The sequence below is a fragment of the Schistocerca americana genome, chromosome 9, assembly GCF_021461395.2.
Source record: "Schistocerca americana isolate TAMUIC-IGC-003095 chromosome 9, iqSchAmer2.1, whole genome shotgun sequence".
NCBI lineage: Eukaryota > Metazoa > Arthropoda > Insecta > Orthoptera > Acrididae > Schistocerca > Schistocerca americana.
In genome coordinates, this window is record NC_060127.1 from 202,076,693 (window position 1) to 202,220,871 (window position 144,179).

The window sequence follows — 144,179 nt, forward strand, 5'->3', positions numbered from 1 at the left end:
GCCTACACATTTTCCATACCTAAACAGGGCAGTCTCATATTCAGGCATTTGAAATCTCTTGCGCATTGGATCCTAGTATGAGATGTAGAGATTATTGTGCAAGACTGGATCATATGCAACAGACCAGGCATACATCAGCACCACTGGAATTCAATACAATGATGGGTTGATAAGTGTAGCAACACTAACGGGAAGAACTTTGAACATAGTATGTAAGAGTTTGAAAAGTAATCATGTTAGACAGTGTATAACATACAATTTGATCTAATTATTTAATGACAAACCCAATACATCTGTATTTTTTTGTTCCTATAATTTGTCATCTTACGGTTTTGGCATTAATACATAATTTTGAGTAGGAAATTAACACCTTTGGTTATTAATTTGAGTATTTTGTTTTATTCAGAAATTAAACATTGCAGTTGGTGAAACTAACACAGTCCAATGAAATTATGTAAGTGCCGATAACTTCATTGTAAGCTATGCAGTTTGTATCCGTGAATGTACACTCTGCAAATAAATAAAAGCAGTACATTCTCAGCTTCATTAATATGTGCTCCAGTCAGAAATTAATACTATGAAAAATGTGTTTAGGGCAGCAGACAACGGACGTTTTACGTTACATGTGGCATGTTGGTACATACCCAGACACTATATAAACTACATCCACAGGCTCTGACATGTTATCAGAACAGACTGACTGCCATGCCATTCTCTGGCAATAGTGTTATTGGATACAGTATGGAGGGGCACGGAGCCAGCACACCACTTTCCGCCCATTATCAATTTTCATGGCTTGGCTATTCCTCAATCGAGCATCTCGTCGATCAGCCTCATGGGACTGAGTGCACCCCTTTCCAGTCCTCCCACCAAAGAAAAATCCCTCGCAGTACCGAGAATCAAACCTGTTTTCTCCTGAGAGCAGTCAGTTATGCTGACCATTCGGCACAGAGGCGGCCACACAGGATATAGAGTTATATAAAAAGAGTTCCAAAATGGAAACAAAGCACTTCTGGTCCCTTTCCACACAGCAAATTCTTCTTTAAATTTAGACAACATTCAAGTTAGTAAACCTAAAGGCAATATGCCACTTGTGCAAAATCTGAAATTTGTAGTAAGTTCCTATGGAACCAAACTGCTGAGGTCATCAGTCCCTAGGCTCACACACTACTTAATCTAACACAAACTAACTTACACTAAGGACAACACACTCCCATGCCCGAGGGAGGACTCGAACCTCCGACAGGGAGAGCCACACGACGACTTGGGTAACACGGTAACAAACTGGTCACAGGCCAATATAGCACGTAGACGATTATCACACTGTACAGCTATAAGAAACTAGCCTTCAACATAAATAAATGTAATATACTGCGTGCACGTAGGATGAAAAACATATTGCAGTTTGATTGTATGATTGGCAATCAATAACAGGAAACAGTAGCACTATGAAGGATGCATTCAGAGCACGTAAAAGTTTCAAAACCGTGCTAAAAGTAGTTGTAGAAATAGCATCTTCTACTATGTGATTTCATGAAACAGTCCTACAGATATGTGAGACACCCAAGTAGAAAGTTCAATGCAAAACCTCTGTTTGATCAATTCTTGAGTACTGCTCACAAGTCTTAGATAATAGTGAAAATACATAGAAGAACTGAATAATAGCAGTGCACTTTATGACAGGTGGGATTAATATGCGTGAGAGTGTGATGGAGATGCTGATGCAACCTCCAGTGGCAGACACTGCAAGAGAGGATTCGTGCATCAGAGAGAGATTCCATGATAACATTCCAAGAGTGTACTTCCAAGGAGAGTCACACAACAGTGTAGATATATCTGAGTCACTGTGGACACCTATAACAATTGTTTTTCTTGTGCACTCTTTGCAACAAGAAAAGGATGAAATGACAATGGTATATGCAAAGTACTGTCTGCTTGTGGGGTACAACTGAAGAGTAAACACATATTCACTAAAAATAATCTGACACATTTCACTTATTTCTTCACAACTTAATTATCTGTTACTTTTATGAGCTGACATACTGTTTTAGTAAACAGAAATAGACCACAATGTAACTTAGTGGCAGTTCAAAATAATGTGCTATCAGATCATCACACAGACTGGCAACAGCTTAGTTTCTGAATGGTTTCTGTAACTCTCTTAGTTTATATTACATTGTTATTTCCACCTGTTAGCATTTCTTTCTTGACAAGCTATCTACACATGATGAAGCATACTCCTTGTTCTGAGTTTCATTAGTTATGTACCACTGGCAGTTGCTGTAACTTCTCAAAATAAATGAAAATAATTGTTTTTAAAATAAACCTCAATGCCATCATTAAAGGGAGCTCAAAGAGGCACAAAGCTCTGTGGGTACATTTCCTGCTGGTCAAAATGTACTTACAAAACATAGGAAATGCCCCATGTATCCCTACCGAGTCCAGTGCATGCACGTGTACGTATACCCCACGAGCCCTGGGCAATGTATACACCTGGTTTATACATCTAACCCACGCAAGGGTGAAAAACTGAGTTCCTGATGCTTTAAAAAGGGGGCCTACCAGCTAAAGGAGCCAACCGTAACAGAAAACATTGACACTTCAGGATCGCTGAAGTTTGGCATTGGGCTGACAACCCAACCTGTAAAAATCAAATGTTCTTAAATCTAATTGAGAAATACCTGGCCACGTTTGTTTATGATGAATAGGCAAAGGTGTTTGGTACAAAACAGGGAAGAATAGAATAATCTCCTACAGAAGGCCCAGACCTAGTCCGCAAACAGATCTCTCGTGCCATTCCCCATCACACCCCCTTTCCTCCCACCACCCAAAGTACCGGCCTCAAAGAAGTGCACCCTTTGTCACCCAATACCATCCTGGACTGGAACAACTGAACCTCCAGATTTTCAGAACTGTGCAGCTGTGAGTTATCCTTACAACCCATTCCCTGCTCCCAAAATTATCCCGGTCTAAGTCTATGATAACATACTGTCCTCACACCTTCCACCCAACAATTTCCACCTCCATTGTCCTATCATCTCCTCCCCATTCTTATCTCCCACCCTCTTTGTATGCTGCCCTCTGCCAATGCAGCTGTCTGTCTTTCCCCACCCTTCCCTTTTTTTGCTCCCTGCTCCCCTTCCCCCTCCTCAGCTCCCTGCCCAACAACCTACCGACATTGCACCTTTCGGCAGTCGAGTCTCCGTACACTCCACCAAACACGACTTCTCTCCCTACAACCCATACACTGTTATCCCCGCCGCCTCCAGACTGCTGCCTCCATTCTACTCGACAGTTGCATTCTGGGCCAAGCTGCAGGAGATGGTGGTCATGTGTGTGTGAGATGTGCTTGCTTGTGTGTGTGTGTGTGTGTGTGTGTGTGTGTGTGTGTGTGTGTGTGTGTTTCTTTTACTGATGAAGGCTTTGTCTGAAAGCTAACATGTAATAATATTTCAGCCTGGAGTCACATTGTTTGAAAATGATGCTCCAGCATTTCCAACACAGAAAAAAAGCCATTCTTACAGAAAAAGAATGGTATGAGTACAGGATGGCTACTGGACATGTCTACTGTCACTGCAACTTTTCAAATGGAGATCACAACAGATAATGCCAAGAGAACATGCAGATAGAGCTTATCACTAACTTTCGACTTTGAGAAAGGCTGAAACTCTGGCCATAAAGACATGGTGGCATCTTACTGACAGACAGTTGGCTGTCCCACAGTGACTGCAGAATGAGTGGTGACAAGATGGAATCAGGGCAACAGTGTGCCAAGAGAAGATAGCAAGATTGTTTGCATGGCTATGACAAACAGATGGCTGACAACAGCTGAAATCTGGGTAGAGATTACATAATGGATGGGTGCCACCACAAACCACCAAGAAACGGTTAGTGTATGCTGGGGCGAGACCTCGAGTTGCCACGCATCATTTATCGCTGATGCTAAGCCACAGACAATAGACATTTGCACGGCTTAGAGACAGAGTCAACAGAGACACTGAATGGCAGTCTGCAGTTTCGGCGACAAGTCTGACTTGTGTTTGTCGTTGTCTGATTTATGCCAATATAACTGGTGAAGGGTCACAGGATCTAGCAATTCTCTAGTACTACACCTATACGATTACTGGAATTGTGGAGTGTGGAGCGCAATTGTATACGATAGCAGGACTGGTTTACTAATCGTTAAAAGAGAGATTGAATACTCGGGGTGGCACAGGAATGGCAACCTTTTTTCGTATCGTTCGTGAGCCAGGTACCGACCGGCATATTCCAGCAGCATATTGCAAAACGTCATGCTGTTTTTCACACCGTAAACCACTTTCAGAAATGTACAGATCCTTGACTGACCAGCTCGGTCCCTCAATTTGTCACTCGTAGAACATGTCTCAGATATGATGGGAGGGTATATACTTTCATGTTATATATACTTTCGTGTCAGGCTCCAGCCTGCAAGCTACATGAAATGACACAGATGTGTTTCAGGCATGGCAAGAAATTCGAGGTAACATTCAAATACTGTTGGCTTCCCTATCACAATGACTACATATTTTTCTGATTGCGCCCATGGGAGTCACACCTCATACTGATGTTGACAATGGACATCAGTTACAAATGGAATGAAGGTCTAATCACTTAATTCTCATTATTTGACTGACAGCTCGACGAAGTTGGATAAATATGTGATTGTTACTTCACGATGTAACACTTTTCATTTCCATCAGTCAACACACTCCATATGTAAATCAACTCCCACATCATTGTGCCTGTAGACGGCATTTACACAGGAAAACAAAACAGCTGGACGCATGAAGAAAATAAAATAAAAAGAGGGAAATAAAGAGTACTTATTTTCTTCGACAAAGTTCATCTCGGGTGATGTCCCCACCATATTCCATCACTATGGAAACTGCAAGATTAAACTTGCATATTGCTAGGAGGAAAGTAACTGAAGATGCAAGAGAAAGAAAGATAAAGCAGGCCACGATTAGGAAGGAAATCGTAAATGAAATTCCTGAAACTGAGTAGATTAGAAAATATGAAAACTTTTACATGAGTGAGAAGACAGTTATAAATGAAGAAGAGGCAAGCAGTACAAGCATACATAAATGAAGAGCATTAAAAGATGTTCCATCATTGATAAGTATGGCTTTTTGAAAATAATCCTCCTGGCATTTCCCTTTGTGAGATTTAGGTAAACAATAGAGAATTTGTTTCATTCAATTGCAGGGTTCAGATGCATTAAACTTGACATCATCTTACACGGTGAGTTTATATAAAGTGAAAAAAAGTCAGCAACTTTTTCCAGTAACTAATCCTACAAAAAAAAAAAAAAAAAAAAACCTTGTCTGCACCTACACCTACATCCATACACTGGCAAACCACTGTGAAGTGAATGGAAGAAGATAAGTCCCACTGTACTAGTTATTTAGTCTCTTCCTGTTCCACTCACACACACAGTGCGGGAAGAATGATTATTTAAATGCTTCTGTGGCAGTGGTACATAGGGAGTTGTAGTGATTCCTAGTCACCATCTATAGCTCAATCTTGAAACACTGTTAGTAGGCTTACTCAGGGTAGTTTGCACCTATCATCAAGTATCTGTCAGTTCAGTTCCTTTGTGCGTCAAAACAAACCTGTGACAATTTGTGCTGTTCTTCTCCAAACACATTCAGCATTACCCATTGGTACTATTTGGTACACAGTTCCACATACTTGAGCAATATTCTATGATGGGTCGAACGGGTGATTTGCACACTGATTGCATTTACCCAGTATTCCAACAATAAACCAAAGTCTATTACTGGTTTTACTTATGACAGACTATGTAACCATTCGATTTTGTATCTCTACAAAGTGTTACACCCAGATATTTTTATGAGTTGTCGTGGAGTCATCGGACATCACATTTTTCACTTTGTGAAGTGCACAGTTTTACATTTTTTAACATTTAAAGGAAGTTGCCATCTTTGCACCAGTTTGAAATTGTGGTGTCACCGCCAGACACCACACTTGCCAGGTGGTAGCCTTTAAATCGGCCGCGGTCCGTTAGTATACGTTGGACCCGCGTGTCGCCACTATCAGTGGTTGCAGACCGAGCACCGCCACACGGCAGGTCTAGTCTAGAGAGACTCCCTAGCACTCGCCCCAGTTGTACAGCCGACTTTGCTAGCGGTGGTTCACTGTCTACATATGCTCTCATTTGCTGAGACGACAGTTTAGCATAGCCTTCAGCTATGTCATTTGCTATGACCTAGCAAGGTGCCATATTCAGTAATTAGAATCAATTCTGAGCAGACAATATTGTGAATCATGTACCGTCAAGAGCAACGTTTATTATTAATGGATTAAAGTTAAGTATCAAATTAGCTACATCCGCTTTCTGAATTCTAATTCCTTGTCATGTTCCAGACCTCACGTCAGTATAGTCCTTCCCTCCTCACGCCAGCCTGGGTCAGCTAAAACGCGTGCATTTCGGCCTCCTCTAGTAACACGGTGTTGGCTCTTCTGCCAACACAACAGAAATCTTATTAAAACCTGACTGAATATTTGTGCAGCTTTTCTCAGACAGCTCTACTTTATAGATAACTGCATCATCTGCAAAATGTCTGAGTTACTATTAATACTGTCTGCAAGGTCATTAACAAACAACATGGACAAGGCAGCCAACACACTACTCTAGGGCACTCCCGAAGGTACTTCTATATCTGTTGATGACTCCCCATCCAAGTTAATGTGCTCCTTCTGCCTTCCCAAAAAGTCATTAATCTGGTCACAAATTTCACTTGATACAAAGTTCGGTGGCAGGAAGAACAGAACTTCTGATAAGATGAATACAGGGTTGTAAACACAAAATCAAATCAAGGGAATGCAGGGGTAGGATTAATAATGAATAAGAAACCAGGTATCCAGGTAAGCTACTATGAAGAGCATACACTAACACGACACCCACACCCACAACAGTATTTCAAGTTTATATGCCAATAGGTCCACAGATGAAGAGATTTAAGAAATGTATGATGAGATGTTGTTGTTGTTGTGGTATTCAGTCCTGAGACTGGTTTGATGCAGCTCTCCATGCTATTCTATCCTGTGCAAGCTTCTTCATCTCCCAGTACCTACTGCAACCTACATCCTTCTGAATCTGCTTAGTGTATTCATCTCTTGGTCTCCCTCTACGATTTTTACCCTCCATGCTGCCCTCCAATGCTAAATTTGTGATCCCTTGATGCCTCAAAACATGTCCTACCAACCGATCCCTTCTTCTAGTCAAGTTGTGCCACAAACTTCTCTTCTCCCCAATCCTATTCAGTACCTCCTCATTAGTTACGTGATCTACCCACCTTATCTTTAGCATTCTTCTGTAGCACCACATTTCGAAAGCTTCTATTCTCTTCTTGTCCATACTAGTTATCGTCCATGTTTCACTTCCATACACGGCTACACTCCATACAAATACTTTCAGAAACGACTTCCTGATGATTAGATAAAAGAACTTATTCAGGTAGTTAACAGAGAAGAAAATTTCACTGTGATGGGAGACTGCGATTTAGTAGTAGGAAAAGGAAGAAAATGGGAAAATAGTATGTTAATATGGAGTGGGGAAAAGGCATGAAAGAGGACACCACCTGCTGAAATCTTGCACAGAGCATAATTTAATCATCGCTCACACTTGGTTTAAGAATCATGAAAGCAGGTTGCATACGTGGAAGAGACATGGATGGAAACACATATTTCGGAAGTAGATTTTAAATTGTAAGACATTTCCAGGGGCAGATGTGGACTCCATCTACAATTTATTTCTTATGAATTGTAGATTGAAATTGAATAAATAGCAAAAAGGTATGAAGTTAAGGAGATGGAGCCTGGATAAGTTGAAAGAACAAGAGGTTATTGAGAATTTCAGAGGGACTACTAGCCAACAAGTGACTATAACAGGGGAAAGGAATACAGTAGAAGATGAATGAGTAGCTTTGAGAGATGAAACAGTGAAGGCAGTAGAGGATCAAATAGGTAAAAAGACAGAAGCCTAGCAGAAATCCTTGGATAACACAGGAGAGAGTGAATTTAATTGATGAAAGGTGAACACATAAAAATGTAGCAACTAACACAGGCAAAAGGAAATAAAAAAAGTAAAAAAAAAAGTGCAAAATGGCTAGAGGACAAATATCGCTAGGGGAAAGATACAGGGTGTCAATTATTGAACTATATGAAAAAAATGTAAATTAGTTACCAGCTATGACACTTTATTCAACATGTAAACATCACTACAGATATTCAGATTTAGGTTATGACATGTTTGAGATGCCTGCCATCCTTGGTGATGATGAGGCACAGACGAATAGCGACATTCTGCACGATCAGCTAAAGTGTCGGAACATCAGTGCTGTCAATGACCTCCTAAATAGCTGTATTCAGCCCCGCAATGGTTTTAAGGCTATTGCTGTACACCTTGTCTTTATAATAGTCCCACGAAAACGAGTTGCATGTGCTAAGATCCGGAGAACATGGCAGCCAATCATGGCCCATGCCTGTGGCCTCTGGGTACCCCAGAGTGAGAATATGATCCCCAAAATGCTCCTCCAGGACATCAAACACTCTCCTGCTTCGATGAGATCGAATTCCGTATTGAGTGATCCACATCTTGTCGAAATCAGGGTCACTTTGGATAATGGGGAGGAAATCATTTTCCAAAATCTTCATTTACCATTCAGTAGTCATTGTGCCATCAAGGAATATCGCACTAATTATTCTGTGACGTTGCACACCACACAGTCACCCGTTTAGGGAGAAGTTTCTCGATCATGAAATGTGGATTGCTCAGTTCCCCAATGTGCCAAGTTGGATTATTAACAAACCCATCCCATTAAACCAAACCATTCATGCCCGTACTATTTCCCATCCTGAACCATGGCCAGCTGTGCACTTTAAACATCCTAATGCAAGCCATTCAGAAGTTATGATAATTTTATTTCATTTAGTTCAATAACTGTCACCCTACATATTCACAGCCTACAGGAAAATAGAAAAGGCCATTGGAGAAAAGAGAAGCAACTGCATGAATATCAAGAGCTCACATGGAAAACCTGTCCTGAGCAAAGGAGGGAAAGCTGAAAGTTGGAAGGAGTATATAGAGGATCTATACAAGGCAGATGAACTTCAAGGCAATATTATAGAAATGGAAGAGGACGTAGATGAACATGAGATTCCAGATGTGGTACTGCCAGAAGAATATGACAGATCACTGAAAGACCTAAATCAAAACAACATTCCACGTGAAATATCGATAAGCCTTGGGGGAGCCAGCCATTATAAAACTCTTCCATCTAGTGATCAAGATGTATTGGATTAGGAAATGAGACTTTGAAAGTAACAGTATTTGTTATTTGGGCAGCAAAATAACTGATCACAGCCAAAGCACAGAGGCTTAAAATGCAGACTGGCAGTGGCAAGGAAAACATTTCTGAAGAAGAGATATTTTTATCATCGAATATTTATTTAAGTGTTAGGAATTTTTTTCTGAAGATAATTATTTGGAGTGTAGCCATGTGTGGAAGTCAAATATAGATGATAAACAGTTTAGAAAAGAGGAGAATAGAAGCATTTCAAATGTGGTACTACAGTAGAATGCTGAAAGTTAGATGGGTAGATCACATGACTCGTGGGGAGGTACTGAAAAGAATTGAAGAGAAAAAAATTGTGGGACAACCTGACTAGAAGAAGGGATATGTTGACAGGACATGTTCTGATACAGCAAGCGATCACTAGTTTAGTATTGGAGGTAAGTGTGGGGGGGTAAAATTGTAAGGGGAGACCAAGAGATAAATGCAGTAAGAAGATTCAGAAGGATGTAAGTTGCAGTCCATAATTAGAGATGATGAGGTTTGCGCAGGATAGAGTAGCAAGGACAGCTGCATCACACAAGTCTTCGGACTGAAGACAACACTAAATCCCCAATTACTGTAATTCTGATAATAAGAATAAATGTGGTAGTGTGTCAATCACTTTTTGGAAATCCAGAAATACTGCATCTATCCAACTGCCTTGAGCCATAGTTTTCAGGATATCACGTGAGAAAACTTGGGTTTCATATGATCGATGTTTTCAGATTTTAGACTGATTGGCGTTGTGCAGTTCAATCTGTTCGACATACCTCATTGCATTTGCGATCGGAATATGTTCTGAGATTCTGCAACAAATGGATATAGGAATACTGGACAGTACTTCTGGTACACACACTGTAATGTGGGACCTAAGCCCCACTACATCAGCATTATGATGGCTAACATACTATACAAGGGTAAATTTTATTCAAGGATTTACTCACAGGCCAAGGTGACCACAAATGCCTGGTTGTAGTGAACTTTCTGCAACACCCAAGCAGCAGCACTTGTGTCCCTTCCCCACCACATGAGTTTAAATAAGCCCAACTGCACTAGCACATGGACACTTGTGGTGCAGCATTGCCTCAGGTATAGCCCCCCACTTGACCTTAACTTTGGAACTTGGCTATGTCCTGCTCTTCTCTCTTACACCTTCCAGTGTTTTTCTTCCACTCCTTCACATCTATTTGTCTATTCATATAATCCTCTTTAGCTTTTCTCAATTTCAAACATTTTACAGGTTTTGTGACAATATGAATGTAAAGACTGACACGAGTGACATTGCATTTTATCCATTTATAATATTTTCGACATTCACTAAAACTTCACTGTCATCTGGTTTCTCCTCGTACACTTCTTTACTTCCATAAATCTAGGGCCCTGAAAAGTTTGCCTCTATAACCTCTGAAAAGACTTCAGCCCTTAACTCTGAGGTATTCAATTTGATCAAAGCTAGTGAATCTGTCAGCTTTCGTGTCTTTCAAGTTGATGACTGCCTGGTAAGCAGACTTTAGTTTCCATTATTCATATTTGGAAGTACTTCCATTTAGGACTGTTGTCCTCTTTAGAGATTCAAAGCGACATTTCTGACACACTGTGCTGTCTGTGAAACAGCTGGTCACACACCTGATTAATTAGTTATCTACTGATCTTTGGTGATGTTGGTGATGATGAGGTTGGTTCGTGGGCGCTCAACAGCACGGTGATCAGTGCCCATACAAATTCCAAATCTTTTCATTTGCACTCTCAGCACTTCCCAAATGATGATGAGGACAACACAAACACCCAGTCCCCAGGCAGAGAAAATCCATGACCCAGCTGCAAATTGAACCGGGGAACCTGTGATCCGGAGGCAGCAACATTAGCCACTAGACCACATGCTGCGGACTGATTTTTGGTGCTTCAATAGCCCTGGATAACCATAAGCGACAGTGCCGGTATAACGAAACTGTGTTTTTGTGCTATTTTCTGCAGGGCACTGTCTGGTATCTCAACTACTAGTTCCGAATCTTGTTTTAACATGTCTGTTTACAGCTTAATCATATATTTCAATGAGGAACATTTACGATGAATAGCCCGACTGCACTAGCAGATATGCACTAGCACGTGCATGAATTATATATTGATGTCCATGAGGATAGGATTTTAAAGCAGTGTTATCCCATCTTCAAGAATATTGTAAGTCAAGACACAAAGAATGATTGTGTAAGTCATGTAGGAAGTAAAGTAGACACATCTCACAAATCAGATCCTCCAGCAAAGTTTACTTTTCTGTTACTGTATTTATTGTGATGTTCTGCAGCCTTCGTTCCTCCTTGCTAGCCCAATAATAAATTTAAAACATGGCTAAGATGGTTGGTTTGCATTTTATCAAGAAAACCTTAAGTTTCTAAGTGCAGACTGTATGCTCACAACCATTTTAACTCCAATAGTTATTTATAATGCTGCTTCTTCTTATTACATTTAACAGTTTGTAAGTTAGAACATTAATATTAGATACTGTTATACAATGATCAGCTAGAACATTACGACCACCGACCTACTATCGACATAAGCCTGTCCACGCGATAGCAGTGTCACCTGGTGAGGAATGACTGCTAGTCAGCACATGCATGGTGCATGTAGTATCAGTGAGCATGCTGTCCGTAAGCAGAATGGGGAAGGCACTCGCTCTATCCGAGTTTGACCGAGGGCAGATTGTGGTCGCCCGGAAACAAGGCACGAGCATTTCGGAAACTGTATAACTTGTTGAGTGTTAAAGGAGTGCTGTGGTGAGTGTGATGAAACAAAAGGGAACTCACATCCAGATATTGTGAGGTTGGCCAACCGCCCCTCATTACCGATGTCAGATGTCACACTCAGGCTAGGCAGACTGGTAAACAGGACAGGCAGTGAACTGTGGCTACACTAACATCAGATTTTAATGCTTGGCAGAGTACAAGTGTGTGAGTGCACACAGTGCACCAAACGCTCCTAACGATGGGCCTCTGCAGCCACTGATCCGAGCCTGTGTCAATGTTAACACAACAACATCAGTAACCATGACTGGAATGAGGGCACTGGACACCAGTGCTGTGGCAAAGCTGGTGCTGTGGCAAAGTATTGGATGGTCTGGTGAATCCCAATACCTCCTCCATCATGCTGATGGGAGGGCGTGAATCCGTCATTTTCCAGGGGAACAACTCCTTGACACCTGTACTGCAGTACGGAGACAAGCTGGCGGTGGCTCCATTATGCTCTGGGGAACATTCGTGTGGGCATCCGTGGGTCCAGTCAAGCTCGTGCAAGGCAACGTGATGGTCGAGGAGTATCGAACACTGGTTTAGACCACGTGCACCACTTCACAAGGACCATGTTTCCACATGGCAGTGGTATTTTTCAACAAGATAATGCACCGTGTCACAAAGCCAGGAGTGTGATAGAGTGGCTCGAGGACTACAGTGGCAAATTCCAACTCGCCAGATCTGAACCTGATCGAACACATATCAATGTTGTGTCAAAGCTATCACCCCCTGGAATTGGGTGACTTCTGTGTGCACATGTGGTGGTAGCTCCATCCAGTGACCTACCAAGGCCTCATTACGTCCACACCTTGATGTGTCACCACTGTTATCCCTGCCAAAAGTGGACATACCGGCTATTGTGTAGGTCATAATGTTCTGGTTGATCAATGTAGACGTCCTTCAACAAACCCACCAACAATCTTAATTATGAACATTGAAAATGAAGCCATTGCTCTTCTCTAATAATTATGAGATCGGAATGACAATTATAGCAGCCTATTTAACCACAGTCCTTCAGATTTGGGTTGTCAGCATAAGAAACCAATCACTGTGCCAACTAGATAATTCCACATTTCATTGGACATAGTTTCAAAACACACAACTCTGCTGTAAATCTATATAATTTTAGTTGTTTTTTTTTGTTTCCCCTCTCCCCCCCCCCCTTCCAAATAACTGGGTGTAGTTGCTATCCAACACCAATTTTCCTTGTTTACTTTGTCTCAATGCCTGTTCCAACAACATCTCCACCAATATTAATTAATCAACAGAAGCAATGTTCTTGCCATTCTGATACAGTACAAACTTGCCAACAAATGCAACTGCGTGATAACTACATCCCCGTATAAAAATTATGAGTTTTTCATTGTTACCACTTTAACACATTTACATCACCTTGGCACAAAACATAACATACTTGCTTCCCTTTTACCTCTTATGACATTTTTCAAGATAGTAAAAGTTCACAAAGTCTATATAATCTTAAGAAATACGTCCAGTGTTGTTATTGTCTTTGTAACCTTATTAACCACAATACACTCTATCTACCTTATATAACCACAATACACTATCTCTCTTTTTTTTCCTTCACTGAACAATTTTCTTTTTCCCATCCCTTAACACAACCATGTGGAGTCTCCTTTCCATTTGATTGACACACAACAAAAGCTGTACACCATTATCATTCATCTCGTGTTCTATATTTCTTGCTTAAAACTGCTCACAAATAAAATTCAAAATATACACAAATTTTGAAGAAAGCACATGTCATCAAAATTCACTAAACCAAGAGACACATCCCTGTGCAAAATGAAATTCTGGGAAATATGAGATACAGTAACAACACAGTTCAAGATAAATTACTAATAAAACAGCAGACAGGCATGTATACCTGCTGGATGTTTCATTTCAAGTGAAGAAACACACACACACACACACACACACACACACACACACACAGGGCCACTATCATTTCCAGGTGCTGTGGTCTAGGGATGGCAAGAGCTGCTGTGTGTGACCAATGACTCTGCCCAATAGCTAAAAAAAACTGTTTAACATCTACTTTTAAATGGGCCTGTCTTCTGTTTAACACTTTATCCACGTGGAGAGTAGCAATTTATACTAATTCATATTGTTAAACAAACTACCATGTTCACAAGTTTGTGTGATTTGTAACAGTCTTTCTTCTCTTTCCTTTTATTGCAATAACATGTTGAGTTAACAAATTATTTACATGATTTAGCAAATTTAATATAACTGATTCTGTCACTGAAAAATCAAAACTGCAAACAAGAATCACAAAACAATTTTATCTTAAATTATACACTATTTATCCACAATGTCAAGCAGCACAATTTAAAGAGAGCTGTTTTATGGATCACAGTGATATTTGGACATACGATTCATTTTAGTTTCCACAATTATAGGTCAGTTTCATATTACTGGAAATAATGCTAAACTGTGTATGTAAGACTCATTCCTTAAAATACAGTTTTGGGTAATGTGTTTTAAAGTACTTGACTGCTCATGTAGTGTTAATTGCACTCAACATACAGATAAAAATAAGTTAAGTTTGTTCATTGACTGTTTTCCATTCGAAACTTTGTTTTGATGTAAGCCACACTTCCTAACCTCAAAATAGTGTAAACAGTTCAATGTCTTATAACATTTGTTCAAAGTACTTCAGAGGTATAATAAATAATTGTTCTGCTCACAGCCAAAACAGAGAAAATGTTGTGTGTGGAGTATGTCCTTCAAGTAAAATTACAAGGTGACAAACTATTAGTTCCTTTATTAGGCAGGAAAGAGTGATAATATTCGTAAACGATGTGAATCAGCCACAGATTTACTGTACCCGGAAGGCAAAAGACCTATCAGATGTGAAGACAAGTGAACACAAACCCTTTTTCATGTTTTTGTCACTATTTTGTTGTTGGTATTGCATCTGCCAGTGGTGCTGACCTTTCACACCCCAAAGCAAGTACTGGCCAGACCACCACAGTAATACACTGCTGCAGGCTTGATGTATGGTATCCATCTGTTGGATTAAAAATGGGGCCTGCTGTGCCAACCAGCCTGAATATGCTGTTTAGGTGTAACTAGAAGAATAGCATGTAACTATTACATGATTCAAAAACATTTAGAAAAATTAAAAACATTTTTGCACAGGATAACACCAGATGCACACAAACGGTATAAACAAATTCTGTCCTGAGGATGAGAAAGAGCTGGTGAAAGCTCTACCATTACCGTATTTACTCGAATCTAAGCCGCACTCGAATCTAAGCCGCACCTGAAAAATGAGACTCGAAATCAAGGAAAAAAAATTTCCCGATTCTAAGCCGCACCTGAAATTTGAGACTCGAAATTCAAGGGGAGATCAAAGTTTTAGGCCGCACCTCCAAATCGAAACTAAGTTGGTCCATTATGATACGAGACACAATTGAGGTCGAATGAATGACGATACAGCTACAATAGTTTGGTTCGAGTCGTAAGCTTAGCAGTTAAGCTTTACCAGGTAGCCATTGCTATGCGTCAGGCGCTCCGTCCGTATTTATACGGGTACCCTTCCTTTTTCACGTGCTTCGTCTGGTTTGAATTGATTGCTTACTTTTCTTTGATCTGATAAGTGCCGTTATGTGTTTACGTCACTCTAAGCTGAAAATGCATTACTGTACTGTGTCATGCATTGTTTGTCGCATTCTGATAACGCAGTCGCCGCAGCGTAGTGGTTACGATACTGGATTGTTGCTTGGAAGGTCGTGAGTTCAAATCTCACCTGAAGTGAAGAATTTTGCCGGCATGGTAGCTCAGCGTGTTCGGTCAGAGGGATAGCTTCCCTCTGTAATAAAAAAAAACTGAGTTAATAGATCAACAACGAACTTAAAACGGACATCTGACAACATCCGCTCCGAACAGATGCAACGGGGAAAAAAAAAAAAAAAAAGGATAATGTGTTTACAGCCTTGCTCTTGTGCGCGGTTACTTACACTGCTGCTTTCTTTGATAATGATCTACAAGAACCAAATAATAGACTGCATATGATGGAAGATGTTCTGAACGAGAGTTTAGCGAACATTTTTCTCCGTTTGAAAATGTTTGCAGATGCCTCTTTAGTACATTATATTCTGCACAGAAATTAGTCATCTTAGATTTAAAAATCTAGTCAATTGCCGTGCTTCATTTCTGACTGTATCACTATTAGGCATAAGAATAATACGAATATAAACATGACATGATTTGTGTATTCTTCAGTGTTTGCTGTGCTCTCACTCTAGTTTCGTAGTTTATTAGGCAGACAGGATTTAAATGAGACAGCAGTAAACACGAAATAATACATGGCAAAATGTTTATATTCGTATTATTCATATGGTGAAGAGAATACTGCATATGATTCACAATTCATAAAAGTTCCTAGTAGCAACCATCTCTTCTCACAGGTAGGAAAAAATTCAGGACGTAAAGTTTCCCATATTGACAAACATCCCAAACAGTCTTGCAGTCGGATTTTCGTAGTACATTGAAATGCTGCTAGAAGATGAACAATACGAAATTTCTATTTACTTCGTTGGATAATGTATGAAAGTGCAGTTGTCGAAACTTGGGGTGGAGAAAAAAGCTCGTTTTCCACCTTTTTTTTTTTAAATTTATTTACTGACGAAGAGGTTTTGGCGCCAGTATTTATCTTTGTGCCTGCAAAACATGTCTGTTGTAGCGCTACATATATTCGATGGCAGAAGTTAGTTGTGGTGGCACCTACCAACATTTTTCAGAACTTCCGCTTACTTTGCACTCGATTCTAAGCCGCAGGCGGTTTTTTGGATTACAAAAACCGGAAAAAAAGTGCAGCTTAGATTCGAGTAAATACGGTACTAAACCCAAAAAATAATGTGCCAAGCCCATGTGGTTACAGGAAAAGCTAAGGAAAAAGAAAGGGCGTACTGATCAGCACACCTCCAAAATAATCAGCACGACCAAACAAATTCTGTTTACCACCATAAAAATAACATCTGTGTATCAGTTAAAAAAAAAATAATAGCTTAAAGCCATCAATTTGTAGCAAAGAGAAAACATCATACGAAGTTATAATGGTACCTGTAATTTGTAAGCCACAGAATTCTTAAACAGAGTACAAAAAAGTTGCAAAAATGCTTCAAAAACAGCAATCTCAAGTCTACTTTAAAATAACATTGTGCATTGTAAAGCTTCAGTGTATAATGAACTGGTCAATTCTCAACACACTAGAATCTGTTATCAAAGCTGAGGAAAACCTCTGCCATAGCTGACAGTCTGGTTGTCTTTGCTATTCAATTTTTGTCTCCATACATATTAGAATACTGCACGGTTTCATGTATACTGAAGTTCTATAACAGTGAGTCCAATACATACACTAATGATTTAGCACTGAAAGACTGGTATCAGTCCTTTTTACTAATGTAGTCAAATTAGTGCAGGCCAATTTTCACCTGCAGCAAACCTTTAATAGAAAGACAAAAGGAAAACAATTACGAACGTTATCCACATGGAAATAAGCTCTGTATTAATAGAACTGCAACTGCTCTTAACAGTTAAGATGACCAAGCAATACAATAGCACACAAAAATATTTTCTGGGAAATGTTCACATTGTAACCCCCCCAAATACCCACACACACTCACACAAAGGTACAGTAGGAATAAAGGAAGGGTGGTCATTTATATACAAGGGAAAAATAAATCAAGCCTCACAGCAGTTGGTGACTTTAGCATACAAGATTTTTTATCACCATCTTTCTTTGTCGAATAATCCAGAAGTAAAATTGCTTCGAGATTAACGCACACCCGAAATGGATGGGGAAACACAAATAATGCAAATCATTATTGTAAACACCAAAAAATATTTTATTTCATGAGCATATAATTTCTTCTGCAGCATGTCAAGTATGGTTACAAGCATCAAAAAACAATAAACACAGGCTTCATGTGTACACAACTTCTCTACAGTACTGTTCTAATATTACATTTTAGACATTATTCCCTAATGCAGCCTTCTAAAGCAAACAGATTGTCTAAGATAAAAATCAGCACATTCAGACCGAGAAACAGGCTTGCAGATCCTGTCTCTCAAATGGTGTTTCAGGTTCATCACAGCTGAGTCTACCACATATGACAATGAATTTTATGTACATAGCCTACTCTTATGAAACTGGCCTACAAATAACTTGTATCTTCAAACCTTAGAGAATCTCATTTGCTTTCAAATAAGTAATACTACCAGTGCCCCACCAGGAAACCTCAGCTACTGTGTTCAGTACTTTTTTTACTATGCAGTATGGCCAGCAGAAGTTTAATAACTAAAGACAAAGTAGATGTGATACACAGGTTCCAGAGAAGCAGTACAGCAAGCAATGCCCCGACTGACCACCTGCAACAATTCTGCCCGCCATCTATGCTACTGGTATCAGAAAATGAGTTTCTGGCATGGAAGTAATAACCTTACTTCCACTGCATGCACATTTCAACCACTCTTCAGCACAATCTAATAAGCTCAGGACATATGAGCTTCACTTCAGTGTCACACTTTCGTGAAATTGGGGAGGGGGGAGCTATTCCAATGCCATCCTGGCACAGAAGTGGCTAATGTAATAGGATATCCAAGTAGAAAGGAAACTTAGTACCTGCAGGCAAAAATGAGGGGTTTCATGATTTTGAATGCCACTAACCCCAAAGGCACAGGGCAACAAAAGGAACCGGATGTGTAGGATCGAAATTGAACACCGGAGTGTTTTTTGTAGCAAAGGGCATACAGTAAAAAGTTACGAAGAAAGGAGGATACCACAATTTCTTTAGACTACACTTCTTTCATAATTTTTTTTAGGAAAGTGCTGCATAACACCACCACCTGAACAGTAGTTCATTGTCTTTTTTTCACTTTCAGCACAGTAATATGCCATACTGTGACTACACACTAGTGTCTTACTCTCTCCTGCAATTTGGCACAATCAATTTCCAAGTTAGTCTCCTGATGATAAGTTAAGGTTTCAATGCAAATCACTTCTCCTTCCACTGTCTCCTTCTGCTAAATAGCTTCTAGGTCATTTGAAGTAGAGTACAGAACTCTCACACAGATTCCTAACCCAGTTCAGAAATAAATTTAGAATTATAAATTATTCGTAGCAATTCATGCTGCACGTACTGTAATAACATCATTTAACAGCACTGAAACAATTTCTTGGACTTCAGTCATTGTGTCAGTCAACTGTAGTGTGTACCATTATAGTGATGGAAGGACTACTAAATCATTTACTGCTTGCAATGATCACTGTCCACAGAGTGAATAGAACAGTGAGCGCTGTTTCTAATTGGTTCCAAAATTCATGCAGCAGAATATATTCCTAAAGTTAATCCTCTACTGCTACTGAATTTGTGTGTGTGTGTGTGTGTGTGTGTGTGTGTGTGTGTGTGTGTGCGTGTGTGTGATCTTTTAGAAGGTGTAGTTCGCACAAGTCTGCCAGAGCCAAATCACATTTTTCACTACCATTTTTCAAAACCCACAAAAGATGGTTATTGCTGTCTTGATTTCAAACAGATCAACATTGCGTGCAGAAAAATGGAATTGTCAACCCAGCCCAAAAAAGAACTACAGGGCCTGAAGATTCCGCCACGTGAACAGGCTAACATGTCATCCTCTGGCTGTGGCATCATTTAAATGCAGTATGGAGGGTCCTATGGTAAGCACACCACTCTCCTCGCCATTGTCAACTTCCTGAGCCACTACTTTTCTATCAAACGGCACCTCAGCTGGCTTCACGTGGCTGAGTGCTCTCATTCCAGTTCTCCCATCCTGGAAACCATCCCTGTCAGAACTGGAACCTGAACCCAGGCCCTCTGCATAGCAGAATGACCCAACGTAACTGCTCAGCTATGGAGGCTGATTGACCCAGCGTAACAATGTGCGATTACCACAAGTTTCCAAAGTAGCGAATGAAAGGATAAATTGTGTGTGTGTGTGTGTGTGTGTGTGTGTGTGTTTTTGTTTTTCACAAGCTGTTAGTGAATTAGATGGCTATGCTTTAGAAGCTAGAAGTCATATTTATCACACCATTTATATACTTCAACTCAAGCTGTATTACAGCAAACATATTTATTTGTACAAGGCAAAAAGGAACATCTAAGTTAATTCATCATTTCAGTAACAATTATAATTAAAAATAGTCCATCTGAGCTATCACTGACCAAAAAAAACTTTACCTTTTTACAAAGTTACTTGTTATACAATAGAGATAGTTTTGCTGCAAAACTACCTTTCATTAGAGACACTATTAGTACTAAGTTTTGCTAATAAAATTTGTCTTACTACACAAGGGTTTTAATCAAATTCTGATTAATTGTTAAAACACACCAGCGAGTTTTGGAGTTCCTTTATAGGACATTGCAGTCCAGGCATTGACTAGGGTAAGAAGGTTATCTACTACACAATAAAGGGTGGCTGATGACTGCAAAAGCTACAGGAAGTTAAAAACGAAACAAATCATTGCTGCAGAAAAAAAAGCAAAATACTCCTGATAATGTGGCAGCAATGGTCTGCCATATTGTGAGAAAACTTATCATATAAGCAGTCAGTGACTGCCTGCGATCAAACAGCAAAAAATTCTATTAAGCTGCCAGACTCATTTTCTGATGCTTCTGGTCCACTGTACTGCAGCAAAGAAAGAGAATATTGGGCTAACACAGCTGTAGAACTCGAGATAACCTCAGGATCTATTCCCTTCATCAACTGGCTCATTTGACCAACCAAAGATTGTGGAATTGCCTCAAACAACTAATCTCTTTATTTCAACATTTGAAACACATTGATGTACACTGGCTATTTAAGTCTGGTGTGAAAGATACCTACATTTTGCATGTGATAATTACTTTTAGTCTACAGTACTTCACTGTACAGTCTGGCAATGACTATTTTTTATTGTGAAAAGGTTATACAAAACAAAACAACGTGATAATATGTATTATGTAAAAAACTGAACCTCTCCACATAAAATGTGCAGCACATATTAGTAACAACAAAAAACAGGAGTTTCTTATCCATTCATACACATACATCACTGAAGACAATTTTAAAAGCATTTGCAAACTCATCTATAAAATTAATTATCTGCAGCCATTATCAGAACTGCATAAAATTGCCATCCTTTCCTATACGTAAATATTTTAGAACATTCTTTTATTAACAGCAGTAGAGTTATTCTGATTCTATAGGTAACATGATCATCACAATAACAGGCCTGCAAGCAGTGAAGAGACAAGAGTACTGAAGCCATAAATGGAGACATAACATAATATAAAAATCATTCGAAATGGGCAGCCTCACATGTCAAATGAACATCAACAGCACATCACAATCCACATATGATACACAATCGACAAAAGTAAAACAAGGTATGTAGCTGAGACTTCACGAAGATCAGACAATAAAACAAGGCTTGACACACATGCATTCAACCACAGTCAATTCAACAAAATTACTCTCAAATGCTACAACATCCACACACAAAAAAAACCACAAAAATATTGTGCAACCCTGTTTTGAACACTGTCACTCTTTATTTCAGTCCTTCAAATCCAAAAGAGTAGCTGAACTAATACATTTGTCCAGCACATATTAGTTTGTATACAAAAAGATGAATACACACCTAATTTGTAAACAAGTTAAAAAATCACTCCTAAACTTAGTAAGTAGCTTAGTGCTAAAAACTAAGAGTCAAAAAGAGTTTATCACTGTTTGTACCTAGGAATCATTTCGGGAAAAAACAAACTTTCCAGTCCTTTTTCATGAAATGTTACAGTTAAAATTTAACTGTGTAAGATCTACAAGTTAGCCTTAATTTTAAAAAAGTCTACAACAGTTCAATGCAACACTATATAAAGGGAAATTAATATATACTATGTACAGTTCATTTATTTACAATAAATGATATATTTATATACACTGTAACGACTCCCCATGATGTGTACTTTTGTGCACAGAAAAACTCCGTAATGCGGCTAGCACAATTACGCAGCTCAATATAAAGATCAATAAAAGTGGAACAGATTCTGCGAGGGGTAAAACAGTCCCCTCTACCTGGTACTGCACGAGCAATGAATCCGTGGCATGTCCCTCGCATAAATACATCACATTAAGTGTAATGTGTAATACACAAAGCACTGTAAACTGCGTATTTACATTCAGAAAAAGGTATCAGTTGTTATTCTTATTATTATGAATATTAATATGTTTATTAATGACTGATTTTTATACTATATACATAATATTTGTTTGTTGTCCCTACTAGATACAAGCGCTGCTAATACAGTCAGTCCGACTAAAAACAATTCTGACAAAAGTCTCAGAGGACGTAATTCTCACCGTGCAAATTAAATCAAAAACTGCTATCAAAACTTCTGAACAGCAGTACAATTTCAGGAAAATTCTTAATACCTTCCCAAGAAGACTCCAAATACACCCTTCCGCACCGTGGAAGGTTATTCTATATACACAAAATGGTCACTGAGAACAGCTAAATGGCAAGACAGTTTGACAAACGGTCTCAGAGAATATATCACCAACATTGTTTCCATCAGCAGATTTACTTGTTTGTTGCTTTTAGAAAAGGTCTCAGCTTCGGGGTTAAGTATGACACACTGCCATTCTGTGACAGCCCATTATTTCTCCAGTGACCAGACAAACAATAGAGGTGTACCCCCTCCACTCTCTCAGGGAAGGGGGGCCGCAGCGTTAGACCAAAAAGACAAGGGAGGGCTCTCCTCAGGCCCCTTCCGGCCAGCCGCAGTAAGAAGGCAGCGGGGGTGTTCTCCGCAGGCACAGGCGCTGCCGCCCCCCCTTCGTGCCCCTGCCGAGGCTAACGACTAGCGACGACTCGTTCTGACCCTCTGCATCTGGACGTACCCCTAGGTCTCCTTCTTCGTCTTGAACTCCTCGCCCAGGATTGTAGCAATCTCTCCTTGCATGAATGCCCACGGCACATTCGAGTTAGCCAGTGGGCACTTTTCACCACTCGGGCAGTATACCTGTGAACACACATGCCAATTAAGTGAATTTTAAGAGGTCTTTCCATTCGGACATGTGTCGCATCAACTGATATCAGTTATGGATATATCGCCATATTTTATTCTAATGTACCAGTATGTAACGCATGTTGTTACAAGTATGAAAAAGTTGTTATAATGGGCAGCTAATTGTTTTATAGTGCACCCAAGGAAGTGTGTGAGGAAGGGTGCATAGCACAGATAGACGAGTGACAGTCACTTTTCGTAGTCCGAATTTCATTCTTGCACAGAGAAGGAATACATACATACATACACACAGGGCCGAGCACCACAAACAATTTTCATTGGCCAAAACGTTATACATTACTAATATTGAAGTTATGGTTTTTTGTTCTTTCATGGTTTGTTCTGTTGTGTGAAGGCAATTTTGACATTGTGTCCCCTCAGAAGTCTACAATCAAGAACTGAGCAGTATGTCATTGCAAACACAATCCTAACAAGTCTCCTTCCTTTAATTTTAATGAAGCCTTTACTGAGACAGTCAATGTGGCTCCTCCAGTTGTTACATATCCGAGATTAAATAACAGCACAAGAAAGGGGTCAAGTTGAATATATGATAGTAGTTGTCAGCTTCATCTAGTGACATAATGTTAATGGCCTCTGTGACATAACATTTTGGGGCATATATTAACAGTTTTGCTGTGATTTGGCAAAACCAATGAACATGAAACTAAAACAAAACCTGGCTGTGTGCCAGACTGAGCTGTGGCTTAGCTATCTGCAGGGGGAAAAATCACAACTAATCATAAACTACAGTTGCCCCATTGTTTACAGGGTTTGTCAAAAGTTTCTCACATAACTGATCAAAGCCTTCGACTTAACTCTTATCACAAGAAAGTACAAGAAATAACGAGGGAAATAAAGAATAGAGTGAGGCATAAAACGTCAGTTTGATGAACTGAATGTTCACACCCCTTCCCAAAATTTTCTAGTGTGATAAATATCGCATGTCTGTTAAGCTGTGATTGAAATATTGGGAAACTGTATTTATGTGGCATAGCAAAGTGGGTGGATCCCATTTCGTGAGAGCAGAACCATATACCATCATTGAAAGAAAAATATCTGACATCTGAATTTTGTCAATTTTACTGTTTCAGTTGGCTGTGGGATACCATGTTCAGTACAAATGAAATCAAATTTTACTTGTAATATTGTGAAAGTTTTCAACAGTATTATATGTATGCTGTAAACAAACTTTTGAAATTGCAAAACTGCAAGTAATAAGTGCACTTTCAACAGAAATACGCAAAAAATTATCACATTCATTGAAAGTCAGTGTCTTTGAAGCCATACAATAACAATTCAATACACATCTCTCAGGCCTGTTGACGAATCTCGCTTTCTAAATCCCACAACAGTTCACCAAAGCACCCGCTCGACACCACCAGGTGGTGGCTGCCGCATATTGCCGGTTCGGTAGCAAGAGTGAGTTGTTACTTACTAGCAGTAACCGGCAGTCACCACCTGAGAATGCCTCAGAGCTGCTTTGATGAAATATTGTGAGGATTTACAAAACTTGATCTGGCAGCAGACCCAGGAAACACTGAATACATCCACTGGGCAAGCCTAAAGGGTCATAATATTAAATATGTTAAGCCAAGCTACGAGCATATAAATACAAGCAATAAGCTGTTCCACGTACATATAAATGGGCACTGCTGGGAAGTACTAGCACTTACCTCAGCACCCGCACCCTGCCTCTTGATGGACTCTCTGCTGCACGGGAAACAGAACTTGTGCTGTGGAACGGAAGGACACTGCACGAAGTGCGTGTCTTCCAGCCTCTCCTGACACAGCGTACACTTGAGTGTCGTGGCAGAGCTGCCGCCGGTCCCCGCCGCACTGCCGCCGGTCCCCGCCGGCGTCTGCCCGGGCCCCGAGGCCGCGGCGGAATTTCCGTCGTGCCCCGTAGTGGCTCCGCCACTACCCGTGCCGGCACCCGCACCGTCCGCTTCGCTGGACGTGGTCACTGTGGTCGAGCTCACCGTCCGGCTGCCAGAGCTACGGCGACTCCCCGTGGAACCTGAGACATCCGTTGGAGGGCCTATTTTACAAGAAAAATCGAAACTAGGTGAAGGCAGCTATATACTTCCAAAACTCAATCTTAAATGTACCTCCTGATGTGTGCACACGAGAGAGAGAACTTATCTTCCTTCTCGAACCTATAGAGGGGTGGGACGGGATGGAGCGACGACTGGACTCTTGTGGAAAAATGAATTAAGTTTTCGATATCCCACAGATTGGACCTATCGATGCTACTAGGTTACGATCGTTTCTTTCGTGTATGTAAGTGTCGTGTCGGTTGTGACCACACTTTAAAGTCGACAGAACTAACGAGAATTAAGTGTCACTAGTAGAGCCCGGAAGTTTACTCTTCAGATTGCCACCGTATAAGCAGTGTCGCAACTCGGTGGTTTAAGACGCGAGGCTGAACGTAGAACTGATAGAGCATCTGACGGGCGAGTAACGTGCCACCAGAGTGGAGGTAAGACTGACAGTAAGAATAATGTATGCGTAGTAACTTTATTGCCAGGGTGAGTAATAAATGTAGTCAAAGTTAACATTTAAAATGGTAGGCAGCTTGGTGACACTGACCAGCAAGACACTACATTGGAATATTGTGGAAACTGTTGACATATGGACAAAAACCCATATAAAAATAATGAAAAGCAGCACAACTGAACAAAAACTTAAGTGAAGCGCAACACAATATTCAGAATTGCGATCAATTAAAGTATTACCACACAAGGATTGGCCAGTGGAACTCTAAACAGCACAGGGGTCGAGACATCGAGTAGCAAAGAAGTTTCAAGAGGAATTTAACACGGCCTAACAACTCTGACGGTTTTATCACCAATTCTCTCTGAAGTTCAATAGTAAAAATGAGGACATTGTCTCAGTGGTATAGGTTGTACATATGATACAAAGAAAGAAATGACAACTTACCTGAGGAGTTGGGAGAATGCTGGGAACCCCTGGAAGCAGAGCGTGGTGGCCCCGGAGGGCTGCCTCCTGCAGAGCGCGGAGATCCGGGTGGCAAGTTGTCTGCCACTGACATGAGAGCAGCCATCGGGGACTGTCCAGGGGCAGCGGCTCCAGCACCACTGCCCGCCGTGGCAGCTGCAGACTCTGGAGGAGTGTTGGTGCGTGGACCCAGCGGAGAGCCCGCTCCACCTGCACTCACGCTCATCGCCACACCTGGGTATCCTGCAACAGCAGAAACACTACTTTGTCAGAAAACACTGTCACAAATGAATCACTGAGGAAACAGCTGCTGAAGGCATAAACATTGTTTGATAACATCTTATCATACCAAAGTAATAACTAAAAACTAAATGTTTGAGGGTTTAAAATTTAGCACTCTCAATTCGCTTCCAACAGGTTTATTTGGTTTGGGCCAGAAGCAGGATGTGTACAGATACTTCTCTGCTATTTTCAGGTTACATCAATAACTGAAAGATTGCAAACTATTTTGTTTACTTCCAGCATGGCACAGGAATCTTATTTATACTTTTCATTATGTTATTAAATTTAAAGAGTGTGTGTGTGTGTGTGTGTGTGTGTGTGTGTGTGTGTGTGTGTGTGTGTGAAAGACAGACAGATAAAAGCTGTCCGTTACTGAAACAGTTTTCACAATTGGTGCATGCAAACTTCCCCTGTCTCCTCTTGCGAACTACCTGAATGCTATGGTGATGAAGGCTATGTCGAACAATTTAACTGTACATGACTAATTTTATTCCAGTAATGTGGATGTGTCAAAAGACAATAGTGAAAATTTAATCAGCCGTTACAGTGCATCATGTGAAAAGTCACAGAGGTACTGAAATGTTTTGTAACAGAAGCTGAAACAAAATCCACATACTCTGTCTCTAAATAATGAGGGGGTTGACAGCTACTACAGGTGCACTCTAAGAAGAATTCTGGCATATTCTCTGAATCCCCCATCCGTTTTTCCCACAGCCACCATGAGGGAAGTTCGGTACAATTTTCTTTTTATTTGACACCAGACTAGCCACTTCAGCTGCAATAATCAACAGTTTTCTTAACTGCACAATGCTTAAGATGTTAAAATGGATCGACTGACTGGCGCAAGTAACACAGCAGTCATACCTCACACACTGTGTTTTACGTACATAGCTTATTTTGTTAGGAACTTGTCCATTGTGTAATACAGAACTTTTTGAACATGCCTAATAGTTTTAGTTTCAAGTGCATCAAACAGACTGTAATTACACAACAGGCTACACTACAGATGAATCTATTGCCATTAACTTTACTTCACATTGCCATTGTTGACTTCGAACATTACCCTCCTAATCAAATTTTTAACTTCGAACCTTACCCTGACCACAGACTACGCTACAGACGATCTCGGCACAGCCAACATATATCTGTTTTTTTTTTTTTTTTTTTTTTTTTTTTGTGGGGGTGGGGGACGGTGTTTGCTGGATTATCACGCTCTAGGCCTGCATATATGATACATTCCCAACATACACGGAAATGTAATTCTCTTTTTTTCTTCTTATTTTTGTATACTGAAATAACACAACATTTCACTAATTAATATTATACCCCTGATTGCTGGTATTTTGTTCCGGTCACGACCAACATTACGCTAACAAACTTATGTACTTAGTCACGCCGTAGACGCCCTGGTTCTGAAAACGACACGTAATTTTAAGTAACAGATACCGCTACTGAAGAGTTAGTAATGTGATTCGATTAACTCTTATGCCTTGGTCAATTTAAAATGCAGTTTCTACCTCCGTAAACGCTTGATACGAAGGTACGTATGGTATGTTGGAGGCACTGCCCGAGGAAAGCGTTAAATAAATAAGGCTACTGTCATATTTCAGTAACTTTCACTTTTTATCTGTCAATAATCAGATTAGCTGAGGTGCAGGGTAAATATCGGGCATTATTTAAAAGCACATCTGAATACACGTATCGGTTAGTACAACGGATGCACGTGAGCGCTCCCGGCCGCTAGAGTGCTGTGCAGGTGGCCACGGTGACGTGACAAGCCGTGACCCCGGGCAAGGTCGTGGAGGGCTAATAATACGGCTGGGCCAGCACCGCTGCCGCTGCCGCTGCCGACTGCTATCGCGGACACGTCGCGCCTCCGTGCTCTTGCGCAACGCGTCGTGCAGGCTCGTCTTATCTGACGGGGCACAGTTCACCGCCTCCCCCTCGCCTACGTAAGACGTCCCCACGCACACAACCACCAACCCAACCGCTAATGCAAATAACAAATCTGGTCGTTTGCACAGATGACATTGATATCTCTGCCGGAATGCGGGTGTGATACAATACCTTGTATTTAGAACCATGTCGCAATACAGCTGTCCGGTAGCAAAACGGATGCACTGAGCGTCCGCGACCGCTGGGCTGCTGTGCAGGCGTCGCGGTGACGTCACAAGCCGTACCCGTTGTTGTTGTTGTTGTTGTTGTTGTCTTCTGTCCTGAGACTGGTTTGATGCAGCTCTCCATGCTACTCTATCCTGTGCAAGCTTCTTCATCTCCCAGTACCTACTGCAACCTACATCCTTCTGAATCTGCTTAGTGTATTCATCTCTTGGTCTCCCTCTACGATTTTTACCCTCCACACTGCCCTCCAATGCTAAATTTGTGATCCCTTGATGCCTCAGAACATGTCCTACCAACCGGTCCCTTCTTCTTGTCAAGTTGTGCCACAAACTCCTCTTCTCCCCAATTCTATTCAATACCTCCTCATTTGTTATGTGATCTATCCATCTAATCTTCAGCTATCTTCTGTAGCACCACACTTCGAAAGCTTCTATTCTCTTCTTGTCCAAACTATTTATCGTCCATGTTTCACTTCCATACACTCCATATAAATACTTTCAGAAACGACTTCCTGACACTTAAATCTATACTCGATGTTAACAAATTTCTCTTCTTTAGAAACGCTTTCCTTGCCACTGCCAGTCTACATTTTATATCCTCTCTACTTCGACCATCATCAGTTATTTTGCTCCCCAAATAGCAAAACTCCTTTACTACTTTAAGTGTTTCATTTCCTAATCTAATTCCCTCAGCATCACCCGACTTAATTCGACTACATTCCATTATCCTCGTATTGCTTTTGTTGATGTTCATCTTATATCCTCCTTTCAAGACACTATCCATTCCGTTCAACTGCTCTTCCAAGTCCTTTGCTGTCTCTGAACGGAAATGGACAGTGTCTTCAAAGGAGGATATGAGATGAAAATCAACAAAAGCAAAACGAGGGTAATGGAATGAAGCCGTACCCACATACCAGAAAATACACACATCAAAAAAAGGTCTGCATCGTCCCAGTTCCCAGAACTCCTGAAGATCGACGTCGACTGTGGATATTGTATCAGAGACACAGTCCCTTTGACTATTCAGAAACGTCACTAAACCCGCCCGAAGATGTAAACAACCATGCATGAGCAGCGCCATTAGACGGAGGGGGTCCGACAGCCGATCAGTTCCAGTCGGGAAGGAGTTACACGGCTCGTGTTGTCTCTAGTTTAACCTTGCCTAGACGGTCAATACCGCGGTTCGATCGCGATTGTTAGTTTGTGCCAGGAAGGGCTCTCAACAAGGGAAGTGTCCAGGTTATCTAGGAGTGAACCAACGCGATATTGTTGGACATAAAGGAGATACAGAGAGACAGGAACTGTCGATGACATGCGTCGCTCAGGCCGCCCACGGGCTACTACTGCAGTGGGTGACCGCTACCTACTGATTATGGCTGCTCGGTGGAACCCTCACAGCAACTCCACCATATTGAATAATGCTTTTCGTGCAGCCACAGGACGTCGTGTTGCGACTCAAACTATGCGCAATAGTCTGTGTGATGTACAGCTTCACTCCCGACGTCCATGGCGAGATCCATCTTTGCAACCAGCGCGGTATAGATGGGCCCAACAACATTTCGAATGGACCGCTCAGGGCTGGCATCATGGTCTCTTCACTTATGAGTGTCGCAGATGCCTTCAACCAAAAAATCGTCGAAGACGTGTTTGGAGGCAACCCGGTCAGGCTGAACGCCTTAAGACACAACGTCCGGCGAGTGCAGCAACGTGGAGGTTCCCTGCTAGTTTCGGGTGGCATTATGTGGGGCCGACGTGCGCCGCTGGTTGTCTTGGAAGGCACCGTAATGGCTCTACGATGCTTGAATGCCATCCTCCGATAGATAGTGCAACCATATCGGCAGCATATTGGCGAGGCATTCGTCTTCATGGACGACAATTCGCGCCCCATCGTGCACACGTTGTGAATGACTCCCTTCAGGATGACGACCTCACTCGACTAGAGTGGTCAGCATGTCTGTGATAGATTGAAACTGGCTGTCTATGGGCGACGTGATCCACCAACCACTCTGAGAAATCTAGGCCGCTGAGGAGTGGAACCATCTGCACCAACTGTGTGCCATGATGAATTTGTGGACAGTATGCCACGACGAATACAGGTATGCATCAATGCAAGCGGACGTGCTACTGTGTATTATAGGTACCGATGTGTACTGCAATCTGGACCACCACCTCTGAAGGTCTCGCTGTATGGTGGTACAACATGCAGTGCGTCGTTTTCATGAGCAATAAAAGGACCGAAATGATGTTTATGTTGATCTTTATTCCAATTTTCTGCACAGTTTCCGGAACTCGCGGAACCGAGATGATGCAAACCTTTTTTTTATGTGAATATTTACCTTCCGTGCCAATGTATAGAGTGGATAATATACTCCTGCGCTGCTGCTCCGCAAGGACATGCGGAATCATTCTGTAGAGTATACGCCCGGAAGCTTTTCATGGTGTGTTTCGTACTGTGCTGTTATAGTTGTTAATACATGTTAGTATTCGTATCGTTAGGTTTGGCATGCAACAACATGCTACTGAGAACATTTTCATGTGTACCAATGCACTCTGTGTTATCCTAGGTATCTCAACTTACTAACATGACGATAATCGAAATTAAAACATTTCTCAACAGCAGCTGAAGCGACGTTTTACATACATCTTAGTCAATTTTATTTACAGGTGAAACACTTTTTTGGGCCACATAGATACGCCTGCACTGTATTTCGGTATAATTCTCGCCACCTGTGGCACACTGAAGGTGAGTGTGACAGTAGTTATATTATGAGGTAGGCTACAAATCAGTAAAAAACTGAACCACGTCCCACCACCACATCTAACAGCAGACCCGCTTCCGCACAATAGCCTACGAGCAAATAGAAAACTTTCTGAGCGAAGTTAAGATTACAAATTCAGATCTACAGATGGCAGTTCATCGGTTCGTGTACTCTTGCCGATCATGCGTCTTTTCGTGCGGACACGTCAGATTCGAGTGGAAGTGGTAAAAATAATATTCAGATTATTTCGCAGGCAAGGCGAAAAGAGGTTGTCATTTTCCGTGGGTTCACTGCCTGGTTTACAAATTTTCCTATTTTGGTGCCACTTCGGCGGCTGGACTGTAGCGCACAATAGTGATAATGTTGCAGTTCAGGAAATACATGACACCCTGCGACAAGACATCTCGACTGTTACTGAATTCGAATCGGCGATCTTCAGATCAAGTGTCTTGTCACAGGTGTGTGTTTTGGCGAGCTATATACTTTTCTAACAAGTTGATGCGCCCGCTCCGAATGTCGACAGCGCATTACTGACAAAACAAAATACAGCAATTTGTCACCCTAGTCTTAGACAATTTTCTCCACATATAATAAACACGCCCTTAACTGTTCGAACGCCGCTGCGTCACAGAATGACATACTTTAGAGCTCATGCGGATCTAACGTTTCACAGAGAAAATAACACGACACATCGGTTCAGAGTCCACACTCTGCGATTCAATGACAGCAGGCGTTGTAGCGTAATGCCCCGCCAACGCCAGCAGAGCTTTGGCAGTCTTCTGCCAAGGAGGCAAAGTCCTCAGATTACATCCTCAAATACAGCTTACCTCGGAATCACATTCAACAAGTCGTGGTGTTAGCTTAACAATGGAATGTCCCGGCATTTCTACAGCCCTTGAATGTGGAGTTTCTCGTGTCGTCTTGGTGGCCTCGTCGTCGATTGGACGAACGCCCACTGGTGTACGAAAAAAGAAAAAAAAATCTGAATCCTATGGAAACACCCGAAACAGTGCACGACATCAGTGCCACATTACTGACGACACCAGTATTCATTCCATATGTTAGCATATTTCGGTGGTTGATCTGGCAGTAATATCAACAAGTAAGTGCCTGGGGTACACGACCAGGCATAATGAAACCTAAGCTCTACTAAGGCACCTGCAGAACCGTGCCAGGCGGAAGCCACTGACGCCCACGCAGCCTAAAATCCCCTGAGCCGTCGCTATTTCTGAGCTGCCGTGCGCCAAACTGCTTTGCGGCAGCTCGCTGGGTAGCGTGGAAACTTGGGCTGTTGCTGTTCGTTCAGCTTGCATCTTCTTCGACGCCGACAATTCTTCCACTGTCACTGAATTCAATGTGTAACTGACGTTGAAAGTACATACTTAAGTAAACCTGTGAACTACATCGGACGTTGGGAATCTTCGTAAAAACTGTTTATGATCGTCTTCCTCTTACACGTCATGTAGAATCACAGAGTGCTAAAATACTTAAAGGGTGTCGTCGGGGCTTTAAAAATCTCCATTTGACAGTAGGATCGTCAACAGAGTCACATACCTTCCGCTGGACGAGACACGAGGGACAGGTTTTCCAATATAAACCGCAACACTGCCACGATCGGTCTTCCCATCACCAGTGGCGACGAAAATTTCTGCGAGCACCATGGTTCGAACAAGCTGCCTCCAGATAGAGTTGTGTAGTAACGTAATAGAACGACATAACTCCCTCCTTAACCTTTGTTCACGTGTGTGCACTTCGGTGCCGATGGCAAGGACCTTTGGTTACGGTGTATTTTAGAAGACGGAGCTACCTTTAATCTTCTAAGCGCACTCTCAGACTTTCGGCCACGAGGATGGTCCGAGTAGCTTAACTTCAGCTACAGTACATGTTATCTCGGGGTAACACGGCGATTAAAAGTATTATTTAGATTACACAGGCAGAATTTCGGTGAACGATAGTTCCGCGTTTTGCTTCTGCTTCTGTACAAGACGCACTGAGCAGAATTGTCTACCATTAACGCTGCCAGTGCTCAGGAGTTAAGACAATACTGATCGACACTATTCCATATTTATAAGTGAATGTATTCCCACCAACCACCTCGCCTAGGCTAATAGTGCGCTTACAGCAGTCGAATTGGGTCTCATTACGGCTCTGTCTGACGGCGAATCTTACCGTCAAATGGGGACGTTACGCTCCACCTTTATGTAACAGCACAGTTTATATGAAGCAAGATGGTGAAGGACTTCTCCTCCGGCCTCGATACGTCATCATAGTGAGGTATTGACTGCAAGAGGGAGGAGAGGGGCGTGGAGGCTACGTCAGAATGGTCTGACCCGTACCACATGTGTCGCCTCATTGTCAGTATTTTACTGTTACTGTTCGCTATTCTGTAGCGGGAACATCAGCAATCGCGATCGAACGTCATCGACAATTATGACGCACATCTAGTTAACAAGGATGTAGTGTGGATGCGGTCGGTTAGATGGAAGCACTGGTGCGGTGTACTTGGACCTGGCTTGGAGTTGGGGGCTAGGGACCGGGGATTTTCCTGGCGCGTTGAGAGGGGGAACCTCACCGGTCCAGGTCCGGGCGACCTCTGGGGAACCGGCCGCTAAAGGTCGCTATATGCTAATGCAGGACCCGGCCAAACCTGCACCGTTACCAACTGCTGCTTTCCGCGGGTGTGCACAGTCGAAATAGTGGCTGATACCATGCTACGTCCCATCTCAGCAACGCCATACTGCGGATAAACGTGTATTTCACTCTTCAAATCTTGACAACGGCTGTTTCTGTGATGGTATGGTGTTGGACAGTTATAAACGATTCTATACAGTAGCTTCTCAAGTTCTTTACCAGAAGGATTTTCCCCACTTCTATTTCACAAATATAGCAATCTGCCGCTTCCCTGTTTAGCCTGCACATGAGCAATACCTTTATTGACAGCGCCGAAATCCTGCACTTCCAACACATGCAGCAGCAGTAGGCCTACGCACACAGCAGTAAACGCACGCACGAGCGACCACGTCAGCGCTGGCGTGATGCCAGCGGAGCTATCCGACACTCCCGGAAACTAGTCAGCAGCTTCGACCAACATACGCACGCTTTTAGCTTCTCACCTGGCGATTTGTTAGCAGTCAACGCGCAACAGAAACGTGCTCTGAGCACTATGGGACTTATCATCTGAGGTCATCAGTCCCCTAGAACTTAGAACTACTTAAACCGAACTAACCTAAGGACATCACACACATCCATGCCCGAGGCAGGATTCGAACCTGCGACCGTAGCGGTCGCTCGGTTCCAGACTGCAGCGCCTAGAACCGCACGGCCACCACGGCCGGCGCCGCGCAACAGATACAGCGCTTAGGAAAGATACGAGTTATTTTGGGAAAAAAATACCTACAACAGAAAATATTCCTGAATCAACTATTTACGTGAATTCTGAGGTTTTCCCACCGTTTCGATGGACGGGGCATGTTTTCGGATATATTTGTTAAGTAAGTTTTCGGCGGTTGGCCTAGGTGAGTGGACTTTTCGCTTCGTAGCGTATGGGGAATGATGAGTTGTAAGTACTGACGAATGAAACCTCACAGATGATTTATACGGGGGGCACGTATGCGGAAGAACAGTATCTGTGTCTAATAATGAAGATCATGTAGTAAGATGAAAACTATTAATGTACAACTACTTCCAAACACGCAAGGCAACTGATCTTTAACTGCGTAATAAACGTAAAAAAAAAGTTAACTCCCCATGAAGGTATAGAGATTGGACTGTGTCAGTTTCGTGTACTACAAGGAGAACAATATATATATATATATATATATATATATATATATATATATATATATAATAACTTGTTCTACAGCCGAACCTGCTAGTTGCTACAGCTCTTTAGTAGTACATAATTTCTTCACTATTTCCTTTTCTAATTCATATTGTTCATTTGCACTGTTCTGGATGGACGGATTAAGCCGATAGATTCCGCTGTTTCTACCGAGATTGGAACATTAGCTAATGTCAACCGCAGAAACTGCTTTAATTGGATTCTAATTTTACATATTAGGAATTTTAAGCAGTCTTTAGCAATTATGTACATATTTCGCACGTTTGCTCTAAATTCATTCGCCCGATTTGGCATCAACTAATCAGCACGTTCTACTTTGCCACGTTCGCTCAACGTGTAGCGTTGCTGTGACTTGTGCGTCAGGTTTGTTCGACCTACGAAAAAAAACATTGGATACAAATCTAGCAATAGCATTGGTTAATACATCTATATACCCTTTTGCTACCTCCCTCTGGTCCAACTGGACCTCTCATTGATTGAAAATTGTTATGTTCGACTACTCGGATACCATTTGGAGCCATTGATTGATGATTGCGCCATACTACCCGTACACAACTGCTAGCGATTGATTTGTAGAATATTCTGGACAATTCGAGCCAATGATCTGACCGATCAGATAGCCCGACATGAATCCAACTGACCGCTTGACGGGCACAATAGAGTTCAGTTCGTGCACAAAATCGTGGACCGGCAACACTTTCGGAATTGTGGACGGCTATAGAGCCAGCATGTCTCAATATTTCGGCAGGAGACCTCCAACGACTTGTCGAGTTGCTGCGCAACACCGGGCAAAATGAGGTATTAGGAGGTATCACACGACTTGCCACCATGTACATCGCGAACGCTCGGCTACGTCAGGGGCCAAGCGGAAAAACAATATATTTTTTAAAAATATGAACAGTCCTACCAGGCACTCCGCTGTTTGGTGTTGACAATGTAGCATGGTGCATTTCGCTCGCCGCCCTCCCGTAGCACCCCGGAGTATCGGAACAACGGCGCTGTTAGGTGAAAGTTTCCGGGGTAAAGTTATACGTGGCTTCTCAGCGGGTCTGCCACGCGCGCGTTGTTCAGGCCGCTGTCGTGTCGTGCGGTAGGTCGCGGCAGCTACCCTGCACACTGCATTTTATTGCTCCGCAGTTAAGTTTAACGACTGCGGTTAAGAACAACGGCGCGTGACCCGAGCTGGCAGGAAAGGTCGCAGTGCACAGAGGCTAGCAAGAGCTGACGCGATGGTTTGAAAAGGAAACAGCCGTTGAAAGTCTCGTACGGCGATTCAAAATGGTTCAAATGGCTCTGAGCACTATGGGACTTAAAATCTGAGGTCATCAGTCCCCTAGAAATACTTAAACCTAACTAACCTAAGGGCATCACACACATCCATGCCCGAGGCAGGATTCGAAGCTGCGACCGTAGCGGTCGCGCGGTTCCAGACTACGGCGATTCAGATTTAGGTTTTGCGTCGTATGATTTAACAGACGTTGAAGCATCTACTGAAAAACTTTATACGCCCAAGGTAGAAGGGTGACTACTGTGTTAGCTTTCGCCGGCCGGGGAGGCCGAGCGGTTCTAGGCGCTACAGTCTGGAACCGCGCGACCGCTACGGCCGCAGGTTCGAATCCTGCCTCGGGCATGGATGTGTGTGATGTCCTTAGGTTAAGTTAGGTTTAAGTAGTTCTAAGATCTAGGGGGCTGATGACCTTAGAAGTTAAGTCCCATAGTGGTCAGAGCCATTTGAACCAAGTCCCATAGTGCTCAGAGCCATTTGAACCTTTTTTTTGTGTTAGCTTTCATCGCTTTAAAGCAAATTCCACGAGCTATTTTTTCCCGTAACCTTGTCCAATATTTTAGAGGGAGAATTTTCTTTGGGTTACAGCTGGACAACTTGGCTGATTACATGAACTGAGAATGGGCCTCCGCTCGCGAAACTACTCGCAAAGAAAGAAATGTAAATAAGTATAATGGAATAGAAAATGCAGTTGTGGAACTAATATTTCCAGAGATGCGCCGGGGCAGTCATAATCGAAAGGGTCGATTTCCTTCCCCAATGTGACCGTTGTTCCTTTGCTTTGTCGGCAATGGAGCGTAAAAACTGATCACTCTTATAAGCAGCAAACCTATTACCTGATTGTATTAATGCGGTTCAATCTTCGGTTTGTTCAAACAAAGAAATGGCGACTTCGCTTCCGTGCACTACGGTGACTGATAGTTGTTCTCACTTATTGGCTTCTATCTTTACCCAGTCCGCCCCGAAAGCTGAATGGTCAGCGTGACGGACTACCGTCCTAAGGGACCCGGGTTCGATTCCCGGGTGGGTCGGGGAGTTTCTCCGCTCAGGGCCTCGGTGTTGTGTTGTCTTCATCATCATTTCATCCCCATCCGGCGCGCAGTTCGCCCAATGTGGCGTCGAATGTAAGAAGACATACACCAAGGCAGCCGGACCTGCCCGTAAGGGGCCTCCCGGCCAATGACGCCAAACGCTCATTTCCATCTCTACCTACACAGCTATCTTCACACAGTTTTTTAGCATTTAACTCTTACAGTTTTTTAGCTAGTTTATGTAAGTTGGATACAATATTTTCAATTAAGTACATGGGGATATATATCTAGTTATAATGAAGGTTCATAATTAGATACTATTTGTAATTGCATTTCGTCAATTAAAACAAAGTTGAGAATAAAATAGTGAGATAAAGTCGTGATGGGAAGTACACACTACATAACTGTATAGCTAAATACATTTACGTTACTGATACAAATATTGCCAATGTATTTCCTGCACAAGTCTTACATAAGTCAGTTGCACTTCACTGCATTGTGTACACTAACAAGCAAATTCAAATTTACAAATTTGTTGCACCTTGATTTAACAGAGATTTATCTGATTGTCTATGCCTATACTACTATTTAATTTTTCTGCACACAAGAAGCGAAAGTGTTCCTTGTACATCCTGTAGTCTCCTGACGCCTGGAGCATCAGTGGAGGTGTTGGAACAGAACATTTTAACGTCACCAGAAGCGAAAACTGTTGTCTTCGATTACCAAAGAAGAATCGGTCGTCATCTCTGTGATTCCACATTCGCAAAGCGCTGAGTTTGAAGAAAGCCAGAATGTGTAATGGATACTCACTCACAGCACTTGAACCCAGACACATTTCGCTATCAACAGTGAAACAAACACTTCCTCGTGCAAACATTCTCAACGATGAAGTGCATATGTGCTACGTCGCCGTGAGGATTTCGTTTATTTCATGATGGCTCCTGTATCTACGTAGCAACAGTTTTAGTACTCGGCTCTTAAAAGTCTGGACGCATTCGTTATGCAGTGCATACATTACACAAGACGTTAGGTCGTTTCTACCAGAACTGAAGAGAGATTGGCATCGACAGGGGAAAACCAAGATAACGCTGCAGCAGAAGGTATTTTTCTAAAATCGAATAACGAATGTTCCGTATCCACTGTACAGTGGACGCTACTTGGGCGACTTGGGTGTCCCTAAACCAAACCTGTCGGGGAAAGAGTATCGACAGTTTAACGGGTAATCGGAACAGCGTGTTGCTTCTATTTTTCACCAGAGACGACTGGTTACATTACAATTACGACGTTTTAAATAAGAATTTGATTATACCTCACAATGCCATTTCTATGTGTAAAATTTCGACAGCTGCGAACGGCCCGACAAGAAGACTGAGCTCGGGAGTACTCTGTGTGATCCACTGCGATGGACGCAGAGGAACAGCTAAACGAAGCTTCCAGACGTCAGAACGCCGACGACCTGGCAACATCGCACGCGACTACGCCCGCCGCGCTCTTGCCATCGCCTTTAGTACTCAAGCCATACAGCATTCTATCCTGTTCTGGAGGGAAAATTTGTACCTTCTGCGGGAACCCCGGTACTTTGTGAAACAAGGGATTGTTATTGACGGTCTTCTCCACTACACGTGGAGCGTCAGATTAACTTAGAACAAAATACACCAGTGGTGGATGTGAAGTTGTGACAGAACGTGAACTTCCCATGATCCCATTGGAGGTGATGCGCCGTGAATTTAGGAAGTCACGTCCCCAAAGTCGCAACAACTGAACTTGTTGGAAATACTCCGCAATGAAATTGCAAAGAAATTGGAAAACTTTATATTCAAATAATGACCCGTACTCTTAAGGAAACATCAATGGATATGACGTGTGAACGTTTACGAAAAAATATGAGGAAACACGATGAACTGTTGACGTTTGAAAGAAAAATTACCAAGAAATATTTAGGACATGTAATCGACGATGATACCAGCGAATGTAGGCTCAGACAAAAATTGTACAAACTGCTGAAGGGGGGAAGGTTGAGCTGTATAGTAAGTGTGTGAGGAGAGAACTTAATATATCACAGTTTGCAGAAACAGTTGTTGGCCAGTGGAGCCGATACGGGTTAACAATCAAGGTGACGCAGCAAAAATAGATCGAATAGTCATCCAACGCATTAGATAGAAATAACTGAATGAGGCTTATGGAGTAGCCATAAGATCGATAATGCCCTAGTCAAGTGAATAACCAATAAATAAATTACTTAAATTATATATTTGAGACACTCTTGTTCGCCCACGCAGGAGCAAGAAATCAACTGGAATAAGAAGGGCAGACGTTTTTTGGTTTCCCCCTCCCTTTTTTTCGCGCTACCTATATGTCATGTTACTACACACATCAAGATGGTGCAACAAAAATCAAGCTTGTTTTATGCTTTCTGTGAGATAGGGAACACTGTCGATTCCGCCGTTTAGCAGTTTAAAATACTGACTACGCATCACTGCAAACAGCGCAGTCTTCAAGAATGAAGCAAACATTGAGGGGAAATACTGATTATGGGGCTCTAATCTTATCGGAGCCAGTGATGCGAGTCACAGCAGCAAGTTGTAAATAGCACTATCACAGAAAGAAAAAGCTGGCCGTTATGTCAGACAGCATAGCTCTTAATGAATGGCCGAGACAGCAATACACCGTCTATGTCTGACCTGGTCTCCGTTATCATACCTACCGTTTAGCAGAGCAGGTTTAAACCACAGTGGAAATATACTTTTAATACCTTTTAAAATAGATTTTTTATTCTTTCGCAGCTAATCGAACTATAGAATGGTAATCCAAAAGACAATTACGGTAGTTACACGATTCCAAAGTAAAGCAACAGAAGTTACTCGCACCCTGACTTCATCAAGTCTAGTTACTGTCCAGCGTGTGCATAATTCACGGACGATCGATAAGCAATTAATTGAGTTTTTAAACATACCGACAGCAGCGAGTCGCTTATACCTAATAATTTATCGATCTAATGTTCGTTATGGCAACCTGAAATACACACGGGAGAGTCAATAAACAATGCGACTGTGTGAATACGCGGAATACTGGCCGAAGATTCTGTTCTCACTGGTCGGGCGATCAGAATTCACTCTCGTCTTATCTTTTCGACGAGCGTCCCACTCTATTAGAATTCTGTTCAGCCTTGACAAACATCTGACACAGAAAATTTATACTTTTAAACATGTATCAATATTAAACGCCGGCCGGAGTGGACGAGCGGTTCTAGGCGCTAGTCTGGAACCGCGCTACCGCAACGGTCGAAGGTTCGAATCCTGCCTCGGGCATGGATGTGTCTGATGTCCTTAGGTGAGTTAGGTTTAGGTAGTTCTAAGTTCTAGGGGACTGATGAGCACAGCAGTTAAGTCCCATAGTGCTCAGAGCCATTTGAACCAATTTTAAATAGGCAATTTCAAGCGTAGTACTTTCACCAGAAATAGCTTTTTATAACTGAAAAATCGTTTAGCAACCCTCTTCCAACTTTTATTCCTAAACGGCTTAAGATTACAACCGTAAAGAAATCGAGATCAGCTATAAACGTTACGTTCTCGCTCACGACACTGCGAGTAAAGCATTTAATAATAACATCAATTTCAAAAATTCCTAAATTAAGATCAGCAAAAACAACGTCTTTGAAGGTACAGCACGGTCAACATTTGAAAATAGCAAAAGAAAAACCAACTCTAGATGTCAACCTACAACACTAAGTTAATTTTACGAGACAGCAACGCTCTTGCGAAGGAAATATTCGTCAACGGAACACATTTCACATGTAGACCTATTTCAAAACACACGGGAGTAAATTTGATGCAAATGCAACAAGCATGTTTCCCAGTAACATAAAGGGCGACTCCGATGTAATGTTCTGAACTGCTTCAACTACTTTCGAACTTACATGTGATATGGAGACTTACTGACTGATGTTCGGATATAATAAACTACACCGTGTTGCGTTCCGATCAATGCTGACATCGAACCCCTGTTAGTTAACGAAATATTACGCAATTTCATGACAAAAAACTGAACTTTGGACAAAAGAATTATTACACTTTCGTAGCTGTGTAGTTCAGATTGCGTAAGCTGAAAGGAGTGGGGGACGTAGCGCGCTTGGCGTGAGAAACGGAGCCGTATCACGCCATGAATTATCCCACTCACGCCACGCAAGCAGCCAGGCACGCACGCTCGCACACACAAAGGCCTGCTGTCGCGTCGGCTCCCCGCTACCTAACGTGGCAACGCCGCCGGCGCGATCGCGCAACACCGCATGACGCGTCCGTTGGCTACGTGCCCTGCCGCTGTCGCTGCAGGCCAGACGGGGGGGGGGGGGGGGGAAGCCGGGAACGTTCGTTACGCGCGGCGCAGGGACACGAAAGGACGTGGAGGAAAGGAAGGGAGCACGAAAAAAAAGAAAGAACCCGACGACCGGGGGAGGGGAGGAGAAAACGAGTGGCACGCTGCTACGTCGGCCGCGGCGGGCAGGCTGCCAGGCGTGGCGAGCCATGAGAAACGAAACGGGCTGGCGGCGCATTCCAGGCGCCGAGGCGCGGCGGAGGCAGCCGAGCGTGACGTCACGCGCGACGCCAGCGACCGCGTGACTCACATTGCGCCGCCGCAGCCGCCATCTTGCGCGTTACGTGAGGGCCTTCTCGCGGCTCTACATCTGCACTCGAGCATGTCATCCTACAGTACGTGGCAAAGGGCACAAACATGGTGTAATGGTGTACAATATTGATTTTACGCTATACACAGCAATCATGTCTGTTCATTAAACTATGAGAATCGGGCGCACCTATTACGCAAGCAACTGTTCTTGTCAATGCCCAATGCTTCAGCACTCAATGTCTTCAGTGGACACTTAGTCGGTTCTGTAAAATGCACCCATGTTATACGTGATTACTGGGCTGAAATTGCGACTAAAACTTTTATGCCTTCTGCAATTAATAGAACTACTTGACATTCTAAAAAGTTCTGAAATCATCTCAACAGGCATAAAAATATTTGGAGATAAATGTCGTTCTTTACATATGTTTACACTGTACGAAACTGAATAAAAGCATTTACTAATGTTGGCACAAATGTGCTAAAATATATCTGAGCTTTACATAAAAGTTAGCTCCGTAATAAGCGAGCATGAATTCCCATAATGAACTGCCAGTTTCAATTGCAACCTCCTGTTCCAGAGGCGGGCCGGGAGAGAGAAGAAAATTTTGTATTATTCTATTTTATAAACCAGAATTTCTGTAATTTCACCCTCGTGGTCCTCACCTGAGATAAGTTCGAGAAACTGATATTTCTCTACTCGCACTGGAACACGAGCTCTGCGTTTTTTGAATACGCGTCTCCACACTGCCATTAAGCAGGTTCCATTTCCAATACGCTTCCAGTTTAAGTGGAAAAAATAGTATGGTTGTCTACAATGTCTTCAAATCGAAGTTAAAATTTTTCCTTTTGGCACACTCCTATACTTTAGTTCCTAGCAGTAGTTGATAACATTTTTGCTGTAATGTGTCATTAATTCCCGTAAAGCCTCATTTTTTCGTGCTTCATCTTCAATTTATAAATTTTCTAATCATCCTGTGACCTTGTACTGATTCGTTTCATGACTGAGTAGCTTTGGCTCACTTGGAACTTATTAAAATCAATAGTGAACTTACCGTTAAACCTTTGACCTTACTTAACACCAGTTAATATTTGTGTTATATTCTAATAGCTGTACTTCCGTAAACAATAAAAATTGGACACATGTTATAACGGATGAATTATCCGAATTAGTCTATACTACAAACTAGTATCGTCATTTGTGTCGACTGTACATGTTTCGAGCATAAAAGCAAGTTGAGGTACAGCTGCGCCCCTGGAAGGCTTCTTTGTCCGAGAGTTACCCTCGGGCAGTGCGCGTAGCTCCGGGTCGGCCTTTAAATTTAGCGCGGAGATACTGACCAGCGCCGTATTTTTGGCACCAACGGACAAGTCCATCCCGTTGCGGGGCACGCCGTTCTAGTATTATGCCGGGGTTTTCCGTCACCGTCGGTGCATCATACCACTAATACAAGGACAAGTCGCAGCCCCCTTCCAGTAGCATAGTGTCCTCCGCACTTTCGAGGCCATGCATCGCTAATCGCAAGGCAGGTCTTGGAAATGTGAGGGTGGATTCTTGTGTTCTGGAGCCTCCAGAAAGATTACTTTTTCATAATACTATCAGTGCTGTAGCTGAAAAAGTAACAGGCCATTAAAATGAACGCACTGCAGAAACCTGTGTCAGACTTAATTTTTCAATTTACCGGTTGGGCTGAATGTCTGGGAGGGAGTGCAATTACCTTATGATACGCTGACATATTAAAAAGTAGTGGCGCCGGAAGTACTAGACTAAATGAGGAAATATGTCTACGGAACTTCCGGGAACATTAAAACGGCACTATGCCTATGATCTTACCGACAGAGTTCTGGCTAACAGCTTTACCTCTGCCAGTACCTTTCTCATTCCTTCCAATCCCCACAGTTCTCCTACATATCCTTTGTTACAGGAGTGGTAGTCCTGCTGGGTATATACAACTTTGAAGTTACGATTGAGATATACTGCACAATAACCAATACTGCCATGTATGCAACACTTCACCTCAGGAAACTTACTGTATGCAAGAATATGAGTACCGTTACAGATGAAAACCTATCTTCGCCAATGCATTAATCTTTAATTTCGAACTCTTCAATGCAACACTGTGCTAAAATAGGGCTACCGCTGGCAGAATGAGCGTACACCGCTCGTTTTGTTGTTATCAGTTGGATGCAGTGACGTAGCCTCTCCAGCTACTGTTGCCCCATGCCTTTCAGGCACCTGATTTGTTGTTTACAATGCGTCTGTACCTTTGTAGCATTCAATTCCACAGGTACAATAAGTCTTCTAATATATGTTTATGCAACCTACGAATCTTACACCGAGAGTTCACTCACTATCCGTGACCCGTTAATATTCTAGGCTTGTTTCATCACTGTGTCTGATGTCATTTTATAATTCTTTACGGACTTTTAAGAATTTTCATATTAAAAATTCTGGGCTGTTACCTTTCAGCAAGCCCTCTTAATTAAAAAAATACTATGTCGGACCAATGGAAAGACTTTACGTCGTCATATGAGTTAATGCCGATGTGTAGATTATTTTATGCTTCCCTCATAGACATATATACCATCTGGGAGTCGGTGCGGAGCAGATTCGATTGATTAGTCACCGCAAATCAGGAAAATTGGTTAAAATGGGGCCCAGCGATGGTTGCTTCGGTAACTAAAAAAAAGATATGGTAATGATCAATAAGAAGACAGTTTTAACCCCAAGGGGGGATTCACTTGATCCAGTGGACCCAGTGGTCATCCAGCACATTACTACGAAGGGTATGATGCACATGAGGTATGCTGTTCCAGTCACTGTCCTACTCAGTACTTTGCCAACATTACAGCTCCAAATAATAACATGCACCAGAAATACATTGGAGAATTTTTTAATCACTATTTCTGACAAGTCAGATTCTTCTTCATTTTCAGGCGGTGCCTCAGTGAAAACTCGTCTTTTGCTTGGCATTTTGAAATAGACAACTGGAGTGTGTAACATCCTGACGACATCCGAGACCATTAACAGACTGAATAACAGCTCAGTTGGGCAAGGCTGGGGACAGAGAATGGTCGTGACCTTGCAGAAACTGCGGGAAATTCCGTTTATTTGGTACTGCAAAATTACCTAGAAAGCGAAACTGGATGACTTTTAAGGGGACTAAATACCGTTACAACAAAGTACTAGTACAACGTCTTAATCACGAAGCATTTGGAATTCAGCCTTCGGCTACTTTCGTCACTACCTCTCCCGAACTGCCGAAACTAAAGTGTGTGGGCAGTATTAAACTACGTCAAGTCTGACTATAGTCTTCATACTAAACACCGTGAAAACTTGTGATAACTACCGAGAAAGAGGCTTACTGAACTCGGCATATTCCAATTTTAGCAACATCGTCAACAATAAATTGTACTCATTATGAACCGATCATGGATGATGGGTATTTTTCATTGAATCTATTTAATACATAACATAAAAACAGATTTCAACCTAGAAACACACATTGTCTTTATCGACTTCAAAACTGCTGTCAACAGAAACGAATTATACATATTCTGGCATATGATTTGTGTTTTCCAGCCATTTATCGATAATATATACAAAATTTGCAGAACAAATTTAATCTGTGTCAAGAAAGAGGGATGATTATCAGAATGGGGCAGAATGCACACAGGAGTACCTCTGATCAATCTTCTTTATTATTTATACGAATACAATCATAAAAAAAGTGTAGACAAATGCCACACTACTGTTATCAAATAAAAAATACAAACCTACGTGCTTTACTTTTGGCAGATAATTAAAATCTTATACAATCTTCTGAAGATGACTTGCGGTGTTCTGAACACAGGTGTTATATCTAGAAATACGGCGTGGACATCAACACAGAAAAAAAAACTATGACCCTCTGCGTAAAATACCGAGTACAAACAAAATTATGTTTGAAAAAATAAAACTCAAGAATGACTGAAGGCATTCACATATTTAAGCCATACACTATCCGTCCGGATGAAATAATACCTAGCTGAAAAAGCCATCAGGTACACAAAAACGTTGAGAATCATTAAAACTGTAATGAAACCACCTACAGTAAAGTAGCACACCATAGAACGACTTTACCAGACCATTTCAAGACCTGTTCTGTACTGTGCTTTGGCAGAGAAGCTGGGACAACAGAGACAAAAGGTGTGAAAAGACACAACATGAGAAATGAAATTCAGACTGATAGCTGGTTGCACAGAATGGGATCACAAAAGGAATGAATATGCGTCTAAGGACCTACAAGTAGAACCCATCACACATTATACACGAACTACGAAAACAATTGGAGAAGACGTGTTACGAAAACAATTCGAGAAAACTTATCACGCATGAGTCCAAAGAGGATTCCAAAACCCATGGTACACTACCATGCCAACAGTGGAAGATCTCTAGACCGAACAATAAAAAAAAAATGGCACGAGACAGTATCGACGGCGTAATTTTTGGAAGGATGATGACGATGATAATGACGAATCATCCTGCCGGTGGACGAAGGAAACAGACTATTCACAGTCCACTACGTAACGACAGAGGAGCAGTGGTTGGTACCTCTGAATGTTTGTGACATGAGTAAGAACTTATATCCGCAGCGAGCAATTACAATTACGATCTACTCTGGCAGCAACAGGAAAACCCACCTCGACTGCAATAACCCAATGGCTGGAAAGTTCGCCCGCACACCCTACGCGGGCCCCCAGCGTCAAGTTCAAGTATACCAGCCGCTGAGAGAGAGAGAGAGAGAGCATGTACGCTCAACGGGCGTGGGCAGCGGACGGGATACAGCTGCGCGCTGGCGATCTGCCAAAGGCTTGCTGCGAAATTGTTGGGCAACCTCAACAGCCCACTGAAAGCTATACTCTCAACTGTTCACCGCGTTACAGCCGATGACACAAGAAAACGCATCAACACACACAGTTGCGTGTGAGTGAACAGCAAATGGGATATCAGTTAATCCCTTACGCCTTAAGCCGTTAAGACATTGCTAAATCATATTGGGTGAGAGCTTAGAAATGCTGCACAGAGACGTCGCTGAGAGAAGAATTCTCCACTCCATTACATTTTGACGCAGTATTGGTATATAACGTAAGACATAACTACCTGCAAATTCGACACGTAAAGGGTAATTTCGCGTTCTGAACTTAGCTATGTGAATGCATCGCCTTTTATCTCCAGGATACGCCTGCTTTAATCTTTACCCCTACAACGTGCCTTCATTGCGCCGCACAGGGTAAGAGGAAAACAAAGACGCGACGTACTTAATTTCGAAAGATGATCTAACTGCGTTTGTAAGTATCCTCGTCTGGGAGGTGCCAGAAGCGTAGAAAAATGCCATCATTACACCGAAATTAAACTACGGCCAAATTAGTTCCGTTTTTTTTCTACTCTTTTAAAAAGTACTGTGACCAACCATACTCTCCTGCAAAAGTCAGTACTGTCATAAGTCTATTTTAAAAAGCGCCACTGACAATATCCGCTACATCGTTTAGGTCAACAGAATTCTATTGCGCTTTCTTACGGCATTCTGGTCTTGTTTTCGATTCTGTTGAGTATCAGTCTAGGGTTGGCAAATGAGTTCTACAGATCCAGAATTCAAATAGTTCAAATGGCTCTGAGCACTATGGGACTTAACATCTAGGGTCATCAGTCCCCTAGACCTTAGTTGAACCTAACTAAGGACATCACACACACCCATGCCCGAGGCAGGATTCGAACCTGTAACCGCAGCGGTCGCGCGGTTCCAGACTGAAGCGCCTAGAACCACTCGGACACACCGGCCGGCAGGTCCACAATTCTGTTCGGAAAAAAATGTATCTCCTAAAGTACTTAGTGTGATTATCTCGGGTACCAGTCAACAAAGTGGGGTCGTTAATCAATGTCCTACGTTCCACCAAACTCGAAGTGACCTGCCGCTTAGCGCCTTTGCCCACGTGCCGGTCACTACGTGGCGCTCCCCACACACGTGCTCTCACAGCTGGTTGGCGCCGCTACCTGCTCATTCCGCCTTGCCGCCCGGAATAGTCGCCCGAGCCTATTACCCAACGACCGGGAATGAAAGGGGCCCCGGGAGGAAATAAATAAAAAACGGCGCGCAGCCAACGCAGCAGAGGCAGTGGGCCTGGCGCGCATGCGCGAGCGGCCGCCATGTTGTCTACTGACGTCACATCCCGGACGTGACAGCCGCGTCCATTGGCTGTGGCCGTAGGTAAGGAAGCCAGTGCCGCCTCATCTGCCTTCCTCGGCACGAAATAACAAGCGATTACCCGTGACTTCAAATTTGGAATGAAATTTCCGTATTTATCATTGCGTGACATACTGACTGCCAAATCTCGTCTCCATGTAGTAAACTTACAGCGGGAAACCGATGGAAGTCTCTTCCAGAGACTGATGGTTCAGTTCATTTCCTGACTACAGATCTTTTTACAATGAAGCCTTATGCATGAAGAGTTCTCCACACCCATAATTGTATGTAATATAAAACACAGCATTAACCACAATGGCTGCTGAACGTTCTGGGCAATTTTCATATGCTGTGCTATGACACTTACCTGACTATACGCATTCATTCACATTGAAATTTGAGACTATGCCTCAATACAAACAAAACATTAACATTTGGACTGTTGATCGACGTCTGACGCTAGAAAATACCCTATGCTGTGCGTTCTTTACCCACACAATTCAGAAAATACGAAATAATCTAGAAAGTCTGGAGCCTGATACATTTGAAGGCATTTGAACGGCATTTACTGAGCTTGTTCCTACAAACATCCCTGTATTAAAGTAGTAACCATTTATTTAATCGAATTACTACCAGGACGTATATCTGCCCATAAACTAGCAGGTGCAGCCACAAACTCACATTAACGAAAAAGTAAATATCGAATGTTGCGAAAAGTGTGTCATTTTGTTGAAGGTGGCCGAGAGAGAGAACCAGAAACGCTATATCCAAGTTAAATGGTAAATCCAATAACAAGGCTGAAATAGTCAAGCTTACATATGTCAAGTCACAAGAGGATTAAGTGATAACTGACATATCTTTTAGCTATCCTTTTTAAAAGTCAGTAATAAATAATAAAGTTTCCCAACGATTTCATTTTCAATGTAAACTAACATACAAATAACATCCACATACGTTACGCTTATCAAACAGCTCAGCTCACCGAGACGAAAAGCTATTTATTGGGCAGTGGAGTAAGAAGTCCCGCGAAGGGTCAACTAATAGCAGCTGGAGTCCAATGGAAATTCTGTTGCTATCGATCTCCATGGCCGTGTGGTTTCTCTCAATTTCTTTGAATCACGGCGCAAAAAGAAAGTAACAGAGGATATTTCTCGTAAAACAGTTTGTAACAAAATGAGAAAGAGAGAGAGATGTGGCAAGAGGGGAGACGCGGAATTTGTGGGATTTCTCACGCCAGAGGTTCACACGCAGACTTAGTCCCGTGGGATAGCACAAAGGCGCCCGCCCAGCACTGGCAAAGCCCACACAGATGCTCCCCGCGGTAAAACCTGCTTTATGTGAACCCTTGGCATTAATTTCCGTTAGCCACCCTCTGCTCCATTTACGTTCTTGTCAATGCTGACACACTTCGTCTTCCCTCGGTGCAAAATGCTAACTCTACTTATTATTGTACACGTTAACCACGTTTGAAAAGTGGAAGAATGAAGAATTGAACTGGAATAATTCTTATAACTCCTAAATGGAATTCTCTTGAATTGCCAGAAAATGTGTTGATAAGTAAGATGGCAAAGTATTGGGAAATGTTTACAGCTGCGGTGAGAATCGAATTCTTTCTGACGACGCTAGCATTCGTCTGAACTGATTTACGAAAAGTGTAAATTGCATGGCACCTAGTCCAGGAGACAGGCGATTTGAATACACGATTTTTTCTGGTCAACCTATGAGAATAATCTTCCAATGGTCTTAGACCACTTTTCTAAATTGTGTTTCACTTGGATAGACCTTTTCCGTGTGTTTATAGAAGAAATGTGTAATATGAATACCATTTAGAAAAGTCATTCTGTTACCTCCAAAGCACAAGGCACAGGATCCCAGAAGAAAACCGTATGTACAAATCGATTGTATCTCGTTGGCTTATGACGATACTGGTAAACGTAACGGTGAATCGCATCGTCAGATCCGTAGAATGAAATTAGGATATACGACAAGATATTAAAAGGAATACTGGGCCACTACATTGTGACAGAGAACAACCTATTAAAATCAACACAATTACCGGTAACGACCAATGGTCTCTATACGTTTAGGATAACCTGCAACTGGGCTATAAATGTCAGTGGTTCCCCGTAATGAATATCCCTGCTCAAATCCTATCGCATTTGGTAAAGCTTTATATCTATTGATCGATTTATAATCTTCATTACGTTTTTATTTTAAATTTTTTGTTCAAATTTACAAGCTCAGATATTATCGAATGTATATGCCGCTTTCCTATGTTCGAATTATAGTAGCTTGGGAATTGTGCTGCTCCAGCTTTAGGAGTTGGAAAAAAATGGTTCAAATGGCTCTGAGCACTATGGGACTCAACTGCTGAGGCCATTAGTCCCCTAGAACTTAGAACTAGTTAAACCTAACTAACCTAAGGACATCACACACATCCATGCCCGAGGCAGGATTCGAACCTGCGACCGTAGCGGTCTCGCGGTTCCAGACTGCAGCGCCAGAACCGCGCGGCCACTTCGGCCGGCTAGGAGTTGGAACAAATATCTCTTATTAACAATGTTTTATATATGGAATTAAAATACTGAATGCACATGTTAACGAGTTTTGTCATACAACCATTATGGCCGATTTCCGGTGTGGCTACACAATCTGTATTAATACTAATATGTACGTTCTCTGCTTTTACTATATTGTTGCAATATAACCCATAACTCCTGCAATATCAAGAAGCGGGGGGACACTTGATGTCCATCTTTTGGTAATATTGCGATCTACTCAGTTATTTTATATTTTAAAATTTTGAAAAATATTTATCTTTTAATGAATTCTTCTATCAGATTCCGAACATGCTTTGTAGGCATTTTGTTAATATAAAACAAAAATTAGCGCATTTTGCTTTTTAAAATTATTTTTAGGGTGAACGTAAAGTATTGCCGCCCCCTTAGTAATTTACGTTTGGAATACGCCTTGGTATTGCCAGGATCGATATATTTTCATAAAATCCGTATTTGAAGTCACAGAGATCTGATGACAGAATTATCAAGAAATGTGTCATGCAATAAAATTATGTTGCCTATCAAGACCATTCAGTGCCAATGTGGTCACAGATCTCCTTCGGGCACATTTCCCTCAAGTGATAGAACGTCACAAAACAGCTGTAGGACCGGAATACGTCACTTAACCGCAGTTCGGCGGAAGGTTATGTGTGACCCATAAATATATTCTTGGGAGTAGGATAAAAGCGTCGCGTGGAAAAATTTCTCACTGCTGTAGCATTTCTCAGGTTCCGTGGGCGCGTTATTCTACGTTGAAGCCTTTCACGAACTGTGTCTCGGAATGTTTCAGCTGTGCCAACGGAGGAATGTCGTAATAAGTAACATACGTAGTAGAGAGAACGAATCTGACTCTTTACAACAACGTGCATCTGCTGAGCAATGGCTACAATCCACAGTCCCAATGAGAAGTTTGAGGAGTCCGACGCGAACGCAACCTTTAAGCACAATCGTCGCTAACCAGCTTCTACGCAACTGCAGCAGCCTGCACCGGACCAGACCTCGCCAAACAGGCTTAGGGCAATCTCGTTTGGACCGCTAACTCCTTCCACAAATAACTGGCTTTCTTAAGGGTCCTACCTCCAATACAGCCGTTGTTTCGACATGTGAATGTCACATGCAAACAAGTCTAACCGTCAGATTGGGTTCTGGACGCAGCATGACGCCTTCGGACAGCGCAGGTGAAATTTGCAATTCCATTGACGTATACATGATTAGTGGCAACCTCAACTAACGAAGGACGTGGAACGAAATCGGCCGTGCTCCTGTAGAATCTTTCCAACATTACGCGGGGGGGAGGGGGGGGGGGGGGTTAGAGGCGCCCAGGAAAATTTAAATTACGATGCCACGAAGTGGGGACTACTCTGTTTGCGTAACGAGTCAATTTAGTCAATTGTCGATTATGGTCCCTCCTTTCTTAATTAAAAATCCGAAAAGCTCCTGTAGCCAGTCCAGTATCAAAAAATATTATCAACACAGCGATTCGACGCAACGAGAACTTATTGTACACGCACTAACACTAGGAGAAGGCCTCAGGTTCAGTCAACCGATAAGACTTATATTTGCCAATTGCTTGTGTACAACCTAAAGTGAAAGACTAAAATATTTTGGCACGATAGACTAAAATCCCCAGTTTTTGAAGTTGTACACAAGCGATCTGCCAAATATGAGCCCAATCGGTTGGCTGTATACGACTCCTTCGCCTTGTAAGAAAGCTTTCGGCAAAATGACACCTGCGTCAACAAAAACTAAACAACGTCGGAGGAACTGCTATCCTGTAGCTGCCACTTTAGTTAGCAGAAAACACAACGTGTGGTTCATCTATTTCTACTATAACTGACAAGGACAAGTGGAGTTATGGTGTTCAAACGATATCATCTCATTTATCTATTTATTTATCGCGTTAAAACACACCATTCTCTGCTAGCTAAAGTGGGTAGCTACTGAAAAGCGGTCAATGGCATTCTATTTCTATCGATTTAGCTACTCCAATATGAGAAATTTCCAAGGGCCTCTTCGAGTGTGCATATCGCATAAACGTTGGCACATACATCTTTGGTTTCTGTTAAGTCGGAAGAAAAAACACTAGCGACCTTTGCTACACAAATTCTATCGAAAGCACTTCACTATATAAGTTAGAGTGTGTGTGTGTGTGTGTGTGTGTGTGTGCGTGTGTGTGTGTCCGGGGGAGGGGGTTAACTGGAGGGTACCTGAACACTAGGGTTGCTGCTAAGGTGGGTTGACGGTATGTGGGAATACTGGTGAATTGGTAAGCTGTCAGTTTTTATAACGATTAGGGGAGCGAGCGAGTAGTCTTCCTGAAGTAACAAGGGGACACAACCGGTCTCACATTAGCGTGGGAAGCGTGTCTTCAATGGCGGGTGGGGAAGGAAGGGGGGGGGGGGGGGGGGTGCGGGAGAGATGCGGAAAGGAAGAGAGAAACCACTTCCTCTTCGTTCGCATCCAAGTTCCCACACATACTTTAACGGTTATTGTTTGCGTTGACCCCAGTCTTACAGTAGTAAGCCTGTAATATATACATCATGTGTCTTTCGAACAACTGTTTTAATTTTCACAGAATCAGCAAAGTCCCACGAAAATCTGCCCCGAAAGGTTGTGATAGTGAGCGACCGGTAGTGTTTGCGCCATATTGTGTTGGCTGATTTACGGTATTTGAATAAGACTGGATTATTTCCGTGAGCACGACGGCAAATTCGGGCTATGGAAACAGCGGAAAAGGAAGAGGCGTTTTGTGGTGTTATAAAAGGATACCGAAAGATAACGAGGACTGATACTGGTAAGCTATAAAAACGGAAAGGTTCTCGACAGAATCACAACACGAAGGAATACGTAGAAAAAACTTAACTGAAAGTATGACAGGAGATCTATAAGATTTAAGGGAGTAACTGGCACGGCAGTAGGAGGGGGTTTAGAGAGCAAAAGGTGTAGATTAAGAAAGAAGTGGGAATATATCCAACAAATAACGGTCTCTGGGAGATGATGAAATGAACACAGAGCGATTCGTGGCTTCCGTCAAGACATAGAAAAGAAATACGTACTGCTGTCAAAAAGTTCGCTCTCGTGCAATTTCCCCCCCCCCCCCCCCCCCCTCGTGTGTGTGTGTAGTATTACATCGTTTCTATTTTCTGGGGCCAATGCACATGACCCCATAAAGAAAAACACCACCAGTCCCATCTGTTTATCAGCAGTGGCATAAGCTAATACTGAAAGTTTGAAAGACCTTACGGGTCACAATTATTCAGTTCGAGATGGCACTATGTCAGGTCTCTGAAAGTCAATAGCAACATGTTCCATAAATTTAAAACACAAGGAATCACTTGACCTAGCAGAAACAGAGTTGCAAATTTTCCAAACCTCCCAACAAAGAACACGGAGTCACGTCCTCTTTAGTGTGCTGCGACAGACTTCGACGAATACCAACGTGGATCCTAAAAAACCACATTTACACACAATGCGGCCCACGCGTGTTTACTGCGTTTTTGTTACTGTGTGTACCCGGCCTCTCCAGCACCACCAGAGAAAAACGAATCACATCTTAAGGTGGCTCGAAGGTTCCAGAAAGCTCGGAATAGCATCCTTCAGGAACACAATTTTTACCTGTGATTACATACAGGTACAACAGTATACGTTTAACGGTATTGCTTTTGCGCACACGTTAAAGCTCAATTTTTTCCGACGACTTATGAAAGCGTCTTCCAAGGATAAATTCCGAAACATGCCTGCGTGTGGCTTTCATTTATCATCTTGCTAAAACCGAAGTCAAATGTTTCAACTATAATAATCTTCAACTTCCTTTCCATGACAATATCCCCGAGTTGACAACAGACTTCATTCCAGAAATCCACCAGTGCGGGTGGCCCAACAGCATCTTATCGAGCCTCCGGTCTACAAAGAGCGGTCGCGCGGTTCCAGACTGCAGCGCCTAGAACCGCTCGGCCACCAAAGCCGGCACTTAAACAGGTGGCAGGAAAAAGAAATCTTAAGCCCGCCCTGACGATTGGAAGAAAAACACCAACACAACTCTGAGAATGCGCTTAGAAGCATATATCGGATATAAATGAAGTCGAAGTGTCAAAAATACTCGTCATAATCCAACAGAGGCATGGTAATTGGGTTCGATGTGTGCTTCAAAGATGTGTCAGAAATCCGTTCACAGGAAATTTCATCAAATTTCTGCTGGTGACAGGCAGGCAATTCGCTACGCTGTCTGGGAAACGATGTTATGGGATCACAGGAAAATTTACGAAATCAATCTTCCCGACGTAGAAAATGGTTCAAATGGCTCTGAGCACTATGGGACTTAACTTCTGTGGTCATCAGTCCCCTAGAACTTAGAACTGCTTAAACCTAACTAACCTAAGGACATCACACACATCCATGCCCGAGGCAGGATTCGAACCTGCGACCGTAGCAGTCCCGCGCTTCCCGACGTAAGTCAACCAAACGTCCTGGGAAAATCACTGGTGAATCCAGGAGAAAAGGTAAGCTGGTTTATTATCTAAGAAATGATACGGGAAAAAATCATGTCTGAAATGAAAATGTTTTTCAATACTTTTGGCGCTGAAGAACGGACCGTGAGATATTGGCTGGATAATTCCACATACAGGATGAGCCATGATTCAAGGTTGTTAGGTTCTCGAGTAAAACATAAAGCAAAAGAAAAAATTCGTAAAGGAACTCCTGGACTGTCTTCCGAAACTGCCATCAAACTACTGCAGGAAGTCATCCTCCAAGATGCTGTACAAAGCAAACGGCTGCATGGACTCGTGCCGAAAAAGTGGTAAGGAACAGGTTTCACCACTGAGTCGGGTCATCTGTAACTTGATCTTCAAAAAGGGTAACCTTAGCTCATTTTCCCCCAAGAACGACCAATGCAACATAGGGGCCTGACGGCGATACTGTACCGCCCAAACGCTATTATTTACTACAAGTGCACTTTCAACGAAGTGTAGCAAGAAATATCAAGACGTCCGAGAAAAATTTCCAAAAAAGTTTGCTTCCCGAAACTATACAAAGAAAGGCTGAAAATCAAGAAAGAGGAATGGGACCATTTACTACAATTTAAAGCCGCACTTCCTAACGATTGTCACTGCTATTATAGCCAACACTCCTTACGAACGATAATCATCTTGGATGTTACTGTTTCAGTAAAGACAGCGCGATGTAATTCTTTCTTCGGCAGTTTTTCCTTGAAGAAATCTACAGACATTATCAGTCTTGTATGAACAGTGTGCATATTTGCAGTCGTTTCCAATAAGTCTTTCAATAAAGTCTTTCCAAAACGTTGTTTTTACTGTTTTTCAGCGCCACAAACACGTGAAGGCGGTAAGTCGTACAGAAGACTCAACTATCGCGTAAATAACATACCTCTTTCATAAATACCCTGACAAGTCTGGGTACCTGCCGCGATTAAGCTTTCTAAAAAGTACTTTCTTTGTTTCACTTTTTTGTTATGATATGGAATATCAGTGTAGTGCAGCAATGCAAATGTCGTGATTTTAAAACATAGTAGGTAGTCTAGACAGTATTTTTTTGTCTCTTCTGTACAACAAGTGTTTTGTTACTTACGCGCTATTTTTTCTTCACCGACGATTTCTTCCCGGTGAAGCCAGTCTTGCCTGAGCTGCGTGCAGCGTACGAGGGGCCTGTTGGGGGGGGGGGGGGGGGGGGACCGTTGACTGGTGTCTGGTCGCGACCTACCTGCCTGTAGCTACTCCCCCCCCCCCCTTAAAAGCGGTCCCCGTCAGACCGGTTCTACTGGGGAGCGGTGAGACTGGAGGGAACAGGCTCCAGTAGCCAGCCAGACTACTTCAAAAGCGAGCAAAAGGTCTGCAAGCCAAGAAAAACAACTGGGCAAGTGGCTGTGCAGCGCGTGAGTCAAGTGCGCCGCCCAGGGCTGTCCAAGCCACTGCAACCGGAAAGTCCAGATGTCAAAGGTCGCCCACACTACACTCTCCATACGTCACTCGTGCCCTATCACTTGCACGACGGCAGCGGTTATTCCCTTACACCTATTTCTGTGGTCTGCCACAATGACACGGTTTGGCGACAAACATATTTTTCAACAACAGAATGCATTCACAAGTCTGTTGGGTATCAGACCGTGTTAAAGCAACTATGAAACAAAACCGAAGTTTCTCTATGAGTTTGCAGCGTTTCTCTTCAGGGTGACGAAATTCTTATTGGTTGTTCTCTCACCCCATCAGTTATATTGCGCTGGTACATTTATACGTGAAAACGTATTAAACCGCTTGTCAAGGATTCTCTGATACTGTAGCCTTTTTTACCGTTGTTTCAGAGGTGTCAAAACAGTCTCTTCACTAGCGCTACTTAGAATGTCTAAACGAGCATTTTGTCACTAAACACAAGAATTCTGTTGTCAGTTTTATAGTGTTTATGATCATAAAATCACAACACCCAAGCTTGACGGAGAAATCTTTATTTTGTAATAAAAATTTATGTATTATACTTAAAAACAACCAGAGTGAAGTAAATAAGTGTTTTAATACTGCTAACAAAACGGCGAACAAGACTCTAGCCCCATTAAATCTAAATTAGCTGTAAAACATGTATTACATATAAAATACCAAGCATACCAAAGACAAGATGTCTAATACCAAAACGGATTTAACAAGTTTCTTATTTTTATCTAATTCGCTCAGCACTTGTGAAACTCAGTAGTTGCTTCAACTGGCGCCGAAATAGCCATTGTGATGAATTCCGAATATGTACGCCACCTGATAGTCTCGGTTCGCCTTAAGACCCTAACAGTTATAAGAGAGAGGTGACGCAGATGGCATCACAAGCCAAGTAAGCATAATACGGAAATGAAACACGACAGATCACGCCAAAAACTGTAACAAAGAATGATAGCCAATTAAATTAAAGAATTGATTAGAGACAACAGTGACTGTCAAAGCAAATCGGCAGATCTTGGTCTACTAGACCAAAACTCAAGAACATCAATCTACCAGGAATTCACCTAACGTAAAGCGTATTCTATACCGCACAATGTGAAATAGTTTTCACGAGAGCATGGCCACGACGTTGCACGACCTGTGCGTCCGACGGTGAAAGGAGAGCTAGCTCGGATGGCAGCTAAGCTCGGCAGCGCTGGAAAAAGGAATGATACGAAAAGGAGAGAACGGGCAGAAAAAATGGCCCCAACCTGCCGAGCTGGCCACCACCTGGCTTCCATTCAAGCAGGCCGGGACGGGGCCGCATTCCGCGGTTGCGGCAACACCGCCGGCGCCCGGCAACAAGCCCGGCCTGGCGTGACGTCACGGCGCGCGGTTGCCGCCTCGCGCCACTGCGCATGCGTGACTGGAACGCCGGCGCTCCCTTGTTTCCGTGCTCAGAATGCGGTCGGCCGTTGGGAGGAGCGGACGTAGCGCGCTGGTCTGCTGCACGCCTTCACCGCTGCCTCACTCCACCGCGCGACCTCATACGAAACACAATGCAAAACTCTCTCTCTATAAGCAGTGGCGTACCTGAGGAGCTGCGCAGCGACTTGCGGCCAGCACCGGGTATCAGCTCTTTGGGGGTGACAAAACTGCGACTTGCGGCCAGCACCGGGTATCAGCTCTTTGGGGGGTGACAAAACTTAAGTCCGCGGCAAGAGTTGTAAAACGAATTTTTCATACTGGCAGCGGGCGGGCACGACTGGCCTGACACTTCTGTATTCACAGCGTGTAAACAAGTCGAGTTCTCCCTCAACACTTCAGACAGTGATATCGATTAAATAGATACGCTGACATCACCAGAAAGATCGATGTTGAAGAGTGCATTGACAAGTTGACACGAGTTGGCAGAACTTTGGAATGCACATTAGAGCATTTCGCTGTTTTAGAACACAGCAATCTGCTTAAAATCTCAGAAATGGTACTTCCAATTGCTGTTTAGAGTTCAGTTGACAGATAACATTTCTCAACATGGTATCCTTGTAGAAATTCCATGCCTAAAACGATTCTGCAACTTGCCCGAGTTGGACATCTTTAAGATTCTTAGCGCTCATGGATGAATATATATTTCCTGAAGCTGTTCCCACCTTAATTTTGGGTTGTACATTTTTTTTAGCTTTGTTTTGTTTCGGTAGCGTCATGAGAGAACTGTTTTTCAAAACTCTAAGACCTGTCTTGGGCCCTTTCAATCAAACCTACTCTAGCGTAAGAAACGATTTTTTTGACGCAATTTCAACTTTTGCACCACGCAAACTTTGAAGGATGGGATTCTAAGCAACATTTTGTCACCCACCTCTAACAAGATTTTGATTATTTGCACCGTTTCATTAATAATCAAAGAGTCCCGTGTGAGGTTGATAGATCCTCCATCGGGCGCCTCCCCAGGTGGCGGATAGGGGAAAGCCTCCCGGATATGGGTGGCACCGAGGAAATCAAATACTCGGGGCGGACCAAAACTATCACATCCTCGAGGATAAGTACCCGGAGTAAAAACCGGCGAAACGAAGAAAACTAACACAAAAGCCCAGACACGTCTGTGTGGTAACCACCGGTACTCTGGCCAGCGTCTGTCACCAATGGTGCGGCTGATACGAGCTCCAGGAACTGAAAATCCCTGGTTCTACCAAACTGGCGCAAGCCAGACGAATTACAAGCATAATGGCAAGTACACCTAAAAACAACATTACCCCAGGTGGACGATCCACCCGTCGCAAGACGGCAACCAGGCACTCGGATTCTGGGGGACCTGGAGATGTACTAAAGGGCGAGTCGGAGCGCTCTGGCAAACTACCCAAGAAAACACACACATACTTTGGCACCTTCAACATACAGACACTAATACAAACGGGAAAATTACACAATCTAACAACGGAACTCACCAGTCAAAAGATCTCGATCCTAGCGCTACAAGAAACAAGATACACGGATTCAGACACAATAGACTACGGAAACTACAGATTCTTCAAGAGTGGAACCAACAGGAAAATCGGCAAAGGAGGAGCACTCCTCGGCATGGCCTTCGCAGTAAACAAAAACATCCTAGACTCAGTAAAAGAAGTCAACGCGATCAACAACAGGCTCATGACCATGCGAATCAAACACGCCAACAAGAACTACACCCTCATCAACGTACATGCCCCCACGAACGCAGACAACAAGGACAAACCAGAATAAACAGACAAATTCTGGGACAAACTCGAAACCACCCTGGCAAAAATACCCCAAGGCAACTCGAAAATTCTACTAGGCGATTTCAACGCACAAATCGGCAGAGAAAAACGCGACAGAAAAACAGTAGGAAATTTCCCTGCACACAAATTCACCAACAAAAACGGCACCAGACTGATCGAACTCTGCCAGCAAAACAACCTCAAAATCATGTCAACCTCCCTGATGAAAAAGCCCAAGAAACAAAAGACGTGGCGATCACCAGTCCACTCACTAGGCGAATTCCAGATAGATCACGTGGCAATCTCCTATGAATACCAGAAAGAAATCCACGACGTCCAAGTGAGAAAAGGCGCCAACATAGATTCGGACCACTACCTAACAAGAATCAAACTCACACCAAGAAGACAACACAAAAAGAAATTGACCTCACCGAAATTTGATACAAGAAAGATCAGAGAATCGAACATCACAGAACACTGGGAAAAACAAGAGGCGAAAGATTGGACCAGCTTTAAACAAAAAATTGTGAACACAGCCAAAGAACTGATCCCGCTGACTAGAAAACCCAGGCACCCTTGGTGGAACACTACCTGCGAAATCGCCCTACAAAATCGAAGAACAGCTTTCACAATCACAACAGCAACAAAACACAAGAAACACGGGACAACTTCTACGAAATTCGAAGACAAACATAGAAAACAATAAGACAAGAGAAACGCAAATACATCAACGATCAGCTAAACTCCATCGAAGAAGACTTCAGAAATTTCAACACACGGGATTTCTACAGGACGTTCGCCAACCAAGTCAAAGGATACTCACCACAGAACCTCTGCTTCAGAAAAGAAGACGGAAAACTGGCACTTACCAACAAAGAAAACTGTGAAGAGCTCGCGAAGTACTTTTCAAAATTACTAAATTGCCCGGAACCTAACTCAACCTTCGAACCCCGAGAACCGGCGAACGCACCGGAAGACTCACCATCACCAACAAAAGAAGAAATCCTCCACTGCATAAAGAAACTGAAAAACAACAAGGCAGCCGGTGAAGACGGAATAACGGCAGAACTGCTGAAGAACCTAGGACCAAACTCGCTAAACGAAATCACACAAATCATACAGAACACCTGGACAACCGAAATCATACCTGACGACTGGAAGACCGCACTCATTCACCCGCTACACAAGAAAGGTGACAGGACAGACACAAACAATTATAGAGGAATTTCCCTGCTACCGGTCATCTACAAAATTCTATCAACCTGCCTTCTCACCAGAACGCAAGGACAACTGGAACCCGCCATCTCGGAATACCAAGCGGGTTTCAGACCCAACAGAGCCTGCCCCGAACAAATCTTCAACCTGAAATCAATCATAAAATCCCACATGACAAGCCCCAAAAAAATCATCTGCACTTTCGTCGACTTCAAAAAGGCTTACGACTCGATCGACAGAAAGTCCCTCATCCAAATCCTCAGAGAAAAAGGCCTAGACCAAAAGACCCGAAGACTAATCGAACAGACACTAACCGATACAAAATCCAAAGTCAAATTCATGGGCGAAATCTCAGACCCCTTTGAAATCCACACTGGCCTAAGACAAGGAGATGGACTATCCCCGCTATTGTTCAACATCGTCCTGGACAAAGTAATGAGCGAATGGGAAGCTGAAGTCAGGAGACAAAACACCTGGAGACCAGTCACATTAGGAAGGAAAAGACTGGAAATCCCTTACCTAGCATTCGCAGACGACCTAGCGATACTGACCTATGACCCAACATCAGCAAAAACACAGATCGAAATCCTGAAAGAATGCGCCGAGAAAGTCGGCCTACAAATCTCTTTTGAAAAAACGCAAGTCCTAACAAGAGAAGGCGACGACATCACAACCAAGTACGGCAAAATTAAAGGGGTCACACACTTCAGATACCTAGGCGAAATCATCGAACCGACCGGAACAGAGAAACTGGCTTACGAAGACAGACAACAGAAGACACGGAAATCACTAGGCATGGTACGAAACGTCTACAACAAACAATGCATTTCCAGAAACACCAAGATCAGACACTATAACACAGTGATCAAACCCGCCGTACTGTATGCCAGCGAAACACTAGCACTCAACAGGAAAATCAAAATTGAAGAAATCAAAAAAGAAGAACGCAAAATCATGAGGAAAATTTTAGGAGGAAGACCCACACCAGATGGCTACAGACTACAGAAGAACTCAACAGTAGAAGCATATTCGAACATCGAGAACGATATGAGAAAAAGGCGCCTTAAATTCTACGGACATTTAGATAGACTCCCTGAAACAAGACTCACCAAGAAAATTCTAGAACACATCAAGACACTTAAAGTGTCGACACCCTGGATGGAAGGAGTCCGAAAAGACCTACAAGCAATTGGCACCACAAACACCACAGACAGAAGCACCTTCCGAAAACACATAGACAATTGGGAAGTAAAGTCAGAAGCGCTAAAACAGCGGACCAAACAAGAATGGTCTGAGGAGAGAAAAGAGGCCCTCTCCAAGAGAATGAAGGAGTACTGGAAGGACAAGAAGAACAAGCCTTCAAAGTCATAAGCTTAACGATTTCCTTTTAGGGAAAATTCCCCAACAATAACAATAATAATCAAAGAGTGTTTCATATAAAATAGAACTGTTTACAAAATAGCTAACTTATTATGACTACCTAAACCGTTGCTATATCAAATATGCTCCGCCAAGAGCAATTTTACGTTTGTATGGGACAGGAGGTGGCGTGACAAGCTTATTCGCCCAAATTACGCCCGGACGTTCGTTGGATAAACTACCATGATTTGTTGCTTCGTCATGTAACCCACACCATTACTTTAGAAGCAAAAATGAAGCAGTGACAAAATATGCATCCACCAACTTCACGCTGAGTATCACATAACGAATGACGGTACAATATTACCGAAAATTGACACTATGATAGTTGATAAGGACCAAAACCGGTTCGTAACGCCATGAACGCTTGTAACAAATTTGTGATATGGAAAACGCAACTATAGTATACAGTTCATAGCCAGCACCCGCTATGTCGTTCACTCAGATTTCTTTTGAGTGAGACCAGGGGGGCTACAGAAGGTATACTCACGAATGTTAAAAAAATACTATGAGGCCTATATTCCACACTATTCAATTTAAACTGCTTGCCACAAGAGTACCTGGGAGTTTTGGGAAAGCTTACATGCATGAGCAGGTAAGTTATAACATATGATAAACAATCGCCATTACGCCCACTCCACTGAAATGTTTTCGCTCCGAACAAAGGATCACATTTTCGATATTACACGCCATCCACTGTGTTCAGCATTTATAATAAAGCGTATAGGTAGACATCACAAATATGCAATTGAATAAACCTATCATGTACAAGTTGGGTGGGAAATTTGTTCACCAATACTTCCACCACCAACTGGTCCCACAGAACTGGCCCACATGAGCGGTTATTGCTGCACGAAATCCTTAAATCTTAATGTTACAGTATCATGAAAATCTTCTCACATTCCTCCGTCCGCGCTGTGTTATCACAAACACACTATCTTAAGTTTTATCTGTGTGGTTCTTCGCCTTGACGATACGGAAGAAAGCATATGTGACCAATTATCAGTTATAAAGCAAATTAATTCATCACCGATAGTGACACAGCCGTTTGACTAGTGATAAGAAAGGTTCACTAAACTGAGCAAACATTGGCATGAAGTAACTGGCCTATAATAGATAACGGATTAGAAGCCTGAAGACACGTGACAGTATGTCTTTTACGCAATACTCGGGATAATATCACGGAATAACAGCTCATGTAACCACATTTAAACTCAACTCCAAAACTAACACCGCCATTTTGATACCTAACACACTTCCTATAAATTCAGTTCCACCTGATACAAACTGATACGTAAAACCTGAAGAAATATGTAGCTGAACTTGTGATTTTCTAAAATATATAAGATATTAATTAGAAGAGGAAATAATGAAGCATATTTATAGACGCACAAATGGAGAATGAAAATTAAATTATTATAGGCTATGACGTGGAGTTACTGAAAAACGTCAATACCATGTAAAACTAAGTACTGTAATAATATGAAGAATACACTTTAAGCTAAAATGTTATCAAGCACTTTTTAAGTGAAAACTATTTTCACCGAAGACCGAAAACGGTGTGGGATTAAGGATGCAAGGTTGTGAATCACGGCCACTTGTAACAAGAGGAATCAAAGCATCGTGCAACTGACAAGTGAAGCTACAAATGAATTGGTTCCTTGTTCGTGCCTGTGCTACGCCAACATGGCAAGGCGTATCTTCTGGGAGTCCCTACAGTTGGGTACGAGATAGTATTAGATAGCGTATTTAAAATATTATACATGTGATCAGAATGAGCAAAACTGTCTTGGAAAGTTTCATAGATCGCGGTGCACGAGGGCATAAAGACAAGCGATTTTTTCCTTAGCTCCGTTCGTGGACTGAAGAGGGCTGAGACCTGCTATCACTTGGACGCAGTGCAGTCTGCCGTATATACAGTAACTCGCTAGTACGGACGTAGACATTTACTGCGCACATCGATGGCTGATGGCACACAGAGTTGAACAACATAGCGTACAGAATGAAATAATTGAGACTAAATTAAAATTACGCTGTCATCAACCCTTAGGTTAGTTTGAACACCACAGTGTTTTGTTTGGCACGGTCCTACCAAGTTGGTATGACGTCCTCTGGCTTTCACCGACATATGAACTGATCAGTTGTATAGGTACCTACAGTTTAACGCTGACTCCAAACACCGATGCAACTTAGCACGTTGGCTGTTAACAAATAATTGTTAGATAATAGCCGAGTGACAAAAAAATATTATGACCCACTGAAGATAGAAACCCAAATCCAGAAGAGGAAAATCGTGTTGCCATTCAGTCTGCAGGTTGATAACACACATAGTGCCGCGCTTTATGCGAACACCTGTGCCAATGTTCGCACGTGCGACTTGATAACCTGGGCCGGCCGCGTGTATCTACCAGGTGGTTCCAACGCTGCACGTAAGCAGACTCGGATAGGCGGTTGAATAGCGGGACAGGAAACCTGGGTGCCAGTGAGAGCCTGAAAAAGTAACGGCGCATTTTTTGGCCGCGGGAGCGGCTGTGGAGACCGTTAGGCAGCCGTTAGCTATGACCGGGCCAACCGCTGGACACGTGTCGTCACACACGTGTCCGAGCCAGCCTTATAGCCCCGCTGCACTCGTCAGCTGTCCGATGTCTCACCCAAACCTCGGCCTAATTTCGGGTCCAGAGTATCAAAATGATACCTATAATTTGAAGCAACGAGGTGTATGAAAAAACTTAAAATAGACTGTACTTCTTTGACAAAAAACCCAAAATCACAAACGTTACGGTTTACAGAAATTACGTAAGATCTACAAGAGTTTGAAGCAACAGACACATAGTAAACAGGTATAGTCAGAGAAAAGTTACAGAAAAGTCACGGGTTTCCAGACTAAAACGAAGAGACGAGGGAGATGGACAGATCAAAAAAGAGAACAGAGATCAACAATGAAGTACTGGGAAGCCAAAGAATTGGAAAAGAACGTAATAAATCAGCTGTTTCGTGTGGTCTTGAGTTGGCCAAGTTCGAATAATAACAGTAATAATAATAATAATAATAATAAATTAATGAGCATTTCAATGCGATGATACATATAGAATTCAAATAAAAGTAAAAAGAAGTTGCGTGAGGCTTGAACCTCGTTGATTACAAAATTGGAACGCTGCGAAAGGCTCTATTGAAATGCTGGAAATTTTATATACATGGACGTTAAAAGACGTTTATTTCGTCTGTTTTAGGAAAGTGCATCATATTTATTTAGACAAGCCATGTCCACGCACTGACCTTCGAAGCCTATGACGAAAGTCGAAGACGCCCGTCCGTTACATGCCCTTCTCAGATCGAAAATCAAAGCATAAGAAACATTTAATTAGGTTACACGCGTGTGACGTGACGGTGGTCGTTATCAAATCCCACAAATAAAATTCCACCTCTGACAATATCCTCTATTAAATGCTACTAGTTTTGGTGGATTACTATATCTTCGCGCATTTTAACTTTGGTAGAATAGACTTCTCTCGTCAAACTTGCACGCCCTCAGACTACCGGTTTCCGTCAGCAATGACAATCTTCAGATCTGTTTTATAAAAGCATTTCCTAATACAGTGGAGCCATAGCGGCATCTTCAAATGCTAAACACGATGCCATTATGGCACCAGTATATTAGGACATGCTTTTATGAAACAGATCGGAAGATGGTCATTGCTGACCAAAGCCAGTAGTCTGAGGACATGCGAGTGTGTGAACACAGACGTGAAACAAAGGAATTTATTCTAAATTTTCGGGTCACTGTTCCATTCGCGACCATGTCGCAGCTTGTGTTAACTTTGATAATTACAGCAAATTGTAAGCTATCAGTCAATTATATTTGTACCGTGACGCTAGAAACTAAGCACCATGTGAAAACTGACACTGTATGTGACGGCAAACAGCGCTATCGACATACGTTCAGGAAGAAATTCTTGCATGGGCCTTTTTGCAGCAAACGTTATGTGAATGCTGGCTGCATTCGTTGCCTTACGGCTGTAACCGTCCACATCGAAATGCCTGAAGCAGCAGCATCAATCTTGCTAAGCTGGGAGCCTCAACAAACGGGTTTTGGCCAGTATTTGAAACAACAGCACTGCTTAAATTCTCATCCCGAAATAAAATCATTGGACAATGGTTTTCTAACTCTATAGCGCCCAGACAAACGGTATTCACAAGATATCATATTTGAATTTGAACAGTTCTCAGGTATCCGACCGTTTAGCGTCGTAATCGCTACCCGGTCGGATACCCGAGAACTGTTCAAATTGGAAATACGCCGGGAAAACTTAAGACGGCATACATCATATTTGCTCCGCATTCCTCCGTGACGAACGGTTGCTTCTGTGTACCCTCTCTAATAACGAACGGCACAGAGAAATGTTTAAGAGGGCACTGAAAGGAAGACATCCTTGAAGATAAATGGTTCAAATGGCTCTGAGCACTATGTGACTTAACTTCTGAGGTCATCAGTCGCCTAGAACTCAGAACTAATTAAACCTAACTAACCTAAGGACATCATACACATCCATGCCCGAGGCAGGATTCGAAGCTGCGACCGTAGCTGTCACGCGGTTCCAGACTGAAGCGCCTTTAACCCCACGTCCACACCGGCCGGCTATCCTTGAAGATGTGTGTGTGTGTCAGACCGGTTCTACACTGGAAGAACCCACTATTAAGTGAACATATCTGGTAAGTACAAAATATCTACATCAGCTGTAGTTAATTTTGTGTCACCCCCTCACGCTGGATATTGTATTCTAAGGGCGCAAGAGTATGCCTCCAGCAAACGCTCACCCACAGTCAATGAGTTGGTCGTTTTATATTAAACTCTTAACGACGTAAGGTCAGAACTGCAGATCTTAAGGGTTAATCCTCTGCAATTAACAGACCCTTGGTATTGTTATTCATCCGCGTACAAGAGTGCGCTGCGAACGGTAAGTATTGGAGGTACTCAAAACACATTGGGAGGGGGGGTGGGTGAGTCACAAATGGCACGGAAAGTAGGAAAGCGCCGTTGCTGGAGAGGGTAACGGCTGTGTGCATGACGTACTTTGCGGAAGTCTCTTAGGCAGATTCGGTTACTCGGGCGCACAGTTAGCGAGCGGTGTCGAGTAACGGAGGGCAACGTTCTACCGCTCGCTGCCTGCTGGCCGCGGGACACAGCCGGTTTCAGTCCACCCCTACAACACACTCGCAGCTAACAACACACCTGGTCTGCTTCCTGCTGTAGGGTCTAAACGGGAGGGGGCGGTTCTGTGCTCGTCAAAACGAAGAATCCAGTTGTCTATTGGTCATAGCACAAATTTTAAATCAAAAGTTACAATATTACTTATAGTCTCGGTGGGTACATGACAAAAACGTATAGTCAGGGGTTCGAATCTCGGCAGGTCCTATAACATTTTCTGTCATATATCACTTCTTTCGTCTCTGGAAATCGTCTGTGCATGTCAAAAATGCCAAGCAGCACTGTGGTTCAGAGACTAAATGTAACTGTAGGTACCCTACAAGTAGCTGAGTAATTCGGTTCAAAGGCAAGGGTACACCATTTCCAATAGGACGATACACATAGCAAGGCACTATTACATTCATAGCGACTTTTGGATTCAGGGTAGCTTTGCTTTTTTCTTTGAGGAAACATACCTGAACCGCCTTGAATGTCATAATAATTAAATGTTGCATGACAAATGTATGTAGAGTTGGGCTGGAGGATACCATGCAATCACTTAGTGAAAAGGTGTGTGGGCACGATTTTCGATGCACGTGCGACAGTCAATCTGAGCAGGGAAGCATGGATATGGAACGGAATTATCACAGTTGCAGATGAGGTACATGGCAGGCTTCGGTTTCTTTGGTAGGATCTACATCTGGTTACATATTCCGCAAACCACCGTACGTTGCTTGGCGGAGGGGCTTGCACCACTAGTAGTCCATTTCCCTTCCTGTTCCACTTGCAGAGTATGGGACACAAAGACTGACTATATGCCTCCGTACAAGCCCCAATTTCTCTTACGTTCATGGTCCTTCCGCGGAATGTATGTTAGCGGCAATAGGATCGCTCTGCAAAAAGCTCAATTCTCTGAATTTTCTCAATAGCGTCCCTCGAAAAACGCAATTCACTCCAGGGACCCCCAATTGAGTTCCGGAGACATTTCCGTAATATTTGCCTTGTTTATCAAAGTTATTGGCAACAAATCTAGCATCTCGTCTCTGAACTGCTTCGATGTCTCCCACAATCCGACCTGGTGGGGGGTCCCAAATACACAAGCAACACTCAAGAATGGATCGCATTGGTGTTCTATATATGGTCTCCTCATTCGCCTTTCCCACTACAATCCTTACATAATAGTAGGATTCAGTCTATGTACAAGAGATCACTTACGAAACCCTTATGCGTCCCTTGTTAGAACACTGCTGAAATGTGACTCATACCAAATAGTTGTAATGTGGGATATCGAACATACACACATAAGGGCAGCACGGATGGTCGTAAGTTAGCCTGAGCCATGGGACATAATCACTGATACTATGTGAAAGATGAACTGACGGATGCTTGAAGATGAACGTCAAGTATTCCATTAAAGTTTACTTACAAAGTACCAGTATTGAGTGGTGAATCTAGGAACACACTTGAGTCCCCGGAGTCTAGAAACACTTGTCCCCTTAGTATGTTTTCCGTAGTGGCAGTGAAGACAAGATTTGACAAATGCATTTGACAAGAACAGATGCATATCAGCGGCCATTCTTCTCGCGCTCCATACGCGACTCGAACGGGAAGAACCCTCTAACGTTAAGTCCATGCATTTTACAGCTTTTTACAGAACATGTATATAACTTTTTACGTACTAGACTGAAATGTAATAGGCCATTACAGTTACAATGAACAATGGGTGGTAGTGGCGTAAGTAGCGAAGTGAATGGTTCATGGATTAACATCGTTCTCTGCTGGTTTCCTGTAGATAAATCCGGGACGATCGTAATGGAAGGTGGATAGATGATCAGAAAGCAATTTTAGTGACTGATAAGGGTAGCTAAAGACCGTTTTGGATGTAAAAGTCTACGGAGAGCCATAATGGAGTGACGGTCACCAAGACCTACTTTGTCACTTAACCTCAAACCAGCGCCTCGTTCCGCGTCGTGGCGTGACTTTCCCTCGACACACCTGCGTCCAGTGCAAGAGCGATGACGAATGTGGCGGGAGCGGACTGCGCTGGCGCGGCCTCAGCTGGGCCGCTTTCTCCGGCCTGAATGCCACGCCTGGCCTGCCCTGTCCTCTGACGTCACGCGCCCACAGCGCCATATGAGCGCGTGTGACGTAACGACGAGACGCGGCCGTCGACCTCGCGCAGGTACTGCCCGACGCACTCGGCGGTTCGCCCGTCTCCAGGAGGCGAACTATGACTAGTCGCTGCCGGGGAAGGTCAAACACAATGAATTACAAGTCTGTCGCAACGTTAACGGAATGCTTCAGCCGGATTACTGTGTGGCGGATGTTTTTACAAGATACAGCTGGTTTGTAAATTATAGATCGCAGCGATCATTTGTCGTTTTTAAATTTTATTGTGCAGATCTAGATTTCGGCACTAATATTTTCGCTCAATGCATGTAATTCCCTGTTGGTCGGGCTTCATCCACAGTTTATTGAATACATGAGTATTCAATGAACTGCGGATGAAGCCCGACCAACATTGACTATTCAATGAACTGTGGATGAAGCCCGACCAACAGGGAAATACATGATGCACTGAGCGAAAATAATAGTGCATTGAGAATGGCTAGCTTCCAGCCGAAATGTAGATCTTCACAATAAAATTCAAAAAGGTCGACTGATCGCTGCAATCTATAAAAGTCAACATAACAGTCGCTGAGTGCAACAGCTTTCTGAATGGAAGGTAACCTTATACACCTAGTTTTTTTATCGCATCTGCTTAAACAAGCTGCTAGTTGTTTCCAAAATAGGATTTTTAAAGGTTCGGCAATTCTTTCTTAGCGATCAATTCGCGCACTGAGGGAGCGGAATCCCTGTATTTGCACTGAAAACGGCCTAATATATATATATATATATATATATATATATATATATATATATATCATCGCTACCCGACATATTCGAAGGTGACAACATATTAGTCTGAATTCCTCAACCGTTTGCGTTACTTTCGTACGACCTATACACCGGCCGTCCTGTTCCCAACGATCCGAGCTGGGCCTCTCTCAACACACTGGGACAATACAGTGGTCGCACTAGTGTTTCGTTGTACGCCATCCCTTATATATCCATTGCACTGTTCTATCTTAACAAACAAATCTACGCCCGTCATACGTCTTCCCTATACTGACTTCAAGTGATCATCCCATTGTTATCAATTCGTAATATTATCCCTAACTGCGTTTAAAAGTGCACGATGGGTCACGGATGTATTTACTGCGTGAATGCATAGCTCTCAACACGGTGTATTTCATATAATTTTATGCTGACGGCAACCGCAGTTTAAGTAATCCATGTTTCTGAAATAAACCGGTTTCAGCTGTAGATGAACTTTTACAGGAACAAGGACGGTTTCGTGGTGTTAAATCACATCTTCAGGTGTACATCTACATGATAGGGAACGTACCATCAACATTATGACAAAAAGCAGGTACGTATTCTAAAAAACTATTCGCAGAAAACGTCCACTCGCTACGACCAATTGAAAAGGACGCAGTGCTAAGAGGATGTATTCCAGAGGACGTTGCTTCAATTCCCCATCATGCCATACAGAATTAGAGTTATCTCTGGTTTTCCGACATCGCGTAAAGCAAATGCCGAGATTGTTCTTTGATTTCGTAACGGGCTCGCTTTTTGCGTTCTTTGTGTGAACTAGGGCCAAGGTGAACTATTTACAAGGAATAAAGAGAACTGTAATGGAACCATAGGGAGAATTTCCAACACAATTCAAGATCATAAGGGGGTCATTCCATATCAAATCACCCAATAAACAATGAATTTTACACCCACCTCCTTAGATTTTCATGAAATTTGGCTCAAATGGTTCTAATACCATCCTGTCAACACCTGCAAATTTTTTTTGCTGTATCTCTTATAGTTTTTTAATAAATTTTTAAAGTTTTTATGTTTTGCATTTTCAGAACCTTCGAAAATGGTAAATTTAATTTGTATTCAAAACTTTAAAATTGTTTATCTTAAAAACTCTTTTAGATAACATCATGAATTCTTGCAGCAAGTTTATTTATTATACATAGTTGAAGATAAAAATGATACTATTAAAATATATTAATATTTTCTACGAAAAAAATGTCTTTTTTTTAACAGATGTTTTGTTTTATAAGAATTGCAATATCTCGAGTCTCAGACCTGATAGAATGCTCAAATTTGTTTTAATTTACTCTTAAACATATAGGCTACTTGATAAAACAAAAATAATGATGGCTTTTTAACATGTTTACTAATTATAGTAGATTACATTAGAATTATGTACAAAGATAGTGTACTTACTACACTTATGTATAACCCAACTGATTGCTTGAAACATTGAATTTTTTGAGTAATTTTGTCTTTTTAAAAATCATTAATGCTGATTCAAACTGTTTTTCCACTTCATCCAAGAGCTTACAGTTCTTTTGATACAGTCTTTTTTGAAGTAATACATTCTTCCAGTGCTGCTTGATTGAGGTGCGTCTACTACACAGACTATGTGCTCCAAAGGCACTATGCAAGAATCTTCTCTTTCAGGCCAATAAAATGATGCAACTGGTCCTGAAGGATGTAGAAATAGAATTTCTGCATCTTCTTCATCATTGAATATTGTTTTTACCAGTCCAAAGTACCAGTTACCATCATAATTTGCAGCCACATAGCTATTTATGGATGGTTCAAGACAAACCCAATCAGAAGAAGAATGGAAAGAAAAGACTAAGGAAGGTTTTACACTATCTGTAGTCCTTCTAATTTCAAGGTTGTTTGTTGGAAGTGGTTTGAAGTTATGAAAACTTCTTGTTCCAGGAATGGTCCGGGTTGCTGAAAAACGTTTTTCTAGTTTTAACCGTAGCAAATAAGCTTCTTTTTTGGCAATAAAGTGAAAATGAATGTTTTCAATATTTTTTCACAAAACTTGCATACATCGATTGCTGTCATTATTTGTTCTTCGTCTGAAAGCTGTAGACTGGCTTTCCTTAAAATTCTTTTAATAGTTCCTCCTAGGCCATCACAAATTGACTTCCTGTGACTCGTTGCAAAAAAAGAGTGTTGGGCCTTCAAATTAAAGTCTCTCAAGTGTTCAGTCAAATTTTTAAAACTGTTTCTATTTTTGTACTGCCCAGCACAACCATCTGTAAAGTAGTGAAGTGAGTCAATGTCAGTATGATGTAATGACAGCCACTTTGTAATTTCTTTTTGTTCAAAGTTAACAAAACCAGTGTCATGTTCTTGGTCATCACTAATAAAACAGTGGTTGGAAACAAAAACATTGTTTTCCTCATTTCCTAGGAAAACTCCAACTGGGTGTAGAGTACAACCACCTCTATTCCAGTGGTAACTTTGGATCTCATTTTGTGTAACAAAGGAATAATTTTCACAAATCCATCACAATAATTGCTGTTTTGGGTGGTGGGTCTTCTTTCAATCTTTTTAAAGGCTGCCGATTGGGATTTTGCTATTAACAAGTGCGGGGTGAGCTTTTCCAATGACCTAACCAATAAAGAAATGTAGTCTTCAACACTGATAGACTGTTTGATCATTTCTGCCCTGTCTGTGTTAACCCACTGACTGATTACAATTTCTTCTTCTAAATCATAATCTTGACTTAGTTTTTCAGTTAAGTACTCAGTTAGTGCAGTATTTGCATGACAGCTGTCACAATGATGTAGCATGCAGTTTTGGTTTTCCGTGTTGCACACAAGCATCTTAATTAGGTCTTTATAAGATTCTTCAATTTTCACAGCATCCAGTAATAGTTTAACACTCTGGTGGATACTGCATACACATACAGTGTGTGTGCCTGCAGCACCAGCAAGGATACACCATTTAGGTCTCAAGAAGCAAAATTTTGAAAATCCTACTTCTACCTCGGGACTCTCCATTTGAAAGAATAATAGAGTTCTCTCAAGTTACACAAAATGAGTCTTTTTTGCATGTACACATTTTTTTGAACACTTACTTTGTCTTTTGTTCCAGGTAGCACTCTGGAACTTTCATTCTTTTCATAAAAATCTGTTACAAGTCTTACTGTATTTTCAGAAAGAGTTTTACCTTTTTTTGGACCAGGAGTTTCCAAAATACCCTTTTCAGATTTTAGCTTTCTAGCTTGTCGCACCATGTACTCACTTACATTAAATTCTTTCATCATCACTTTATTTCGACTGCAAGAATCTGGAGCCAAGGTCAGAATCTGGATTTTTCTAGACCTCCCAACAGATGAAATCTTCTGTTTCATAAGAGAAATCATTATGTCAAAATCTTTTGCTTTCTCAACCACACTTGTATCTTCTTCGTCATCATCAGAACTTGGTGCATCATATTTTAATGCTTTTGAAACCGTCTTTTTTGGAGTCTTTTCAATACTGCTAACCTTCCGTTTAAAATAAGACCCTTTACTTTGTTCTGACAAGCCATGAAGCTTTATCAGTGTTAAACCTAAATTATCAAGAGCAATGTTTGTTTGTATGAGGGATTCACTTCTGGATTCCAATGATTCTAATTCAACCATGACTTCATCATCTGTTTCACTTTCATTGACTTCAACTCTTAATTTTTCCTCACAAAAGTTACGGCATGTTGAGCAAAGCTTTTGTCCAGGTTTCATGCTAATATTTTTTGTCAGTAATTGTTTAGAAAGATCCAAGCCTACACTTCTCAACGATTTTTTGATGGGCTTTTTGTGTTTTTTTAGTGGGTCTACACACGTTATTTGATACTTTTCAAAAACATTTAAAAAGTAGTAGCTGTGATGTGAACATATATTCTTAAATTCACACAGATTAATTTCAGATCGTAAGTGGATCAAATTTTTTTCTTCCTCACTCAATTCAGATACCGGTTGTAACTTTTTTGTAGGTGTGTAGGTTGCTTGGAAACAGTCAGATTTTTTAAATAACCCTACGCTAATGTTTGAATATCTGACATACTGATTTCACTTTTGGTCTGATTACTGTTCTGGTTACTTTTATAGGATATTGGAAAAGAATCTCTGTAAACTAAGTAACAGGACTTACTGAAAGTTCGAATAAACTTAATGAAATACTATCCAAGCACTATTTAACAGTGTAATAATTTTTTACTTCAAAACACAGGAGTAACAAAACAAAATCCAAGCGTGCATTGTTACTCCAAGAAGACAAAATCTTATTTTCGGTGTCTAAGTCACTTGGTACTTTTAATTTTTAAAATATAATTAATATTATTTTAAAAATTAGATAACTATTAAACAGGTTAAAAAGCCAACATAATTTTTGTTTTATCTAATATCCTATACAAATAAGAGTATTTTAAAACAAATTTGAGCTTTCTATCAGGTCTGAGACTCTAGATATTGCAGTTTTTGTAAAACTAAACATCTGTTAGCTAAAAAATATATATACATATAACTTGTAAATTTTTTTTCATTTGGAAGATTTTTAATATATCTTTATGGTAATTTTTTTAACATTTAGATATAATACACAAACTTATTCCAAAATTTCATACTGATATCTTGAGTATTCTTTAATATACAAATTTTTTTAGTTGTGAGGACACATTTAAGTTACGATTTCCGACTGCTGAAACAACGCCAAATCTAACAACTTTAAAAATTTATAAAAAAACTATAAGAGATAGAGCAAAAAAATTTACACGTGCTTTCAGGATGATAAAAGAAGTAATTGTACCAAGTTTCAACAAAATCTGACATGGTTGGTGTCAAGGCCTGGGTGACTTGACATGGAATGACCCAAGGAGTACCAACACTGGAGCGCCCAGCACAGTCATTTGTAGAATTTTACACGCTACACAGTTTAAGGTGTTTACCCCATAACGTAAAACCAAGAGTTATCTAATTTTTATTATTTTGACAGAAACTTAATATCTCTAGCATACTTGGGCATTTTAAGAAGAGACCTTCCAAAAAATAAAACCCCATTTATATCAGGTTCAGCACTGATAGTTCCGTGTTCAGCCGCTAGAAAGCATCTGGTACTACATTTGTAGCCTGGTTGTCGTGTATTGGTTGCGGTGGTTGCCACTAGATATCGTTGACAAGTACACGCCACTTGGTACGAGATAAATACATCCACTGTATTCCAGTCAGTTCCTCTTAGGATTTATGTTCACAGGAAACCGTTGTGTAATACAGGGTTGGACTCCACAGCTACACAGAAACTAAAAATTACTTCAAATTTCAGGATATTTTCGTCAAAGTCCAGTGCATAATCATACTCGGTATTTTATCATTGGTAATTTTCAAATTTTGTAACTCATTATTTTTGCTTTAAAAGCATTCTTTGTGTGTATGTTATATCATACATTATAGGATGTTTTTCACTGTCAAAATTTTTTTGGAACATTATTTGATAAAAAGTCAAAGGGTGAAAGACGAATATCAATTACAGCTGTAGCTGTTATAGAACGGGTGCAATATATCAGAAATTCAGAATGGGGTCAAAACAACAATGGAATGAGCAATTTTGCTGTACAGTCGAAATTGCAACATAAGTGAATCTTATCTGACTGATGTAAAGATCGTTTTGTTGTGAACTACAATCTGGTTTCCTTATGCAGATCTTCATCCAGTGCAGCCTACCCAACAGGAGTTTTTCCCAATTTTTAATAGACATTCTTGTATTTTACAGCACTGATTTAAATGTCATCGGTACCAAGCTTCTGTGGTCTTCTGCAATCTTAGCTTAAAACTTTCGTTTCGCTATCTTTTTCATCCAGTTCTGCAACCAACTCAGATTCCAATAGGATATGACCGTTCTGACTAAACCACAGATTCGCGTTTTTTAAGTGCGAAAATATGTTTTGCGTGCTTTCTAAGATTGTCATTCTGCCACGCCGCCAAGAGCAAGTTTCTGACGCTACAATGCGTCCTTGTCCTCTTTCAGGAATTTCCTCTTCTGAGGTATCCTGCAGAATTATCAGCTACAGTGAACAAAGATCACGCCCACTAACCTAACCGCTTCCCGCTGTCGTTAAATAGTGTGTCAGAATCTGATACGAGGTTCTTCAGAAATACTCTCGTCGCCATAGTATCAGGATACATGATTCTGGTATTAGGGTTCACGCCCGAGGTCTGTGTATGTTCTTTCCAGATGTCTTGTGATTGGCATACTAGAATACGCGATGCGAATACTTTTCCCAAGACTGCACAGATATCTACTTTATATCTTCTCCCTCCTTTCACGTCGTGATAATGAAATAGGTAACTCAAATACATAGTTTAATGTTCCAGACATAATGACCTAGTTCTCTTAGTCCGAGAACGAGGAATAGGTTGTCTGGCACTTTTCTTTAGCAAGCATTCGAAGTGACACAGCCAACATGTGGGTACTGCTCACAGAGTGCAACTTGCAGATTAGAAGCGTCTGAAAACAATGAGTTTCATGTGTATCCCCAGAAAATCCGAAACACCTTTAACAAATTGCTGACTAATAGATTTAAGTTTAAACTCATTATTCATAACTTTTGGCTCTGAAATTCTATTAAGCTGATAAAACATTCAAGATTTGCTCCATCCTTCATGTACTCTTCCAAACTGAGCTCTATGAATAGTAAATCCTGTTACAGTAGGCGATGCATACACGAATCTTAACTTTATCGTTTTCGGAATAGCTATTAATCATGACTTCAAATTCACTACACCGCACTATCGTCGTCCAATGTTTAAATGTCAGTGAATTTCCTTAATGGGAGATTTCTCAAGCTGAGTTTAAGTAACAGCATCTTATTTACATGCCTATATGGACCTCTCAATTACATACGTACACTGCAGAGTACTGTTCACGTCAGCTTTGGAAAAAACCTAGACGAACTTACATCCCGATCATAGAGTACACCAGCTCCTTCATAGTGATTTCATATGCTTCCAAAGGCGTTACTATGCAGCTAGTGGACCATATACGAAACAACTGACTGACCCATACTTGTAAAGATAGTTGATTAACACATTTTGTAATTCGGTACCAGAAAACCAATGGATGATCTAGCGACAAGAGTCCGGTAATAAGAAGTGCTCGGTTCCAAGCATCAAATCTGTTGAAATGAATGTGCAACCAAGGGCTATATTGGTACGTCGACCAATCGACGGAGACGCCGCTACCTGCTGGATCTCTTCAAAGTACTGACAGTCATGCCATGGTAATAAAAGGAAACAACGTTTGTACCATGTTTGCATATAGAAGGAAGTGATTTTTCAAGTGTTCAAGTTAATGTGAACAACAACGCACTGTTATATCACTTTCTTGTAGCTACACTCGCAGAGGGCACTTCCATATCAGTAATCAAAGTAAAGAGCTGCGATGCTCCAAGACGCAGCGCTTGCGTCAGCAGGCACAGCTGTGTACGTGACGTGTCGTGCTTCTCCCAAACAAACAGGAGCCAACAATCTCCGATCCCAAGCAAACAACGAGGCCAAGATAACGGCAGACACTCCCAGCTCTCCAATCGGCACGGAAACTTCCGGAACGGGAACGCGACAGCAGCGCCACGAGCGGTGGCGGGCGGAAACTAGTCAAGGACAGTAACTGTCGGCGCTGAGCTTTCTGTGGATGCAGCTTGTTGCCGCTGCGTATGTAACGAAATAAAACCACACGTATTAGGCGGCAGGTGGGGCCAACAGGTAATAATTAATTGGCAGCTCAACATTCTACATTACGTAGAAACATTCGTATCCGGTGAATCTCAGGTCAAATGGCAGTTGTATTCTCTTCGAATAGCTGACGCGAACAAGGCCAGGCAGAACTGCCCATATCATTCTGATCACGATAATTCTCTCTCTCTCCGGATTCCCTTGAACTCTTCGAAAAATGAACGCCGGCTGGAGTGGCCGAGCGGTTCTAGGCGCTTCAGTCTGGAACCGCGCGATCGCTACGGTTGCAGGTTCGAATCCTGCCCCGGGCATGGATGTGTGTTATGTCCTTAGGTTAGTTAGGTTGAAGTAGTTCTAAGTTCTAGGGGGCTGATGACCTCAGAAGTGAAGTCCCACAGTGCTCAGAACCATTTGAAAAATGAACAAATAAGAAAGGGCTTCTAATTAACATCACCTGTAACTTATTTCCTGCAATATTATGAATTTTTTGTGTATTTTAACCGTACAATCACGCCAACTACGGCATTCCTGATCGCTTCTGCACTTTTCCAATCAACTAAAATAACCATAATTCAACGCATTTGTTGCATCTGAAACCGGTTTCAACAAGTAAAAATCATCGATAGTTCGCGATTGTTTCCTATTATTACTACTACTTCGGCTGTTCCAGCACCAGTCGCCAAGTTCTGCCCATGCTTATAACAATATTTTGAAATTATTTGTAACGTACAACAACAAATACCGCTTTACATCATAATTATTCGTAAGCTACAAAAATTAGGCGTACCTACTGCCGCTAAAACGGCCACGTCTATTGTAGAAATCACTGTCGTGTTGAAACCAACCTTACGATTTGCCTTTGTGGTGGTGGTGTAAACGTCTGAGCATGTTGTGTGAGAATGTTCGGAAACCGTCGTTGCGTTATTATTCGTATTGATAGAAATTTTACGGCGACTGATATGAGTCAAACGACGTGAAACGCCATATTACATAGGAAGGAAAATACAAACACTGAGAATGGATGCAGTTCTAATACTTCAGAAACTTAAGCAAATTAAAAAATATAAAAATAGCTATAATTTTATAAGTTCTCTAGTAAAGTTAGTTTCGTTTTTTCTTAATAGACGATAAGCTATATGTAAATCATGTGAAATACGACGTGAAAGATGGCGTAGTGACTATTTCCTCTGGTGACCGCTCCTCGTATATTGATAAGAGGGCTTTCAGGTTTTTTTCTCAAACTTAACAGAATCTGTAGACCAGAACTCTGATAGCAGTTACCTAATGCAGTATTATGATATTCTAAGAAATCACCTTCGAAGATATCCGACAGCCAATTAAGTACACAATATTTCTAGCATTTTAACACGATAGGTGAGTGCGTACCGAATGCATACCATATTTGAGAAATTCTTAGTTCGCACGATTTATAATTTTTTCTGTTCCTTTTTTGAAGTTCTATATTTCTCATCAAATAGAAATATCAATTTACAAGTATTTAATCATTCCATTTAATAAAAATAACGTGCTTTAATTACGAACTGCATATAAACACGAATACAAACAGAGAGTTAAAATTTGTTACAAAACTGGGAAACTTCAACTAGAGAACAAAATGCTTTTTATTTCCTGGGACTGAACAGCATTAGTGATGTGTGTATTTTCATTTCGTGTTTTAATATGAATTTTTAACACATTTTCATTCGATTATTACGTGAAGTTTTTAAAAATAAAACTTTCATTTGATAACATATAATTTAAATAATATTACCAAATATACTACATGCTGCAGTTGGAACTGGGACTTCATGGTTACAAGACCTACGGAAGCATTCACCTGCCGCTTACTATTTTAATCGGTTTAAGATATTTTGTACTTAACTACGCTCAGAAATGTAACGTTCAATGACGATTTTTAGGGTGTTACTAGGAATTGGTAGTAGTGTTTAAAAAAACGGATGTCCGGCCACTGACTGTACGTACGGAGAAAAGGGAAGAATGTAAGTCAGTAAGATCCGCTACTGTGGCTAATAAAAGTGCTCCTCCGTCCTTAAGACTAGTTTAAGTGACGCCGTTTAAACTTTCGTTAACGACAGCTGTATCAGAGGAAGGAAAGCCGTGACGTTGCTGGCCAGCAACAGCAGCGCAGGATCAATAAATTCAGAGCCTGCACTTCAACTGCAGCGTTGCCAGTTCTCACCGAAAATCCGCTGCCGTCCTCTTCCATAGCATCTTTGCGTTTCTCTTCCTGCAAAGGCGAAGACGTAGCATAAACTGCGCGTCTAGAGGTCCCAGAAGATTACTCCAAACGGAATAATGCACGTTGCAAGAGAGCACAATTTTATAACCAGTCGAACACAATGTAGCGTCAAATGATAGCACTCAAAACGAGCATCCTGTTTGCGTGGACAAATTCTTGCTTTGAGACGAACGCAGATATTTTCTCCGTTGGCACGAAGTGACTACTTCTGCATTTTTATAAATGAAAAGCACAAAAACATAGATATTCTACCGATAATGTGAAGTACATTCTTGTGCTCTATTTTTTGCTATGAAATTGTTCTACCATGTAGCGGGTGTAAACAACTGTTGAAGATAACATCACATTCACTTAAGCCAGACGTTTAAAGATTCTTCCAGTATAGCTTCAGAAGTTATATTTCAAGTTACTGAAGCCCTCCTATTCGTGGGAGATTAGTGGTAATGATAACGTAATGTTCCAAAACGTCAAAACAAGTATCCAAATTGTATATTTCAAGCTTTTTTTCTGGCGAGGTTATACACACACACAAATGAACTTTTTTAATAGTCAATATGCTGGGCTGATACATGTAACGGTAGTAAAATATTGTAATCTGTGTAGGGAAGGTGTCTCTTCTTAAGCGAAATCAGATAAACAACCTATGAGACTTTCTTCGAAAGCACACTTTACTGAGAAGCAATGAGACATTATATGAAAAGTGTCGCAAATCGTAATTGATAAATTGCCTCCAGAGAAGTGGAAGTTCGAAACGGCTTCGTCTCCCGAGTAATTATGTAGTCTACTCGCAGTCAATTTCTCTTTAAGAACGCACTACTATGTGCTGGACCTTGAAGCAATCTGGAAATTTAGGGCACTGATGCGTTATACCGGTAAACGTAGCTGATGTATACTATCGGACTATAAATGCAATAGTCGCGCGAAGTAACGCTGGACACACATTTAGCAGATCCTTTAAGACTGTACAATTTCAGACCAACATGGCGCAAGACCTCGCCTTGTGGAAAACGAATTAACAAAGCGGCATCGCTAGCGTATAGCGCGGCGAGAATGGGTCATGAGCGTGAAATAGATGTCTTACTTGCAACTGGCGTGTTAAGATTGCCTAAGGAGTCTAGTATAGAAGCGATATCGCTTTCCCGTTCCTGTAAGTTTGCTCTCAGAAGTATTATCAGTGTTCTCCGTCGTCCTGTACGTTCCGTATGTAGTGTAAAGATAGTCAACGTTGCTTACCTGTCCAACTAGCAACTTCCACCTCAACAGTAGTAAGAAAGTCCTTCGTCCTTTAAGTTCAATTGCAATACTCGTAAATTCACAATAGCATGCTTTCGAAGGTAAGGTGCTGAAATGACGTTTCCGAATTCAAAGTTTCATTTTTGAAATGCCTTGTATTCATTACCTGTAATTATGTTCCTTATATGCCTGATGTTTCGGTCTATGGCACCACATGGATACCACTTTGCAACGCTGTTTGGCAGTCTTACAGTGAATCTCTCTTGTGCTTTCGTCTATGTTGGCAATATTGTACCTGCAAGCGCACCCCCCCCCCCCCGCCCCACAAAAGCATTTGGCACACACGCAATAACCGGTTCTTCCTTTCTGTAAAGACAGACGCACGCCACTGAGTTCGTCCTTGCTCCGTCCTTTGCACGAGTTGTTTCCAAACTAGCCACCTGCAACTGCCACAACTTCTGAATGACGATACACTTAGTAGTCGTCGCCTGCCTAATACACTTCAAATGGTCGCTAATGTCTATGTTTACTATTCTTCCAGTTCGGAATCTAATGATCCAGTTCTATCATGCCATACGCTCTACAGCTACAACTCAAGTGACACAAATATATAGTTTCCTACATGACCGCTACACAGTATTGTACAGGAAACCCCCTGCGACATGGGAAAGCTCCCAGTTGTTAGTAAGTGACGTTATCGTCGCGGCCCCTCTCTCCTCCTGCTTCTTCTGGAATTAATCGGACTTATTCCAGCTCGGCGAACTTATTTCCCGTAGTACTGGTAGCAGCAATGGCAGAACACTGCATGCGTGATGATGTGCTGGACGAGGCTACTCTAAAAAGGCGAAACATCAAAGACAACGTCTAGCAGACGTCCTTTCAGGGCGAACAGCTGCTGCGACGCGTCACGTGTCAGTAGTTTGGGCCGGGCGTTACGTAACAAAGGCCTGTGAACGAAGCGCGTAACCTTGGGACCCTGCTAGGCGCGGCACGACAGGACGGGCTGCGCGCGCAGCCGTGACGTCACGCACTTCCTGGCTGCGCGCGCAGCTATGCCGCCAGCAGCCAGATGTGGGTTACCCGACCGACGCGCCGCCATTTTGTGCCCTTGCCCGGCTCCGTCAGGAGATAATATACCAGCCACGCGACGCGAGGCGCGCAGTCAGGCCACCATTATTACTAATGCGGCCAGCACCTCGCCTGCGGCGCTCATTATGAAGCTCTGTAGGTCGCCCAGGCTACGTCACAATGTCAGCGGTGACTAGTACGACGGGGAAGGAGAAAAGCGCGGGAGGGAAGGAGAAGAGAGGCCGCGAATCGGTTGCCAGAAGACCCCTCCCTTCGGCCTCAGTGGCCTTTACGCGAGGCAAAATTAAAATTGCCCTGGCTCGTAGCCCAAGAAAGGCAGAGAAGGGCTGCTTCGACAACATCAGAGTACACCAGGACACTCCCACCCGCTGGCTGAGTTCCATCTGTCGATTTCCGTTCTGAAAAGCCTAGTCCTTTCATTTTATGCCTAATACATCCAATGAGTTATCTACATCAGACGGTTACCTGCCCATTTTCCGTCCTTTCCTACACTATTTTAGTAATGCCACTGGGTTACTGCTCAGCCTTTTTTCCGGGTGTGGGAGTGGTCGGTATGACAAGACATATCACAACGCCACCGGCATTGTAGTCCTATTTGAGTTCCTCAGGTCTCCAACACCACGCTTCGTACTATGTTATATTCGGAACGTTTGTCTCTCATTATTGACTGTTATAATGACTGGACAAGTCAGCAAAACCCAACATGACGAAAGCGCTGCTCTGATTGTAATCAGTGGTACAGTTTATCCACCTATTATTACCAGCGAGGTCTGCTTTTGGCTTTTGCTCAAGTCTTCGGTAGTAAACACTTCCAACATATGTGAAATAATACTAAGACGACGACGTAAAAAGCTACCATACTGTTCCATCTCGCGTCACCCTTATTGGCTACACTATACAATTGCTGCATATAACTTCTCTAAACTCTTACCTGACATCGGTCCTCTTCAACGTACAAAACATCTTTAATTTTAACTGAAGTACATACGTCCTTCATAGGACCGACCACGGATATCAATATTACTTCACACAAATGTTGGAATCTGCACTTCAACCAACGACAGAGCACTAATTTGTGCGCGGAAAATTTTACAGTTTAGAACGTATAAAAGTAAGAACTTTAACATTACTAGTAAACATAAATTAGTCTTCGCTTTCAAACGAAATTTGCTCTCTCAGACAGTGGTAAAGCACAAGAACGCTTCTTCGCTGTTGCACGATGATACGACTTAACTTCAGATACTGATTTCTACCGCATCTTTCTGAATATACGGATCCACGAACAGTCCAGTTTCAAATACTGTAAGCACAGTGCGAACGTACAGCAATGAGAAAACCGTTGCTTATTTTCATGTCCAAAGTATAGAGGTCGCATGCGGGCATAACTAAAGACTCCGGGAAAGGTGCAGCTGTGATGTACACAACGCAGTCAAAATGGTTCAAATGGCTCTGAGCACTATGGGACTTAACATCTGAGGTCATCAGTTCCCTAGAACTTAGGACTACTTAAACCTAACTAACTTAAGGACATCACACACATCCATGCCCGAGGCAGGATTCGAACCTGCGACCGTAACGGTCGCGCGGTTCCAGACTGAACCGCCTAGAACCGCTCGGCCACACCGGCCGGCACAATGGAGTCAGCACCTACTGTGACGTTACGAGGAGATCCACTATATCGCATATTTGCCAAACACAAAATTTTAAAAATTGGAAATAAATATAACTTTTATGCTCAAGGGCGTATTTTTCCCTGGACTGGTACTACCTGTGACCATAATTCAAATCGAGTCTAAATTTCATTTGGCAGGCTTGTCAAGGTGTCGATCTCTTTTGTAACATTGGCACGGAGTAACAGCAGTAATTCATTCAGAAGACTGCCGTTTCCTCACGTAAATTAATGACTACTACTTTGTTCTCTTTTAAAGTATCTCCATTAGTCTATTCATACCAACTCCTCTGGATGTGGAGTTCATTGCCATCTGTGTAGATAATGCAGAATGAAACATTTTGTGGGCAGAGGGAAAATGTAATCTGTAAATAATAACATTCTATCAGATTGGCGTGTGTTTGTAGAAAGTTTTCAATGTACTATAACCTATATTTGTCCATGTGTTTTTATTTTTGAAACTTTTTGTCAAGTACAAGAATGTATTACGCAGTAATTCGAGATCAAAAACTAAATAAAAATTCTGGACGTAGTACGGACTTTATATTTCTAGTTTATTCAAACTTTCCTCGTCCAAGTTTCGACCAGTGTTGCTTTTACCAGAGAAAACTACTATATCAACTTTAACACGTTTGGGACAGCTTTTCCAAACATTACGTGTTTAGTTATCATGTCACTGATTACTTTTAAACTAATCTCACACTGGAAACACAATCCCTTAATACATATTACAAGATTTATTGCCTATTCTATCACAGGCAAATTATGCCCCCAGTTGAAACTTCCTGGCAGATTAAAACTGTGTGCCGGACAGAGACTCGAACTCGGGACTTTCGCGGGCAAGTGCTCTACCTACCAACTGAGCTACCCAAGCACGACTCACGCCCCGTCCTCACAGCTTTACTTCTGCCAGTATCTCGTCTCCTACCTTCCAAACTTTACAGAAGCTCTCCTGCGAACCTTGCAGGACTAGCACTCCTAAAAGAAAGGATATAGTTCTGCATGGTTCGCAGGAGAGCTTCAGTATAGTTTGGAAGGTAGGAGACGAGGTACTGGCAGAAGTAAAGCTGTGAGGACGGGGCGTGAGTCGTGCTTGGGTAGCTCAGTTGGTAGAGCACTTGCCCGCGAAAGGCAAACATCCCTAGTTCGAGTCTCGGTCCGGCACACTGTTTTAATCTGCCAGGAAGTTTCATATCAGCGCACACTCCGCTGTAGAGTGAAAGTTTCATTCTTGGCCCCTAATTGGTGCCCCATATAACGTAAAATAACCTTGTGCTCTTAAAGAGATAAATGTTCGCACAAACATGGGTGGGGCTGTAATTCTTCCTCACTGATGAATGAAACGTACAAAACATAACTAGTGTTGATTAAAAAAGTATCTTCTGCCAACACATACTGTGCGAGATCCACATGCAGAATACGTCACGCCGCCGAAGTAGGGCAACTTTGGTTGGCAATGCGCTCCGCAACTTAACCTTTCCCTCGTTTCTAATTAAACTGTGGTGATTGAGCGCACTGAAAAGAACAGACACGGCAAAAAAGTAGATCCAGGTCACGTTTGTTTCTCGAGTGCCAGGTTGTTGCGTCCCTGAGAGTAGTTTAACGTCTCGTCACAGCCAATTAAAGTGAAGGAAGGAGACAAAGATGCACAGCTGTTCTTTGTCTGGTTTGACTAGACAGCGAAACGCTGGCCTACTCTTGCTCCTACCAAGCCGTCGCCGTTTGAGCTAAATTATTAATTATACATGCCTATTTCTCACTTTCAGTCACTTTTATAATCACTTATTTATTAGCACGCGTATGTTGTTATACACAACTGATATATATTTAATGAGTAACATTCCGACTACAGCAAATCAAAGGAAAATATCTCGTCATTTCACATGCACTGGGAATCAATCTTTATATATATTTAATACCAAGTGATGACAGCATGCTACCGAAACGTGTAGCGTCAATATTTGATTATTTGACATCCAAAAATCTAGGGCTTGTCAATATTACATTACTCATTTCCAAGCTAATATCGGAACTATACGAATTGTACAACTGAACTTGAACTGTAGCACGCCTGTTAAAATACGAGGAACAACTATATCAGTAAACGGTAAGGAATCATGTAATGGAGGTATCTGACATAAGCTTATTTTGAAATTCTTGAAATATAAATCAATCTTGCCTGACTCCCAGATTTACGAAATTAGTTCCCTGTACAGCTTTCGCCGGTTCACTCAGCTAAAGCGACGTGGCATTTCTTTTATGTACAGATCGTGAAACGACCGTTAAACGTGTCTCGGTTATGTCGTGTAGCAAGACGTGTCACGACAGAAAAGCTTTTAAAAGGCAGGCCAGTTGTGAGTCACACCGTTGCTCGCAGCCAATAGTCGGTGAAAACTGTGTTATTTGCTTTCGTCAGCTTATGCTGAGACAAAAACAAATGTCAGCTGACGCTGTGGCGTAACCTCTCAGCGCACTTAAGGTAACTGGAATTTTTTCCCTCGAAAGGCATTACTGCTGCGTTAATGTCTTTGCTTGTCTTGGATAAGACAAACATAGAGACCGGCTGAGAACGCCTGCTCAAGTTTCCGTTCTCACAGGAATAAACTGACGTGTCCGAGCGCTTGTGTAACACCGCTGAGTACATCCGAAACAAAGGATAAACATGATCACCTACTACGGGTATTCTCGTTATTAATGAAACGTGTTTATTTGATAGTAATTAACAATTCAACCATTACTCGGGAGAGTAATAACTGAACACCTAAAGCTGCAAAGAATGCACATCATGATTACATATACAAACTGCCAAAACGAATTCCGGCAAAAGCAAATCTTTGTTTCGAACCTGAACGACCAAACACAGGTGAAATTTACAAACAACTGACGTTAAATTCTTACAAAGGACCCAATAAAAGAAAAAAACCTAATCAAGCTCAGAACCTCTAGTTCGGTTCTGTGGTCTTTTCAGAACGGGTATCTTTCTTCGGCTTGCTTCTGCAGTTTATCCAAATACACAGAAATAAAAAAAATAAAAGCAACTAGTAAGGGATGATAACCGCGCTTCTATGTTCAACAGTTCTAAAATTGTGGTTTGGCGCTGTGTCGTGTAAGGAGAAGCAATATAGGGGGCCAAACTTCACACGGAAGAAGGTGCTGTGGCTTTTATGACTTGTTTACCAGTCAGGAATAGCTCGCCAGAGGCTAGCACTGCGATTGTTTATATGCCTCGCGCGTTTGTGTTTATGTGAATGCGTGATCCTGTTGGCGTAATGCGACCCGGTGAAAAGATACTCCGATAAACATGAGAGTGAGAACAGCTGTTCTCCACACTGCATTTCGGGTCTCGAATCGTTCGGTAGTATCGTTATCTTTTTCTTTCTTCTAGAAACATGCCTGGCAAAGTATTTCCCCACCCCCTTTCCATTGCTCAATGCACAGGATGCGTGTCATATCTTACCAATGTGTAACTTAAATTGTCCATCTGCTTCTTCGTGCGGGATTCTAGTCTGCCTTGACCATTCAAACAGTGGCCTGGATAGGATTCTTGTGTGACATTACCCTCCAGCGCAAGTGATTAAAACATCCACAATGCATCGGGAAAACTGTGGTTTGTATTTGCATTACACAAGGAGTTTCCATTTGTTACCAACCCTACTTTCTCATGAACGGTGCACTTTGGGGAAACACTGGATTCGACATAAAATACAGCGTAATTTGCAGTTTACTCGGCGGTAACAATTTTTTTATCTTTAATTTTTATAGTAAGATTGTAGCCTATCGCTAATATTATTCAATCTGTACAATGAACAATACAAACCAAAGGAAAATGTGGGGCAGGAATCAAAGTCCAGAGAGAAGAAACAAAAAATTAGAGGTTTTCTCGTTGACATTGTAGTTCTGTCAGCGACAGCGAAGGGCTTGGAAGAGCAGTTAAACAGAATGGACAGTGTCTTGAGAGGTCGCTGACTGGATTGGATTAGTAAACGAGACTGAAAGTAGTAGATGAGTTCTGTTATACGGGCGAAGAAGAAAAACTGATGACAGCCGAAATAAAGGAGAAAAAAATGTATTCTGGCAATGGCAAGAAAAGCGTTTATGAAGAAAAATTTGTTAACACCGAATATAGATTTAAGTGACAGGAAGTCTTTTCTGAAGGTAGTTGTCTGGAGTGTAGCCATGTTTAGAAGAGAAACAAGCAGAATAAACAGTTTCGACAAGAAGAGAATAAAAACTATTGAAAATTGCTGCTACAGAAGAATGCTGAAGATCAGATGGGTAGATCACGGGTCTAATGAGAGGATACGAAAATTGAAACACGACTTGGTTAAGGGAAGGGGTAGGTCGACTGGACACATTCTGAGACATCAAGGTATCGCCAATTTAGTAAGAGAGAGAACTTGGGGGGAGGGGGGGGAGTAAAAATTGTAAAGGGAGAAGAGATGAATACAGTAAGCCGGTTCAGGATATAAGTTGCAGTAGGTATTTGGTGATGAGGCTTGCACAGGATTGAGTAGAATGGAAAGCTACATCAAACCATTCCTCAGACTAAAGACAACTACGTTAATAGTTGCATATAGAATTTATATTCGTTGTCTCAGTCTCAAAATGTCAACAAACAGTCCAACGATATCATTGTACACACATGACTGCTCATATCTCAAGAAAAACTTTACGGTCGATTTTCTCGTGAAATAGTTTTAGTTCCTGCCTTAACGACAAAAGCGGATCACTGTTCGACCATTACAACTCTACTGGGCATTATCATAAAGAAAAACTGAAGGCTGCCAAATCTACAGTTCGATGTAGAATGCTACATAAGATGCTATTTTACTTTTCCCTGCAGACAAATCAATGCCAGATGTGATCGTCACGCTAACAAGAAAAGGCATCACTACCAAAGGGGATACCATCATTGGCTTATTTATTAATAATTCGACGTCTGCACTATCATTAAGCCATGGCATAAATATTTTCCAATTGGGTGTCAGCACACACATCTCATGGTTTGGACAATGACTTGTCTTCCAAGCGAAATTTCTACGATTCCCCACCAACACACATCCACAGATTTCTGCAGAATGTCAGGAGTGCATGTCGACTAGTATGCGATCCGTATGAATTTAAGTGTGCAGGCAACAAGACGAAAAAGAAAAGGTGGAAACTTGAGGTCATAGAAGGTTATACAGCTTAATAAATTAAGGAGCCACCGAATATCCTAAACCAATGCAAGACATCGTTCGGTTTTCCTAATATTTGTTCCCTCATTGGCCTGTAGTTGCAGCTCACGTCACGTGGCGTATAGTTCTTCACTATCTTTACTGCGTCCGTTACAATACGTAAGTCCAGTTCAATCACATACAGCGCTTCAACCTAAGGGCTTTCACAGAGTACATCGGTTTCTTCTGGTTTAACTCGAGAATGCCAGGAAACATTGTGCAGCAAGCAGACACACATCCATTATGCAACGGCAGTATGGCAAAGATAAACTGAAATACGCCGCATGCAACGCTTACACGCGAATGAGGACCGTCGGAGCCTAACTCGATACAGGTGCTCCACCGCGTTTCATGTTACCAGATTTGGGAACAGAATTACGTCGGAGCGTTCGTTTTAAACGAGGATGTGCAAAACCTGGGTATACAGCCGTCACAGGAGACCGGAAGTGTCCTTTATCTTACCCGCCCCGCTGCAATAGTGTCACATGACCTATCACTCAGGAGTGTAATTTATATTTCCCGCATGTTGCGCGTATCTCCTGCGGTTAACCCAGCCTGTCGAGCCGCAACGCTTAGTCGGCTGTCCCACTCAGCTCTCCATACTACTTTTCTAATAATGGAACTCTCCTGTTCTAATACGCCTCAATGCCATGCCATAATACATTCTACTAGCTGGGGTACATCTGAAAGACACTAGCTTACGAAAGAGAAGGAATTGCTTTCGCACCTATTTAACGACGAAATCATTTGAGACGAACTCAACCTCAACCTAAGACTGGAGAAGGGATGCGGCGGGTACTTGGCCGTATCCATTTCAAACGAATTAATGCAATTTAGGGAGGCCTTGGAAAACAGATGCGGATGGCCAGAAGAGAATTTGAAGCGTCGTCAGCCCGAATGCAAGTCCAACGTGCAAACTTCTGACCTACTTTGGCTTTTTTTTTTTTTACTTCAATCCACTCAGGGGACTGCTTTTTGTTCACTGTTTAGAAACGGTGAAATCGGGAAAGAAGTACTTACCCTATCCACTTAACAAACTCTCTGAAGAATATATTTGTCCTTTAATGCATCCAAGACAGTTTTAGAACTATTTATGTTCCAAGCACAGTAGATTCTGTATATGATTTTAAAGCATGGTTATCTGTACTCAAATGTATTAAGACAATTTTTTGGTAACCACAACGGCCCATTATGTGACCTGAAAAAGTTTTACGGTGAAACTAATATCCAATTCTAAACCAATTGTATGAAGCTCAACATGAGCCATTAATAATGAAATTCCTGCCTCATAAAACATCTGCAGCTTCGACCAGATGTGACAGTTACTATCTATAGCTTCATGTTACCTGTACACACTTTACATTAAAGTAGTGGATGGCTCTTTTTTCTTTAAAAAAAACGGATTTGTAAACTGCTTCAGCGATGTAACAATGGCTGATAATTTACTTCCATCCCGCAAGGATAAATAACTAAAAATAGCCAAGAAAAAATTAAGTACTCTCGTTTACTGTAAACGAATTTTGCCCATTTGTCTCTAACGTTTTTATCCAATTCCCCGTTCCGAAGCTTGCAGACGTGACAGTGCAATGTGATATCGTGAAGAGTGAACTATGTGTTATTACTGACAAACTGAGTTTTGTACAGCTACAATATTAATAAAATAATTAACCAAACCGATTTTTACACTTTATGCTATTGTAATGGTAATGAAAAAGTAACTGATTCACCGGATTTCCTGCCTTCCTCCATACGAGTGGAATCAATCTTTTCTTGGATGTCGTGCTCTTGGCAACCTAGCATCTGCGATAGTTTCTGCATCAACGGAGTTCTTCACCTTTGTGAACTTCGCTACAGCTTGTTTTTCCAACTCCATAAACGTTTTAAACCCTTGTTCAATGAGTTATTAATCTGGACTCTACAAGGCAAAAACATTCCATCATCACATAAGAGTCGTATAAACCTCACGAACATTTGTCTAAATAGCTCCCTGGGTTTGAACCAAGATTTTAGTCACCGGTAGAAAAGTAACGACACCGACTGCTTCGGAATACCGCAAAGTTGTAAACACTGCCTTCAGAAATTTCTGCCTAGCAACTGTTTATGAAGTCCACCTCGTAGCGGAAGGAAAACAAGTGCCCAGCGTGTTATCGCTTTGGTGACGTCACGCGCTGTGGAAGCGGAGGCACTGTTCGCCCGACAGCAGTGTTGCACACGGCACATGGCTGTCGTCACCGCTCGCTTGCAAACATCCTGCCGTTACTTCACGGAAGTTCACACCTTGGCTACAACAGTTTACACATGCTCTGTACATCCTACTCCACTTCCCGTACATGAATTCCTACAACGAAAGCCGATTCCAGGAAGCGCTTTCGTCGCATCATATATCTCACCTAGAAATTCTAATAACAGTCGGGATTCCCGGTCGAGGTACACAAACAAGCAAACACGCTGGAGTGACGAATGACTGTCTTCTACATGGCTGTCAATTGTAGTACCCGAATATTTCCCCTTCTTAAGTCATCAATCGGCATAAATCTTCCAAACAAACCGCCTGCCACCGTCTTCCGGGAAAAACAACCTTTTAAATTTGTTTTACACTAAGAAAAAACTGCTTTACGCTCGTCTAGACTGCTGCAGCGAAGTACGCGTGACGATTAAACGAGCAAAAACGCACGAAACCTTTCCGGAGACATTTCTCAGACATTTCCAAAGCATCTACCTTGTCCATACGGGGTTTCGACGCTCGTTCAGTAGACAGTTGCGATTGCTGCCACTCTTACTTTCGGAATACGTTAACTACAGTTTATAATTTTCAATGCGAATTTTCAATGCGATAGGATCTGCAGCTGCGATACATTTTTTGAAAGATTTCGTGATGCCTTCAGCTGCCATTCTCTTTTTCATGTACGCTTGTATAATTCCGGTCTTAGACCATTTTCAAGTATTTTATGGATGGGCTTCTGGTAGGAAACTATGCACTGTGTGTCGTTGCTCCTATGACTATGTTATGCTCGTAAAATAAATCCGAGATGTTTTACGCTCGAAACATACATGGCATAATTGCGCGTAAAACACTTGGGAGTTATTTTATGAGCGTGACATGGGAGTCATAGGAGCAACGATATACGTGGCATAATTCACTACTAAAAACCATTGATAAATACTTGAAAATGGCCTACAGCCGGAATTGTACAACCGTACTTGAAGGAGAGAATGGCAGCTGAAGGTTTCACGAAATCTATCAAAATTTTATTAGATTGCTTCCAAAAGTAAGTTTCTGCTTTACATACAAATAAATGTCTCTTTAAAACAAGACAAAAGATGAGAGGGAGGTTCAAACCACAATAATACTACAGCTCAATAACAGGCTAGTAGAACGAAGTCAGGAACAATTCTTCTAGCGATAGACTTCATATAAATTTTTTAGTCACACTCGATTCAAGACCGACTTCTGTGGGATGGAACATGAATGGCCATGTTATTATCCGGTAAATACTGATGCCACATAATGAGGGTTGTCTTGAAACAAAGACTGGAAAAAAAACTGTAGCTAGAAGAGGTGTTTCATGTTTCAACTACGAGAGAAGAAGTATTCCTGAAGCCTCACCTGACCAGCACAGAATTCGTTAATGATGTACTTCTGTGGATTAGTCCGTGAACGATGGATTTACTAACGTATAGCTGATGAAAATCACGGCAGTAATGCCGATATGAAATATAAAATAGGACAGCGGCAAATCACTAACAGAGTGTTACGGTCAAACTATCTTGCTGCCTTCAGATTAAATACTGGATGACTGTGTAAAGAGTTACCGAGTTGTATACTATGAATGTGGAACGATCAATGATGCATAAATGACTGTTCAAATTTATACCATCGCCGGTAATTTCCAAGAATGATTGTCTATCGAAGTCGCGAGGTCCAAACGATACAAATCGAATGTGCGATCGCAGTTCGATCATGCGACTCTGGTGGCGGGCGTTGTGATCAGTTATTTGTGATTGTCATTTTTATCTGTTTTCTGTCGTTCCCTTAGTTGCTCTAAATTACATGCCGCCGCGAATTATTTGTGAGTTGCTAGGGTATCCCAGACGATTTAGGTCGTTACTGAGTGGGATATCTGGAAGAATACATGGTTCAACTCTTCCAAATTATCCATCCAGACCGCTGTAATGGACTTTCACATGATAACAACATCGACGACGAGCAAGGTAAGTCGTCTCCTTTTCAATTATAAGTATTTTTGTAACGCTCTTCTTTTGTCGTTGCTGTAGCGACCACCGTAAATATACTCATAATGCCCACCACCAGAGTCGCATGATCGATTTACAATCGCACGTTCGATATGTATCGTCTGGACCCCCTGACTTCGATAGGCAATCATTCTTGCAAATTACCCCATCGCCACATTAAAAATCCGTTAATTCCACGGGAATAAAATGTATATACAAACAATGGATGTGAACTACAGGCGAATGGAATAATGTTACGATTTGAAGAAATTGGTATGTGACAAGTGAGACAACCTATAAGAACTGAAAAAACCTTCAAAATGAGATTGATACATAAGTCATATACATAACGTTATAGTTCCTTCGTCATACAGTTTCGTGGGGTTTTTCTGCGTTATGTACGTCGTCTACAGTTCATAAAATGGCTCTGCTAAACAACGTCGTTACATAAATCTACCACATGGTTTGATTGTAAGCTCTGTATGCTGTGTTGCGTAAGACTTTGTGAAGATAAGCGTCCCTAGGATTAAGAGATCAAAAATTATCTCGCTAGAGAGAGCGATACAACTGATAAGTCAATTAAGTGCTGTGGCAAATGCGTCACCACTTTCCTCTTCCAAGTAGAAAGCATCAATAAAACCATCGCCGATAAGACATAGAGCTTGTTTCTGATTTCACGCTCGATTACGGCTAGTCACAGGGATCAGATGTTCTAGACAAAAAAAACTGTAAGCAAATAGCAGTGAGCACTAAACCGCACGTCTTCCGTCAAGAATCTCCGATCCAAATATAGACAGCAACTAAATACTAATTAAATTCCATCTTGTTTCATAGGCGAGTGCAGAGAATTTACATTCATAAACTTAAAACCCAACACGCAAGCAATTTACATACCACTGCCATCTGCAACATACTCCGTCGAGAACAGAAAATGTGTACTTACTGCGTATCATTTGCCATGACTGGACACAATACCCTGCCAGCAAATAAAATAATTAGCTTTCAATCGCAACTATTACGTCCACAACAACAATCAGTTACGCTAATCTTCAACCAAAGAACTTCGCAGTAAATATTGCGTACACGAAGAACTACGATCCCAATACGCGAAACCAAAGAACGTCGAACAAACATTTTACTCCTGGAACGAAAAATAATAACACTTAATAAAATAAAAAAAACCTTACAGGCCTGAATGATTCATTGTCAACTTATGCCAGAAAATATGTTAAACAGATCATTGCTACCAGTGCGATTATTTAAAAACCATGTAAATGTATTAAGCCATTAATCAGTAAATAACTATATCGCTGACTCCATACAGGGACAGAAAATAATATAATGGAGCACCTGCAAAAAAAAAAAAAAAAATAATTTGACACCTAGTGATGCGTTTTGCCAATATCAAGTGAATATAGCTACCAATATGCAAAAAACAAAAAAAAACAAAAAAATTAAAGTTTGGAAGCAGTGTGTAATCTTACGTAAATTTTAGATTTAGAGCAATTCGTTAATTATGATAAGCACACCAAAAATATTGAGCAATGGAGACCTATTAAGAATTACTTGTTGAGATACGACAACAAACCAATTGATTAGCACAAAGCCTAGAGTGGAACACTTAAAATCACAAATGAAATCAAATGTAAGTGGGCAGGGGTATGTAATGCCAAGAAAGTTGATGGTGATTTATTGAGGAGTTCATTGCTGGGCTCCGAACGACAATTTCATGAACAGTGGGTAGATGACATTAGAAAACATGAAAGATGGAAACTTACCATCTCTTTTTTCGAAGGCACGTCCAGAATTCGCCCAAAGCGATCTACGGAAATGTCTGGAAAATTAAATTATATGGCCGAACGGTGATCTGAACCGTCATCTTCTCGAATAATGAGTCAAGTGTCAACCACTCGCCACCTCGACCGATGATAATATTTAGGAGTGTGGCACAACACATCTCTTATTTCTGTAATTGTGCTTTGGAGAGACACGAACAGGTAGCGCTTACTAATCCCGTTTCAAACATTCGTCCACGACCAGCTATATAGTGTTTGTAAAATATAAAATGGTCCAGCTCTACATTTCGCTCTGTTCGACATGTTACAAGGAAATATTTAAATAAACATTTGCATAACTAGCACGCCACAAAGTCACATTCTACTGCTAATGATACTCACATAACAACACGACACCCATAAGCGCCAAAACTATTCTGGGGTAGGCATGGTCTGACAGATGAAGCCACAGTCAATCGTGAATTTTCGTTTTAAATCGTTTAATTCCGCTATCCATCTCTTGAAATTATATTTTCATATGGTTACATACCTAACGCCTTCCACGATCCCTTTAAATTATGCTAATCCATGACTTCTGCTGCCAGTGCTATCTTTTATAGTTATCTTTCCCTGCGGGTCTGAGATGAAATTAATGGCAAGTCATTTTCCTTTGTAACAGTCTTTGGACCAATTGTTTAGCTGACCAGTGCTACTGAGCATTTCATCTTAAATAAACAGCACAATATACCTTTGATTTAATTCCACACTCGTGGGACTTACAAACTAGTCATGGAGACGTGTCAACTGTAGTTTGTGATGGTAGCGCCCCTTGAAATACTATGGCGACACACAGATCCGTAGTGTAGCCCGAGACTTAGGTGATATTGAAAATGACAGTTTCGGTTGTGACGTGGTGAAGTGAATGTGAAATGAAGACAGTGTCATGTGAAGCTAAAACTGCAACGTAAATTCAGAGTACCTATATTTTATATCACATAGTGGGCAGCGGCCGAGTCCTTTGTATATGTAATACACACGAAAAATGCAAGGTGTGTGAGAAGTTCACTACGCAACTTTTTCCAGCGTTTTGACCCGATCTTACCAGTGACAACTATTATAGCCACCCAACTTCTATCTAACGATCGGCCAAAACCGTGAACCCCCAATAAAACGTACAGACGGTGCTCAATTCGTGAAGTGTCCAGGTGTCCCGTGCCGCTCACTGCTAACCTTCTCTTGGATGTCCCATACCTAGCAGCGTACACCATGTATGTCGCCTTGCACCCGGATCAGAACAACGAAAGTGGCTTAACAACTAGTCGCTACCCTAACAACAATGGAAAATTGGTTGGTTGGTTTGGGGAAGGAGACCAGACAGCGTGGTCATCGGTCTCATCGGATTAGGGAAGGATGGGGAAGGAAGTCGGCCGTGCCCTTTCAGAGGAACCATCCCGGCATTTGCCTGGAGCGATTTAGGGAAATCACGGAAAACCTAAATCAGGATGGCCGGACGCGGGATTGAACCGTCGTCCTTCCGAATGCGAGTCCAGTGTGTAACCACTGCGCCACCTCGCTCGGTAACAATGGAAAACTTCGTAAATAAAATCGTTCTGATCCATCTATACACATTACGCTGTTTCGGCTACTGTAATCTTCTGATCTTTAACGTTAAAGGAACACAGAATTAAAGGTACTTGCTGTATACCACCATGCAAATGTGTAACAGTTTCTAAATCTTAGTGAGTTAAATTCTTAAAATTTGTTTTAAATTTTAATTTCTCCATCTTTTGTAGCCACATAATTCGTTAAAAACCTTTCACTGTGTGTGCCATTAATCTCAATTGCAGATCTGTTGGTGGCAGTAGCCGAAACTATGCAACAAATGTATTAAGCGACCTAGGTCTTTATTCGCGAAGTACTCACAATGTCGCTAGCTCATTTGTGAAATTTAGTTCCTTTATTAAGAACTGCACAGGCTTGACCGTGCCTTCTGTCGTCTCCGCCTCCTCACGAACAGTTGTGAACCGTCCGCGCCATTGCTTTTAGTTCTTACTGCCGGCCGATTTCTTACACACACAAAAGAATCTGTTCGCGAATGGCGATAGTTGGCAGCAAAATGATACAGCTACAACGAAACTGCTAGGCGAACTCAGTATTCCAGATTAACACAAGTATTCAGTACAGCTGTTACTGCGGCGGCCATATTGGGCGTTCTGGTACACGTGAACCGGCAACACGACTTGTCTACTCTTCATCTGTCTCGATTTATGTGGGTATAGTAAGCAAACCAGTCGCTGTTTCAAGTTTTCATACGGATTGATGCACGATTAAACAGTCTTTGCAGCCTGATCAGATGGAGTTGTTACATGAATAGCCTTGTTGGAACGTGTGCAGGCGCTGGAGGAAATAACGGAAATTAGCTATCGAAAAGGTTATGAAACGACACGATTTACATGTTTTAGCTTACTTACACTGTACTGCCTTGCGATTTCAGTGTGTCATGGATGTCAAAAAACAGTGCAATGTAAATAATCTAGAAAAATGATTATTCCGATTCATAAACCTTCCGTTAACTCAATATTTATTTAATCATACTTGTAACTGGTTGCTGTTTAAATTATAATTCTTCAAATTGTAAAGCAGGCGCAGTGTCCTGTATGTCAGCATTCGACAAGATTGCGAGGAAACAAAAGTACTTCCGCCAGCATCACGACCATAAGGTCTACATGCAGCTGTAATTTTCGTGCAACAACTCGACGTGACAACGAGCCTCCGGTGATTCGAAAACTAGTTACTAATGAAATAAATCGTATAAGGAAAGTGCCCGAGTGCGTCCGCAGCTCGTAGTCGTGCGGCAGCGTTCTCGCTTCCCGCGCCCGGGTTCGATTCCCGGCGGGGTCAGGGATATTCCCGGCGGGGTCAGGGATTTTCTCTGCCTCGTGATGACTGGGTGTTGTGTGATGTCCTTAGGTTAGTTAGGTTTAAGTAGTTCCAAGTTCTAGGGGCCTGATGACCTCAGATGTTAAGTCCCACAGTGCTCAGAGACAAGCCAAGCCTGAGTGCATAATTATAATACCCACGTAAATCACAGATTTAAATAATTGCGGTTGGCTATCCGCAGTGGATACAGTGAGCCGATCACTTTGCTATTCTGATCCAGGTGGGTTGGGCGTCGGAGCTTACCGTTGCTCTTGAAGGCGGTGGCCGTATCGAAGGAAGGCGCCCTCATGGGGTGCTTGTCCTTGAAGGACCTCTCGAGGAAGGGCGGCGTGCTGATGGAGACGGCGGGCAGGGACTCCCCCCTGGTGAGCGGCGGCCGGCCCACCCCCGCGGGCCCGTGGTCGTCGGCCAGCAGCCGCTTCGAGTCGGCGCCGTGGTCGTCGTCGCCCGGGTCGGCCGACGCGGACAGGCCGCGCTTGAGGCCCCCCGGGGGCCGGTGGGAGGCGACCGCCGCCGCCAGCGCGTGGTGCGTCGCCGACAGGTGCGGCAGCCGCACGCGCACCATGTCGTGCTCGGGGGCGGAGGATCGGCCGCCGCCCCCGGCGCCGGCCGTCGCGCCGCCCGGCGGGGGCGGCACCGGCTGGTACTCGGCCAGCAGCCCGCCCGTCGCCCCCGCCGCCACCGCCGCCGCGGCCGCCGCCGCCGCGCTGCTGCGCGAGTGGTGCATCGCGTACCCCTGCGGAGGCGGCGGGGGCGGCCCGGGCGCCACCTGCTGCTGCTGTTGCTGCTGCTGGGACTGCGCCTGCCGGCCGCCGCCCCCGCCGCCGCCTCCGGAGCCGCCACCGACCCCGTGGGCGCCGGGCGCCAGCTCGACCAGCCCCGCCGTGCCGTTCTCGTGCACGCCGGCGCGCGCGTGCATCTGCTGCGGGGGCGGCTTGCCCTGGTGGGCGCGCTTCATCTGCCGCGCCGCCTCCAGCACCAGCTCGATGCGGTCGGCGCCCTCGTAGTTGACGCAGCCGCGGCACACCGCCTCTGTGAAGTCGTGCAGCATGGCCCACGGCATGCGCGGCAAGTCGCACAGGTAGCAGTGCTGTCTCTTCCCTAGCACCGACATCCTCATCGAAATTGTTCCAGTCCCTCCTCCGCGTCGGGGGAGGACGCGCGTACTGACCACCTAACGACAACAACAACAAACACACACGCCCGCAGTACCTGTCCGTGACGCACTACCTGGCGCACTATAATATCATTTCGCCCACGAGAACGCTCCGTGCATCCCGAGAAAACACTTTTATTCGTTCCCCCCACTTTGACACGTGAGACGTATGACAGGGACCTCTGTCTCTCTCTCTGACTTCCACCGGCAGTGACGTGCAGCACAGAACTGGACGCCTCCGCCCAGCCGCAGCTAGTCGCGCCCCCCACCCCTCGGCGCCCGGCTGTGACGTGGCAGGCTGCGCCGCGCTACGGCGCATGCGCTACAACGAACTACTGCCGGTTTGTCTGTTTTAAAGCCGACGGACGGGTCTACAGTATTAGGCACGGCGCAGCGTTGCCGTTACTCGGATGTAGGCCGGCGCAGTTGCTTCTGGTGCAAAACACGAACCACTGCGGCAGTCCGATGTGCACGTAGTAAACACATTATTTGGTAACGCCACTACAAGCAAATATCTGAACCGAGAAGCTATTCCTACAGAAACACGGATTTTACTGTACGAAAATGTGGCAAATAGCTCACAGAACAAACAACCACTGTACTTGTACAGCGAAGCTCTTCATGTGATAGGTTCGCAACGTAAACATCTCTCAAGGCTAGGCCTGTTCCACCTGGCTGAATGCTGCCGCCCCTTTTACACAACCGACTTTCCTGTCCCAGCTGACTACTCGAGACAAGTCACACCACACACACACACACACACACACACACACACACACACACACACACACACACACATCACTAGAACGGCAATAGTAAATCATTGGTGTCACAGAAGTCGGCACCTTAGAATCGCACTATGATGCCAGGCGCAAAAGGACGTGTAAATAGCTGTTTGTTCACTGAGAAAATTGTAAAACGGAGGTAAAATGATACAGCTACGTTACCTTTAGAGTTTCAACACAAAGGTCAATACTTGTGTCGTGTTTCGCTATAATTTTTCGTACAGCAGACGGAAGATACAAAGATATGAACATGTGTCACTGCAAGCATAACTAGAGACATTTTACGTATCTTCGAGCATCAAAACGGATAAAGGGATTAGTGAACACAGGGTTGGCGTAACGAGATTGAATACTGTGACCCCCAAATCCTCCAAAAACAAACGAAAATATACCTGTTCAAAAAAGCAGATAAAAATTCACCTGACGCCTTATTGAGAGACAGTCTCCACTCATTCCAAATTAATAATATAAGTGTAGAGCAGATGTGGCTTGAACTCAAAGAAATAGTATCGGCTGCAATTCAGAGATTTATACCAAATAAATTAACAAACGACGGAGACGATCCTCCTTGGTACACAAAACGGATCAGAACACTGTTGCGGAAACAACGAAACAAACATGCCAAATTTAAACAGACGCAAACTCTCCCAGATCCGCGATCTATTACAGAACCTCGAAATTTAGCGATGATTTAAATGCGAGATGGCTATAATAGTTTCCACAACGAAATTTTGTCTCGAAGTCTGGCAGAAAATCCAAAGAGATTCTGGTCGTATGTGAAGTATGTTAGCGGAAATACACAGTCAATGTCTTCTCTGCGCGATAGCAATGGGATAGTATCGAATACGGTACTGCCAAAGCGGAGTTACTAAACATAGCCTTCCGGAATGCCTTCACAAAACAAGACGAAGTAAATATTCCAGAATTCGAATCAAGAACAGCTGCCAGCATGAGTAACGTAGAAGTAAATATCCTCGGAGAATTGAGGCAACTTAAATCACTTAATAAAAGCAGGTGCAGACTGTATACCAATTAGCTTCCTTTCAGAGTATGCTGATGAATTAGCTCCATACTTAACAATCATATACTGCCGTTTGCTCGACGAAAGATCCGTAAGACTGGAAAGTTGTACAGGTCACACCAATATTCAAGAAAGGTAATAGGAGTAATCCACTTAATTACAGGCCCATATCATTAACGTCGATATACAGCAGGATTCTGGAACATATATTGTGTTCGAACATTATCTATATAAACGATTTGGGAGACAATCTGAGCAGCCGTCTTAGGCTGTTTGCAGAAGACGCTGTCGTTTATGGACTAGTAAAGTCATCAGAAGATCAAAACAAATTGCAAAACGATTTAGACTAGATATCTGCAGGATGCGGAAACTGGCAATTGACTCTCAATAATGAAAAGTGTGAGGTCATCCACATGAGAGCTAAAAGGAATCCGGTAAACTTCGGTTACACCTTAAGTCAGTGAAATCTAAAGGCCGTAAATTCAACTAAATACTTTGGAATTACAATTACGAACGGCGAAAATGGGAAGGAATACATAGAAAATGTTATGGGAAGGCTAACCAGAGACTGCTTGGTTCAAATGGTTCAAATGGCTCTGAGCACTATGGGACTTAACATCTATGGTCATCAGTCCCCTAGAACTTAGAACTACTTAAACCTAACTAACCTGAGGACAGCACACAACACCCAGTCATCACGAGGCAAAGAAAATCCCTGACCCCGCCGGGAATGGAACCCGGGAGTGGGAAGCGAGAACGCTACCAGAGACTGCGTTTTATTGGGAGGAAACTTTGAAAATGTAACAGATCTACTAAGGAGACTGCCTACACTATGTTTGTCCGTCGTTTTTTAGAATACTGCTGCGCGGTGTGGGATTCTTACCAGATAGGATTGACGGAGTACGTCGAAAAAGTTCAAAGAAGGGCAGCACATTTCGTATTCTCGTGAAATGAGGGAGAGAGTGTCACTGAAACGATACAGTATTTGGGATGGACATCATTAACACAAAGGTGTTTTTCGTTGCGGATTAATCTTCTCAAGAAATTCCAATCACCAACTTTCTCCTCCGAATGGGAAAATAGTTTTTGATGCCGACCTAGATAGGGAGAAACGAGAACCTACTTAGAGAGAAACGATCACCATGATGAAATAGGGAAATCAGACCTCGTACGGAAAGATATAGGTGCTCGTTCTTTCCGCGCGCTGTTCAAGAATGGAATACTGGAGAGTTATTGTGAAGGTGGTTCGATGTACCCGCTGCCAGGCACTTAAATGTGATTTGCAGAGTATCCATGTAGATGTTAATGCACTATAGGCAACCCTAAATAATTACAATAAAGATTGTCTTACTTGAAAAACCGGCAGTTTTATACTAGTTCACCTGTACATTAAGGGGTTTAATCATTGTAGTATTTTCAGACGTAGCTTAATGATGCGGCTTTAACCAGTTTTGATCAACTTCGGCTTTTCTTCGAACAGTATATTCGTTATGTAAGTGCTCCTATAAGTAGAACGTGTTATTTGCGGTTGACGACAAGTGTCTTATTTATTTGAGTGTTATTACGAAAACTAAGTCTGTTTTATACGTGTGCATATGCAACCTGATGTTCTTCTCATAACACGATTCTTGTATGTGGTAAACTCAACTAGTACGCAAATATTTGCTCGACTGCAGAACTTATTTAGACCACCTCGTAAAGCTTATGCCATTTCGTTTCAGAAAATCATAGTAATGTCATTCACAAACTCCCTGACGCCGGAATTTTATCTCACCAAACGTCGGGCTTCAGTAAAAGATACGTCTTGGCAAGTCTAGTAATGTACACTCATGCTCATAAATTAAGGATAATTGCAGAACGTGGTGCCACACAACGTGGCACTACACAAAACTGGCGCTAATAGCATAGGCACACAGATCTGTAACTCCACGGTACTGGTGATAAGTTGAGAACACCGTCCCGAAACACATGTGCTACAAAACGCCACTGTTTCCTGCGCATGTACCCCGACATCAATATGGGATATGATCACGATGCCCACGTACACAGGCCGCACAACGGGTCGGCATACTCTGGATCAGGTGGTCGAGCAGCTGCTGGGGTATAGCCTCACATTCTTGCACCAGTGGCTGTCGGAGCTCCTGAAGTGTCGTAGGGGTTTGAAGGTGTGCAGCGATACGTCGACCGAGAGCATCCCAGACGTGCTCGATGGGGTTTAGGTCTGGAGAACAGGCAGGCCACTCCATTCGCCTGATATCTTCTGTTTCACGGTACTCCTCCACGATGGCAGCTCGGTGGGGCCGTGCGTTATCATCCATCAGGAGGAAGGTGGGACCCACTGCACCCCTGAAAAGGCGGACATACTGGTGGAAAATGACGTCCCAATACACCTGACCTGTTACAGTTAATCTGTCAAAGGCATGCAAAGGTGTACGTGCACCAATCATAATCCCACCCCACACCATCAAATTACGACCTCTATACAGCTCCCTTTCAAGGACATTAAGGAGTTGGTATCTGGTTCCTGGTTCACGCCAGATGAAAACCCGCCGAGTATCACTGTTCAGACTATACTTGGACTCGTCCGTGAACATAACCCGAGACCGATGTTCCAATGACCATCTACTGTGTTCTTGACACCAGGCTTTACGGGCTCTCCTATGACCAGGGGTCAGTGGAATGCACCTTGCAGGTCTCCGGGCGAATAAACCGTGTCTGTTCAGTCGTCTGTAGACTGTGTGTCTGGAGACAACTGTTCCAGTGGCTGCGGTAAGGTCCCGAGCAAGGCTACCTGCAGTACTCCGTGGCCGTCTGCGGGCACTGATGCCGAGATATCGGTCTTCTTATGGTGTTGTACACTGTGGACGTCCCGTACTGTAGCGCCTGGACTCGTTTCCTGTCTGCTGGAATCGTTGCCATAATCTTCAGATCAGATTTTGTGCCACACGGAGGGCCCGTGCTACTACTGTTGTGTTTGACCAGCCTCGAGTCGCCTTAGTATTCTACCCCTAATAACGTCATCAGTGTGTGGTCTTTGAGCCATTTTAAACAAACAGTCACCATTAGAACGTCTGAAAACGTCTGCACACTTACCCGCTGCAGCGTACTCTGTCATGCTTCAGCACACCTCTGCGTATGTGGACTGCTGCCAGCGCCACCGTGCGACGACCGCAGGTCATAACCCGAGGTGATTTAAAGCCGCAACCCGTCCACCAGAGCGTTGTTTCACCATGTATCAGCATTATCCTTAATGTATGAGCATGAGTGTATGTCTGTGAGGCAAGTGCGTCTACTGTAGTTCCCCTGGCGTTACAGTCTCACCTGTTTTGAACACTCGTTATCGTTTGACGTCAGAACCAAAATTCCCGGTGCTGCGAGAGTTGCCTGCTGGGTAGTTTGGCACATGAATGCTGAAAGTGAGATTATGAAGGAATAATCTATTTTAAGAAAAAACGAAATCTCGTAACAAAATGTAGGAACAAGCAATGACAATGGAATTTATTAATGACCAAAACAGAATTCGTAGTCGAAGTTCTTGTCAAAGGTCGGGTGGTAAAATGTTCACACTCGTGATTGAGAACTGAAAGATTAGGGAAAGTTCCATCCAAACATTTCAGGACATATGCACTTATTTGCTCGAAAAATTATGGACTTCCAAACACATCATACGATGTGTGGAACGCAGTAAATAGCGTCTTTTTACTTTATCTTTGTATGTATGTAAATGCTTTTTGCTTCCAAATACTTCGTCTCTCTAGTGGAACACTAGTAGGGGGGGGGGGGGGGGGAAACAGAACCTTGCGTAACTTTTCAGTGTGCTACGAAAACAAAGGAAACAACATAACAACGATTAAGAAGACATGAAAGCTCAAAAGCCATTTCTACACTAGGAGTGAGCCCAACTAGAATAGAGTGACTTCCGATGCTACTGGCAGACGCCGCCGTAGGCCCTCGCCTGTGCGCATGAGCAGTGAGCAGTGAGCAGTGTACCCGGATGATTGATGACGATGATCGTTTTGTGGGGCGCTTAACTGCGTAGTCATCAGCGCCCGTACAAAGTCCCAATTTCTACACAGTCGAGTTTGTACAGAATCCAATCTGTCCACTGTGACGAATGATGGCGGTGATGATGATGAAATGATGAGGACAACACGAACACCCAGTCTCCGGGCAGAGAAAAATTCCCCCCCCCCCCCCCCCCCTCCCGGTAATCGAACCTGGAACCCCGTGATTCAGAGGCAGCAGCGCTAGCCACTAGACATTGAGCTGCGGACCGCAGCATACTCGGAAATTCAGAACTCGGCACTATCTACAGATCATTGACTTTAATAGACACATTCGCGTCACGATTGGTTGCTGATTTACAGGCAGGCACGAACTTCTAGTAGTCAGCTTTTGAACAGAAAGTCATTCGTGTAAAACGGACTTACAGGGCAATACGAGGAGCGATCCATGATCGTGGGACACGAGATTAGCACGCCGCCAATCTCTCCAGCCGTTATTGCTAGTGCCTGTGTATGAATCCTGGACACGCTCGATTCCCGGCGGGGTCAGGGATTTTCACCTACCTCGAGGTGACTGGGTGTTTGTGTTGTCCTCATCATTCCATCGTCGTTCCTGAAAGTGTCGAGTTTGGACTGAGCAAAGGTTGGGACTGTGTACGGGCGCTGATAGCCGCGCACTTGAGCGCCCCACAAACCAGACATCGTGGGTCCTGGCGATGCCGCTGCTTCTTTGTTACAGCGTCTCCTCATTTGCCTTCACGAGGCTGAATGGATCCCGGTCCATGCCTCCGTACCTCGTGAAAAAAATCGGAGGAAGTATCGGGAATGAAACCTAGGTCCTTCCACACTGAAGACAGCGAGGCTTACCGGTTTTTTCTGTTATCGGATATAGTTTTGTTCCAGCAAAATATTCTGTTACAAAAAACCGAAAATCACACATGGAAGACCTCACGGACCGAGGTGGTGCAGTGGTCAGTGCACTGGATTCGCACCTCGGAGGACTGCGGATAAAACACGCGTCTGGCCATCCAGCTTTAGGTTTTCCGTGATTTCCCTAAATCGCCCCTGGCAAATACCGCTTTGAAAGGGCACGGACGATTTCCTTCCACACAGTTGACACAATCAGAGGTTGACCTCGGCGTCGACGGGGCACTAAACCCAATATTCCTTCCTTCCTTCTTACGAAAGACCTCATCAGCAGTAACTACAAAAAAAAAAAAAAAAAAAAAAAAAAAAAAAAAAAAGGAGGATAACTGGAGCCTACTAGCATAATTTTAGCTTATAACAAATATTGAACTCCTGCAATTCTGTCTCTATCCATTCGACTGCGGAGGCAGCCGTCCTTGAAGCGTGTCTGCAGAAAACCAGTCTGGGACTGACGAATTCACTTCGATGTCCCCAAAACCACGCGCCGATCTATGAATCGCCTCCGGGGTAGGGTCATGGTTCGCCAGTTCGTTACTACCTACTCCCCATCTTCAAAACTAACTTGTCGCCTCCCTCACTTATAAGTAGCCACATATGCATAGCTTTTTAAAAATAATAACGCTATAGTATAATTGTTGAACTACACATTTTAAATAAATTCTTTATATCTGTACTTAGTATATAGCTTCAGCATAACTTTCAAGAAATCGCAGTACAGATAAATATATTATCTGAAAAAGATTTGCACAAAAATTTGAAAAGCATCTGTAGCATTCTTCTTCTTCTTTCGTTTCACCCTCTTTGGGGTACGCTGGATCAATCATTTCTTTGTGCGTTGTTCTTTTCTTAGGGCCCAGTATTTCTTCATTCTTTCTGATCTTCTTCTCCTCTCTTCTTCCGAGATGAAGGATTTGGACTTTTGTGTGGATTTGTCTTGGAACCTTATGTTTTCTTCTTTAGTAATTAATTTAGCAGTTCGATCAATAAGTGAATTTTCTGAAATATTTAATTCCACTAGGTCTTTCTCAGTTTCTTTAAACCAGTTGGGCTTCGTTTTTCGGTTACGGAAGAAGTCAAAGATTTGTTTAGTTAATCTGTTGGAATTCATTCTGAGAAGATGACCATAAAAATTTATTCTCCTTTTTCGCATAGAATCTGAAAGTTTTTCAATTTTCTTGTAGAGAGTTTCATTTTTGATGTATATAATCTTATTGTTTTGAAATTTTGGCCCAATGATTTTTCTTAAAATGTTTCTTTCCTTTACCTCAAGTTTCTCCATTTGGCCTTTGAAATTCATGTTAAGTGTTTCTGCTGCATACAGTGCTTCTGGCTTAATCACTGTCTTGTAATGTGTAATTTTGGACCCCCATGAAAGGGATTTTTTTTGTATGTATTTTTTGTTAGTTGGAAGGCCAGTTCAAGTTTATTTTTTCTGGATTCCATTGTTTTGCTTTCCCCAGCATTCCAACTAATCCATTCTCCGAGATATTTGAATTCTTTTACTATTTCAATCTTCTGTTCTTGAACTTTGAGGTATTTACATGAGTGCTTGATGTTTGTCAATATCTTAGTTTTTTCAGAGGAGATGTGAAGACCAATTTTAGCAGCTTGTTTCTTTAGTTCAAGGATTTGCTCGCGTGCTTCTTCCATTGTTTCAGCAAACAGGGCCATATCATCTGCAAAAGCAGTGCAATTTACTTTAAGGTTCTTCTTCTTGCAACCCAGTCTTATACCACTCTTAATATTTGTGTTCCATTCTCTGACTACTTTCTCAAGAGCACAATTGAACAGCAACGGTGAGAGTCCATCGCCCTGTCGCACTCCCGTTTTTATTTCAAAGGGTTCCGATAGTTCGCCCATAAATTTAACTTTTGAAAATGTATTTGTAAGGGTCGCTTTTATAATATTAGTTGTTTTCTTATCCAAACCCCTTTCTTCCAGGACTGATAACAGAGATTCTCTGTCAATCGAATCATATGCTTTTTTGAAATCAATGAAGGAGATGACGTATGTCTTTGCCCTTGATTTTTGGTGTGCCATAATGTTTTTGAGGTTTAGTATTTGTTCCGAACATGATCTGCCCTTTCTAAAACTTCCCTGGTATTCCCCGATTTGCGGATCCCATTGCGGCTCTGCCCTGTTCAAAAGGACTTTAGAAAGAATCTTGTACGTTATATCCAGCAGTGATATTCCTCTGTAATTGTTGGGGTCTGTCTTCAAACCTTTCTTGTGGATGGGGTGGATGAGAGCTGTTCTCCATTCTGCGGGGATCTCTTCTTCTTTCCAGATTTGATCGAAAACACACTTTAGGGATGTAACTGCATTTTTGTCAGCCTTTTCCCATAGTTCGGCCACTATTTGATTTTCTCCGGACGCCTTGTTGTTTTTAAGTTCTGAAATGACCTTCTGTAGTTCTTCAGTCGTCGGTGGTTCTGAATCCGGCTTCTCACGGTTGTTTGGGATGGATTCAAATTTTTCAAAGATGGACTCACAATTCAAGAGTTTCTCAAAGTAGCCTGCTAGTATTTTGCAGTTTTCCGTGTTGTTGTGAGCGATGGTCTCATTTACATCTCGAAATTGGAGGGTGGGTGCTTTGTATCTTGATAGCCTTTGTTTGAAAGTTCTGTAAAAGCTCCTTGTGTTGTTTTTAGCAAATTCTTCATCAATTTGGAGGAGAGTTTTGTTTTCATGTGTCTTCTTAATCCTTTTTATATTTTTATCTACCAGTTTTCTAACTTTAATGAAATTCAGTCTACTTTCTTCTGTTTTCTGTGAATGCCAATTTTGCCATGCCTGTTTTCTTGTTTCAATGAGCATTATTAAAGCAACAAAAATGGTATGTGTGACTTACGTCTCATATTCTATACTTGTCAGCATTTTTTCCTGACGTTCACCAAGCCAGGTGACGCAGTGGTTAGCACGCTGGACTCGCACTGTGGAGAACAACGGTTCAAAACCGCGTCCGTCCATCCTGATTTAGGTTTTCTGTGATTTCCCCAAATCGCTCCAGGCAAACGCCGGGATGGTTCCTTTGAAAGGCCACGGCCGGCTTCCTTCCTCGTCCTTCCCTCATACGATCGGACCGATGACCTCACTATTTGGTCCCCTCCACAAAATCAACCGAGCAACCAATCCGTCGCTCATCCTTCACTTTCACCTCCGACAATCTTTATTAATGTGAAAACTTCCAATTTTCGCTGTGGTCCGGACTCCATGTTATACTGCAGGCTTCCCAATACCTGCGTGGGTGAGTCAGTTCAGCGGTCAGGAGAAGGCAGCGGTATGCTACCTGCACTTGAACTACGGTACTCAAACCTACCTTCCGGTTGGTCACAGCTTTTCACACGTGGTGACTTATATACCGTGTGATTCCGTGACGATGTTACCAATTTTCAGGGCTAATGGACGAGGGTAAACACTTTAGTTTGGAATAAGGGACCCTCCCCGGAAACGAACGAGTCGAAATTGTAAGCGAAAATCGTTCTGACAGTGGAATGCATTTTGTTTCTAAGATTGCAGTGTAGGAGGCTTTCGCATGTACAGAAGAACAAGAAAAAATGTGTCTGGTGAACATGGGTTCTAAAATGCACACCTCAAGAGCTGTAAGCACTTGTTCATCTTCTCTACAGCGAAAACCATCTCTCCCACGCGACAATACGGTGGCAAGTGGCGTATACTGCTTAAATCGTTTAATTTATGTGAAAGTGATGGTATTCAGTTATCTGTTATTGTTTTTAATCTTTACTCAACATAACACTACCACGTAAACAAAATTACCGCTACGCCAGGAAAGTCGTGCGAAGCCGGGGTCGCTACCAATTACATATTTTCTTCTCCCGCGTTGGTGAAGCTCCTTTCAGAGCTATAGCTTTATTCTCAAGGCCTACGTTCACATGTTACACTGAAAAGCCAAAGAAAGTCGTACACCTGCCTAATGTCATGTAGGGAGCCAGCGAGCACGCAGAAGTGCCGCAGCACTGGACTCGACTAATGTCTGAAGTAGTGCTGGAGGGAAGTGACACCATGAATCTGGCAGGGCTGCCCATAAATCCGCAGGAGTGCGACAGGATCTGAGATCTCTTCTTGACAGCACGTTGCAAGGCATCCTAGATATGCTCAATAATGTTCATGTCTGGCGAATTTGGTGGCTAGCGGAAGTGTTTAAACTCAGAAGAGTTTTCCTGGAGCCACTCTGTAACAATACTGGACATGTGGGGTGTTGCATTGTCCTTGGGAATGCACAATGGACATCAATGGATCGAGGTGATCAGACAGGATGCGTACGTACGTGTCATCTATCAGAGTCGTATCTAGACATATCAGGGGTCCCATGTCACTCCAACTGCTACCGCCCCACACCGTTTCAGAGTCTCCACCAGCTTGGACAGTACCCTGCTGACGTGCAGGGTCCATGGTTCAAATGGTTCTGAGCACTATGGGACTTAACATCTGAGGTCACCAGTCCCCAAGAACTTAGAACTACTTAAACATAACCTAACCTAAGGACATCACACACATCCGTGCTCGAGGCAGGATTAGAACCTGCGACCGTAGCGGTCGCGCGGTTCCAGACTGAAGCGCCTAGAACCGCTCGGCCACACTGGCCGGCGCAGGGTCCATGGAATCATGAAGTGGTCTCCATACCCGTACACGTCGATCCGCTCGATATAATTTGAAACGATACTCGTCGGACCAGGCAGTATGTTTGCAGTCATGAACAGTCCAATGTCGAAGTTAGCGAGTCCAAGGAAGGCGTGAAGCTTTGTGTCGTGCAGTCATCAAGGGTACACGACTGAGCCTTCGCGTCCAAAAGCTCATGTCGATGATGTTTTGTTGAATGCTTCGCACGCTAACACTTGTTGATGGTCCAGCATAACCATCTGCTGGAATTTCCGGAAGGGCTGCACTTCTGTCACGTTGAACGATTCTCTTCAGTCGCCGTTGGTCCCCCTTTCTCGCAGGATGTTTTTCCGGCCGCAGCCACTTCGGAGATTTGATTTTTTTACCGGATTCCTTACATTCACGGTACACTCGTGAAATGGTCGTACGGGAAAACTGGAACTTCATCGGAGATGCTGTGTCCCATCGCTCGTTGCCGGTTATAAGACCACGTTCAAACTCACTTAAATCTTGATAACCTGCCGTTGTAGCAGAAGTAACCGATCTGACAACTGCGCCAGACACTCGTTGTCTTACATAGGCGTTGTCGACCGCAGCACCGTATTCTGCATGTTTACATATCTCTGTTTGAATACGCATGTATATCGCTTCAGTGTATTTGCATTGGAGTCGCTTCATTTTACCATATTCTTTTGACTACGGTACACGTATCTTCTGTATCTGAGAAAATCTGACACATTTGCACATAAACTTCAAATAAAGTTGAAAATGTTACACGTTTCCTCGTTCACTTCAAATAATGTAACATGTTTTTGGCTGTGCTACACGGTTCAAATGACACATTTCGTGGCCAAATGAAGGCGATAAACTGAACCATATGTAACACAAATTAAGTCAGTGTATTGTTTTAAAGAAATGGAACTAGTTTCCGCCTGTAGTGTTCTTTATGTTTGTAAAATATTTATTACAACATCATCTTCACATCTGATTAATCAAAATTTATGAGAGGTCAAAATTCTTAAACTAAAATGAATGACAGGGTTGTAAGCTACGACATAAAGAAACAGAAGTACAGTAAATTTGTGTTAACATTCCGTGGCAACCGCAAGACCGCTACGGTCGCAGGTTCGAATCCTGCCTCGAGTATGGATATTTGTGATGTCCTTAGGGTTAGTTAGGTTTAACTAGTTCTAAGTTCTAGGGGACTAATGACCTCAGCAGTTGAGTCCTATAGTGCTCAGAGCCATTTGAACCATTTGAACCATTCCGTGGCATCAAGCATTTTACTTCATGGACTAGTTATTGGTTGCCGCCTGAGTAATAAACCCATCAGGCACATCTGAATTCTTCGAAAGTTGGCCTAGGCGAGTGTTGGGTATGTCACTGTGAAGTGAAAACCCAAAGGAACAAGTATAGGTAAACCGAACCAGGCAGAACGCAAGTACTGACGACAGGGGCCGTTGGGCATTGTAGAGGCTTGCTATGAAAGAACCGCATGATATAAGTGAAATGAATTGCTCGAGAGTTTCAAAGTACTACCAGCAGTCGAGTTAGCACGGTCACTGTGCGCAGTGAGTTAAAAAGGTTGCGGTGCGGTGGTCGGGCAACTCCTTACAAGCTACACATTCCTGTATTCAGTACTAAGCCGGGCTCGACATGGCGTAAAAAGCGACACTACTGGGCAGCGGATCGCTGGAAGGGATTGATTCGGCATCACGCTTTACCCTCTTGTAATCCGACGAAATGGTCTGCATTTGGATAACACCTGTAGATCCATCCATCATGTGTAGTGCCAGCAGGAGGTGGTGTTACGGCATGGGAGGGTTTTTTGTGGCTAGGTGGGGTCCCGTTGGGCAACGGCCTTGCCGCAGTGGGTACACCAGTTTCCGTCAGATCACTGGAGTTAAGCGCTGTCGGGCGTGGCCGACACTTGGATGGGTGACCCTCCAGCCGCCATGCGCTGTTGCCATTTTTCGGGGTGCACTCGGCCTCGTGATGCCAATTGAGGAGCTACTCGACCGAACAGTAGCGGCTCCGGTCAAAGAAAACCATCGTAACGACCGCTATAGCAGTGTGCTGACCACACGCCCCTCCTATCCGCATCCTCAGCTGAGGATGACACGGCGGTCGGATGGTCCCGATGGGCCACTTGTGGCCTGAATACGGAGTGCTTTTTTGTGGTCCCCTTGTTGCACCTAAGCAAACGCTAAATGTGGAAAGATATGAACGCATGTTACAGCATCAACACATACAGTAGAGGAAGAGTTCGGATACGAGGACTGCTTGTATCAGCATGACAACGCCCCCTGTCATGAAGCAGCATCTGTGAGGCAACGGTTTGTGGAGAGTATGGTCTGGCTTGCCCAGAGTCCCGAACTGGACCCAGTGGAATACCTTTGGGATGTGTTAGAATGTCGACTTCCCTGCAGACTCCAGCGTCCAGCATCATTTTATGGTTTGGACTCCTGAAGAAGAATTACAACACAGGCATTCAGACACCTGAGTGAAAGTGTTCCCAAGCCGAGTCCAAACCGTCATAATGCCGAAGGGTGGCCACACACCCCACTGATATGTGTCCAGATACTTTTGATCAGATAGTGTACTCTCATGTCTACTTTGATAGATATTACATTTCGTGAGACGTGATCTTACGGTAAGTGTCGTCCCTGCATTTGCCTGAAATGATTGAGGAAAACTGCGGAATACCTACATCGAGATGGCCGGATGGTGCCTGGTGTCTCCAGAAGTCAAGGCGAGTCAATTCGTCCCTATTGTATAACACCATTTTGTAAAGCAGTTATTTAACTTTTTAGCCCAGAAATGTTTAAAGATCTTATTAGTTAATCTACTGCCACGTATTCGATATAAAAGTCAAGAATAATACCTGTCTTGTTTTTCACATTACATCTGATATGTTTCCTTTGTTTCGATAATCTTTATAGTCATTTACAGATTTCCATCCTTCCACAGTTTTTCGTGGGCTACTATTTTCTCAACTATTCGCCTTTCGAATATTTCTTCAAATGGCTCTAAGCACTATGGGACTTAACATCGGAGGTCATCAGTCCCCTAGACTTAGAACTACTTAAACCTAACCAAGCGAAGGACATCACACACATCCAAGCCCGAGGCAGGATTCGAACCTGCGACCGTAGCAGCAGCGCGGTTCAAGGACTGAAGCGCCTAGATCCGCTCGTCCGCAGCGGCTGGCCTCGAATATTTCTAATTTATCTACATTATACAACGCTTACCCAGAAAGTAATGCACTGCATTTTTATTTTTTTCTTCAACAATTCTTTATTGAAGATAATGAGAATTACACACACGAAAGAATGGTTTTTCATCTACATACACTATTTTTCCACGTAATCTCCACCCCGTTCTATGGCCTTCCTCCAGCTCGAAACAAGGGCGTGTATGCCCTGTCGGTACCAATCCTTGTCCTGGTGGTGGAGCCAGTGCTTCACTGCGTGAATCTCCGCCTCATCGTCCTCAGAATGTCTTCCACGAATGGAATCCTTTAATGGCCCAAACAAGTGGAAGTCCGAAGCGGCTAGGTCAGGTGCGTCAGGTTTGACAGCTGTGGATGGTCTCTCCGCCCGCTGCAAGTCGTGGAGCTCCGGCGAACCGCCTTCTGATGACCTCACCCTCCGTGTCCAGCGACTAACTGTACTTCTGTCGACAGCAGATGCTCCAAAGACTTTGCTCGAGCCTTTGTGAATATTCCCCACAGTTTCTTTCTCTGCACTGAGAAATTCAATGTCGACACGTTGCTTGTAAGGTACATCACCTACAGGCGCCATTTTGAAACTGCGCTGCAGCTACGCTATCTGTCGGAAGTGACGGAAACTTGGCGCGCTCACTCAGGAGACTTCAGGTAACACATACGTAACGTTTCGCGTTCGTAGCATTATTTTCGGCTGAGGAAAAAAAAAAAAAAAAGAAAATGCGGTGCATTACTTTCTGGGCAACCCTCGTAGTTCAATGCTACACATTCGCTTGAACATAAACATTGTGGCTTCACTACTATATTGTTAGGCCTGTTTTTGTACTTTTAGACGGGCGTTTTTTTACTGTAAAAATCTTTAGTTATACTACACACCCTTCCCATTTTATATACCTTTTCTTTTATAGCACCTTTCCCCGAAACCGTTATTTTGTATTATCTACCCATAAATTTTTTAACTTTATCTATGTGGTGAACGTCTGGTTTCAGAAACTTCAGCGCATTTTTAGTGTTTCTTGAAAACATGACATTGTAATTCTGTCAGAGACAGCAAAGGACTTGGAAGAGCTGTTGAACGGAATGGACAGTGTCTTGAAAGGAGGATATAAGATGAACATCAACAAAAGCAAAACGAGGATAATGGAATGTAGTCAAATTAAATCAGGCGATGCTGAGGGAATTAGATTAGGAAATGAGACACTTAAAGTAGTAAAGGAGTTTTGCTATTTAGGGAGTAAAATAACTGATGATGGCCGAAGTAGAGAGGATATAAAATGTAGACTGGCAATGCCAAGGAAAGCGTTTCTGAAGAAGAGAAATTTGTTAACATCGAGTATACATTTAAGTGTCAGGAAGTCGTTTCTGAAAGTATTTGTATGGAGTGTAGCCATGTATGGAAGTGAAACATGGACGATAACTAGTTTGGACAAGAAGAGAATAGAAGCTTTTGAAATGTGGTGCTACAGAAGAATGCTGAAGATAAGGTGGGTAGATCACGTAACTAATGAGGAGGTATTGAATAGGATTGGGGAGAAGAGAAGTTTGTGGCGCAACTTGACTAGAAGACGGGAACGGTTGGTAGGACATATGTTGAGGCATCAAGGGATCACCAATTTAGTATTGGAGGGCAGTGTGGAGGGTAAAAATCGTAGAGGGAGACCAAGAGATGAATACACTAAGCAAATTCAGAAGGATGTAGGTTGCAGTAGGTACTGGGAGATGAAGAAGCTTGCACAGGATAGAGTAGCATGGAGAGCTGCATCAAACCAGTCTCAGGACTGAAGACCACAACAACAAGAGGTAAAATAGTATATTATTTAATTACATTTAGCACCATGAGAATTATAGTAACATATAAATTTGCTACTTGATCTGCAGATAGGTGTACTAATATTATTTGCTTTGGGGCTGGAAAGTTATTTTTGGATATTTTTAAGGAAAGGCGTATTAGCTAACTCTGTTCGTTAAGGATGTAGTCTGGGGTGCTGTTTGTGTGTGTGTGTGTATTTCTAATTCTTCTAATATATTCATAGTGGCTTCTTTTTCTGCTAGATGCAAAATTTTTAAGTTGTCCTCAATGTTTCCCACTGAGTGGTTTTCTTCAGCAATATGGGCTGCAAATGCTGATTTGTTCAAGTTACCAAGTCTTAAAGCATCAATATGTTCTTTGTATCTAATTTCATAACTTCTGCCTGTCTGTCCGATCTAGAATTTTGGGCATGTATTTGAGTTTGTATATTCCTGATTTATGGTAGGGACCCTTGGAGGTAGTTACATCATGGATTACTTTTTGTTGTAATTTATTATTTGTGGAAAAGCTGATTGTGATATTTTTCTTCTTTTTAAATAAGTTTGCTATTTGGTATGAAAGTGGGCCTATGTATGGGAGAGTAGCATATTTAGGTTTGGCTTCTGTGGCACACTGATTTGGGTTGAAGTGACTGCTGTGAAGTGGATCTGTGGTTTTTGTCTGCATTTTGTTGTGGAATTTTTCTATTATTGTGGGTTTATATCCATTATTATGAGCAACTCTTTTAATTATATTGATTTCATTTTGTTGGTCTGTGTCACTCATTGGTACTTTTTTAATTCGGTTTAGCATCGTTCTGAAATATGCCATTTTTTGTTGGCGGGGGTGGCAAGATGAGTTGCCAATACTGACATCTGTGGTGGTCGGTTTTCTGTAAATACTAAATTGATGTTTATTGTTACCATTGTAAATCTTCAGGTCAAGAAAGTTAATGCTTTTATTAGTTTCATGTTCAACTGTGAATTTAATATATTTGTGCATTTTGCTTAGATCTGCTGCTAATGTCTCTATTTCATTGCTTGTACCATCAAAAAGCAAGATTGTATCATCAACATATCTTCTGTAGTAGATTATTTTGTTTGAGATGGTTGGTTGAGAAGAATTTTTGTTCTATATGGTTGAACCATTTTCAACCAATCAGATTTGCTAGTTTAGACCTCACATCAAATTCTCCGATTGTTTGAGGTGCAGTTTCTCTCTCTAATAATTTCGCTGCCAGATAACTTTGTTTCACTGTTTGAGTAAATCGTTGTACAGTTTCGTTCCTTGGTAGGAATTGCTGTTTCGAGTTTAATGTTTATTCTCACTTGTGAATTCGAACCACGATATTTCGGAAACGTTGGAGAAGCATTCGTTACAATAAGCGTGTACTTCAGCTTTGCGCACGATACGCGAGTCCGCTGAGCCGCTGTCTGTATCCTTCCTTGCCTTGTGAGTGAGAATCAGGGCGCGCTACGTCACAGTCTGTCGGCTTTGGCGGCGCAACTCTAGACCGTGACGTCACAGCCTCGTGGGCTGGCGCAGCAGTCTGGACTGATGGGTGAGAGAGTGGGGGGGGGGGGGGGGGGGGGGCAGCTAAACCCGCAATCCGCCCGGCGGGGGATTTCGCAAGCCCGGAGCGCCCCACTGCTCGCTGCGTAACCAGTCTGCCACTTGGGCAAGGAAACGAAGAACAGGTTTTACGAGCGGACCTTTTGCAGAAGTAAGAACTACCCTCGACCCCTGTGCGTGGCTCCCAGCAGGACAGAGACGCGGCTGACGAGAAACCTGCAGCTTCTCAGAAGCGTGCGTGGCGCGCCGCGCCGCGTGGTCTAGTTGCCAACGAGTCCAAGGCTGCTCAGCTGACCGATATACCAGGACGCCTTCACATCACACTCCAGTGCCCGTTTTACAATTCACTCACCAGTAATTACACATCCTGCCAAAATACCGCCTCTGTTTTCACCAATTTGGAAAAGCAATTAGCGTTCGATTAGGAGAAATAAAAACCTACAGCCTTAGCGACGACGTGATGCTGTCAGAAACGGCACGGCGGACATGAGCTCAGCAGTTGAAGAAAGACCAGGAAGGGTCCACTAATCCGCCACACCGCAATTCCACAGCCTGTCACGTAAAAGAGCGCTTACATTGACTGTTGAGACTGAACGAAAATACACTGTAAGAAAAAAAGAACTTGGCCTTACTCAAGAAGTTTTTCGGCTTGGAATTTATTGATAGAGTGTTCGGATGTCCTCCTGAGGGGTATCGTGCGAAATTCTGATCAACTGGCGTGGTTCATCGTCAAAATACCGAACTGGTTGGAAGGCTCTGTCCGCTATACACCAAACTTGCTCAACTGGGGAGAAATGAGGCTACTTTGCTGGCCGAGATAGGAATCGGGAGGCACGAGGATAAGTCGTGGAAACTCTCGCCGAATGCAGGCGGGCTTTATCTTGCTGAAAAGTAAGTCCAGGATGGCTTGACACGAGGAGCAACAAAATCCGGCGCAGGATACCGCCGACTTACCGCTGTGCCGTGAGGCTGCCTCAGATGACAACCAAAGGGCTCTTCCAGATCGCACTCCAGACCGCCACTCCCGCTTGTCCCGCCGTACGGTTGGTATCCCATCGCTGTCCAGGGAGTTTCCAGCCACGTCTGCAGCCTGGAGTCTCACCGACTGCAGAAGGATTGTCTTCAGTGGTGAGTCCCGCTTCGAACAGAGCCTCGACGACCAGCTAACACGAGTCTGGGGTCGCCCCAGACGGCGGTGGGCTACAAACGTTACTGTCACCCGCCATCCGGGGTGGTCCGAGCTGTCATTTCATTTCTTACCGCTTTGGTTGTCATCAGCGACGCCCGCACAGTACAGAGGTTGTGTTGTTGTGGTCTTCAGTCCAGAGACTGGTTTGATGCAGCTCTCCATGCTACTTTGTCCTGTGCAAGCTTCTTCATCTCCTAGTACGTACTGCAACCTACATTAGTGTATTCATCTCTTGGTCTCCCTCTACGATTTTTACCCTCCACACTGCCCTCCAATGCTAAATTTGTGATCCCTCGATGCCTTAGAACATGTCCTACCAACTGGTCCCTTCTTCTTGTCAAGTTGTACCACAAGCTCCTCTCCTCTCCAATTCCAATCAATACTTCGACGATATTCTACGCTCCGTTTAGTTGCTCTTCGTAGCAAGCCACCCTGGACTTATATTTCAGCAATATAATGCATCCTCGCACGCGGCGAGAGTTTTTACTGCTTGCTCTCCTGCTTGCCAAACCCCACCTTGGAAAGTAAGGCAGCCGGATCTATCTCCAACTGAGAACGTTTGGAGCATTATGGGGATTTTGGCGATCTAGTGCCACAATGGGACAGAATTTGGCACAATATCCCTCAGGAGGATATTCAATAACTATATAAATCAATATCTTATTCTGCCCGAACAGGCTACGAAAGCCCAACGGTACCGACCGGCCGCCGTGTCATCCTCAGTCCACGGGCGCCACTAGATGCGGATAAGGAGGGGTATGTGGTCAGCATACCGCTCTTCCGACCGAATGTCAGTTTACGAGACGGGCCGCTACTTCTGAATCAAGTAATTCCTCAGTTCGCCTCACGAAGGCTGAGTGCACCCCACTTGCCCACAGCACTCGGCAGACGAGATGGTCGGTCACCCATCCTAGTGGTAGGCCCAGCGCGACAGCGCTTAATGCGCTGGTCTGACGGGTACCGGTATTACCACTGCGGCAAGACCGTTGGGAGTCTGTCAGTCGATGCCAAGCTGAGTAACGGCTTACATGAAGGCGGGAGGCGGACCAACGCAGTATTCTCTTTCTCAATTTGTGAAGCTCTTCTTCTTGAATAAAATAGGCCTAATCCAGTTTTTCTGTAGTCGTGATCTTTTGTTTTGAAGGCACTGTATATATATATATATATATATATATATATATATATATATATATATATATATATATTTGCGCAACGCAATCTGACTTCCAATAATCCCTACAAAAGAATGGCCCTGACTAACAATAACCTATATCTTTCATGAATCACTTACCTCAGAAAAATCTTCGATACTCGAACTACTGCAATACAACGAGCGCCAATACTGCCAGCTAAATAAAAGATTCTAACTACGGAAGGCACTAACTACTGATAGGCATGGTTAGCAAATGAAAGATTTTGATAGAGAACGAACAATGTATTTACCTTAATAGTGTTCAAAAGTCATAATATATATATCAGTTCATGATATCCAGTCTTACAAATTTACTCTCTCTGATGGACAGACGTCCAGATCGTCCGCTCTCAGAATTCCGCCATCTCTCTCCCCATATCCACCACTGCTGGCGGCTCACCTCCAACTGCGCAACGCTACGCGCTGTTAACAGCCAACTGCCCAACCCTACAATAGAGAATATTCTAACAATGGCAACTAGCCACAGACTGCACACAGCGCAGTCAGCGGTTTTAATACAGAGTGCTACGTGACGTTACCAACATAAAAACTTAAAAAAAAACAGCCTACTTACAGTTTGTGTGCACATGTACAGTACATCTTCTGATTTTCGTCCCATTCGGACAGAGTGTGTACACACATTATGTGATGAAAAGTATCCGGACACCCCCAAAAACGTTTTTCATATTAGGTGCGTCGTGCTGCCACCTACTGCCAGGTACTTCATCTCAACGACCTCAGTAGTCATTAGACATCGTGAGAGAGCAGAATGGGGCACTTCCAAAGTAGTCAGTTGACTGGGTGTCACTTGTGTCATACGTGTGTACGCGAGATTTCCATGCTCCTAAACATCCCTAGATCCACTGTTTCCGATGCGATAGTGAACTGGAAATGTGACGGGACACGTACAGCACAAAAGCGTACAGGCCGACCTCGTCTGTTGACTGACACTGGATTTCATGGTAGAGTGGCTGCTCATGAGCCACACATCACGCCGGTAAATACCAAACGACACCTCGCTTGGTGAAAGTAGCGTAAACATTGGATGACTGAACAGTGGAAAAACGTTGTGTGGAGTGACGAATCACGGTATACAAGGTGGCGATCCGATGGCAGGGTGTGGGTATGACGAATACCCGGATACCGTCGCCTGTCTGCGTGTGTAGTGCCAACAGCAAAAGTCGGAGGCGGTGGTGTTATGATACGGTCGTGTTTTTCAGGGAGGGGGCTTGCACCCCTTGTTTAGCATGGCACTATCACAGCACATGCCTACATTGACGTTTTAAGCACCTTCTTGCTTGCCACTGTTGAAGAGCAATTCGGGAATGGTGATTGCATCTTTCAACACGATCGAGCACCTGTTCGTAATGCACGGTCTATGGCGGAATGGTTACACGACAATAACACCCCTGTAATGGACTGGCCTGCACAGAGTCCTGACCTGAATCCTATAGAACACTTTTGGGATGGTTTGAAACGCCGACATTGTGCCAGGCCTCACCGACCGACATCGATACCTCTCCTCAGTTCAGCACTCCGTGAAGAATGGGCTGCCATTCCCCAAGAAACCTTCCAGCACCTGATTGAACGTATGCCTGCGAGAGTGGAAGCTGTCATCAAGGCTAAAGGTGGGCCAACACCATACTGAATTCCATCATTACCTATGGAGGGCGCCACGAACTTGCAAGTTATTTTCAGCCAGGTGTCCGTATACTTTTGATCACACAGTGTATCTTTTATACGGGCTGGCAGGTGAGCTCTACGTGTTGACATTTGTGACACAACAAAATCGTCTGTTACGATTGCGGTTGGCACGGGATCATTAAGACTGGAACACAGATCAATGGAAATGTTTGCCATGTCTTGTCATGTCTTGTCACACTAGATCGATGGTCGTGTTGAGAGCAAGCAGTATTGCTTTGTAGTGGGACGTTCACTTTCGCTTGACTGGAATATGTGGTAGTAACCGAAGGCGCCAAGACTTCTGCGAACTAAGTGAACATTACTGGGAGCTACCTGGATCCCTTCATATTAGGTGTATTCCCTGACGGGGATGACATCTACCTGCAGGACATCTGTCCGAGTCACAAGGCCAGAATCGTGTTGCATCATTTTCAGGAGCGTGATCGTGACCTCATGTTGATGTCTTCGCCCGATCTCAACCCGATGGAACATATCTGGAATGTTAACAGGTGCCAATTCGGCGCCCGTAAACCGCTGCCCCATAATGCTTAGACATTTTGTGTCACGGTATTTCTGGAAACCTACCAGGGAACCTATGCCACGCTTAGTCGCGGTTCTACTGCGTTGCAGAAGTGGCGCACCAGTGTTACGCAGCTGGTTGTAATGGTCTGACCCGTCACTGTACACCACAGCTTTCTTATAGCGTAGCTTTCTCCCATTCTTCTGCTGATTTCAAATGTCTTTCGTCTATTTGCCTTGTTGAAGTCTTTTCCAGATCAATAAATCCCGTGAACCTATGTTACAAATCAGATTTGCACCTACATCTACATGACACCTCGGCGATTCATAGTTAATTACGTGGTACAAGGTTCGTCGAACAACTTCCACATCATTTCGCTACCGTTCCACTCTCGAACAGCGCGAGGAAAAAACGAATACTGCGAGCTCTGATTTCTCTTATTTTGCTACGATCATAATTTCTCCCTATTGAGGTGGGTGTCAGCAAAACATTTTCGCATTCGGACGAGAGCGTTGGAGATTGAAATGTCGTGAAAAGATCTCACCGCAACGAGAAACGCCTCTGAATGAATGATTGCCATCCCAACCTGCGTATCATATCCGTTTCACTCTCTCCTCTATTTCGCGATAATACAAAATGAAGTGCCCTTCTTTGAACTTTTTCGATGTTCTCCGTCAGTCCTATCTGCTAAGGGTCCCCATATTGCACGGCAGTATTCATTCTATCAGAGGACAAAGAATCGTAGTGCGGGCAGTCTCTACAGTAGACGTGTTTCATCTTCTGAGTGTTCTGCCAATAAAACGCAACCTTCGCTTGCCATCCCCCTTCTCCCCCCCTCGCAATCATTATCTATCCAACTTTTTCGCACTGTAATCCCTAGGCATTACGTTGAATTTACAGCCTTTCATTTGTATGATTGATCGCGTAACCGAAATTTAACGGATTTCTTTCAGTACTCATGTGGATGACTTCATTTCATTATTTAACTGAATTACTACTTGTCGCACCGTAACTATATCTAGTTTAAATCATTTCGCAATTGGTTTTGATCTTTTGATGACTTTATTAGACGGTAAAAGACAGCATCATCTGCAAACAATCAAAGATGGATGCTGAGATTGTCTATTTGGGAAACGCCGGATATCACTCGATATTACTCGATGACTTTCCGTCAGTTACTATGATCTTTCCGACAGGAAATCAGGAATCCAGTCGCACAGCTGAGACGATACTACGTAGGCAAGCAACTTGACTATATGCCGCTTGTGAGGAACGGTATGAAAAGCCTGTTGGAAATCTAGAAATATGAAATCAATTTGAGATCGTGAGAATAAAGAACTAGTTACGTTTCACAACAACGATTTTTTTTTGAATCCGTGCTGACGGCGTGTCAATAGTTCGTTTTCGTCGAGGTAAATCATAATATTCGAACACAGTATACGTTCCAAAATCCTACTGCAAATGGACATCTAGGGTGTGGATCAATAATTCATCGGATTACCCCTACTCCCTTTCTCGTGTATTAGTGTGACCTGTGCAAGTTTCCGGTCTTTAGGTACGGTTCTTTCTTCGAACGAGCGGCTGTATATGGTTGTTGGGTATGGAGCTAGTTTATCATCAAACTCTGAAAGCAATCTGTTTCTGAAAGGACTGAACACGCAAGTCAATGCAACAACAGATACGATCATTTACGTCCAAGTCCGTTCAGTAAATTCCGGAACTTGGCCCAGAAAATTTTTCTAGGCTTACCTTGTAGTTTTGTGCATGCCCTCCTTCAAAATATTCTCCTCCATAATTGATACACCGCTGCCAACGCCGCTTCCATTCCGGAAGCAGTCTTCGTACGCATCTTGCTGAATAGCGCGCGCTGTCTGCGAATTTTCTTTTATTTCATCTATAGTTGCAAATCTTCGCCCTTTCAACGGGGTTTCCAGCTTTGGAAATAAAAAAAAAGTCCGTAGAGGCCAGGTCCGGAGAATCTGCTATCATTTGCACGATCCAAAAGCTCTCCACAGATTGCGAAACGAAGGTCTTTCTGGTCTCGACTCACGAGCCGTGGGACGAACTCGACTGCAACACGATACATTCCAAGATGCTGTGTGAGGATTTCACGACACGATCCAGCTGAAATGTTAAACTCTCCTGCAAACTCTCGGACAGTCAGTCTTCGTTTGGCACTCACAATTTCGATGTCGGCAGACGTCGAAGGGCGTCCTAAACTAGGGTATCTTGTTATTCCGTCCGGCCATTTTTAAACCGAGTGATCCATTCGTAACACCGAGTACGGCTTAAGCACTCATTACCGTGGGCTTTTCGGATCATTTGGCGTGTCTCTGTAAAGGGTTTGTCGAGTTTCACGCAAAATGTACCAGGTGTACCGGTATGAAATGAGCGTTTTTTTGTGAAAATGAAACACTAATTTTGAATTGAAAAGTAAAAACTTTTTATTCAAAGTACTGACCATTGCTTTCTATACATTTTGACCACCTTTCTGGCAATTAGTGGACACCACGCCAATAGAAACGTTCGTCTTTTGAAGCAAACCAATCAGACACCCAATTTTCGACTTCTTCGTAGGAATCGAAGTGTTCCTCAGCCAATGCGTGTCCCATTGATGAAAACAAATGGTAGTCGGAAGGGGCCAAGTCTGGTGAATACGGCGGGTGGGGTAGCAGCTCCCAGCCAAGTGTTTTGAATGTATCCCGAACCAGTTTTGCTTTGTGTGCAGGTGCATTGTCGTGTCTTCTGGCCCATTCTGGTCTTTTTTCGATGAATGGATAGTTCAAATTGATTATTTGTTGTCCGTAGCGATTAGTATTCACAGTTTCACCGGGTTTTAGAAGCTCGTGATACACCACACCTTTCTGATCTCACCAAACACAGAGCGTTGTCTTCTTGCCGAATCGATCTGGTTTTGCAGTCGATGTTGATTGTTGTTCGGGATTAACCCATGATTTTTCCCGTTAAGGATTCTTAATATAAATCCATTTTTCATCACCACGAACAATTCGCTGCAAAATTGATCTTCTTTCATGTCTTTGAAGCAAAATTTGACAAATGGTTTTTCGGTTTTCCATCTGTCTTTCATTCAATTCATGTGGCACCCATTTTCCATACTTTTGGATCTTTCCCATAGCTTTCAAACGGTCAGAAATTGTGCCTTGTGCAACATTTAGCATTGCTGCCATTTGTTTCTGACTCAAAGTATCATCTTCTTCCAATATTGCTTGCAATTCTGCGTCTTCGAACTTTTTTGGTGGTCTTCCACGTTCTTCATTTCTTACATGAAAATCATTATTTCTCAACCGTTGAAACCATCTTTTGCATGTTGCTTCTGATAGAGCATGGTCACCGTATGCCTCGACAAGCATTCGATGCGACTCTGCAGCACCTTTTTTCAAATAAAAACAAAAAATTAATGATTTCCGCAAATCATCACTTTCTGGTACAAAATTCGAAATTGTTAACACGATGAAAAGATATGACGTTGTTTGTTCCATGAGTTGATCTATACTAAATCTCTTTGACAGATGTCATACCAACCAAACAAAAAAAATTAAGGCTCGTTCACAACAAATGTTCCCTATCGACACATTTGTAACTTAACGCTCATTTCATACTGGTACACCTGGTAATTCAGACGCGTTGCTCCTCTAACTCTACCATCTTGAAAATCGCAAACCGAGCGCTGAACAATAACAGACATACAACAATGAAAGTTTCGGCGGTTAAACATTAAACACCGGCGTGTGCGGGGACGGCAATCGCGTTTCGGTGCAACGCATCATTGGCGGGAAATTGCGAATGTTCCGGAATTTCCTGAACAGGCCTGGTATTTCGATCCGCGCGAACTCGCATATCGAAACCTATAGATAGCACGTCTGTTCAGGATGATTCAAAATCCCTACTACAGGCTTCTGGGGGCCGTAGAGGGGATTTAGTTGATGAAGTTCTGACAAGGAAACCATGTCCGGATACGTACCGTTTGGATATACATTCAGTTTAAAGATCGGATCATTTCTAAATCTTGCGCTTCGCGGTTCGCACACAGCGGAGGCAATTAGCTGACGTATGTGCTGTAGGGGCACAAGGCACGTGCAGTGTTTCTCTGCGTAACAGCACGTCTTTGAAGTCCGTAGTGAACGGCGTCCGTGAAGCACCAAAGCCAACCCTTGCAGTTGCGAACGTGCCAACTTCTTGCAGCCCTGTTATACATGAGCTCCGCATAAACATCTTCATCCACATAGATACTCCTGAAGCCACTGTACGGTGCGTGGTGGAGGGTACACTGTATCATTACTTATGATTTCCTTTCCTGTTCCGCTCGCAAATAGAACGAGGGAGAGACGACTGCCTGTACGCCCCCGTATGTGCGCTTATTTCTCGTATCTTATCTTCGTGGCCCTTAAGGTCAATGTATGTTGGCGGCAGTGGAATCGTTCGTCAGTGAGCTTCAAACGCCTGTTATCTAAATTTTCTCAGCAGCGTTTCTCGAAAAGAACGCCGACTTCCCTCCAGGGACTCCCATTTCAGTTCTCAAACAATCTCCGTAACACTCACATGGTGTTCAAGCCTACTGGTAACAAATCTAGCAGCCTACCTCTGAACTGCTTCAGTGTCTTCCTTCAGTCCGACGTGGTACGGATCCCAAACACCCGAGCAGTACTCAAGAATAGGTCGCACCAGCGTCCTACATGTAGTCAGTCTCCTTTACAGGTGAACCACATTTTTCTAACGTTCTCCCAATTAACCGAAGTCGACCATTCGCCTCTCCTACCACAACCCTCCCATGCTCGTCCCATTTCATATCGCTTTGCAAAGCGATGCCCAGCTGTTTAAACGACTTTGTGTCAAGCAGGACACTAGGAATACTGTATCAGAACGTTAAAGGTTTCTTCCCTACTCATTCACATTAACTTACATTTTTCAACATTTAGAGCTGTCTGCCACAGTCATTACATCAACTACAAATTTCATCCAAATGGTCTTGTATCTTCCTACAGTCACTCAGCTTCGACACCTTACCGTACACCACAGCATCGTCAGCAACCAACCGGAAATTGGTGCACGCGTAGCGTGAAGTGAGAAATTTGAAAGTGATCCGATCTTCAAACTTATTTCATATTCACACAGTGCATTTCCGGACGTGGGTACCTTCTCAAAAATTCATCTGTAAAGTCCCTTCTATAGCCCCTAGAAGCCTGTAATAGGAATTTTGCATCACGCTGCGTACATAAGTAAGTTTGCACGTAAACCTGGAATCACGTGTCCTATTCGAATTGTCTGTTTTCCTTTCTTTCTTCTGCTTACAACAAAAGAGACCAATCAACATAGCGGCATCGTCTTTAATAGTCCAGCACTTCGGACCGAACAAAATACTGCATACATTTTTATTGAGCAGTCCAAGGATAAAGTTTAATAATGTTGCACAACATTGTGGTACGGTGACGTTGTCTCTGGCGCCGGGGCTCTCAGCACTCGTCTGATGCCACTACCTGCCGGAGCGAGGTTTTAAGGCGACCCTCACACGCTCAGTGTACTGCGTAGAAGCGCGAAGCGCACAACGGCACATTAATATTGTGCAATATTTATGCCCAGGAAGTACACCATTGTAAACAAAATCGAGCGACTGTCAATAGACAGTGTAGGTGACTGCCTATAGACATGTATCTAGACATGTATCTGACGTAGCGGGCGTGCGAGCCGTAGTGAACATACCTGATGTGGAGTGTGTTTTGTTCGAAAGCGGTGTGCGTGCTACTTTCAGTGCGCGCCATGGCGCGGCTTGGTGAGCATCGTGCGTTTGTTGTCGAGGAATTTATTCGTAACGCTGTTTCTGTGATTAGTACTCTTCGAGCATTTCGGAGACGATTCGAGCTTGATCGACATGATCGTGTCCCGGTCAGAAAAATTAATCAACTGTGGATGTCAACCTTTAGAAAGGCAGGTTCGGCACTGAAAAGAAAACCTACTGGCCGTCCTTCGGACTGCAACAACACCGGAAAACGTGGCGCGTGTGCAGCAATCACGAATGCGTTCAACCCTTAAACATCCAGCTGCCCTGGGATTATCTGGTAGGAGCGTAAGAAGAATTCTTCATAGAGAACTTCGTATGCACCCGTTCAAAATGATGGTTACCCAGGAATTAAGGGAAAGAGATTCTGAAACTCGCCGAGCTGCGTGTGAGGAAATTCTTGAAAACATTCCACCTGGCGCTTTGTTTATTTCTTCGGATGACACCCATTTTCACTTATCAGGAACTGTAAACAAACAGAATTTTGCGCTACTGTGCTGCAGAAAACCCTCGTGAAATTCATCAGCGACCACTACAGAGCCTTCACGCGGCAGTTTGGTGCTCCGTTGCTGAATGCTTTGTGTGGGGACCGTAATTTTTCGAAGAAGGTGGCCACACGGTAACGGTTAATTCAAACCGTTATTGTCAGATGCTAGAGACCTTCCTCCAACCTAGGCTAAACCAGTTTATTACAGATCGTGAAGATCGAGAAGTGTGGTTCCAGCAAGATGGAGCAACATCCACACCTCTCGGCGTTCTACGGAAATGTTGCGTGAGTTGGTTTCTGGTCACCTTGTCTCTTTACGAGGAAACATCGCATGGTCCTTAACGTCACCTGATTCATCCCTTTGCGATTTTTTCCTTGGCAACATTTAAAGGCTCTGCTGTACAAACATCGTCCCACAACATTGCAAGCACTTAAAGAGGCCATCACCCAACAAGAGGCAGCCACTCCAAGAGAAATGGCTCAAAGATATATGGAGAACTTTCGGGACCGACTTTGTCAATGTGTCAACAATGGAGGACGTCATTTAGGAAATATAATTTTTAAAACCAAATAATCCAAAATGGCAAAGTATGTATTTTTCATAAATGAAAGTAATTTTGTTCAAAAATATTTTGTTTTCCTGTGACAACCTATTAAAATGAGGGAGGTTTTATTGGCCGACTCTTTATACAGGATGTACACAAAGTTCGGGAACACTTTCAATTGCTTATTGCACAAGAAATAAACATTGTGCAGATGTCATAGATATTGCATTTTGAAGAGAAACTCTGAAAGGTTTTTTTAACAATCATTCGATATGCGAACCGTGAGTGACCCGGCAGACGTCAATACGGTAATCCAATTATTGCCGTTCCCGTCCCAGCATCGCATCGTCGACTGTGGCAGTCGCTTCCCGTTTTCTATGCCGGAGCTCTGCTACATCACGTGGTAGAGGCGGTACGTACACCAGATCTTTAATGTGTCCCCACAGACAAAAGTCACACGGAGTGTGATCTCGTGTTTTTGTCGAACTCTTTAACACACAGAAAGCTGGCTCCGCACCTGAACTCTCCATGTTTGCAACTAGCGGTGACTATCGGCAAATTACCAAAGTACGCTGTGGCGGCATACACGAAAAAAAAAAAAAACTTTCAAGGTTTCTTTTCAGAATGACTTACGTGTGATACCTGTACAATGTTTGGTTCTTGTACAATAAACAATTGAAAGTGTTCCCGGACTTTATGTACGCCCTGTATAGACAGTCTAGATACTCGGTGTCGTGTACACGCTCGAATGCTTTGTTGGGATCGCGGATTGTGCAGTGATAATAAGAAATCGAACTGAAAGTAGAAGACAGCATGGTTTTCTTCGACGGTACTCACTGTTACTTAATGTTTAATGGCCAGTTCTTCTATGGTCAACTTTTTCTTGTTGTGATTTTTATATTCGGAACTTCTAGCTCCCCACAAACATGATGCTGTTTCAATGTCTTCAATTAGTTGTAACGCTTTCTTTGTTGCCCACATCTTTATAAGTGATGTTTACCAATAGCAAAAACAAAAATGACACAAAAGTGACGAAGATTTTTTCATGCAGCTAAAAGAATAACGGGAGACCATGTCTACAAACACGTCAAAACTACGAAATATTGTGCAGTACCGTCTATTGTTGTCTTACATTCCCATCGCAAACGGTAGTCAATAGTTCTGCGATTTAGTTTCAAAATCGTGTTATGGACATGAAATATCTCTCAGTTGTCTATATACAGAATCACTCGATTGTCTATTCAGACTGTCAAGATAGAAAAAGCGCTCGACTTTGTATACTAGTGTGTAAAGGGCTTCCCGGGTTCGATTCCCGGCGGGGTCAGGGATTTTCTCTGCCTCGTGATGAGTGGGTGTTGTGTGCTGTCCTTAGGTTAGTTAGGTTTAAGTATTTCTAAGTTCTAGGAGGCTGATGACCTGAGTCCCATAGTGCTCAGAGCCATTTCAACCGTTTTGTGTAAAGGGCCTTAGATCTCTGCCTTCGTAGAGATAACGTCGGGTCTCCATATTGTGAAACTCAACATGAGTTTCGACTGATTTCTTTGTCTTGCAAAACACGAGCAGATGTTACACAGAACGGCCGAAAAAGTCCGAGAAGCTTTCTATGAACATATCAATGGATCAGGCACTCTTTCACGGAAGGATAGATTCGTAAGCAGCAACAACAAATAACTGCAAATTGAATAACTTATAAATTATCATGTATGTGCTCTGTTAAATATTTATTTCTCTACTTTAACTACTCCTCCAAACGAAATAAAATAATTATGCTGACTGAAAGGTTCCATAATCTTATGTTTGTGCTGTAACAACTGTTGCCAGAAAAAAATACACGTGTACTCACTGGTCACCTGGCCTGGTCTTATTTGTCAATTACGAAAACTTCTTTAAGTAAAATAAACAGTTCTGCTTACTGCCATGACACCATGATGTTTAGTTTCCTCTGACACAGAGGACAACGTGACATCTGGCGTTTTCTGATCAATGGGGAGTTCCTTTTCTTCCGTTCGGAGCGAGTTGAACTTCACTCGATCTCGGTAGGAACTGACGAGTATTTCGCAATATCAGCCATACACAGTAAAGTATATTGCACTATATACTGAATGAGCGTCAGTGTTTAAAAAGCTCTCTCTCTTCCACATATTGTGCAAACCACCAGTACCTATCTCAGATGTTCGGTATTATTGCACAATACTCACTGCAGTGCAATAAATATTGAGTATCTGAGAAGCCCTTTCGAGTTCCTCACACGTTCAATAATACGGTCATACCGCCAGTACGCTGAACACGACATGAGACTACTGTGTTTGTCAGCTAGTTGTCAATAAATATTGATCGTGTAGGGGCCGCTTTAAGACGTGAACACAGGGGGGAGAGGTCGGCAGTGACTCACCGAGGGGGTGGGTTTGGCAGGGGGCAAGGTTTGGGAGGGGGAGGGGTGGCGGGTATTTCCCGGCAGCAGGCTATATCGTGACGTCACAAATCAATACGGCACGGCCGGCATGCCGCCACGCCCCTCTCAGTCGATCCGCCTGCCCCTGGTGGGAGAGAGCGACGCCTGCCCTGGCCTGTCCTTGACGTGACGCCAGCTGACGGACCCTCCCCAGTGGTGGACTCACCCCCCTCAGGAGGCGGCTCTGTTCGCTCGAGACGTAGCTTAAGAAAGATCGTTACAGTCACCGCGTTTCCATACGGCACATCTTCCGAAAGACGAAAACCTACATCTACGTGATTACTCTGTTATTCACAATAAAGTGCCTGGTAGAGGGTTCAATGAACCACCTTCAAGCCGTCTCTCTACCGTTCCACTCTCGAACGGCACGCGGGAAAAACGAGCACTTAAATTTTACTGTGCGAACACTGATTTCTCTTATTTTATCGTGATGATCATTTCTCCCTATGTAGGTGGGTGCCAACAGAATGTTTTCGCAATCGGAAGAGAAAACTGGTGATTGAAATTTCGTGAGAAGATCCTGTCGCAACGAAAAACGCCCTTGTTTTAATGATTGCCATTCCAATTCACGTATCATGTCTGTGACGCTATCTCCCCTACTTCGCGATAATACAAAACGAGCTGCCCTGCTTTGTGCTTTTTCGATGTCATCCGTCAGTCCCACCTGATGCGGATCCCTCACCGCACAGCAATACTCCAGAATAGGGCGGACAAGCTTGGTGTAAGCAGTCTCTTTAGTAGACCTGTTGCACCTTCTAAGTGTTCTGCCAATGAATCGCAGTCTTTGGTTAGCTCTACCCACAACATTATCTATGTCTTCGTTTCCATTTAGGTTATTTGTAATTGTAATCCCTAAGTATTTAATTGAATTTACAGCCCTCAGATTTGTGTGACTTATCGCGTAATCGAAATTTGGCTGATTTCTTTTACTACTCATGTGAATAACTTCACACTTTTCGTTATAAATGGTCAATTGCCACTTTTCACACCATACAGATATCTTATCTAAATCATTTGCAACTCGTTTTGATCATCTGATGACTTTACAATTCGGTAAATGACAGCGTCATCTGTAAACAATCTAAGACGGCTACCCAGATTGTCTCCTATTTCATAAATATAGACCAGGAACAATAGCGGGTCTATAACACCTCCTTGGGGAACGCCGGATATTACTTCTGTTTTACTCGATGACTTTTCGTCTATTACTACGAAATGTGACCTATCTGATAGGAGATCACGACTCCAGTCGCACAACTGAGCCGATACTCCGTAGGCACGTAGTGTGGTTAGAAGACGCTTCTGTTTTTGGGTATTGGTGTGACTTGAGCAATTTTCCAGTCTTTAGGTACGGATCTTTCTGTGAGCGAGTGGTTGTATATAATTGCAAAATATGGAGCTACTTTATCAGCATAATCTGAGAGGAACCTGACTGGTATACAATCTGGACCGGAGACCTTGCCTTTATGAAGTGATTTAAGCTGCTTCGTTACTCCGAGGATATCTACTTTTATGTTTGTCATATCTGCAGTTGTTCTTGATTGGAATTCACGAATACTTACTTCGTCTTCTTTGGTGAAGGAGTTTCGGAAAACCGTGTTTAATAACTCTGCTTTAATGACACTGTCATCAGTGACTTCGCCATTGTTATCGTGCAGTGAAAGTATTGATTGTGTCTTGCCACTGGTGTGCTTTATGTATGACCAGAATCTCTTTGGGTTTTCTGCCAGATTTCGAGACAGAATTTCGTTGTGGAAATTATTAAAAGCATCTCGCATTTAAGTACGCGCCATATTTCGAACTTCTGTAAAACTTTGCCAATCTTGGGGATATCGCGTTCTTTTAGATCTGGCATGCTTTTTTCGTTGCTTCTGCAACGGTGGTCTGACCCACTTTGTGTACCATGGGGGATCAGTACCATCACTTACTAATTTATGTGGTATATATCTCTCAGTTGTTGTTGATACTGTCTCTCTGAAAACATCGCACAACTTTTCTATACTTACATGATCAGATCGGAAGGAGTGAAGACTGTCTCTTAAAACGACGTTAAGAGCATTTTTATGAGCTTTTTTAAATAGATATACTTTGCGTTTCTTTTTGATGGTTGTAGGTGTTATGGTATTCAGCCTAGCAGCAACTGCCTTGTGGTCGCTAATCCCTGTATTCGTGATAACAGTCACTATTTGTCCAGGATTATTTGTTGCTAAGAGGTCAAGTATGCTTTCGCAACCGTTTACGCTTCGAGTGGGCTCATGAACTAACTGTTCAAAATAATTTTCTGAGAAAGCATTCAGCACAGTTTCGAATGGCGTTTTATGCCTGCCGCCGGCTTTAGACGGATAATTTTTTCAGCATATCGAGGGTAGATTGAAGTCACCACCGACTATACCTATTAGAAATGAGACTCAAGTTTTCTTTGAACTGTTCAGCATCTATATCTTCTGACTCGGGGTGGGGGGGGGGGGGGGGTCGGTAAAACGATCCAATTAATAGTTTAGTCCGATTGTCAGGTATAACCTCTACCCATACTATTTCGTAGGAACTATCTACTCCAGTTTCACTACAAGGCAAACTACCTCTGACAGCAGTAAATACTCCACCACCAACTGTATTTAATCTATTCTTACTGAACACTGTCAGATCGATTGAAAAAATTTCGGCCGAACTTATTTCCGGCTTTAGCCAGCTCTCTGTACCTACAACTATTTGAGCTCCAGTGCTTTCTGTTACGGCTTGGAGGTCTGGTTCTTTCCAACACAGCTACGACAGTTTACAACTACAATACCAAACGTTTCTACAACTACCTTCTTGTGTATTACCTGACCACTTTTAGACGGACGTCCCTTCTGGGGTTCCCTGAGACCCTCTACCCTAAAATCTAATTTCCAAAACCGTTTTTCGCTGTCATGTTAAGCTCTGAAGTGGATTTGCTAGCCTAGTTAAATATTGCGCCTGGAAAATAGCTGTTACAGTTTCTGTTTAGTTGAAAGGGTACAGTACCACCCGACATTGAAAATAGGTACAACATACTTCATTATTTTTGTCAGAACAACACATTTTTTTTGTAAAATAACTCAATTTCAATTAATACAGCGAAGCCGGATACCAGTGTGGGAAAGAATGACAATTTATTTATTTAATTGATCACATGTGCACTCCCACAAAGTAAATCCCTACATCCAGTTTGGTGAGATCTGTGAAATGAATGAATGTATGGTCGTCTGCTAACCGCAGATAGTGAATGTGAATATATGATCATCTTTGAGTCGATCCTTTGGCCACCTTTGGTGGGACCAAAGAGATGAAATTTACCAGAGCTTTGAGCGTCTGAAATGTGGCTGACCAATACGATAGCAAGGTGCTTCCCCCACCTCGACACAGGTGCGAGAGGACCTAGAGAACGGCCATGTTTCAGCACTCTGCCGCTGGATCTTGTGCTGTTAAGACCTGTTTTAGTTGTGCTCCGTAATAACGAAAGAGTGGAGACATGGTATGCATGTGGAAAATTTAAGAGTAGTTTGAAATATTAATTTGTCTATTTCAGGAACTTTTGTGGGGAGAATTAAATGTCAGGCAGGTAATATTAAAGGGATTGTAGGAATCTTCGGAAGTGACCAACGGTCACAATGAAACCACGTGTAGCATTAAGTTGAAATACTTCCGTGTGCTTAAGTTAAGCTGAATTACTAGCGAGTGTACAATAAGTTGAAATATTTAAGAAATAGCGTGTGTACCATAAGTTGAAATATTTAAGAAATGGCGTGTGCAGGACTTGAAATTAGAGACGAGTACTTCCACGTCGTGAGTACTGTGTGAGTCTCAAACTGTGTATGAGACAAAAGATAAAGAGAAGTACTCGTCCATGGTATCAGTTGAGGACTCGCGGGTGTGCTTAATATTAAATTGTGTGATATGATTCCGTGTGACGCTAGATTTAAACTCTGAGAGAGAATCAAGGTGAGTCGGCCGTCTATCCAGCAACGCCACTTGGCTTGCATTGCACAGGAAAACGTGCATATATCTCTAGAGTTCACAGTAGGAAAGTAGAATTACAAAGTGGGGCAGTGTCGTGCGAAACTGGGATAAATATTAATTGAAGTGGGAAAGCTGAAAGTGATAGTGTTGTGACTATTTAGTGTTTTATATTTCTTATTGCAGTGTGATATATGTCATGTAATTTGGGTATGTGTGGTTTGCATGGGAGAGTAGCAAGGTAGTTTCAAAAGATTAGTGCGTTATGCTTGTTCCTTCGGTACCGCTCGGTCTGGAGGAAAGTTTAGTGATGATGATTGTGAGAGTCGAAGTGTGAGGTATAATAAAAGATCCACCATCCTGTCCAGAAAGTGCACTGTAGCGTTAAAAATAATTACGAGACCATAATATAGAGACTCACCATTGTAAAGCCATGCCCACTGGGCGGAATTTCTCATGTGTTATTGTTGTAGGTTGTAGAATTTGTGTGTTTAGGTTAGAGAATTCATCGGAATAAATAAGATAGTGAAAAGAAAAAGATTGGTGGACTTTTACTTCGAATTGTATGTTGTCATAATGTCCCGAATTTATAATGTGTGCGGTGGTCACGTGTTGACAAAAGCCGTTAAATAAAAGACAAAAAAGAAAATGTGGTATTGCCAGTGCGTAGTGTACAGTCAGAGTTCTGTAAATTATTGATAGTCAGATGCGTGTTTCCGTTGCGTAATAATCATATAGGAGGATAACTTGTAACTTAAATTGTGAGTACGAGAGTTCATGTTACTCGATAAATTAAGAATGAATCCACTCGCTTGGCAGACCACTCATGTTGCAGGCCTGACTGCTTGATGCCACAGTATGAGCAAGGCATGTGGGTGCCTCTCATAGTCAGCACAATCGCTATATCTCTTCAGTTAAACGAGGTGTAAATAGCTTTAATCTAATATTTCTGCTTATCCTTCACTGTGCAAAAAGCCACTCCGTTCATACTACCCGAAATTTTTTTAAAAACGAAATGAAACCCTACTGCTCAATCACGCTTCAAAAGAGGTTGCATTTACATGGTAGCGAAAATCTATTGCGGAATCGGAAAGCCGACAACTAAAAGCGAATTTCCAGAATCAATTCTGAAGTGTTTACATCACCTCTTAGAAACGTTATTGAGAAATCGGCTTACGATATCCTGTTTCGTGAGCCACACGTAAATGGGGTGAATGACTCTTCCAGAGTGTCTCGAGATATACACACATCAAAAAAAGTTTTACATTGCCCCGGTTCCCAGAACTCCTGAAGACTGAATATTTTATCACAAACACAGTCCCTTTGACTGTTCAGAGATGTAACTAAACTTGCCGAAAGATGTAATCAACGACAGACGAGCAGCGCCTATTAGACGGAGGCGGTCCGACAGCCGATCAGTTCCAGTCATTCCACCAGGAAGGAGGTACACGGCTCGTGTTGTCTGCAGTTCAACCATGCCTAGACGGTCAATACCGCGGTTCGATCGTGTCCGCATTGTTACTTTGTGCCAGGAAGGGCTCTCGGTAAGGGAAGTGTCCAGGCGTCTCGGAGTGAACCAAAGCGATATTGTTCGGACATGGAGGAGATACAGAGAGACAGGAACTGTCGATGACATGCTCGCTCAGGCCGCCCAAGGGCTACTACTGCAGTGGATGACCGCTAGCTACGGATTATGGCTCGGAGGAACCCTGACAGCAACGCCACCATGTTGAATAAAGCTTTTTGTGCAGCCACAGGACGTCGTGTTACGAGTCAAACTGTGCGCAATAGGCTGCATGACGAGGTCCATCTTTGCTACCACGACACCATGCAGAGCGGTACAGATGAGCCCAACAGCATGTCGCATGGACCGGTCAAGATTGGCATTACGTTCTCTTGACCGGTGAGCGTCGAATATGCCTTGAACCAGACAATCGTCGGAGACGTGTTTGGAAGCAACCCGGTCAGGTTGAACGCACACTGTCCAGCGAGTGCAGCAAGGTGGAGGTTCCCCGCTGTTTTCGGATGGCATTATGTGAGGCCAACGTACGCCGCTGGGGGTCATGGAAGGCGTCGTAATGGCTATATGATACGTGAATACCATCTTACGACTGGTAGTGCAACCATATCAGCAGCATATTGGCGAGGCATTCGTCGTCATGGACGACAATTCGCGCCCGCATCGTGCAGATCTTGTGAATGACTTCTTTCAGGATAACGACATCGTTCAATTAGAGTGTCCAGGATGTTCTCCAGACATGAACCCCCTCGAACATGCCTGGAATAGATTGAAAAGGGATGTTTATGGTAGACGTGACCTGCCAACCACCAACGCCGAATCGCCATTGAGGAGTGGGACAATCTGAACCAACAGTGCCTTGATCAAGTTGTGAATAGTATGCCACGACGAATACAGGCATGGATCAGTGCAAGAGGACGTGCTACTGGGTATTAGAGGTACCGGTGTGTCCAGCAGTCTGGACCACCACCTCTGAAGGTCTCGCTGTATGGTGGTACAACATGCAATGTGTGGTTTTCATGAACATAAAAAGGGCGGAAATGATGTTTATGTTGATCTCTATTCCACCTTTCTGTACAGGTTCCGGAACTCTCGGAACCGAGGTGATGCAAAACTTTTTTTTTGATTTGTGTACGTGAGTTTATCTCAGAAGGGGCACTGAACCGTTCTCACACGGGACGTGTTTGTCATTCTGAAGCACGCCAGACGTGATTTTTTAAGCGAGGTTGGTTGATGCTTAGAAACGAGCTGTTGCATCAAACGGAACGTGCTCCTCAACGCGGTTTGCGACCGCAGCGGTAGTTATCGGCTGTGTCTGCCAACAAAATCACGCAGCCTGCTTGGGAAGATAGAGAGGCGTAAAATTCCTGCATTAGCTCTATTAAAACGCACATTTCCTCCCTTGTCCATACGCTAGTTATGTTGTGCTGTCTGTAGTATACTGCTTGAATGTTTATGAGACCGACGAACTGCAAGGACTGGAAATTGAGGAAAAAACGTCCTATGAACAAGCGTCCGGAGATGCATCGTCGCCACGGTAGGTGGCGCTGCCGAGTGACAGGTCCTGTGACCGCGTGCCGTGTGTTGCACGCTGTGTGAACGGCGCAGCCTATTTTAAGCAGCAGAATGGTTCCGCATTCTCGTAGGGAACCGGCGGAGATGGTGTTTCTGTGCGATCAGGTAGACGAGAGGCAGCACGGTTATACCAAACCAAGTATCCTCACAGACACCAACCACATCACACAACATTTCAAGCCCCTTTCGGGTGCTTCGGTGACCATGGTTCCTTTCACACAGCTCTCGACCGTTTCCATCTGTCCTGCCGTACACAGTCACCATCACGGCCGGTTACCGACTCGAACAGTGGACCATTCCGCCGCTTCCAGCAAGCTGTGACAGCCAAACAGCCTGAAACACTCGAGGATCACACGGCATATGGCAAGACGTAATTTCATTTGTCAGTGCCATCTACAACGGCAAATATAGCGAGACAAACTTACAATTGAGGGGTTCAGAAGCAAAGAAATACAAGTGAGATCTTCCTAGGAGAATGAGTGCATCTAGAGCATGGTAAGCCATGTCATATGGTTGTGGAAAAGTGATACAAATTCAACTCTGTGCTGCTCGCTGATGAATGAAAAGAAAATTAGCTGTAAAATGTCACGAAATAGTTGGCACAAAAGGGACACTCGTGCACTTGTATGTGAGTTTCTCACGTATGACCTAATAACAGCTGTCAGAGAAAGCAGAACTCTCACGAATGCTATTTCGTCAGTTTTGCACAGCCAATATCCAAAAATTATGCTTCCTAAATACAAAAAACCATCTGTACATGCTTCCATTTATCCTTCTTATCCATAATGGATTCTTCCGCTTGCTTACGCATGGAGGAAGGACACCCAGGAAGAACAACTAAGAATGACCCATAGACGCTACAGTCTGGAGCCGTGCGATCGCTACGGTCGCAGGTTCGAATCCTGCCTCGGGCATGGATGTGTGTGATGTCCTTAGGTTAGTTAGGATTAATTAGTTCTAAGTTCTAGGCAACTGATGACCTCAGAAGTTAAGTCGCATAGTGCTCAGAGCCATTTGAACCATTTTGAAACCATAGACGAACAAGAAGCAGCTGATAAAAAAGAATTTCCGGAATTAGATCATGACTAATTTTGCCGAACAATTTTAAAATGATGTATCAAAAAATGCATTATGTTCAAATAGGGTTTGTTGATTTTCTATGTCGTATATTATCTATACAACACTTTTTATGATGCGTGAGAAGGGGGAAGTGACCCAGACGTTGCGAAATACCGGGTGATCAAAAAGGCAGTATAAATTTGAATATTGAGTAAATCACGGAACAATGTAGATAGAGAGGCTCAAATTGACACACATGCTTGGAGTGACATGGGGTTTTATTAGAAACAAAAAAATACAAAAGTTCAAAAAATATCCGACAGATCAGATCAGATCTGATCAGAATAGCAATAATTAGCCTAACAAAGTAAGACAAAGCAAAGATGATGTTCTTTACAGGAAATGCTCAATATGTCCACCATCATTCCTCAACAATAGCTGTAGTCCAGGAATAATGTTGTGAACAGCACTGTAAAGCATGTCCGGAGTTATGGTGAGGCATTGGCGTCAGATGTTGTCTTTCAGCATCCATAGAAATGTCGGTCAATCACGATACACTTGCGACTTCAGGGAACCCCAAAGCCAATAATCGCACGGACTGAGGTCTTGGGACCTGGGAGGCCAAACATTACGAAAGTGGCGGCTGAGCACACGATCATCACCAAACGACGCGCGCAAGAGATCTTTTCGCGTCTAGCAATATGGGGTGGAGCGCCATCCTACATAAACATCGTACGTTCCAGCAGGTGTTTATCAGCCAGGCTGGGGATGATGCGATTCTGTAAGATATCGGCGGACCTCTCACCCGTCACGGTAGCAGTTACAAAACGAAAATCACGCATTTCCTCGAAGAAAAAAAGGCTCGATAACGGTAGATGTGGTAAATCCAACCCATACCGTGACTTTCTCGTCGTGCAATGGAGTTTCCACGACAGTTCTAGGATTTTCGGTAGCCCAAACTCTGCAGTTGTGGGCGTTGACAGACCCTCGGAGCGTGAAATGAGCTTCGTCGGTCCACAACACGTTACTCAACCAATCGTCATGTTCCGCCATCTTTTGAAACGCCCACACCGCAAATGCCCTCCGCTTCACTAAATCGCCAGGTAACAGTTCATGATGCCGATGGATTTTGTACGGATAGCATCGGAGGGTACGCCTAAGTGCCAGCCAAACAGTAGTGTATGGAATGCCGATGCGACGTGCGACTGCACGAGCGCTGACTTCCCCGTGCATAGACGAACCCGCGACAGTCTCCATTTCTTCCTGAACTGTCTCAGCAGCATTACGCCTTGTGCTCGGTCTGCCACTACGGGGTCTATCGTCTAAACAACCCGTGGCTTCGAACTTCGAAATCATTCTCGCCAGAGCTGCATTTGTCAACGGACCTTTACCCGTTCGAATCCCCTTCCTATGGCGATAGGATCGTAACGCTGAACTAGCACATTCCCCATTGTAATAATACAGCTTCACTAAAAGCGCCTTTTCAGGTAACGTCAACATGCTGCGGCTGCTGGCGCATCTGATTCTCTCTCTCATTACAGCTGCTTTTACACACGATTGTCATGCACAGTCACTGACGTTTTGCTGTCCAGCGCCATCTCTCGCACATTTTGTGAACTTTGTTTTTTTTGTTCTAAGAAAACCCCATGTCATTCCAAGCATGTGTGTCAATTTTTACCTCTCTACCTACATTATTCCGTGGTTCATTAAGTGTTCAAATTTATACTGACTTTTTGATCACCCGGTATTTTCAGTTATGGGGTAATGACTTAAACAGCATCCTTCCTTATTTTGTTTCACTATTGTAAGCTACAAAGTGCATGGTGCTCATGTAGCAGTACGCACGAGAGTCGTTCGATAAGTAAGACAACATATTTTTTTTCTGCAAGCAGGGTGGTTTTATTCTGTATTTCAATACACCGTATTATTCCCCAATCTTCTGGTTACAAAACGCTGCTTTTCGAAATACTCTCTGTTTAGCGCCTTACTGAGAGCGCCTGAATGCCCACACGGTACCACTCCACCAGCCGACGTCGCAGCCAACGTCTTTCTGCATCAGTAAGCTCCCAGTCATCCCCGTACTGCTGCCCGCGGAGTGCGTCCTTCACTGGGCCAAACCCGGAAGTCGCGAGGTGCGGGATCCGGGCTGTAGGGTGGATGAGGAAGAACGGTCCAAAGAAGTTTTGTGAGCTGCTATCGGGTGCGCGAGGACTTGCATTGTCATAGAGAAGGAGGTGTCTGATTGTGATCTGTCGATGATGTCGAATGAGGGAACGCACCTTCCAATACTGCAGGAGTGACAGGTGTGTGAGGCCGGCAGGCACTAGGAAGATCGGACAGGTTAGCGTGATCTTGTTGCGATGACTACATACGCCTCGCCCACCGACTCGCCGTGCTTTTGTTCCCTCTCGTGTCTCCGCAGACATTCTGCAAGCGCCTAAGCGTATCTGGGATACTCTGGTTTTCCGCCAAAAGTAAGTGAATGACAACTCTGCTTTGGACTCACCTCTGTTACAGAAGCCATTTTAAAGTCTTCGTGTAGCGCCACCAAGTCTCTGAATTAATGAAACTATAGGGGCTGAAGTTGGGATAATTTTTTCAACTGAAATTGACCGAGAAAAAAAAGTGTTGCATTACTTACTGAAAGCGTCTGGTAAATGTTTTCGTGCAGCTCTAAATAGCAATTTTATAATAACTGAATTGACAACAACAATTAGACTAGTAAAACATTGTAGAAAAACACAAGTCAAACTTTCCTTAATATACGATATTCTGTAAGCATAAAGATGCAGATGCATACAGACTTTTATGAATTGTTATACAAAACTGATCATTTATGGTAGTTTGTCATTCCAACAAACAAACACGAACAGTATTTTACGTCTAAAACACACACAAAAAAATTGAAATTTTACTTTGCGGCCTCAAGACAGTTCTTAAACCTCGTGAACTTTAATTTCACTTTCCTCACAACTGCAAGAAGTTAATTATACCACTTTGCTTCCGATACCCTCAGTTGTCTTTTGCACAAGATAGAAATTATTTAATCATTTCCACGTTTTAGTAAAGTCCTAAGGTCACTGATCACTGTTTGTATTCAGTAGCAGGTACCTTGCAGCATGTGAAATACGAGACCCGAAACAAGACAGTGCAAAATTTCTTGCTGCAAGTTCGTAGTTAAGGAAAGAAAAAATCGTTTTCTGTACTATATGCAAGTGTGTGTGTGAGTGCGTGTGTGTGTGTGTGTGTGTGTGTGTATGTGTATGCCTGCATGTCTGTGCAAAAAGTCATAAACAATTTGTAGTTGGGGCTTATAACAACGGCGTTGCCGCAGTGGATACACCGGTTCCCGTCAGATCACTCAAGTTAAGCGCTGTCGGGCTTGGACGGCACTTGGATGGGTGACCATCCGCGCCGCCATGCGCTGTTGCCATTTTTCGGGGTGCACTCAGTCTCGTGATGCCAACTGAGGAGCTGCTCGACCGAACAGTAGCGGCTACGGTCAAAGAAAACCATCGTAACGACCGGGAGGGCGGTGTGCTGACCACACGCCCCTCCTATCCACATCCTCATCTGAGGATGACACGGCGGTCGGATGGTCCCGATGGGCCACTTGTGGCCTGAAGACGGCGTGCATTGTTTTGGGGCTTATGTATCCCATAATTCAGAAAGTTTTATGGATAAATAAACGCTGAGTTTCGATGTTTTAAATTATTATAATATCATCAACTTAAATAGTTGATACAAGACTGCAGTCATGGACTGTGCGGCTGGTCCCGGCGGAGGTTCGAGTCCTCCCTCGGGCATGGGTGCGTGTGTTTGTCTTTAGGATACTTTAGGTTAAGTAGTGTGTAAGCTTAGGGACTGATGACCTTAGCAGTTAAGTCCCATAAGATTTCACACACATTTTTTTTATTTAAATCGGAAATGATTTGACACTTGACTAGGTGTTAGAGGGAGGCCGGCACTGTGTAGAGGACGCAGCTTTCTACGTCCCTGGTCTATGACGAGCAGTGCTGTGTCTTGATACTAGGAGCCCGTGTCTGTTGTCGTTAAATAGTTTGCAATTCATATTTAGATGCCCGAAAGAACAGACATCACTTGTATGATTCAGCAGCCGCATTTCTCTATACAGACAGAAAATTTTCAGCTTTCAGCTGC

The 144,179-nt window shown here is 43.0% G+C and overlaps 1 protein-coding gene across 1 annotated transcript; it reads right to left on the bottom strand.

Moving 5' to 3' along the window:
• Nucleotides 1-18,015: 18,015 nt before the first annotated feature.
• LOC124550821 (interferon regulatory factor 2-binding protein-like B) lies at nt 18,016-100,310 on the bottom strand. Its single transcript, XM_047125547.1, has 5 exons — nt 99,785-100,310; nt 99,172-99,715; nt 26,194-26,454; nt 24,927-25,270; nt 18,016-23,208 (listed from the first exon to the last, which is right to left on the bottom strand). Exons 1-5 carry the CDS (start codon nt 100,046-100,048, stop codon nt 23,089-23,091), a joined length of 1,533 nt encoding a protein of 510 aa, XP_046981503.1. The 5' UTR covers nt 100,049-100,310; the 3' UTR covers nt 18,016-23,088.
• Nucleotides 100,311-144,179: the final 43,869 nt, after the last annotated feature.

What these genes read in the sequence shown, in the direction of transcription:
- LOC124550821 (XM_047125547.1), bottom strand. Translation starts at nt 100,048, where the DNA reads ATGAGGATGTCGGTGCTAGGGAAGAGACAGCACTGCTACCTGTGCGAC. An exon ending in TGGTCGAGCTGGCGCCCGGC is followed by an intron (nt 99,716 to 99,784) that starts GCCCACGGGGTC and finishes CAGTCCCAGCAG; the next exon opens with CAGCAACAGCAGCAGCAGGT. An exon ending in GGCAGGGTGCGGGTGCTGAG is followed by an intron (nt 23,209 to 24,926) that starts GTAAGTGCTAGT and finishes GTGTGTTCACAG; the next exon opens with GTATACTGCCCGAGTGGTGA.